This window comes from Trichosurus vulpecula, chromosome 6 (genome assembly GCF_011100635.1).
Source record: "Trichosurus vulpecula isolate mTriVul1 chromosome 6, mTriVul1.pri, whole genome shotgun sequence".
Classification (NCBI taxonomy): domain Eukaryota; kingdom Metazoa; phylum Chordata; class Mammalia; order Diprotodontia; family Phalangeridae; genus Trichosurus; species Trichosurus vulpecula.
In genome coordinates, this window is record NC_050578.1 from 96,605,697 (window position 1) to 96,749,875 (window position 144,179).

Consider the following 144,179-nt stretch of genomic DNA (forward strand, 5'->3'; position numbering starts at 1 on the left):
TTTGTTATACTTTTTTAGAACTTAGATCCATAATCATGGTAATAATCTAGTCTCCAAGTGTTAGATAATAACTCCCAGAATAGTCTCAAGGATCCTAGATAGTATCCCAGGATAGTTTCAAGGATCTTAGATAGTAATTCCTAGAATCATAGTGACAGTCTTACTGAGGCTGTGCAATGAGATATGGGAGTGACATAAGGAATATTTACTGCACTTGCCAACAATGGCGATATTGCTAAAGTTAACTTGTGAGCTTAATTGTTGGCAAAATGCCTTCTTTGTCTGTTACCCTAATCAATCAGGTAGACACTGGCCAAGAGCGTGGGCGTCCATCCTCACCTTCTCTTTGTTGGCTGCCGCTTGGAGTAATAAACTGGTATGGCTCCCTTATCTGCTGCTCCTTTGTCTTTCTTTGGTTTGGCTGAATCTGATGTGAACTTGCTGGGAGCTGAGCTCCTGCATTACCATAGTATTTATTAAGTACTTACTATGTGCCAGATACTGTGCTAAAAAACGGAGATACAAATACTAAAAATAAGATGATCCTTTTGATCCCTCATGGAGTTTTCATTCAATGGGGGAAGGGAGAAATAATATATATGGAAGAGTGACAGGTGATCAGGAGAGGGGTATTTAAAGGTCTGGAAAGTCACCAGGGTGATGAGTAGAATGAGAGGCACTTGATTAGCTGACTCATCCTTTCAAGTATTAAGTGTTAATTTGAGTATTCTTCCAAGTAGACCTTCCCCAGACTGTCAAAGGCATCCAGGTCACACATGAAAAAAATGTTTGAAACTCCTGATCAAGGAGTAGGATTCCATTGGAAACAGTGTTTAAAAAAAAAACTGAGGCTGAGTAGGCTGAGTAGTTAAGAGATCATTGGTAATCCCAGTGAGGGCAGCTGCTCCTTTATGGTTCTATATGGGAAACAGAAAACAAAATTAGGCTCATAGTCCTATGAGTTGCACCAGCCATCTGTTTCTGATGCACCAGAATTTTCCTTTGGATTATCTTGTTGAATTCTGGTTCTATTTTGCCAGTGTCCAGATCCTTAATACTTCATTCGAGTTTCTTAATAAAATTTCTGCTCATCCTTATTCTAGATTTCAAATTAGACTCCATTTTCCCCTATTTAATTTTCTCCCACCACATTGTTTCATCCTAGACTATGTTTCCTAAGCTGCCTCAGTGAAGAGATTCAAGTAGGTTATGATCTTGGTTGCATAGACTACATTTCCCAGATAAACTTATAAGAGACGTTGCCAGGAGGGAGCCATCTTATTTCAGTGGTCAGTACACATCATGCCCTCAGGAAATTATTTTCCCCTTGAAAAATGAGACTGATGTCTTTAAAATATCAGAAGAAATCCTGTAGTAAAAGGTTTTTTAAAAATTATCCAAGATTAATTAAATCTTTGTTCCATTATACAATAATGTTAGTTATCTATTAGCTCAATAGACAGCAAAATCAGTATAAAGTTAATTAAATATATGTTGGGCCTTTTTGTTGGGAAAAAAATGCTGATTACTACAAATTATCATAATATAGCTAACCTTTAATTATTAGTGATAGTTGTGAGCAGGTAAAGCAGAGATAATTTAAATAAACACAATAATTATTTTTTAAAAAACTTGATTTGACCAAGAATTTTAATTCCCCCCCACCCCCGAACCAAACATTTGCAAGAGTTGTTAACAAAACTAAAACTGTTTTCAGAGTAAGGCAAACCCATCAATTTTGTACAATCAAACATGTTTATGAGCCAAACTTCTAATTATTGAGGAGATTAGTAAAATAAATTTGGGAAAGCTATTTGAATAGTGAAAAAAACAATAGTTTTATTTGAATAACAGATATTATCTCTATAATTTGCAATGCAATCTCTTTTATAGTTAATTAAAAAGAGTGTTAGTAGAACATAATTTTCATTCTATACAGCTGAACTGTCTCATATAAATTTATGAGCGCACCAGCTGTTTCTACTGTTTCATTTAGATGGCTTATCCTTACATTCCCTTGAGTTGATGAGTGGCCCTTCTCTGTTACAAGAAATTCCTTGTACATCCCCATATGACAGCTGTACTTGTGTTTAAACTCTACAATACTTAAGGTTGTTTTGTCAATCATGATGCTCTGAAGCAATCAAAATTCAGCTTTTATAAATACTGTTTCCTGTAGATAAAGAAATTAATTCAGCAGTTTCCCTTTCCCCCTTGGAAGATTTAAAGCTTTATGTCTTGATAGATTGTGTATTACTTGACTGTAGAGATTATATGGCCCGACTTCTTAAATTCGAAATGGGACTCATGGTATATTGTTCAGAAACAAGAAAAAGATTAGTAACTGATTAACTATGAAAATATTCAAATTCTAGTTTTTAATTTAGACTACTAATTCTTTTTTCCTTTTTATTTATTCTTAACAATTTTTAACAATTTTTTGATATCCAAATTCTTTTCCTCCCTCCTCCACTTCTTCCACCCATTGAGAAGACAAGCAATATCCTATCAATTATACATGTAAAGTTATACAAAATATATTTCCATATTTACCACATTGCAAAAAGAAAATTAAAAAGACAAGAAAAAGTAAGGAACATAGAGTGAAAAAAGTATGTTTCAGTCTGCACTAGGAGCTCATCAGATCTCTGGAGGTGGATAGCATTTTTCATCTTGAGTCCCTTGGATTTGTCTTGGATCATTGAATCAATCACAGTAGCTAAATCTTTTGCATTTGAACATCATTACAGTATTGTTGTTAATATACACAGTGTTCTCCAGGTTTTGCTCACTTCACTTTAGACCATTAATTCTTCAAGTTGTCAGTCCATGGACTTTTGGACGTTCAAATATACTATGATGACCCTATCTAATCTATTTGATTCTACAAAATTATTTTCCTGCAAATGTTTCTATTCCATTCTCAATTATCTTGCCCTTGTCATTTTCCTGTTAAGGATGAAGAGCTGGGAGGTGTGGAGAATAGAACTTTAGACTCTTGGGTTAGATCGTTAAGAGAGAATCAGGGGGAAGAGAGTGGATCTTCCTCAATGAGATTTTCTATGTTTATCTTTTCCCATCTTACTTCCCCTTTGCGTATAGCTAGCCTTCCTAAGCTTTATTCCAAAATTGAATGGTATGCTCACAATGTTACTATTTCAAGCAAGCTCTTTGTGTAACCATGCCGGCCCTGCTGAGCAAACTCACACTCCAGGTACTCCTTATGGCCACCTAAACTTACAGAGGTTGTTGTCTTACCTGCACTTTCCCTAGTAGGGCTTCCTAGCTTCTCCAAGCATCTATTCTATCATGCTCCATATATAGCTCCACAAGAGTTACCTCCAAGAACACTCTGCTCCAAACCCTGTCCAGCTGCACATAGCTGCCTGAAGTCCTATGACAATTCTGCCTTCAGACCAGGCTCTTCTGTCCAATAATAATCTATCTGAATTTATTCCTTAGTGTTCAACAAATTCCCCTTCCATGATTCTTTCTCCATCTTTGTGATCCTGAATCCCTTGTTGCAATTAGGCAAACCCTGTGATCAGTTCCCAGTTCCTATTCCCCTCGATCCAATCTTTCTTTAGCTATTCACCCCTTCTACTGTGCTCTCTGGAATGCCTACTCCATGGGAAACAAACTAGATTGTTTCTTAAAACATTCCCTTCCTTACTCCTTTCATTTCTTGAATTCTTTGAGATCTGATTCCCTCCTGATGACACAGCTTGCTGTGCCACAATTTCCAGCACTGGTTATAGTTTCACTCATACCTTCCCCCTAAAACATACACACGCGCACGCACATACACACACACACACACACACACACACACACACACACACTAGTCATGGTGGGAGAACTTCAATACTCCTTGTTGCTCTTCATTATCATTTCTAGACTCTCCCTCTACCACCACAATTCAGTGACTTCTCTTCTGAAGTTCATTCAATCCATATTCTTCATCCAATCAAGATTCTGGTAGATGTCAGCTACCAAACTCAAGGACAGCCTCCTTTCTTCTCCAATAAGTTCAGTGCCTGGCTCACAGTCTTTTTCTCCTCCCCAACGTCTACCCTCACACTAGGTGACCTCAATATGCATATTGATACTCTTCCAAACACCTTAACCTCCTAAATATTTTAATAGTTAGATAACATCATGAAATCAATGTGTTAAGTTTCTCTTTCAAAACTCAAACATTCATGTTGAAAGTCACAATAATTTTGGAATTTTCTAATGTTTCCTGTAGCCCAGAGATAATTTTTTTTTCTCTGCAGATGACTCAGACAAAAAAAATCTGGATGACTGAGTATGTATCACTACCGAAATACCAGTAAATACATTAACTGGAAAGACCCAAATGTCTGTGGTTTCCTGACAATCAAGCAGTTAGAGGTAACAGTGGATGTGGAAAGTCTATATTTTTAAAAAATTTAACTTATTTTGTATTATTCTGAATTAGACAAACACAAACATACATTGCCATTTCTGTAAACAGAGGAAAAGAAAGAAAACTCATATATAAAATTAAGAACCTTTGTTGCAACTTATTTTTTTAACATATAGTAAATACAACACATTCATTTCAAAACTGTCCTGTTTGTGTCTCCCTATAAAATTCCTTCTGTTCTTTTTTGTGCATTTTAAAAATTCTTCAGTGACATTTTCATTTTTAAATTGCTATTAATGTAATATAATAATTAATACATTAATATCCATATCTAGAAATGCTGATGGTTTATATGAACATTTATATCTTGCTACTTTGATGGTTATTTTTTTCAATTAGTTGGTACTTGACTTTCTATAGTTCACTAAATAGAACATTATATAATCTTAAAAAGTAATATTTTTTTTTTGCCCAGGCTTGTGCCCTTAATTTCTTTTTATTATCTCATAGTTAGCATTTCCAGAAACACAGCAAATCTTAGTTGTGATACTGGGCATACTTTCCTTATCCCTGATGTTATTTGAATTTCTGGTTTCTAGTAATTGAATTACTACTAATTGAATTTCTAGTGATTGAATTACTAGTAATTAAATTACTAGTTTCTAGTAATTTTCTATTAAATATCATGCTGACTCTCAGTTTTAGAGGGAAATTATTTATGTTTCTGAAATATCAATTTATTCCTATCTGTTCAATGTCTTTAATAGAAATAGATATAGTTTATTTTTTAATCCATCTCTATTATCATCATATGGATTTTTTGCGTTTTTATTAATATGGTTTATTAGGTTTATAATTTTCGTTGAACTAATCATAGATACCTGTTATAAGTTCAATTGGGTCATAGTGTGTGCTTTTTTAATATGCAACTCTGATTTCTTTATTAATATTTTATTCAATATTTTTAGTTGATAACCATTAAAGATGTTGATCTATAGTTTTCCTTCTGTTCTTTGTCTCTTCCTGGTTTATTATCAAAGTCACATTTGTATCATAGAAAAGATCTGGTAGGATCCCTTGTTTTTTTTTTAATTTTTGAAAACAGTTTATATAATATTGGTCCTAATTATTCTTTACATATTTGATAGAATGCACTTGTTAATCCATCTGGCTTTTTGTTTCCCTTTTGAGGGTTTTTTTGGTAAATAGTATTTTATTTTTTCTAATTACATGTAAATATAGTTTTCAACATTCATTTTTATAAGATTTTGAGTTTCAAATTTTCTTTGTCCCTTTAGCCCTCCTTACTTCCCATTCTCCCTCCCCAAGATGGCAAGCAATCTAATATGTAATAACATGTAAACATATTTCCACATTATTTAAGTTATGAAAGAAGAATCAGAACAAAAGGGAAAAGCCACACACACAAAAGTGAAAATAGTCTGCTTCAATCTATACTCAGACTCCATAGCTCTCCCTCTGGATGTAAATAGCATTTTCCATTGTGAGTCTTTTGGAATTGTTTTGGATCATTGTGTTGCTGAGAAGAACTAAGTCAATCATAGCTGATCATCACATAATGTTGCTGTTACTATGTACAGTGTTCTGGTTCTGCTCACTTCACTCAACATCAGTTTGTGTAAGTCTTTCCAGGTTTTTTTTTTCTGAAATACAACTACTCATCATTTCTTATAGCACAATAGTATTCCCTTACATTCATATAACACAACTTGTTCAGCCATTCCCCAATTGTTGGGCATTCCTTCAATGTCCTATTATTTGCTACCACAAAAAGAGCTACTATAAATATTTTTGTACAAATAGGTCCTTTTCCCTTTGAGGGTATTTTTACAGCTCATTTGATTTCTTTTTCTGAGATTGGGTAATTTGAATTTTCTATTTCTTGTTCAATTAATATGGTTAATTTGCACATATATACCCATTGCATTTAAATTATGAGTTTTATTGGCACAAAATTGAGCAACATACTTTTTTTATTAATTCCTTTTATTTCATCTTCATTTGTTATGACTTTTCCTTGTTAATTTTAAATATTGTCAATTTCTTTTTTCTCTGTCAAATTAGCTAACAGTTCGCATTTTTATTGGTTTAACAAAACTAGTTCCAAGTTTTATTTAGGAAGTCTTTTTTTTTACTTTAAAAAAATGCATTTTGTTCATTGTCTTTCCCCACTATTTAGAAATGCATCTTTATCAAATGTTATGAATTACATTTCTTCCTATAGTTTTCTTCAGTTGAGGCCTAGATGGTACTTGAAGGCTTCCCTTAAGCTATCATTTCTTATGATTTCTAGATGATTCTGATTGTCAGATATAATTTTGTTTTTATCTTGTTTTAGAGTACTTTGCAGATGGTAGCAACACATGCTTCCAGGCCATTATTTTGAGTCTTAAGGCAAATACTATCGTGTTTTCACCATTTTTTCTCACATAATGATCAAATTTCTCAGCCTATTTGCACATGTGCCTTGAACAATTTGGAAATCATATGTAACTTTATTATAAACAAGTTGTTTCTTTGTTATCAACAACAGTATTATAGCATAGGGTATGAGAGAAATCGGAAAAATTGTGATTTTTTTTTCCTTCTGAAATGAGGTTAAAAACATTTTAAAGTCATCAAAACTGAATCACTATGGATTTGGCATCCTTTCTGCAAAGTCAATGTGATGATTATAACACTATCTGCTTCTGCCACTCAGACACACACGTAAACACAACTCATCATCAATTTAACTATTCAAAAACATTTTAATTTTTTTTTTAAATTTAAAGTGCTTTTTGCATGCAAAACTTTGGAATAGATGCTACCAAAACATAAATTTTCAACATGACATTGTGCCTGTAGTCATGGAGCTTATAGTCCAACCATATTAGAGTAGTGGGCTACATATTACAAAAAGGTTGGTAACTCTACAGGAAATGGTTACATTTGGCAATGTAAATATATGTGGAATTATAATGTGGAGATGTGGTCTGGTTCAATGGAAAGCATACCAGATTTGGTGTCAGAAAACCTGGATTTAAATCCCAGATCCACTTCTTATTTCCTGTGTGAGAGACTACTCCTCAGCCTTAAAATGATAGTGTTGGACTAGATGACTTGTATGGTCATTTCCAAATACAAATCTAAGATCCTATAAATAAGCTCTTGCATTTACTTTCCTAATATAGATATTAGTTGGAATTTTTTTACTAAATAAAATTCATAACCATCGTACTATTTTTGAACTACTCTAATAGTCTTGAAGTCTTATATTAGCTAAAAATGAGAGGGGACTTTAAAAAGTAATTAAACTTTGAACTAAAATGGGCTTTCAAGCCTCAACTGTGTTTTAATATCCACAGTTTAATATGCATCTACTATTGTCTTTTCAAGGAAAAATGTTGTTTAAAATAATGGCAATAAAAATTTAATTAAGTTTTTACATACTTAGATGGAGCTTGGGGAAATATAAAAAGAAAAGACAAACTAAAATTTCTTGTCAGAACATTTTAATGAAATCTCAGTTCTATACTAATTACAAATACCAAAATGGATTATGATTCCATATAGATATTTAACAGGATAAAGTTTATTTGAAATTACATTTTTATATACTTATTTCTTTTACTAACACAATAAATGATTTTTAAAACCAAATAAGACATGATGCAATCATACATAAACTTTCATTAGAATCTGTCTCTGATTCTGTTGTGACTATAACCTTGAAATCTCAAAAACCAAGCCAGTAGGACACAAACTAGAAAGACCTTGAATAGTGGCTCCATAATGGTATAGAAGGGCACCCGGCTGACCATAGGATGAAGAATGTTCTGGTCATAGTAACTTTCGAAGACCCTCTACTAAGATGTTGAAGATTTGTGATCTACATGGGAAAATGGAATAATTCAGGGTGTGTGAACGAAAGTAGTCTGAGATAAGACTGAGAAGGCATGGTGGACCAATGGTGTTGGGCTATGAATGCCAGGCTTTGGAGTTTGAATTCTATATAGCAGGTAAAAGGGAATCATTGAAAGTTTCTGAACAGAATAACACGTTTAGACCTGTGAATGAGAAAGATTAATTTGGTAGTACTAGAAAGTCTGGATTAGCTAAGAGTGGTAAGAGAAGTAGGATGACTAAACTTATAGTCCAGGCAAGTGATAATAGGGACCTGTACTAGGATGATGCCAGTAGGAATAGAGAGGAGGAGACAGTTACTCTATGAGAGAACACAGAGGCAGAATCTAGAGGACTTGGCAACTGATCGAAGGTAGAAAGTAAGGCAGATGTAAATATCAAAGATAACATTAAGATTTTCAATATGGGAGACAATATTGGTGATAATAACAGAAATGGTAAAGTTAGAAGAAGTAGATTTGGGGGTGGGGGGTAGAAGGTAACTCTGTGACAGACATATTGAGTTTTAGCTTCCAGTGGCACATCTACATGATGATTTTTCTCTCTACAGTTGGCAACATGTATCTGAAGCTCAGAAAAGATGTAAGGGCTGGACTTACGCATTTGAAAAGCTACTGTAAATGTGTAAAGTTACAAAAGTGAATAACATTTCCAAGAGAAAGGGTAGAATAAGAACAGCAAAGCAGGCAGAGGGAGAAAAATGGAGATAAGTGTTTGGGATATAGAATAGGAGTCAGGGAGGGAAAAAAAGCCATCAATCCCTCCCCCCTTTTATTTGTTACAGAAGAGATGCTCCACTGCTTACTGCCTACTGGCTTTTTTGACCGTTTAGATTTATGTAGAATATAATATACAGGACCTTCCATGTTATGCAATGAATAAAAATCCTGAAGAAGCCTCCTGTGAATGGTAATAAAAACAACACTGGACTTGCTTCATTGTTAGTTGTGAATCATAATTTCACAGCACAGACCATCTTTAAATAGCCATTATTTGAACAATTTTCTGGAAATGGCTCACTTTTTTGCTAAGTTGGAAATGTCAGTCCACATCCGAAATGTTCTCATTCAAAGCATGAACTAGAGTGACTCAGGCTTTTTCTTTGGGCTATGATCTCTCATGTTTTTTTTTTCTTTTTTTTCTCATCTGCCTCCTAAGAAGTAACTAAGAAATAACCAGACTCTCTGGAGCTCATTTTCCCCATCTTTAAAAAGAATGGGCCAGAATAAATGATCTTTAATGTCCCCTTCAGCTCTAAATCCTATGACTAGTCCAATGAAAGGCATCGGTTCAGAGAAGAGGCAATTTATTCCCTTTACTCATAATTCTAGACATTCTCAATTAAAGGTATTATGGGTCTCATAAAAATGTTAAATTGAACCTCTGGGCTATATCTTCACCCTTGCTTCACTGTTACTCAAGGTGTACATTTCATGGATTGGAGATGGTTGAGTATTCCTTTTCTCTTTAAAACACATAGAGTGAACACAAGGTCAGTCTGTTACTAACTGTGACCCTAGGCAAGCCACTCAAGCCTGTTTGCACAGTTTCTCATCTGTAAAGTGAGCTGCAGAGGGAAATGACAAACTACTCAATATCTTTGCCAAGAAAACTCCAGTGGGGTCACAAAGAGTCAGACATGACTGAAACCAAGAAAAATTAACAAACAACACAGTGGACTGGAGATTAGTTCCTTAGTCAGTCAACAAGCATTTAGTTGATAATCAATTAATATATTCTAGGCATAGTTCTAAAAGCTGGAGATACAAAGAAAGGAAAACAACAGCCCCTACCCTCAAGAATTTCATATTCTTTTTCATTGTTCTATGATATTTTTAAAGTGTTTTTTTAATGAACATGAACTTTTTCTTCTTTCTCCCACCTCTTCCCCCTGGAAAAAAAAATAAAATGTACAAATAAATGTACAAATGTAATCAAGTGAAACAAATTCCTTCATTTAACTGAGTGCTGGGTCTCAAATCAGAACACCTGAGTTCAAATCTGCCTTCAAGTACATTTACTAACTCTGTGACTCCGGGCAAATCAGTTCACCCATTTGCCACAATTGTCTCATCTGTAAAACAATAATGGCACCTATCTTCCAGGATTGTTGTAAAGATCAAATAGAATAGGGGCAGCTAGGTGACACAGTGAGTAAAGTATCGCCCTGGAGTCAGGAGGACCTAAGTTCAAATCTGGCCTCAGGCACTTGACACACAACATACTTACTAGCTGTGTGACCTTGGGTGAGTCACTTAACCCCTATTGCCCTGCCTCCCCCTCCCCTCCAAAAAAAAGAATTAAAAAAAGATCGAATAAGATTATATTTGTAAAATACTTAGTACAATGCCTCACACATAGTAGGTGCTAAAGAAGTGTTTGTTCCTTTCCTTCCTTCTCCCCCTCCCACATTAGCTATGTCCAAAAATGTATACCTCGTCCTTCATCTTGAATCTTCAGTTATGTCAGGAGGTAGGTAGCCTACTTCAGAATTAGTGGTCTGGAATCCTGCGTGATTGCTACATTGATCAGAGTTCTTGCATTGCTCAAAGTTTGTCTTTACAGCATTGTTACTGCATAACAATGTTTCCCTATTTCTTCTCACTTTGTTTTGTATTCATACAATGCTTCCCAGATTTCTTTGAAACTATCCCTTTCATCATTTCTTAAGATGCATTGATATTTCTATGTAACCTTGATTTTACTTTTTCAATTAACAAGCATTCATTTTTCTCTATCCCATATCCTTCCCATATTAAAAAAATAAAAATATAATCCTTGTAACAAATATGAATAATAGGCAAAACAAAATTCTGCCTTTGTCACATATAATAAAATATACCTCATTCTGCATCTTGGGTATGTGACTTCTCTGTCAGGAGATGGATAATAAATTGTATCATCAATTTTCTGGTATCATTGCTGGTCATTGCATTTATCAGAACTTTCAAATTTATTTTCCCTTATATTATTGTATTTATAATTGTATAAATATACAATTTTATAACTCCTGGTTCTGCTTACTTCACTTTGTGTTGGTTCATACAAATCTTCCAAGGGTTCTCTAAAATCATCCTTTCTGTCATTTCTTAGAGCATAATAGTATTTCTGGACATTAAGATACCGTAATTTTTTCAGCCATTCCTTCAACTGATGGGTCCTCCCTTAGATTCCATTTCTTTGCCTTTACACAAAAACCTGCTCTAACTTTTAACTCTTTCGTTGAGTTCATCAGAATATTAGCCTCATAGAGGAATTACTGGGTCAAAGATCATGACCAGTTTAGTTACTTTGGTAACTTAGTTCTAAATTGTTTTCCCAAACAACTAAACCAAATAAGTTCCACCAACATTACTTTAATGTGTCTTATTTTTTCCCAACAAATCCAACACTTGTCCTTTTCTGTGATATTTGCCAATCCAATGGATGTAAGGTGGAAGCTCAGAGTTGATTTACAATTCTCTAATTATTAGTGATTTGGAGTATTTTACATGACTTTTGATAATGTGTATTCTTCCTTTGAAAACTACCTATTCATATTGATTTTGTAATGTTTCTTGTACTTATAAACTTTAATCAGATCCTTAGGTATATTTGAAATGAGCCCTTCATCAGAGAAATTTGCAAAGATGTTTTCCACTCAGTTATGTTTTTCTTCTTATTTTACCATTGGTTTTGTTTGTGCAAAAAATTCAGTAAATGTTATATAATCAGACTCATCCATTCTATTTCCTATAATCCTCTTGATAACTTATTTCATCATAAAGTTTTTACCTATCTATAAAATTGAGAGGTTATTTCTTGGCTGTCAAAATTTTTTATGATACAACCTTTCATATCTTAGTCATGTATTGATATGGATCCTATTATGGTGTATCAGTAAGGCAAGATTCACGATATGGATGGTGACCATGAATATGCCTATATAGTTTGGAATCGCAAAGTGTAAGAGACTTTCTATGTAGAAGGCAGAGGAAGTAAAACATTTATTCAGACACCAGAGGATCAAATCCCAAAACCAATCATTCCAATTTGACATAGCAACAACTGTATCCCAAAACCAGTAAATCCACTTCAATGTAACAGCAAGGAAATTAAAATACAATATGGAAACAAGGAGCCAAGCCATCCTGTAACCTTCCCCTCTGCTGGGGCCTTCCCATAAACACCCATTCACAAACCTTAGCTGTCTGCTTGCCTGTGTCCTCTCCTCCCACAGTTCTGAAAACCTTGCAGTTCTCTCAGCCCTTCCAGTTCTCCATCTCACAGTTCTCTCTTCTTCTCTCTCCATGTGTGCCTCCCTCTCTCCATCTCTTTCTCCTTGAGCTGAATTCTGAGCTTAATGGATAACCTCAGGGTATATGTACCTCTTCTTAGGACTCCAGGGCTCCATACCTAATGAGCAAAAGGGTATGGGCCTGGGGCTTAGTACCCACTTAGCAAAAGAGTGTGGGCCCTTAACTAGACCCGCCTGAGGCCTATTAAATGGGCAGAGAATATATTTAATAGGGATTAGCACCACATATGGAATGTTGTGTGATATGTGATATGCTCATCTCAACCTAATTTGTGCCAGACTGCTTTCCCATTTTTCTAGAGGTTTTGTCAAATATTTAGCCTGGACACCGATATTTGGGGACTTTGGGTTTATCAAATATTCACCCACTGTGCTTGCTTCCTTCTGTATGTTGTATCCCTAATTTGTTCCACTGACTAACTTCTTTATTTCTTCTTTTAAGCAGTACTGAATACGGGTTGATTACTGCTTTTAATATACTTTAAGATCTGATACTTTGAACTCTTTTCCTTCCCACTTTTTATTTTCATGATTTCTCTTTGAGATTCTGGATCTTTTATTTTTCCAGATAAATTTAGTGATAATTGTTTTTTCTAGCTCTCTATAATAGTCCTTTGGTGTTTTCTTTGCTATGGCACTGAATAACTCAGTTAATTTTGGTAGCATTGTCATCTTTATTTTAGTGACTGCCTACCCATAAGCAATGAATACTTCTCTAATTACTTAGGTCCATCCTTGTTTCTCTAGAGTATTCTGTACTTATATTCATATAGTTCCCACATTTGTCTTTGTAGATAAACTCCCAAACATATATACATATATATATATATATATATATATGTATATGTATACACACACACACACACACACACACACACATATATATATATATATATATATATATATATATATATACACATATATTTCTATAGGCATTTTAAATGGAATTTCTCTTCCTGGCAGATTTTGCTGGACACATAGAGAAATTCTGATGATATTTGCGGATTTATTTTATATTGTGCTATTTTACCGATATTATTATTTCAATTCATTTTAGTTGATTCTCCTGGGTCTTTAAAGTAAACCATTATATCATCTCCAAAAATGCAGTAATTATGTTTCTTGTGAGTATATTTATTCCCTCAATTTATTTTTCTTATTGCAATAGTTATCATTTCTACCACAAATGATAATGGAGATAATAGATATCATGACCCACAATCTTAGTGGAAAGTCTTCTAGTTTATCCCCATCATACGTAATGCTAGCTGTTGGTTTTAGATAAACACTATGTTAAGCAAATATCAATGGGTACAATATTGCTATCATAATCTTTTTTTCTGTATTTATATAATGTAGGAATTTTGTTGTTCTTATCCTAAATATGGCATATCCTTTTATAACTATGCTAATATTAAACTTAATCAGAATCTTGCTATAAATCCAACTTCGTCAAATCACACATACATACACACATATATGCATGTGTGTAATGTTATTTGTGTATGTATATATACAGAGAGAGAGATCTGTGTGGAATGTGCTGTGATAACCTTCTTACTAATATTTTATTTAAAAAGTGTTATCAATATTCATTAAGGATATTAATATATATTTTTCTTCCTCTATCTTGATTCTCCCTGGTTTAGGTATTAACCATATTTATATCATAGAAGGAGTTTGATAGGATCCTATATTTCTCTATTTTTTACAAATGTTTATGTTGAAATTAATTATTCTTTGAATGTTTGATTGAATTAATGTGTAAACTTTGCTGGAACTGATTATTTTTAAATGCTGTTGTGGCTGCTCAAAATTATTTTTCTGAAATTGGGTCATTTCAGTCATTGGATATTTTACATATCTGTAAATATTCATCCATTTCATCTAAGCTGTAAGTTTTATTCCATATAGTTTGGCAAAAATTGTTTCTAATAATTTCTTCTTTCTTCTTCATTTGTTGCTAATTGTCCATTTTCATTTTTGATATTGGTCATTTGGGTTTGTTCTTCCCCTTTTCAAACCAAATTAGCTAACAGTTTCTTTACATTGTAGATATAGTTGTATCTACCTACAACAACATTTTTGTTTTCAATTTTATTAGTTGCTTTTTTCTCTTCAGAATTTACATTTTTGCTTTAACTTGTCTACTACATTTTTTTACTTTCATGCTCAGGTCATTTGTTGGTTTTTTTTTTTAACTTTTGCTGATGAAAATATTAAAGGATGTAAAGTTTTCCCAGAAAGTATCATTTTGGCTGAAACCCCAAAATTTTGATATATTGTCTAATTGTTATCATTTTTAATTAAATTATCTATTGTTTTTATTATTTATTCTTTGATTTTTGGTTCATCGCTGTATTGTCTCTAATTTTTTTAAGTTACTTAGCCTCCAATTATTTTTCACTCTTGTCTTCAATGGTCCCTTAGTGGATACAATTTTAATTGCATTGTGTTCAGTGAAAGACATTATTTCTGTTTTTCTGAATTTGTTTGTGGTATTTTTGTGCCCTAATACTTGGCATATTTTTCTAAAGGTATCATGAATAGTTGAAAAACATATGTACTGTTTTCTAATCGCATTCAGTAATTGATAGACATTTATCATATCTAACTTTTCTAAAGTTCTATTCTAGCTCTTATCTTCATTTTGTTTATGTGTTTGTTAGGTTTGTCTGTCTGAAAGAGATACTTTGAGGCCTTCAGGTATTATAATTTTATTCTCTATTTCGACCCATAACTTGTTTCTAATGATTTCCTTTCATTCTTTTTTATTTATTGTTGTCTCCATCTTTATACAGGTAATTTGATTTTCCTCTTTATCATCATCATATTAGCTAATGCTTTATCATTCACAATTAAAAAATCTTCTATTTTTATTTGTTAATTCAATGTTTTAAATTTTGTAAATCTCCAATTTTCAGGGTTTCCATCTTGATGTTTGATAGTATTATTATAAATTTGTTGGTTTTCTAGTTTTTTTTGCTTATGTGCCTATTTCATCTGTTGGCTCTGTTTTTTTCTTTTATGGATGAGAGTTTAGAAACATAAATTCCCCCTGCCCCAGGACTGCTCTGGCTGTGCCCCTCAAATTTTTGTATGCTGCCTTTTGTCTGTCAATACTTCATTAAATTATCTGGCATTTCTATAGTTTGTATTTTGACTCACCAATTTTTCAGGATTAAATTATTTAGTCACTAATTAGTTTTAATCATTTTTAGCAGTCTTTTATTGTGTTGTGGTCAATAAATGATATGTTTAAGATATATGCTATCTGCATTCATTTTTGAGATTTTATGACCTTATACACGGTTGGTGTTGGCAAAGGTGCCATGCAAAGCTGATAAATCTATATTCTGTTCCCATTTATGAATCACCAAAGTCCTCTCAAATCTAACTTTTCCAAAGGTCTATTTTAGATCTTTAACTCTTTTCTTGTTGTTTTTTTGTTAGATTTTTCTGGCTCTCTGGAGTACATTGGTGTTCAGCACTTTGTAGTTTTCCTATTTCTCCCTGTAATTCATTAATATAGTTAGATGTTATGTCATTTGATGCACATATTTTAAATTACATATTTCATTATCTATGGTATCTACAACTGTGTACTTGCTTAATTTCTTGCTGGAATTCTAGGTGACTGTGGCCAAGTTGTATTTTTCTTTGAATCTTTCATAGATTTTGTAGTTATTTACTTCTCTGTACAAGAAAGCAGTGTGATGAAAGCAGTATTTGGGGAAGATTTGTGGATAACAGTGTAGCACTCGGACTGCTCACTCTAAGGCCTACCTTCTTTTCTTGTCACACATGTACTCAGGACGAACTTCATGTGTCTTCTCAAGTATGTTAACACCAGTAGCCTATTCACATTTACCCTTTGCTTGCCTTTCATATTCACTAGGCATCTTTTGCTCGCTTTTCACATCTCTTACACCTTTGATTCTTGTCAGATTTGATGGTCCTTGCCTCTCAGTCAGGCAATATTGTTATTCAAAAGTTAGTCTTGTCCAAAAAATATATTTATAATATCTCTTTTCATGGTTGCAAAGAACTGGAAAATAAGGGGATTGTCATCGTTTGGGGAATGTCTAAGCAACTTGTGACATTTGATTGTGATAGAGGACTATTGTACTATAAGAAATGTTGGGGTGGGGGGAGAGTGTCAGATAAAAATATTTCAAGGCACATATGAACTGATTCAAAGTAAAATGAGAAGAACCGGGAGATCATTGTGCACAGTAACAGCCATGTTGTAATGATGATCAGCTGGGAAAGACTTGGCTATGCTGATCAATACAGTGATCCAAGACAATCCAAAGGACCCATGATGAAAAGTGTTGTCTACTTCCAGAGAGAGAGAGAGAGAGAGAGAAAACTTAAGAACTCTGAGTGCAAATCAAAGTATAATTTTCTCAATTTATGTTTTTTTGACATATGAATAATATGGAAATATGTTTTACATGATTAATTGATGTATAATTGATATTATATTGTTTGCCTTCTCAGTGAGTGGTGAAGGAGTAGTTGGGAGGGGGAGAATCTGGAACTCAAAATTTAAAAAGAAAAGGACATAAAAATATAAATAAAAATAGAAAAAGAAAACAAAAAAGGATAGGCTTTTGTATTCATGAACAGCTCCAGGTTACGCAAGATGCCGCATGATTTCCTAATTGTGATATATCCTTCTCTCCTATTTTTTATTATTCAATTCTGATCCAAGCTAATTGTCCATCTACAATACGCATCCCAGACTTAACTGTGGATCTACTAACTCAATGACTCACTATTCAGATGCATGTCATAAGATGGATGATACATATTCATCATTCACTTTGACCTATCTCTGAAGACTGAAAGAACAATCTCTTTTGAAGGATCATGTAAGTCACTGAAGAACTTATAATGTTCTGGGACTTGACACAAATAGCCCGATGCTATCTATAATAAACAGAAGAAATTGGAGAACCTCAATGTCAATGGGAAAAATTTTTTTTTCTACTTTTCCTTTGCACAAAACATCCACTACAGTATTGGAAAACACTTTTGGAAAGCCCATGTGCATTTGTTTTATCCCTCACTTAATATGGAAATTCAGCATATTAGTGCATGAAATTATCAGTGCTAACATTTCTTGTCTCAAGGACATTGACTATGAAGAGAGTCTTTAAGCTTTACCTCACCAAATTCCTTTTTGCAATCAAAAAACAATAAGGCAGCAAGGTAGTGTTTACTTTATACCTCTTATAGTCCGTTCTGTGATAATGATTATGGAGTCAGCTAGAAAAAATCATCTGTGCTTTCTTCTCATATTTTCATCAACATTATGGATATGTGCATTTTCATAAATATTAAATATTCCTTAAAATTAGATATGTGGATCAATAGTTGTGCTTTATTTCTGGGTACATTTTGGGGGGAGGGGTAGAAGTGGAGAACAAGAAGTAAGGATATCCACCAAGGTACTTTTCATTCTTTGGATCCCCTCATCCCTCTTGAAATACCTTGAGAAATGACAACTAGGTATCTGTAAAATTGTCTTTCCTCTTCACCTCCCTGTCCCACCCCAGCTCAGCTTTCTTTGGCATGTATTTAGTCAGGATCAGTCCCTCTTCCCAATTCCATCCTCCCAAGTTTTATGGATATTTCCACAAAAAGAACATTCTCTACCAACGTGGTAGGTGCTAAATGATAAGACAAGGTATCTTAATTAAACAGAATAATAGAATAACAACCTAGGAAAAAGCAAAGTTCAAAAGATTTGAATACTATGTGATACTTAAACATTTAAATACTTAAGTATTTTTATCTTGTTTAGTTTCACAACATCCCTGGATCAATTTAGCAGAAAAGGAATTTTAACCCATTTTTAGGTAGGGAAACTAAGATCTGATAATATGAAATGCACCCACTTTATATCACTCATAGTGCTTCAAAGTCATGGATGAAATCCATGACCTACTAACCGAATACTGGACTTTTTCTAATGTATATAAGAAAGAGAAATCTTTGGCCATTGTAAAAAGAACCTCCTTTCTCTCTGCAAAGGATATTGCAAAATGTCTGAAAGCATAAATACCAAAGAGATATGCACTTTGCCCATTCTGTTAGCAAGTGACAGAAATGTCTTTCAACAGCCTAATTATATGGTTATGGTCCACTGACAGAACCATTTGTCAGTTATGTGCACCTGCTGATTAGAATGAGAATTTTAAAAGTTCAATCACTGTGTAAAAAAACAGAAATCCATTTTTCTCTTTGCAATGAAAATAGAGATGAAGGTGTATTGAATACTCATCTTGCTATTTTTAACTGACTTAGAGATATAAGCTGTATTCCAATGCAGATTAAATCAATGATTTGGAGGCTCTGTGAAAAAGTTCCTGAAGTCAATGCAATGAAGAAGCTTAACATCAATTCAATTAACAGCTGCATCAAAATATAAATTTTAGGAAAAAAAAACTAGTGACAGTTCCAAGATCCTGTTTTTATTATGAGGAACTGTACATCACAGATTATTAGAATTTATTTGGCTCTATTCTTTGAGTTCACAACACAGGGACAGGATATAATTGGATTTTACATCGACCCTTTTTAACTGCTGGTCTTTCAAAAAGTATTTCCAGTCAGCCACTGACAGGCAAACTTTGATACAGAGTACACATGGAAATATGCCCTTTCCAATTAGAAGTATTTTATTTATGTAATAATACATCTTGTTGGATAGTTATAGGATTTCCAAGAGGACTATGTACAAGATACTGCTGTTCAGATATATTGAAAGAAATAGCTAGATACAGGGCAATCTGTAGACCACAGTTGCTATGGAAACTGCTTTCTTACCAGATATACTTTCTAGAGTTATTTTCTAGCTTGTTCCGTTCCATTCAATTTAGTACTCACATGGCGCCATTCATTTTAAACTTTTTAAAAATTTCATTTTTTGCTAAGTGCATTTGAAAGATTATGGGTATGGAGCTGGAAGGTCTAAGTTTGAATGCTGTTTCTGTTGCTTACCATATATGTGACTTACACAGATGGCATGACTAGTCTTTTAATCTCCTCGACTGTAAAATGATGGAGATAGTCTAGAATTCAGTACTTCTTAAACTGTGGATTGTGACCCCATGTGGGGTCATGACCCACAGCTTAAGAATCACTGAAGGGGTCTCGAGGGAAAAAAGTTTAAGAAGCTCTGGTCTAGATGATTTCTAGGGTCCCTCTCACTTCTAAATTTATTATCCTATGGTTTTGAATTAAGAAAGAGTAGTTATGTGAAAGATAAGTAAATTAAAGAAGCATGGAAGACATTACCTGTTACATCTGTGGATGGAGGAAGAATTCATAACGAAAGAAGGCATAGAAGGGCATCTAGGTGGCACAGTGAGTAAAACACTGGCCCTGGAGTCAGGAGGACCTGAGTTCAAATTTGACCCCAGATACTTGACATGCTTACTAGCTGTGTGACTTTGGACAAGTCACTTAGCCCCAACTGCCCTGCCTTTCCCCCTCAAAAAAACAAAAAAAAAAACAAAGAAGACATAGAAATCTTCGCAGGAGGTAAAACAGACAATTTTGATTACACAAAATTTTAAATTTTTGCACAAACAAAACCAAGGCAGATAAAATTAGAAGAAAAGCAGGAATTTGGAGTGAAAAAAATCTTTGAAGTAAATTTCTTTGATCAAGGTCTCTTTTCTAAGATATATAGAGAACTGATTTAAATTTGTAAGAATAAGAGACATTGATAAATGACCAAAGGATATAAATAGACAGTTTTCAAGAACAATATCCAAGTTCTCAATAGCCATATGGAAAAAAAATGTTCTAAATTACTAATAATTAGAGAAAAGCAACTTAAGACAATTTTCAGGTACCACCTCACACCCATCAGATTGGCTAAGTTGGCAAAAAGGAAAGTGGAAAATGCTACAAAGGCAGTAGGAAAAAATACTTTAATGAACTCTTGGTGGAGTTGTGAATTGATCCAAAAATGCTAGGCAGTAATATGGAACTATGCTCAAAAAGCTATTACACTGTGCATATCCTTTGACCCAATAATACCACTACTAGCTCTATATTCCAAAAAGATCAAAGAAAAAGTAAAAGAACTCACATGTACAAAAAACATTTATAAGCAACTTTTTCTGTGATGGCAGAGAATTGGAACCTGAGGAGATGCTCATCAATTGGAGAATACCTAAACAAGGTAATGGAATACTATCAAGCTCTAAGAAATTATGAAGTGAGGGGCAGCTAGATGGCACAGTGAGTAGAGCACCAGTCCTGGAGTCAGGAGGGCCTGAGTTCAAATCCAGCCTCAGATACTTGACATACTTACTAGCTGTGTGACCTTGGGCAAGTCACTTAACCCCAATTGCCCTGCCTTCCCACCTCAAAAAAAAAAACAAAACAAAACAAAAAGAAATTATGAAGTGGATGGTTTCAGAAAGACTTAAATGAATTGATGCAAAGTGAGTAGAACCAGGAAAGTAATTCATGCAATAACAGCAATATATAAAGATCTTTGAGAGACTTAGGAACTCTGACCAATACAATGACCAAATATAATTCTGAAAGACTCACGAGGCCTTGATATATGAAGGAAATCTCAGTGTTCTGAGGCTTGCTGAATCTTCATCTAAAACCTATTCACTTGTCTATTTTCCTAAAATGCCTAAATGTCAATATTTTTATATTAGGCCATACAAAGAAAAAAATCACGTACTTATTCTTCATGGGTTCCTTTTCCAGTAACACAGAGCAAGTATCATTGTTCCAATTTTATTAGAGAAAAGTAGACAAATAAATAACTGAAATGAGTCATAAGGGAATGGGAGGGGCAATCTATTCATCATTAATCTGCTTTCATTGTGGTCCACATTGCCAGGATCTAAACATTAGATTTGACACATGTTACACTAGGAAGCTGACAGGCACACTAGACCAACCAAAACTTAAAGTCTTAGATGCTATGGATTCACTTTAAGACAGATACAAAATAAGAGGACACATAGACTCTGGCCATGGCTACAGTAGAACGATACCATATCTTGCTAAATCACTGCTCATCTCTGAAGCAAGGAGCCCTTTGGATGTGGTCCAGTAGTATTGTTCTTTGTTGAATCATGCCCCCTTTGGCAGTCTAGTGAAGCTTATAGACCCCTTCTCAGAAGAATGTTTATAAATACATAAAATAAAATACAAAAGATTATAAAAGAAGCTAACTATATTGAAATATGATTTTTAAGAACTGTAAATTCTTAGACCTCAAGTTAAGAACCATTGATATAGATGAACCTCTGACCATGGCATCATCTGATTTAGAGCTGTAATGTTTAGCCTTTGAAGTAAGATCAGCTTTAGATGTGGATGGACTTATGATCATGTGATCATAGGATTTAGAGCTGCAAGGGACCTCGGGCTTTCTACTCTACTCCACCAGTTTGTTACAGACTGGGACTCTTTTCGTTATTATTGTCCACATTGTATTCTACTCCTTATTTTTCATATTTCCAGTGCGTGGCACATTGTAGGTACCTAATAAAGGCTTGCTGAAGTGAATTGATTCAGGAACAACCCCTTTAATTTACAAGTGAGGAAACTGAAACCCAAGAAATGAAATAATTTGCTTAAAGTATCAATCCATTTACCTTATTTAAATATTATTACAACAGTGCCTGAAATTCTACCATTAGTTTCATTTATATAGCTTCTTCTGCCTTGGATCCTGTTATTAATCAAATACTTTGGGGAATAGTGTTCCTTGATTCATGCTAACATTGTTAGGGATGTTATACTCTTCTTTTTTATACCAGAAACCTGAGACAGCATAGGTGGGGCTGGTTTGGAGAAGGATAGGGGAAGAATAAGTAAGGCGAAAGAGTATGTTGAAAATTAGGAAGAATTTGCTGAAAAAATATTAGGTCATGAATTTTACCTACTTCACAATTTAGCCTTTGGCTATGCCTTTTATGTAACTTTTACTTTACTTTTTTCAATTATTTAACTTTTTTTTTTCTCTTCCTGTCCTATTTAAAAAATAAAAGCAAAACTCCTGCAACAAATATGGGTAATCAGGTAAACTAGATTTCCACATTGGCCATGTATAAAAATTTATGTCTAACTCTGCATCTTGAGTTCATTGTCACAATGTCAGTGAGTGGCATGCTGAAGCAGTCTTGTACAATCATGTCTGTCATCACATTGATCAAAGTTCTTAAGCCTTTCAAAATTATTTGTTTTTATTCTGTTTTTATTGCATCAGTTTTCTCCTGATTCATCTCACTTCGTCTATGTCAGTTCATACAAATCTCTGAAATCTTCCCTTTCATTACTTTTTATGGCCCTATAATATTCCATTACATTTATATACTTGGATGTGTTCAGTCACTCCCCAATTAATGGGCCAGGGTCTCTCAATGCATCCTGGGTCATCTCCACTCATCCTGATGAATATCAGGTCACTGGATCCGGATGGCTCTGGAAGACAACGTGATGCTGGTGACCTTGCACAGCTGGTGACCTTGCACAGCCCTCCCTCACTCAAATCAAAGTCTGCTGCAAGACATGTCATCATTTCCCTGATGTCATGGTTCTTTGAGAACAAAGGACAAACACAACAACGGCTACCTCTTTTTTCTTAGATTAGTTTCATTTATCAGCCTCTCCTTTCTATGACTACTAAATTGTTGTGATGATTACAGGTTTGTAGCATAATTTTATATCTAGCACTGACTGGTAAGTCCCCTTCCTTCCCACTTTTTTTCATGATTACCAATGACATTTTCTTCCTCCTAATAAGTTTCATTACTACTTTTGTAGCTCTATAAAGTGATCCTTTGGTAGTTTGGTATGAGAGTGAATAAACAAATGAATTTGTATGGTATTGATATTTTAATTTTATTAGTTTGTGTTCTCCGTGAACAGTTAATAGTTCTCTATTTATTTGTCTTTATTACCATAAAAATTGTTTTATATATTTCTATTCATATAGTTCTTTTTCTATATTTCAGTAGATAAAATCTCAAGTGTTTTATATATGGTATAGTTATTCTAAGTGGAATTTCTGCATCTCTTTTTGCCAGATTTTGTTAGTAATTTATACAAACTTACATTTCTGTGGATTTGTTATATCTTGCAAATACACCAAAGTTGATGTTTCACTACATTTCATGACTCTTTAAAGTCGTCTAAGTTCACCATTATGGCATCTACAAGAGGTGATAATTATGTTTCTTCTTTGCCTGTTCTTATTACCTCAGTTTACTTTTCTCATCTTATTGCTATAGTTATTATTTCTAACACAGTATGAAATACTAATAGTGACAATAGATATCTTTGTTTTACCCCCGATCTTATTGGAAAGTTCTTTGGTTTATCCTCATTGCATATAATGTCGTCTCTTCATTTTAGATACATAATACTTACTATGTTAAGAAAAAGTCAACTTATTCATATGCTTCCAGTTGTTTTTAACAGAAATGGATGTTGTAGTTTCTCAAAAGCTTATTTTTAATATAATTATATAATTTTTTTATTCTTTTAATAAGAATAGTCTACTATAGCTATGGTTTTCATAATATTGAACCAACCCCACCTTCCTGGTATAAATCCAAGCTGATCAAACTATATAAGCTTTGTAGTATATAGCTTCTTTTCTAATATTCTATTTAATATTTTTGCATCAATATTCATTACGGATATGCTATACCCACTTTGAAGGACAGTTTCATGAAGAAGTGCATGCCTTAAAACCTCTCTGAACCTCAGTGTCTTCATTTGTATTCTGAAATGATTGAAATGAATAGTTTCTAAGGTTTCTTCTGGCTCCAATGTTTATGAATCAATTCTAAATTATAGTAGTGCCCCTTATTCTTATAGATTGGGACAGATAAGTGGCACAGTGCATAGAGCACTGGGACTGGAGTCAGGAAGAAACATCTTCCTGAGTTCAAATCTGGCCTCACATATTTACTAGGTGGCAAGTCACTTAACCCTGCTTGCCTCAGTTTCCTCATCTGTAAAATGTTCTGGAGAAGGAAATGGCAAACCACTCCAATATCTTTGCCAAGAAAATCCCAAACGGGGTCACAAAGAGTCGACATGACAAAGTACTGAACACCGGCAGGTGAACTTGAGGACAAAGAATTACCTGACTAGGTTTCTGGCATCTTCATTTTACTATTTGAATCGATCTACAACAGGGGTAGGGAAGCTACGGCCTCAAGGCCACATCTAGCCCTCTAGTTCCTTAAGTACGGCCCTTTGACAGAATCCAAATTTTGCCATTTGTTCGGTGAAGTTTGAATTCGGTCAAAGGATCGGCCCTAGGGGGCCACAGCTGGGCTTGAGGCTGCAGGTTCCCCACCTCTGATCTAAAAGTACAGGAGTATTTTGTGAAAGGAAATGAGTCCCCTGTGATTTGCAATGCTTTGCCAAATTCACTAATACGTTGGTTGAAAATATGAGCTCAGAAGCAAAGTTGGAAATTAAAATGTTAGAATGACTTTACAGAAAATTTCTAGAAAAATCTGGAGACTTTTCCAAAGTTTCTGGAAAACACTGAAGTAATGGAAACAGTGTGGTTCAACTTTGGTTCACATTCCAACTGCATCACAACCAGTGTGGCCTGGAGCAAATCATTTAACATTTCTGAATTTCAGTTTCCTCTTCGTGAAATGAGAGGGTCTAGACTAGAAGACTTTATAGTCAACCAATAAGCATTTATTGAGCACCTACCATGGGCTGGGTGCTGTGTTCACAGGCTCCTTCTAAGCTTTATAGCTATAATATTATGACCATGAAGACAAAATAACTGATTGATGGAGCAAATTCAGTAGGAAAAAATTAGTCTTCAATATAATGTAGACTGAACAACTAATGAAGTGGTGGGTGGGTCTGACTTGAATTTTGATGTGTTCTTTCCATCTGGTAGTATGATAAGCCCAACATACTATAGCCTGGGTAGCATAGGAATATAATGTCTAGATTTCAGCACAGGAATATATCTAATTTTCCACATAGTTCCCCAAGGAAGAAAGCAGTCTATCTGACAAAGCCATAATTCACCATAAGTGGTCTGGTGAATAATAAATTCTGGTATGGGACATGTTTCTCTGGCAAGTTTTTTCCAGTATAAGTCTTACATGTGATGGAATACTGAAAATTTAGAGTAACCAAATACGCTCCTGGCAGGCTACTTAAATAGTCCTTAAATAGTGAATTTTTTTTTTGCATTGATGAGCCTTTTCAAATGAATCTGAAGTCACTGTGTTTTGATTCCAAGTTTAAATCAGTAGAGACTTTGGTTTGCCAGAAGCAGGAACAGGGATAAAATGGTGGATCCCAAGGAAATAGAGTTTCATTTCAAAACCTTTGAACTCACAATAGCATGGAAGCTGATATAATGAAAGATCAGCTTTTTCTATTCCATTAACTCAGCCCCTCCAGAAAACTTGTAATAAGTTTTTTAAAAAGCCAGGAAAATTGGGGATTTCCCCACATTTCTGGGTAAAATGAAATTACTTTATATTTTGGTTTACTATAAGCCAACAGAACAATAATTATAGTAGATAATGTTCACAAAGAACTTGAAGGTTTGTGAAGTGATATGTGTGTGTGTATATATATATGTATATATATATAATTTACATTTTATTATTTGTTGTTCACTCACATATAACTGTGACACCATGCACCATAGTATACCAACACTGTCCATGGGATTTTCTTGGCAAAAAATACTAGAGTGGTTTGCCATTTCTTTCTCAAATATTTTTATAATAGCACATAATTATATATTTTGTATATAAATTTTAGGTTACACATAAATTTTTATATACAAAGTCTCATTTAGTCTTCATAACAGTCCTGTGAAGTAGGTCCCACTATCTCCGTTTTGTAGATAAGGGTAAGAGGTTAAATGATTTGCCCAGGGTTACCTGTAGCTTGTGTCTACAGCAAGAATTGAATTCAGATCTTCCTGGCTCCAGGACCACTTCTCTATCTACTATCCCAAGGTGCCTCAGAAAAGGATTCTTAAGTTATCCTTGAACTTAGATAGAAATAAGTGTTGTGACATTCATACCCTGTATTTTATGTATAATACTGTGCCTTGAGCAAGATCACAAACAGTACACAATAAGCACCTTCATTTGAAGTGAGGTAGGATTTTGACCCGCAATGGAAACACGAAGACCTCCAGAACATTGCTTTGACTAATGTGGATGCAGGGTGTGGGAGATAGGGATGCATCAGGTAAGAAAAGAAAGTAACATTACCTCTGGAAATAGCTTCCCATGTTAACTAATTGGTCTTGCAAACTATGTGTTGGCTATTTTGTTTTTACACTACTAAAAGATTCTAAGTGCTTTTAGCACCTTCTAAATGTGGTGCCCTCCACATTCTGTGTCCTTGGACAAAGACCCAATTGCTTCACCTTAGTTGCAGTTTCACACATAACTATTAACAAGTCATGAAGGTTTTCTGCACAAGGAAGTAGCCCAAAAGGACTGATTTTAAGGTAGAGGTTTTTAACCTGGAGTCCACAGGCCTCCAAAGAGTCCTTAGATAGATTTGAGACGAGTTGTGAAGTTGGTAGGGTAAGGGGAAATCACATCTTTATTTCAATGTATTTAATTTCCTTTCTAATCCTGTACAATACATTTTGTGTACTTAAAAACATTCCAAATTGAGCCCAGTGTCTTCACAAAAGTGCCAGAGTTGTAAACGACACAAAGAAAAGGTTACAAGTTCTTGGTTTAGACTCATCAGAGCTAGGTCTGACATCTGCCTCTGTCACTCACTACACATATGACCCACAGGCAATAAATCTGCTCGTCCTCAGTTTCCCTCATCAAACAAATGAATGAGTTAGACTAGAAACTCTCTAATCCCAATAAGAGCTTTCCTGTGCTTCATGAATCCTAAGGTTTTTGTCAAATATACCCTATTGCCTGTTGAAACATCATTGTTCTGAGATAATTCTGAAGGAAAATCAGTATTAAAAATAGAAACGCTAAACCTTTATCCTTGGGCTATGGTATAAACTTTGATTTATAAACAACAACAAAAATAAGTGTTCTGTACTTTATCATCACCCTGTTTGGGTGTGCTGGATCTCATGGACTGGATAACAGTAGGTCCCAGCTCAAGCACCATTTAATGATTATTTTGGGGGCCCTCCTGGCACATAGTGAATGTAAATAATAACTGCTTCTCTTTTGGCCAGCAACCCTGAGGGTCTTCCCCTCCCAGTTTGATTTTTTTATTAAAAGAGCCATCCCTTGACTCACTCAAAGTGAGTACCTGAAAAGACCTTAGCTTAAAAGGGCCAAGGTCTCCCACTGCATCCTGAACCATCTCCAGTCGTCCTGATTGATATCTGGCCACTTGACTCAGATGGGTCTGGAGAAGAAAGTGAGGCTAGTGACCTTACACAGCCTTCCCTCACTCAAATCAAAGTCAATCGCAAGCCATGTCATCATCTCCCTGATGTCGTGGTCCTCTTCAAAAACGAAGGACAAACCACACAACACAATTTGAGTATGCTAATGAATATTAGAAAATAAAGTGGAGAAAATGATTTGTCTTTCTTCATATCATCACATCATCAAAAATGCATTTATTTGCTTTATGTATCAGGCACCAGTTATGAAGCAGTCCCAAATGAGTTACTATATTATTCTGAAGTTAAAATAGAAAACAACAAGAATAGAGGACATATTTTCCTGCCAGGGTTTATTTGGATTTTTGTTTTCAATTTGGTTTTATCTTTTCATTCTCATAAGAAGGATGTTAGCTGGTTGTCTATTCTTCAGTTGTATGAAGAATTGGTAAATTGTTGCTGTTTTTTATCATAAAGTTAAATAGTTTCTTATTTTAGATTTGGAATCTTTTTAATATAGTAAGAAACAAAACTGCTATCGTAAAATTTATTTCTAAATTAAATTTTGTATAATGGTGTGGTGTACTCTAAGGAAGCAAAGATAGATGCCACTCATATTGAACTTACAGCTATATATATTCCCATTAAATTTTACTTGTATTGTATGTTGAGAAATTATAGTCAACATTCTTGTAAAAGATGTCCCCTGGAATAGAGGACTGTAAATACTGTTTTATTGTTATTAGCTTATTTTCCTTGCTGAAGGTAAAATAAAGTGGACTATAGATAACTTTTATCATCTTTTGGGAGTTCATAGTTGATAATATTTTATTATTATATTTGAAAGGATTAAAAGTAATCATAGATAAAATATGATTTTCCTTGTAGCGTGGAACTTCACAGAGTGATAGAACTGATAACCTGGCATTGAAAAACACAGAATAGTTCCTCAAAATTAAAAAAAAAATCTGTTTCTTTTTATCTCAGTCACCTTTGGCTTTCTTGCCCTTAATTCAACTACAATCCAGGCAATTGATTGATAGGACTTGGTAGGGGAGGGGCAGCGAAAATCAGTGAAGGAACTATCATAGGCCATAAGTGGAGTGGGGGTTGGGAGGGGGAAGTAACTTCAGAGAGTGACTAAGCAGTTGCTTTGGGGGAAGGGGGAAGGAATGGAGGATAAGGGATAAAAACACAGTTTGCTGCATCTATCACTTCTATACATTTAGTTAAACTCTCCTCATTTTTACTCTCAATAGGAGAGCTTAATTCTTGTCCCATGCTACATACTTTTGGTCTGCAATTTGGGTCATGAAAATCTCTATGGTTGAATATGTGTGTGTATTTGTGAATCTGTATGTGTGTGCACATGTGTGTGTATATATACACATACATATAAAAACATGTACATATGCACATCTCTATATATGTATATATATGTATATGTGTACTCACATATTTATGCACATACATACACATATACACACATTTTTATTTTGATGGGCAAACATCTAGCCCAAACCACATTATTACAATTTTCACCCTCAGGAGACTATTATATGCATTTTTTTAATGCTATAAGTGAATCAGCGATGTGAATGCCACCAACGAAAATTGTTCTCTGGTACCTTGTCCTGTCACAGAAGTAACCCTGAGTTCCTGAAAGCTATTTCATAAAAAAGAAGAAAGTGATGACCTTAAGAACTTTGAAAACAGAACCATGAAGGCACATCCTTAGTTACTCCCTTCAACAAGAACACCATGTAATTTCTAGAAAAGTGGCTGTTCTGTCATCTTATTCAACTTTAACAAGTGTAGAGATGTTGCATTCTTTGAAAATTGGGATTCCTCATTCCTTCCTCCTTTTTTTAAGACACAAAGTTTTAAATTGGTGTCCTGGTGGACAGGATGTGAAATTATATGACATAATTAAGCAAAGTAGACTATTAATTTGTCTCAATTTAAATAAATCCAAATTAAATAAATTGGATTCAATAAATTTATTAAGTAACTGCTATATATAATATAGTATGTAGCAATGGCTCTTTTTTTTCATTCAGGGTAAGAGTTCTTTTGCCTGACATCCCAGAAATTAACTCAGTTGTCTGCTTATTCTTTACAGAAGCTTGATGCTGATTATACTTAGGTCGACATTTCCTAATGACTATGACTCAAGAATATGAACCATCAGCTTTCAAAAGAAGAAATCTAAGCAATCAACATCTAAATATTTTTTTTTCCAAATCACTAATGGAAGAATAGAAATTAAAGCAATTCTGAGGCTCTACTTATAACCATCAGATTGGCAAAAGTGACCAAGAAAAGAGAAACAATTGTTGGAGGAGCTGCAGGAAAATAGGCACACTAACTCACTATTAGTGGAGCAATGCATTGATCTAGCAACTCCGGAAAGCTATTTGGAACTGTGCGCTAAAAGTCACTAACCCATACGATACACCTTTTGACCCAGTAATACTAAAACGTGACTTATACCTCAGAGATAGCAAAGAAAAGAGAAAAGTGTGTGTGTGTGTGTGTGTGTTTGTGTACACTTACATACATATATACACATACAGCAATTCTTTTAATAGTGACAAAGAAGTGAAAACTAAGGTACTACTCACTACTTGCTAAATGACTGAAACAAAATATGGTACATGGCTGTAATGGAATATCATTGTGCCAAAAGAAATTATGAAAAGGACAGTTTCAGAGAAATCTGGGGACACTTCTATACACTAATACACACTGACAGGAGCAGAGCCAAAAGAACAATTTACATAATAATAACAGCATTGTAAAAAGAAAACAACTGTGAAAAGCTTAAGAACAATGACCAATGCAATAACCAAGTGTAATTACAAGAGGACTGATGATGAACCCTGCTAACCACCTCCTGACAGAGAGATAATGGACTCAAGGAACAGTGAGATATAAATATCTGGACATGGCCAATGTGGGGATTTGTTATACTTGATTCTACATACTTCTTAGAGGTATTTTTATTTTATTTGCTCTTTTTTCAGTGGAGGAGGGAGGTAAGAGGGATAGAGGGATTAGCCATAAGAAAAAAGAAAGACAGACAGAAAGAAAGACAGACAGACAGACAGAAAGAAAGAAAGAAAGAAAAGGAAGGAAGGAAGGAAGGAAGGAAGTAAGGAAGGAAGGAAGGAAGGAAGGAAGGAAGGGAAAAAAGGAAGGAAGCAAAGAAGGAAGGAAGGAAGGAAGGATTTATTGTTTCATATGCAATCCTCTTTTTCTGTTCTACTTTATGTACAGAAATGCTCATTTTATTTGGTGTTTTTAAAGTTCAGAATTTTTTTAAAAAAAATTTTGAATTACTACAATTCCTTTATCAGTATAGTTTATCTACTTGAAAATACCTATCCATTAAAGGCAATATGTAAACTTCACTGAGTATTATCAAAACTACCCTTAATCAAGAACAACCTAATCTAGAGGAAATGTTTTAATGAAATTTTAAGTTCCTAACTCTTAGGCTCAAAATGCCATTTTGTTCTGCCTATCTAATACACTCATTCTCCAAGTCCCAAATCTAATCTCACCTTCTTCCTAAAACATCTTCTGACCACTGCAATCCAAAGTTATCTCTCTTTCTTGTGAACCCCACAGCATTTATTATGTGTAAATTTATTTAGCAATTAATGACACAACACCTTATGACATCTAGTCTATTATTACCTTAACTTTTTTTATTTATTATGTAACCTTTCATATATTTATATCTGATTCCCCCAGCTCCTTCATGAGTTATTTTTATTTTCCCCATATGATGGCTTGCAGACAATAAGTATTTGTTAATTTGATGTGATGTTGACCCAGGCTAAAGACTTATTTCTTCCTTCTTACTAAAATGCTTTACAAATATGGGAAGATTTGACCTAAGATGGAATTTCCCTATCAGTTTAAGTGAAAGTTTTAGACATTAAAGAGGCATGTCACCTTCCCAATTCCACAAAATTCATTTGTTCATTTTTTCATTCAATACACTTTTATTTTGTGTCTAGGTGCTTTGGTGATACAAAAAAATAAATAAATCAAGGTCCATGATTTCAAGGAACTTAAAATCTAGATAGTAAATAGACAATAGAGAGTAGATACTAGAAACTAGATAGTGGATGGAACATAGTTATCATACAAGAGAGTGTGAATAAGTATCATAAAATAGTACAAGTGAAATATTATGGCAGTATAGAGAAGATAGGTAAGTGAGGAAGCAAAGGTAGCAGGAAGAGAGGAAGAAGATCAGAAAATCTTAAAGGAGATTTGAATTGGAGGTAAATATTGAAAAGGGGCATACCCTCCGGAGCTTAATGCATTCTTCTACATGACCCCGAGCAACTCAGTCACCATCCCTGAATGTTCCTTTCCTTACCTGTAAAATGAGGCTAATAAAGCTTGTACCATCTCACAAGGTTGTTAAAGGAGATGACTATGACCTCATCACCTTTAAACTTGAACACATTATATAAATATTAGTTTTTATAGTTGTCATCATCATCATCATTATCAATGGGTTAGCTAAGGGGTGATGAGTTTTTTGGTCAATAACAATTCTTAAACCTAATTTACTAAATTATAAAAGGGCGGTGATCTGTGTTAGTGGGTGAACACATTGAAGTTAAATTTCCTTCAAGTATTAAAATACTTTACTATAGCTATATTGTTATTATTAATCTAGTTCAGGGCTGTCCAACCTTATGTTTTTATTGAAACAATAGACAATATGTTTTGATTTGCCATTTTAGTGAGAGCTCTGTGGTAGCTCGGCTACGTTTACTAAAGCATTTATGTAAATTTCTATGCTTATAGGCAAGCCGCATAAATCACACTGCGGGCTGGATGCAGCCCATGGGCCGCACTTTGGACAGCCCTGATCTAGTTGGTGGGGTATTTCACAGATAACACACAGGAAGCACTGGAGGTTTCAGACTCCAGCCTCTAGCAGGTTCACTCTTGATCTGGTCAGACAGGAAGGACAGGAAGATAACTTCGGGGGGGGTTGGTAATCTCACTTTATTCTAGTCTAGTCTTCTTACAAGGGTTATTGATAATGGGAGCACCAATTCCTACAAAAAGTGGGGGCAACCACCCCTACACCTTGATGGGGTCAATCGAGACAGGCACAGCTTGTGCACTCCCCTAAATCTCCTCAAGTCTTGATGGGGGGGGTGGTCAAGGCACACATAGATTCCCCTATGTGTTCCTCATGGTTTCCCCCCTCACTGAACAGTGCCCACTTGCTTTATAGGGCAACAGACAAAGAAGGCATCTTGCTAACATTAAGCTCACAGGTTAACTTTAGCAATATTGTTATTCCGCGCAAGCATAGTAAATATCAATTATGTCACTCTCATATCTCACAGTGCAGCCTCAGTAGGACTGTCTTTTTATGGAAAGATCTATTATTCTAGGAATACTATCTAGGATCCCTGGGGCTATTCTGGGAGTTATTATCTAACACCTGGAAATTAGACCTTGCCATGGCCTTGGATCCTGAGAAGCTGAACTCTGAAAAGGATAGCAAAATCCTGCTTACATACATGGGGGTATGTATGTATCCCCATACGTGGAGGTAGCACGAAAAACTGCATGAAGACAGGACATTTCAGGTTGTGTTTGAGGATTTGTGATTAGCATAGTTGAAGTCAGAGCTTAGGCTCTGTATGGTATTGGAGGGTGCACAGAAAGATAAGGCTGTAAAAAGAGGTGGAGGGGATTGGTGGAGATGGGAGTCTAATCATAAATATTTTTTAATGCCGGGCAAAGAAGTCTGGATTTACACAATAGACCAGGGTTTCTCAAGCTATAGTTACGTGAAGCAGCTCATGAAATTATGCAAAGAAAAATGTTGTGATAGTAGTCAAACACAAATAAAAACCAATCTATTTTGCTCTGTCTGCCACACACAATATGCATCTTAAGCTACTTCAAAATCAATCATATAACTAACAAGATTTGCCTTAGAAGTAGTTTTTTATTGTACTTAATAATGATACATAACCAACTGATTCTCTGTCTCTGCAAAATGCTTTGTCCATTCTTATTGCTAAGAGGGTATTTTGATTGTTTTTAAAATAAAATCTGTAGTGTTGCTCTGTTATAGTTGCTAAGCACACATTTAATGGAAAGATATGCAGTTAAAACTAGAAAGCTTGAAGAGATGAGAATCTCTACAAGTATCAATAACTATGATGTTGGTGATGAAAAAATACATAGGTCTGGCTAGGCTGCCATTTAGGAGAACACTCCTACATAAAACCACAAACCTTTTGAAATATTAAATACAGAAAAAAAAAGATATGGACAGTCAAATTTTCTTGCCAAGGTAGTTGAAATATTCACATGCTTAACCCCAAGTCTTGCAGTAGTAAATGGAATATAAGTGCTTTGCTATATACTAAAATAAATACTATTTTGTATGTCAGCATACATTAGCATAAAACATTTTATCTTCTGTATAACAAAGCCTTCAAAAATATATTGAAGAAAAATGTTTCTAGGATAACCAGACTAAGTTGCCAACAAATCATTAATTCTGTCCGAAACAATTTGCCCCAAGGACACACTATATGCACTAAGTAGAAGACCCAATAATGCCCAAATTCCTGGCATTGGGGGCACTGCGGTCAAGGTCCATTAATCATATTAAGTGAGTACTGCTCATTTGTTTTAGTAATCAACAGATCTTTCTTCATTCTGATTTTCTCCATCCTTTTCTGTTTAACTCTTTTAATTGTCATTCACAACTCCGTCCTGTTTGCTAAGACCTTACAGTTAAATTTAAATCTTAATTCCTTTCTTATAACCCACTGGCAAACCTCAGGTACATTTGCCTATTGATAGAAATTGCCACTGGGAAGAACCCATAGGCTTAGAATCATGCTCATAGAATACTTACTAGCCGTATTGCCCTGCACAAGTCGTTTAACCCTATTTGCTTCAGTTTCCTCAGCTGTAAAATGAGCTGAAGGAGGAAATGACAAACTGCTTCATTGTCTTTGCCAAGAAAACCTCAAAATGGGGTCATGAAGAGTCAGATATAACTGAAATAACTCAACAACAACAACAAAAATAAGACAAACAAAATGAGGGAAGCATTGATTACACACACACACACACACACACACACACACGCACGCACACACACACACGCAAATTCAATTATTGTTTTAAAGTTAGTTGACAAGCCTCTTCCCAATATAGCATCAAACGCCTTTCTAAGTAAATGCATCCCATCTGCTGCTGTAACATTGAACTTCCATGAGATAGGATTTATTTTCTTAGTACTTTTCTTCTGATGTTTTTGTTGCCTCAAAGAACAACAATGCCTTTGGAAATCCCATTTCAGATTACTAATTGAACTTGTAGAAAGCCAGGTAATCATACCATAAATCAACAGCATGGGCTACACTTTACAAGAGGAAAGGAATCATAGAAATTGATTTTTTTTCTTTTTTTCTATTGCTAAAAAAATAGCCCTCATCCACCAAATAAATTAATATCACTTAATGGTCCAGTATAACCAGAAGGTTCTTACTAAATATTTGAAACAAAACAATCAATAAACATATAAAATTCATTCAGACTATCTTTTTATAAAACATTTCACTTATTAGGAATATGTTTAAACATCTTTATTCCTGCTTGACTGTGTTTAAGTGAGGTGTCAAGGACTAACCCCTTAGTGGGGAGGAGTGCCTTGGCTTTTATCTCCTCACTGAGGTCATGAAGCTGAAAGTAGATGGTCCTTCTATTGCTTCTATCCCTGTTGTGTCTATTCTTTCCTACTTTTAAATAAAAGAGACTGTAGATGACTGTGATCTTGTCACTTTGAAAAGTCAAGAGAGTGATCTTGCAAAAGTCAGGCAAGTAGAAACCATACTAATATTTGCTGGAAGCCAGCCAGTGAAGAGCCAAGTCCTGAGTGATCTTTCAGACCCAAGTCAACAGTTGAAGAGATGAGGACTCATTTGCATATTAGTTATGCCAAATTTGTAAGTGATCTTGGTGGGGCAAAACTGTGTGGAAAATAAGTTAATTCTGAGCTCACTCTCCCCAGGGACCAGGAACAAGTGTGCCTGTAGGTGTTGGGGTAAAATGTTTGTGCTTCTACTTTTACTATATTTTCAAAGTAAATATCCCTTTGAAAAAGCTTTCTAAAAAAGCTTTCTAAAAAAGAATACTTCTAAAGCATGTAAAAAATAAATAAGACAAAGATAGAATATAATAGAAAAAAGGAATTTGGAAATTTTTCCCATGCCTAAATTCCTGAATGAGTCTGTCTCTGTACAAGACCTGCCAAAGTTGTGATGATCAGAATGTTTCCTAGAGTCAGTTCATTTATGGCCTGTTGAAATTGTCTAGTAGATGAACGAGACTGTACCACAAGGCTTCTCACTACCCAATCATTTATATTAGAATGCAAACTCCTTAAGAACAAGGACTACCTTACTCCTCTATAGACACCTCCAGCACTTAGCAGTGTTTTGCACATAGCAAATGCTTAATCAATGCTTTATTCCTTCATCCATTAGCTTTGCATCAGCACCAGACTCGCAGCATCTTTCAGTGATGTCAGATTCTGCTGGCCATATGAGATCAAGCCTCTCTACTTTGAAGCTGCAGTAAGCAAAGGAGTCAGCATACATTCCTGAGCTTGTGTTAAAATAGTCAATCATAGACTCATGTTAACAATGCCTATGAAAAGTCCTCCTGTTGAATGGAACTTGTCATTAAAATCGAGCTAGAAAAGCATGTTGGGCTTGGGAAAATGGACAGGCTGAGAATTGCCTACCTTACCCATTCCGAATGGCTATCCACCCCCATGGAAATAAAAGAAAGATCATCCTCTCGTCATAAGAGGGTGGGGAGAAGGAATGTTTAGACATAAGGGGAATTAAATGGGAGAGTAGGAACATAATAGCATGTTTAAAACAGATTTAATTTTCTCCACACCTCTAAGAAATAGCCCTCTATTGAGCAATAAAAGTTCATTTTCTAGTTCTCTCATGCTGCAACCGATAAAGAAAGAAATTGGGTTGGTGGGGAAGGGGAACATTTGAGATTCTCAGAGATAATACCTCACTGAAACATTGATTGGAAAAAAATAAAATAAAATGTCTTCATATATCATATACATGCCAAGTGTGGATGTCCCCCAAAGTGGGATGCTGGGCCCTCTTTTCTTCTCTTCTTATACTCTTTACTTTGGTAATATCATTTATCCCCAATGATTCCCTTAGCATTTCGACATGACTCCTAAATTTATGTACAGTGGAAAGAACACTGGATTTAATGTGGCAGTACCTGAGTTCAAATCCAGTTCTGATACCTGTGTTATCTTTGGCAGATTACATAACCTTCCTTGGTCTCAATTTTTTTTTATGTGCAAAATGAAAGGGCTGGACTAGGTGACCTCCAATATCTCTTCCAATTCTATCAAAATCTGTCTTGCTGTCACCTGATGAAATAAGCATTTGTGTCCACCATGTGCAAAGCTAGCTGGTGCAGGGCATTCAAAAGACAGCCCAGAACTCCATTCCTTTACTGCCAACTGCTTAATGGACATTACCACTTCTGGGTACTAGCTGCATCTCACACTCAGCATGTTCCAAGCTAAACTAACATTTTCCTCAAACTCTCTCCTCCCAGAGTTTCCCTGGTTCTGTTTAGGGCACTGTAATCTTCCAGGTTTGTAACTCCCAATTCACCCTTGAGGTCCTGGACAATTTTAGATTTATATTCCCAGTGTTTACCACAATGCCTTGCATTTAGTTGATATGAATGTTGGTTGAAGCTGCAAAAGCTTGTGATTTAAATCATTTCTACAAATAAAATGCGAACAAAATTATTTGTGTAGAAAGGCTCTAAAGTGACTCTCCCAACCTGTAATAAGACAGGTGAGTTGGGTTCTTAGAGTAAGCTTTCATCTTACTCTTCATCTTACCTCTAGAGTCCTAAGGGTAACCTTGAGGAGCTATGGGATTCTTCTAATGCCATTGTCTTCTCCCCAACATCAGTCCCCTAATGTCTTGTCTTTATATCAATCCCCAGTTATTACTTTCTCAATATCATTTGCCATTGCTAGTTCAGACCTCTCAGCCTCATTTAGTTGATATCTCAGTAATAGCAATAAGCAATTAACATTCTCTTTCATAATGGGATATTTAATGAGAAAATATGTTAAAACCCAAATTACAAAAACATCCCCCCAAAGTTGCGGTACACATTTCCCTCTATACTTCAGTCTCTGGGGAAAGTGGGCTTGACCTTAGAGTGATGGCTGCAAATATTCCTCCCACAAAGCTCACTTCCAAAAGTGACATAATCAGTTGATATAGCACTCCCTTGATTGTCTGGGATGCTAGGTTGATTCACCGGACTGGGTCATGCAAGTAGCTTGTTGGAGTTCTGCTGGCTTCTTAGCTGACTCAGTTGCAGAGGGGATGGCAGTCTCTGCCTTCAGCTTCCATTGATGGAAATCTGGTAACTCTTTCGACCTTTCGATGCTCACAAGTTTGTTCTGTCTACAATATTCTTTCTCTTCTGGTCAGGGAAGAATCCACACAATGAGGGCAGAAGAAACACCGTGGCCACTTATTCAGGGGACACATGTCATTGCAGGTTAGAAGATATAGCAAATAAAATGTCTAGTCATTCTCCCACCCAGAATCTCACAACTGTTCTTCCTCACTTAGTTCCAGGGAAGTGAGGATGTGGTTTCACATTCTCATTAATCTTATTAAATCTTTTTAATCTTACTAAATCTTATTAAATCTTATTAATCTTATTAAAATGTATTAATCTTATTAAACTGCCATAGAAATGACAATTTTTTCATTTCCAGCTCAGCAGCCAATTAAAAGACTTTTCTTTACCACACAGAAAATGGACAGGAAAGAGTCATAGAATATTTGCGTATACTCTGAATCAGATTCAGGACCCATCCATTTCACGTCACCATGCATTTCTGTAAGCTGGTTCCACAAGCATCCATATGGATTAGCAGCATACAAGAGAATACTGATCACAATCAAAGGATTAAACCTTCATTGGCCAGTCCCTCATTACATTAATGACTTGAGATTCACAAACATGAGATTAATTTGAAAAGTAAGAAATAATATTAAATTTTCTATCATTTGAAAACAAAAGCCTATTTGTGGGTATCACTTTTGGCCCAGAATGTTATTTCAGTATCTTATGGCAATCTAAGGGAGAAATGAAAATACTACTTTTCATTAACATCTGCCACTTTCTGGATACAAAATCAATCTGTTAAAAAAAAAATCAATTCTCTTAAAAAATGAACAGAGCTGACCAAAGGCAACATGATGATTCATAGTATAGCTACAGAATTGTTTCTGTAAAAGTACATGTATTTCTTCAATAGAAACACATGACTGTTCAAAACAAGGAAACAACATTATTCACATGAAAAAAGTTTGTAACTGCAATAGGAGAAATATATCTTTCAGACCTTTAAGGAAACCTCTTAGAAAGGAAAATATGTCGGTTGGAAGAAACAATGTCAAACGGATGAATTATCAATGTATGCATATGAGTATCTTAATGGAAAATCCTATAAAGAAAGTACAATAACTTACCAAACAGCAGCTTAACTACAAAGGCCTGGAGCCACTACTCATTTTTGTGACTGAATTTCAAATATGGAAATCTTATTAAACTGCCATGGAAATGTCTCCTAACCCAAGCCCACAGAGCAATGTGAACTTTAAGCATTAGCTTAATACTCACACCTTTATTAGATGTTACTCTATTGAGTATTCTAACAATGCACATTTGCTTCTAAGAATTTTTATTGTTTTCACAAAATTGATAAGAATGTGATCACCAAAAAAGAAAATCTGCCCTGATTGACACTGATAGTAAAGGAGGCGTGCCAATAAAAATCAAGAAAATACAGTAACCACTAGTTACCTGGAACACTACTGACTAGAAGTGTCTCGATTATTTCGGGGGAAGGAAAGATTTGAAAGATTTGACATTATTTTAGGGAACTCCCAGTAAGGAAATGCCTTCCATCAAGAAAGATGTGAATCTGCTGGGCCACTTAAAGTCTTTAAAGGGTTACCTGGGGTACAAAGTGGTTAAGTGATTCGTCCAGCGTCACCCAGCCAGTATGTGTCAGGGGTAAACTTGATTACAAGTTTTCCTCTCTCCACTGGGGGAGATGCTGCCTGGCTTTACATAGTAAGAGGTTACCTACAGCTTAGCAACTTTGATTATCTCCAAATAATCTATAATAGGCAATTCATTGTATTCATTTACGTTTTTGATAGAAAAATGAGAATGGTATTGATTTTGTCAACTGCCTCATTAAAATTGTCCTTAAATTAACAGAGTCCTTAAAAATAAATTTACATTTTTTTAAATCATCCATGCATCCTTATAATTCAAAAAGTCGTTTTGTATTGTAGAAGTAATACCAGGTTCTGAAGGCAGCAGACTCCCATGGAGTTGGAATGAGCAGAGTTAGTAGGCTTAACACCAGCTTGGCCACTGAGTGACAAATCTTTGACCACAGGGCCTCTTGAAGAATTATTACTAAGCAATACTATGAAGTATTGTGATTATGGCTGGTGAAAAATTAGCCTACACTGACCAGATTCCAGATGCATCTAGTGTTTCTCTGAGACACTTGACTGGGCAACTAGTGAAAAGAACAAAGCCAGTTGTGTTGTGTGTTGACACAGGTTCAATCAATGGTAACTGTTCTCAAAAGAGGAATTAAATATTTTAGCTAAGAGCATTCAAAATCACATTCATCCCTTGATGAATTAAATGATGAATTAAACTCCACGATAGCTATAGAATTTCGGTATGATTTCCAAGATTTTAATTCTTTATCTAAAGTGAAAGATCCTTGTGGGTGGGGGACTTTTTATTTATAAGTCTTACAAAACAGTTCCTGAAAAATCAATTTTACAAAAAAAAACTGTACAATATGTTCATTAGATTAAAAAATTTCAACATTTCTCAATATTCTTGGAAAACAAACTGTTTTTGGAATAATGCAATCACATTTCAGAGAAGGGCTATTTACTCCAAGTACCAAAAAAGAAAGATAAAAAAGAATGAATCTTTAGCTTCAAACAATGAGTTAAACTATTGGCACTGAAAATCAAGATGGTTTGTTAAATGTCATTAATGCAGGTCATAAAAATGATTAACATCAAAGATATTGAACTACCAGAATTCAGGCACCTTTGTCAACCATGTAATGAAACATTCAACATTAAGTATCTCTCTTTATAACTATTAATGCATACTCTGATAGCCCCTCCGAGAAAAGAGGCTGAAACACCCTCTCACTTTGCATTTCAAAAAGAAAAACAAAATACTTAGAAATAAACAGCATTCTTGTTATGCGATAATGGAGTAACTTGTCCAGGGTCCCTGAGCCAGTATGTGTCCAAGGCAGAACTTGAACCCAGGCCTTCCTGAGTCCAAAGCCAAATCTCTATCCATTGCACTATAGTGCCTTTGATGAGTTCAGGAGGCATACAAGAATGTTCGGGTGCCACTTGAAGTGATGAGGAATAGACATCTTGTTGTCCTGAAAGAATTCACTCCAGTAGTCTGCAAATTAAAGAAGGGCATTTATGGGGGTGATGCACCCAAGTGGATCCTCTTCCCCCCGAGAGAAACAGGGCCATCAGTCGGGTTAGGGGTCATGATTTAAATACAGTTTTGGGGGATAGAGAATGCCTGGGGAAATCAGGTAATCCGGAGGTGCCTTTATCATGCAGAGAAGCAATAGAATGTGGAGGACTTCTCCAGAATGTCATGTAGTCTGTACACATAAGCCAAGAGAATAGGAAAGGGAAGGGGTAGAGTTGTCGGGTTAATTGATGGTGCTTTGTGAAATCACACATCCAAGTCCACAGTAGGGGACTTCAATGCATAGTTTTCTTTGATTGCTTTTCTGGCTGCCCACATCCTGCACCTTATCTCATATCCTGCATCCTGTTTGCTCATCTGCCTCAAATACCCCTGTCTGCCTCACCTCATCACCTTCCCTATCAGAATAAGATTAAATAGTTTTATGATTAATTTTGGAGTCCTTCATATGTTTCTCAGATTTATTAGATCCAATTCATGGGAATGAATTTAGAAAAGAAATAGAAAATTAAACATTGTGATATGTAAAGGCTAAAAGGTTACTTCCGCTCTTGAATAGTTTGATCTAAACTTATGTTGGAAATTAGGCAATGCCATGCCAGGCCTGGAGTCAAAGAGATCTGAGTTCAAATCTGGCCTCAGACACTTAATAGCTGTGTGACCCTGGGTAAGTCATTTTACCCTGTTTGCCTCAGTTTCCTCACTTGTAAAACGAATGGAGAAGGAAATGGCAAACCGTTCCAGTATCTCTGACAAGAAAACCCCAAATGGGGACCCTACTGAAATGACTGAACAACAACAACAACAAAAAAATTGTGTCAGTCTGATCTGTATCAGACAGAGAATTTCAAGTAATGTCATTCATTTTAAAAGGCTGAGGAAAAGAAAAACTGAATCGATTGCAAACAACACGGCACTGACTAGATCAATGAGATCATAACTCATCGTCATCATCGTCATCGTCACTAGCATTTATATAATTCTTTAAAGTTTACAAAGAGCTTCACAAATATCATCTCACCCTCATAACAACCCTGGCAGGTAAAGTGACATTATTATTATCATCCCTATTTTACAGATGAGAAAACTGAGGCAGATAGAAGCTATGTGACTTGTCCAGGATCGCACAGTTAGTGATTGTCTGAGGCACATTTCATATTCCGGTCTTCTTGCCTCCACATCCAGTACTCTCTCCATTGCAGCACCTATTTGCCTCTAAGGGGTGGGGGGGTGGGGGGGAGGCACTGAACAGAATCCAGGAAAGAGAAAATATGATGATTAAATGTATGTTTACCCTGGGGGTGGGGCAGGGTTAGCTCACCTTTATCTGGTGCTTCACAGTTACAAAACATTTACGGATCCATTGTTTGATCTCCTTAATAATCCTGTCAGGTAGGTGACTCAAGCATTATTAAGTCCATTTTGCAGAAGAAGAAATTGAAGTTTCCATAGGTGAGAAAAGCCTAGAACATAGCAGATGTTTAACAAATGCTTGCCGATTGGGTTAACAGGTTTTCCAAGGTTACAAAGTTTGTAAGGAGGCAGAGCTGCTTCAAGCATTGGGAAATTTTAATTAAGGATGAAATTAAAATAAATATCCTTCTCTAGGGGAAAAAAAAAGAATCGTTTCAGTTTAAATAGTGTGGACGGTTAGCAAAAGTAAATCTTTACAAATAGAATGTTGATCTAAAGTTTGGTTAAAGGAGGCAAACAAGCTAGGTGATATGTAAATGCATATTGTTTATTCCCTTAAAGCTAGTGGCATACATATATGTATGGAGCCAGATAAAATCTGACTGTCTGAACAAAAGAATGAGAAGGCTTAAATACATTTTGGAACAGTCCCAACTCAGAATGTCTGTGTCTCTCACCTTTATGACATCCATGTATGTTTAAAAATAGTATGTGAAAGGAATTTTCTTAATTGAATAGGTGGTAAATACAATAAGACAAAAGTGTTGACAAAGTGTCAATTGAAATTATGATCCAGAATATCTATGTTTTCTTTACCATTAACATGCCATAATATAGTATATGTGCATAAAATATTAAGATAAGAAAATGTCCCATTATTCAAGATAGTGTCTCAGGTTAAGGGTCTCATCCTTAATGGCTATAGACAGAGGAAAGAATGCCCTTAAGTCAGCCCCATCTGGCCTTGTTGACATAGGAAGAGTTATTCTCTGAGTAAACTCAGAGACCAAAGAAGCTGTTAGGTCCAAGCTCTTCTTCTGGTTGATTAGTTCAGGCTCTGGCCCTTACTGAGGTTATTAAATTGATATTAAATTATTATCAAGATGAAGACAAAAATGTGTACCAATATTGATAGCAGTTCTTTTTGTTATAACAAAGAACCAGAAGTAAAGGCAGTGCCTGAAGACACTGAACAAACTATGTAATATGGATGGAAGGAAATATCATTGTACTGTAAGAAATTATGAAAGAGAGCCTTTCAGAGAACCCTGGAAAGACTTGTATGAACTGATGTAGAGAGAAGGACCAGAACCAGAGCAATTATATATTCAATACACTGTTGTAAAAGAAAATAACCTACGAAAGACTTAGGATCTATAAGCAACCCAGTTACATACCACAACTCTAGAAGACTGATGCTGAAACAAACTTCCTGCCACTTGGTCAGGAGGTGATGGACTGTCGGTGCAGAAGGACATAGATATTTTCTGACCACTGTCTGGATTTGTTTTGTTCAAATAGGCTTATTTGTTTCAGAGAAATTTTTTGATGGAAAAGGATTGAGAGAAGGGTAGTGGTAGTGGTCTTGGCTGTGCCTGACTCAGGTAAGTCTCCTGGTAGTTTAAGTCCAATATGAGAACAAAATAAGAAAAACTTTGGTCATTCAGCAGTTTGATAATGGAACAAATTGAGAGAGTTGTAGATTTATTCAACAGTTCAAAAAAAGATTTACTTAGACGTAGAAAGAGGATATTCCACAAATATACGCATTGAGGATACCTCTTATTGATTGAACTGAGTAAGACTCCTTTTCTGAGTTACCCATCATGATCTACCAACCAAATTTCAGAGCTCCTTGGTGCTTTCATGGCTGCCATGTACTGTTGTGACGAGAAAGTGACACCACCAGCCTGAGCCTGTAGTCCCTTGATCCAACCAAGGCTTCAGGATGTCTCAATACAGTTAGAAAATATAATTTAAAAGAACACTGAAAAAAGATGCCAAAATCAGAACCTTTAACCTAGAACCACCAATATACCCTACTTTAAAAAAAAAGCCTTCACACTAAAATGCTAATGTCATAAATTTAGTATCATGCATATAGAACTGTACCTAGGTAACATTCTCAATTTGTTGTTTTCCTCCCATGCCCTGCCCACAAGGAGTTTACTATTATTCAACTTGCCATAAGTCACTTTATGTATTTTTCCCAATAACTCGGTTATTTATAATTCTAGGTAGAGTCTAGAAGAGCGGAAAGGGCTAGCTTCTGGAATGGCCATGGATTCAAAATAGAGAGGCCCAGGGTATTACATGCTTTAATAAAAATGATGATTAGATTTTAAGATGGTATAGAACACATAGGTATGCTCACATTTGGGCTTGTAGATTAAACAGTAGAGTTTGTCTTTAAGAAAAAACTTCTAAGTCTTCCTAGGAGATGTTTTAACAGTAAAAAGAGTAATGTTCTCCCTGAAGCACAGAAAAGGGTTTGATTTCAAAATAAGATGCTAAAAACATACTTTGGAATTTGTACTCACCCCCAAAGAATACAACAAGCTTCATGGGACCAATAAGGACTGTTGAGAAATGGAACCTATATTTGGAAATCTTATTCACGTTTCACAGACTATTTAAAAATACTACATATAGCTTTGATTTATTTTTATTTTTCTTAATCAAAAAAAAAAAGTTTTCCTTTTTAGCCAGGGGCAAATGCTATTAAAAGAAAACTACACTTATAGTTTTCGATCAGAAAAGAAAAATGTTACAGGAAACAAAAAGTGTTAATAGCTTCTAACCAGACTTTGAAGGAAAACAAGCAGAAATGAAGATCATTTAAAAGCAAATTGCATAAAGGGCATTCAGGAATTGGCCCATGAGATTGAACAAAGAGAATATGACAGCCGTCATGCTTATTTAATTTTGAGAAATCAATCCAAGAGAGAGAATATTCTGTAGAATGACAATAGAATGAATTTCATTTCCTATAAAACCCACGAAGACATATTGATATAATTTGTATCTACTAAGAATTCAGAGATGTTGCCATTGTTCATAATAACAAAGAACACTATTAAAAAAAATGTTCGTTGGCCATAAAATAACAGGTACCAGAAAAGGTCTAACAAAAAGTACCAGAAATGTTTTATCAAATCAGATAAATGCGACATCTCTTACATAGTCCATGGAATACCCAATAAAATGTTAGAATTGAAAGAGATCTTTAATATCATCTAGTTTAACCCCCCCATTTTATAGATGAGGAAACTAATACCCACATAAATCTAATTATAACAAGGACAGGTTCACTGGATCTTGGGCACAAGTTATGGACATTTAAAATTCTCTTTACAGCCTTATAATTCTTCAGTAGGTAGAAATGATTGAGTTTCGCCTCTAATTATGTAAACTAATTGGTCATATCACTAGTAAGAGCCTCCCTACCTGATCCCAACTTTCTTCTCTCCTCCTTGTGAGAGGTCTCCTTATCAGCAGCTATCTTGTATCCTTGGGGGAGAGCATCTCTCTCAAAGGGTAGTGTAGGACTCTCCCTTCCATGCGTCCAAGTGATACTCCCCCCTTACGGATCATAGGGGCCAGTGGATAAAGCACTATATCTGGAGACAGAAAGACCTGAGTTCTAATCCATCCTCAGACACTTACTAGCTATGTGACCCTGGGCATGACCCCATTTATTTGTGTATACATGTATATATGTGTATATATACATATATACACACACATACTTTTTAAACTACTATCCAACAATTAGAAATTGTCATAATAAAAAAATGTGACATTATACATATGCTTTAAGTTTTACAAAGTATTTCCCATACTTTCTTATTTATACCTCAAAACAACCCTACAAGGTAAGTGTTACAGGTTCATTTTACAGATGAGGAAAGTAAATCTCAAAAAATCACACAGCTAATGATGGCACACTGAATATGGTCAGTTTAATGCCCCACCTATTTAATTTCTGAGTGGAACGTCAATGGGCTTCCAGGAAGGCAGCTCCCCAACTGTGTGTCAATTCCGTAGAGAAGCTGAACTTCTCATTGAAAAGAAAGTATTTTAATGACTGGATAGAAAGCTGGCCTCTGAGTCAAAAAGCCCTAGATTCAAGTTCTGTTATGGGCAAGTCCCTTAATCTCTTAATATGCCCAGACGATGCTCTAAGACTGTAACAACAGAGGATATGTTGCTCTATGGTGGTAAAGTCAGTCAGTCAGCAGAAGCCCCCTGTGTCAGTAAATCATGGGGCTAGCATTCTCTCTCTCTCTCTGTGTCTTTCTGTCTCTGTCTGTCTGTATCTCTGTCTCTCTGTCTCTCTGTCTCTGTCTCTCTCTCTCTCTCTCTCTCTCTCTCTCTCTCTCTGTCTCTCTCTCTCTCTCTCTCTTTCTCTCTCCCTTTCACTTTTTCTGTATACATATATGTGTGTATGTAGGTATGTGTATATATGTATATATACTTGCATATATGTATATACATACATATAGAAAAATGGATAGATTCTTGTTGCTACACCTGCCAATCAGTTCTAGCCACTGGATAGGCAAGTCTAGACTTATGGGAAGAAGTAAATTAGAGAAAAAAGAGGACAAGGAAGAGAAGAAGAGCTGGCATTTATATGGTACTTTATGGTTTGAAAAAAGCTTTATGTACATTTCAACATGTTCCTCACCATAATCATGTGAACTAAGTGCTAAAAGTTTTATTATGTTCATTTTACAGATGAGAAAGTTGATGCCCAGAGAAGTGACTTACACATGTTTATACAGTCAATGAAAGTCAAAGGTAGGATGTGAACCGAGGTCATCCTGACTCAAACTCCAACAGAATAAACTATGTCATGCTGACTTCCAGTAAGAATGAATTCTATTTTTTAATAGAGTTGGAGAGGAGAAGAGAAGGCATTGATAAATTTGGAAAGACTAAAATAGAATGCTTCTAACATCTCAAAAACTATGCTGGTTATATATGTGTATTACATATATATGTATATATATATACATATATATACACATATACTTTTTAAACTACTATCCAACAATTGGAAGTTGTCATAATAAAAACGTATGACATTGTACATATGATTTAAGGTTTGCAAAGTATTTTCAATATGTTCTTATTTATACCTCAAAACAACCCTATGAAGTGTTACAGGCTCATTTTACAGATAAGGAAACTAAATTTCAAAAAGTCACACAGCTGATGAGTGTTTGTAATGGCAACCAAAGTGGGATTATTTGCTGTTTTTCTTTTTTGTTATTCAGTTTCCCAGACCAAGTCTTGCATGCCTCTCTGCACTGAGCCAATCAGATTAGCACAAGTGGGCTCTAGACAATCAGATACATGCATGTGGGCTCTGGCCGATCAGATGCCAAGTAGAACTGTATATATGAAGAGCCCACGTTGAGAAAGCAGACATTAAAAGAGCCAACATTGAGAGGGTGAGCCAATGTTGAGAAGAAGAAAATGAAAAGAAGAGACAACGAAGGAGAATGAGTGTTAGCCAAGGGGAGACTTCTGAGAGGAGACCTCTGAGAGAGAAGACTCACTTCTTCACAAGCCTCTGAACTTTAAAAATGATTAGAGCTGTAGGGCAGAAACCTGCCGGCAGGAAGGAGGCTTAGCTTAAGCCTCATTTAAGAGCTGTTAAAGTAAATTGAGCTGTTATCACAGAGGCTTTGAACTTTGAAAGTGAATTGAAATGGCTGTGTCCATAATGTGTATAAATATTGTTGTTGTCCGGTTAAGCTTTGTTTTCCCAGAGGCAGAAGCTGCTGGCAGGAGTGCTTGGAGCCTGCTGTCAGTCAGGAGCAGGGAGAGCTTGGAAGGGAGCAGTCCCCATTAGCTGAGACATGGAGCAGGAGTGGAGAGCTGCCTATGTGTGAATTCAGGCAAAAGTCAGAAGCAGTCAGCCCACAGAGAAAGAGCCATGGGACTTGGAAGTCAACCTCAGGTTAAGATGAAAGAGGACTTTACTTGGATACTTTGTGTAATAGCAAATTACTTCTTCATCAAGGGTAGGGAAGACTCCAGTCCTCAAGTCATGATTGGTTATTGCATTGATCAGAATCCTGAAGGCTTTCTAAGTTGTCTTTACAATGTTGTTTTTATTATATAAATTGTTGCATTGGCTAATACAAGTCTTCACAGGTTTCAACAAAACCTACCCTTTCAGAACTTTCTTACAGCACCCTAGTATCCCATTACATTTATATGCCATAGTTTGTTTATCTCAAATTGATAGGCATGGGTAGCTAGGTGGCACAGTGCTGGGTAGAGTGCTGGGCCTTGTAAGGGCAAGCAAAATGGAACTTTTCACTGTTTTTTTTTTTCTTTTGGAGTGCTTCTTAGCACTAAGGCAACCAAGTGCCTTTGACCGAGGTTTGCCTTTGTTTGTAGGAAGGCCCACACCCTTTTGCTAATTAAGTCACAAGAAGTGTGAAACCCTTGAGAGGTGTGAAGCCCTCAAGAAGCTTGAAGCCGTTGGGCCCTGAAAAAGGGTATACATACCCAAAGGATAGCTATTGAAATCAGAAGCAAGAATTGAGAATCATGAATCAAGAATTCTCAAAACTGCAAGAGGAGCGGTTTTACTTTGGGGGCTCACTCATTGGAAGAGCAATCCTGTGATTTGGCCAGATGAGACTCTGGATAGGAGCTCCCCCCTCTCTGGCTTTGAAAACCCAGATGTTGGTGCTTCTCTCCCTGATAACTGTCTGTGTATTACTATGGTCAGACAGAAGCCTTTTTGTTGATTTGTGTTACTTCTTCTGTTTGTATTTGCTCTGAAGTTCAGGGTGCTGACTTTTTCCCTGAACTAAGTGAATGATGTATATGTATATGTATATGTATATGTATATGTATATGTATATGTATATGTATATGTATATGTATATGTATATGTATATGTATATGTCTATGTATACGTATACGTATATGTATACGTATACTTATATGTATACACACATATGTGTGTGTATATATGTGTGTATATATATATATGTGTGTGTGTGTGTGTGTGTGTATGTGTGTGTATATATATATATATATATATATGTTTGATTAAAGTGAGGTTGTAAATCCTTTAAAGTTGCTTTCCTTAGAAAAGCAGATCAAAGAACCTGTGCTAGAAGCCCTCCTGTGTGCTGGTGTCATTGGCCTTACATAGCCACAGCAGCAGCAAGTAGTATTGTTGTTACGGGTCTGGAATCAGCAAGATTCATCTTCATGAGTTCAAATCCAGCCTCAGACGTTTGAACATGGACAAATCATTTAACCCTGTTTGCTTCAGTTTCCTCATCTATAAAATAAGCTGGAGAAGGAAATAGCAAACTACTCCAGTATCTTTGCCAAGAAAACTCCAAATGGGGGTCAAGAAGAGTCAGACATGACTGAACAACAAATTGATAGGTAGTCCCTCTTACTTTCCAGTTCTTTGCCACTACAAAAAGAGCTGCTATAAGCATTTTTTTTCAAATGTATCCTTTTCCTCTTTCTTTGATCTCTGTAGGTGTTTCACAGATAACACATGGGAGGTTTCAGACTCTAGCCTTTAACATGTTCACTCTTGATCTGGTCAGATAGGAAAACAGCTTCAAAGGGGTTAATAATCAGCTTTATTCTAGTCTAAACTTCTCAGAAGGTTGCTGATAGTGGGAGCATAACTCCTACAGCATTCCCTAACAACCCTTCTCACAGTGTCTGATGGGGGTGGGGGCGGCAACTACCCCTACATCTTTATAGGGTCAATCGAGACAGGCACAGCTTGTGCACTCCCCTAAATCCCCTCGAGCCTTGATGGGGGCCAGTCAAGGCACACACAGATTCCCCGTGCTTTCCCCACTCCCTGACCAGTGCCCACTTGCTTTATAGGGCAACAGACAAAGAAGGCATCTTGCCAACATTAAGCTCACAGGTTAACTTTAGCAATATCCTCATTCTTTGCAAGCATAGTAAATATCAATTATGTCACCCCTAAATCTCATGGCACAGCCTCAGTGGAACTGCCTATCACTATGATTCTGGGAATTACTACTTCGAATCCTTGGGATATTCTGGGAGCTATTATCTAACACCTCGAAACTAGACATTGTCATGGCCATGGATCCTGAGAAACTAAACTTTAAAAGGGAAAACAAAGTCTTCCTTATATACAGTAGGGTATAGACTTAGTGTGGGTAGGTCAAAGAGTAGGTATAGGTTAGTAACTTTTTGGCCAGAATTCTTTCAATATCTTGAGAATAGATCCCTTAATGCCCTCAAAATTTTGTGGTCTCCAGCAGGGACCTCCTCTGACCATAACTGTTCTAATCAGCTGTCCTTCTTATCTTTGTTATCTTTAATACTATTTCTGTTTCCTCATGTTGCACATGCAGGACTACGATGAAAGAATCCAAAAGTGGTCACTCCACTGTTATTATTAAAGAAAAGAATTTTTAACAGAAATTTTTAGAGAACTTTTCCTTTTATCATCTTTGCTGTCATTCTGAGTTTTTCTTTTTCTTTTTTTGTTTTTTTGAAAGCCTTTGGAAAGATATGGTTAACTTAGGCCTTTCTGTAAACTTTTTTTTTCTCCACCATTTCTTACTGTTTATGCTCCTCATCTTCCACAGCTCTCCACAGGACTGCAGAAATGAGCTTATATTTTAAATAGTTGCCACCTGCAGCAAGGAGATCAAGCATTTGACGATTGATATGGCTTCTATTCTTCTTGTAGTGGTTTATATCAATTAAAGTTCCTTTGGAAGTAGCTGTTAGCTAGCATTGCTATTGCACTTTTAAGGTTAGCGAAGTGTTATTTGGTCCTCCCTATGATCCTGAGAGGCAGGTGACACTATTATCCCCATTTTACTGATACTGAAGCTGAAGCTAAAAGAGGTTCACGGTGGGGAACCTGAAGCCTCAAGGCCACATGTGACCTTCTAGGTCCTTGGGTGTGGCCTTTTGACTGAGTCCAAGTTTTACAGAAGAAATCCTTTCATTAAGGGGATGTGTTCTGTGAACTTTGGATTCAGTCAAAGGGCCACACTTGAGAACCTAGAGGACCATGTGTAGCTTCAAGGCCACAGGTTCCCCACCCTTGGTTGCACAGGGTCACATATTAGGTATTTAAGGCAAAATTTTAACTGAGATCTTCCTGACTCCCACTCTCTAGCATTTTAACCAGTGCAGCACCTACATGCCTCTCTCAGGAAACAGTGGTAATTTAGGTTTATGCGTATCGTTTTACACATGCCCTAATTTTCAGTGACAACATCTTGTTTAAAAAGGTCATGTTGGAGTTGTTTCAATTACTCACTAAATATTTTCATTTTTCTTTCATTTGATTTGTTATTGATTTTGATCTTAGCTCTAAGTTAATAGTCTGACTCTGCAAAGACAGTGATTCAGGAATCACTCCTACATTGGTACTCATTTGTAAGAATTTACTCTTTGTAAGACTATAACCAATTTCATTTCTTACAATGTTGTACAACGCTTGTTATGTTCAGAGCCCCAAAAGTTTCTTTTTCAATGAAGTATTCATGGAAGGATGAAGCATTTACATAGTGTTCAAGCCTTTGGCCTCTCTCCTTACTTATGCCTAAACCATGTTTCTTGTCCAAAAATTATTTTCAAGGTCCTTCCCTATATTCACCTTTGCATTGAAATTACTGATTATTAAAGTGTAGGCTAACTCAGTTTCCAGTTCTTTCTTGAGTTCTTTTTATAATTTCTCTTCCTCTTCTGTAACAGCTATTGATCGCTACACGATAATAATCTCCACTGTGGCCTCCTTACAAAATCATGAGCTATAGTTCAATCACTGAGCTTTAAGATGACTAAATGTCCCATGAAATGATATTTCTTATTGTCTTTGGATACGCAATAAAGTCACATCTGCCAACTCCTTTATTTTACTTAGCCTTATACTGTTCATTGTTTAGAATTGAATTAAATACTTAAAATAAATTGCTACTCTTTTACCATGTCTTTTCTCTTAATTCCGGTATAGTGGGTTTTTAAAATTAATTAATTAATTAACTTTTTTAGTTTTGAAACAATGTGTGGTATTCAGTACATAATTTTTGCAAAAAAAGCAAATAGTCTGAAATGGAAATTCATGTTTATACAATGAATCCTCTCTTTATGTTGTGTTGTTTACATGGAAATGTTCTTTTATGTCTTTTTGTATTTAAGTTCTTTTTTTAAAAATTTATTTATTTAATATATTTAGTTTTCAGCATTGATTTTCACAAGAGCTTGAATTACAAATTTTCTCCCCATTTCTACCCTCCCCACCACTGCAAGATGGCGTATATTCTGGTTGCCATGTTCCCCAGTCAGCCCTCCCTTCTGTCACCCCACTCCCCCCCCATCCCCTTTTCCCTTCCTTTCTTGTAGGGCAAGATAAATTTCTACATCCCATTGCCTGTGTATCTTATTTTCTAGTTGCACGCAAAAACTTTTTTTTGTTTTTGAACATCCGTTTTTAAAACTTTGAGTTCCAAATTCTCTCCCCTCTTCCCTTCCCACCCACCCTCCCTAAGAAGTCATGCAATTCAACATAGGCCGCATGCATATCATTATGTATAACCCTTCCACAATACTCATGCTGTGAAAGACTAACTATATTTTGCTCCTTCCCAGCCCAACTTTTCTCCCTTGACCCTGTCCCCTTTTGAAAGTGTTTGTTTTTGATTACCTCCACCCCCATCTGTCCTCCCCTCCATCATCCCCCCTTTTTTTATTTTCTTCCCTCTTCTTTCCTGTGGGGTAAGATACCCAATTGAGTATGTATGGTATTCCCTCCTCAGGCCAAATCTGATGAGAGCAAGATTCACTCATTTCTCCCTCACCTGCCCTCTTCCCTCCTCCCCCAGAACTGCTTCCTCTTGCCACCTTTATGTGAGATAATCCACCCCATTCTATCTCTCCCTATCTCCCTCTCTCAATATATTCCTCTCTCATCCCTTAATTTGATTTTATTTCTTTTAGATATCTTCCCTTCATCTTCAGCTCACCCTGTGCCTGCTCTCTCTCTCTCTCTCTCTCTCTCTCTCTCTCTCTCTCTCTCTCTGTATATATATATATATATATATATATATATATATATATATACACACACATACATATATAGATACATACACATTCACATATATATATATATACATAAATACACATATATATGCATATTCCCTTCAGCTACCCTAATACTGAGGTCTCATGAATCATACACATCATCTTTCCATGTAGGAATGTAAACAAAAGAGTTCAACTTTAGTAAGTCCCTTGCAATTTCTTTTTCTTGTTCTTTTTTTGATTACCTTTTCATGCTTCTCTTGATTGTTGTGTTTGAAAGTCAAATTTTCTATTCAGCTCTGGTCTTTTCACTGAGAAAGCTTGAAAGTCCTCTATTTTGTTGAAAATCCATATTTTGCCTTGGAGCATGATACTCAGTTTTGCTGGGTAGGTGATTCTTGGTTTTAATCCTAGCTCCATTGACCTCCAGAAAATCGTATTCCAAGCCCTTCGATCTCTTAATGTAGAAGCTGCCAGATCTTGGATTATTCTGATTGGGTTTCCACAATACTCAAACTGCTTCTTTCTGGCCATTTGCAGTATTTTCTCCTTGATCTGGGATCTCTGGAATTTGGCGACAATATTCCTAGGAGATTTCTTTTTGGGATCTATTTGAGGAGGCAACCGAGGGATTCTTTCAATTTCTATTTTGCCCTGTGGCTCTAGAATATCAGGGCAGTTCTCCTTGATAATTTCTTGAAAGATGATATCTGGGCTCTTTTTTTGATCATGGCTTTCAGGTAGTCCAACAATTTTTAAATTATCTGTCCTGGATCTATTTTCCAGGTCAGTGGTTTTTCCAGTGAGATATTTCACATTGTCTTCCATTTTTTCATTCGTTTGGTTCTGTTTCATAATATCTTGATTTCTCATAAAGTCACTAGCTTCCACTTGCTCCAATCTAATTTTTAAGGTAGTATTTTCTTCAGTGGTGTTTTAGACCTCCTTTTCCATTTGGCTAATTCTGCCTTTCAAGGCATTCTTCTCCTCATTGGCTTTTTGGAGCTCTTTTGCCATTTGAGTTAGTCTATTTTTTAAGGTGTTGTTTTCTTCAGTGTATTTTTCAGTATTTTTTTGGGTCTCCTTTAGCAAGTCATTGACTTGTTTTTCATGGTTTTCTTGCATCCTTCTCATTTCTCTTCCCATTTTTTCCTCTACTTCTCTAACTTGCTTTTCCAAATCCTTTTTGAGATATTCCATGGTCTGGGACCAGTTCATGGTTTTTCTTGGAGGCTTTTGTTGTAGGCCTTTGTTAACTTCTTCTGTCTGTGTGTTTTGGACTTCTTTGTCACCAAAGAAAGAATCCAAAGTCTGAGACTGAATCTGGGTGCATTTTCGCTGCCTGGCCATATTCCCAGCCAACTAACTTAACCCTTGAGTTTTTAAGTGGGGTATGACTGCTTGTAGAGTTTAGAGAACTATGTTCCAAGCTTGGGGGGATGCACCAGCTCTGCCACACCAGCACTTCTCCTTCCCCAAGAACCCCCAACCCAGACTGGACTTAGATCTTCAGCAGGTTCTTCACTCCTGCTCTGATCCGCCACTTAATTCCTCCCACGAGGTGGGCCTGGGGCTGGAAGCAACTGCAGCTCTAGTTCTGTAGCTGCCCCACCTCCACTGCCCCCAGGGTGGTAGCTGAACCTAGAACTCCTTCCACTCCCACAGCTTTTCCCACTAACCTTCTCTGTTGTCTTTGGTGTTTGTGGTTTGAGAAGTCTGGTAACTGCTGCAGCTCACTGATTCAGGGCGCTAGGGCACACTCCACCCTGCTCCTGGTCTGGTTGGTCCACGCTGCTCACACTGGGCTCTGCTCCGCTCTGCTCCCAGCTCCGTGCGGGATAGACCTCACCCAGAGACCATCCAGGCTGTCCTTGGCTGAAGCCCTGCTTCCCTCTGCTGTTTTGTGGGTTCTGCAGTTCTAGAATTGGTTCAGAGCCACTTTTTATAGGTTTTTGGAGGGACTCGGTGGGGAGCTCATGCTAGTCCCTACTTTCCAGCTGCCATCTTGGCTCCGCCCCCCCAATTAATTTATTTTAAACTGAAATACCCAATAGAAAAGAAAAGGAAACATTATAAACTTTAATACTAAAACTTAAATATAAAATAAGAAAAGTAATAAAAAAGTATTGCTATGTACACAGCAGAATGTAAGAGAGGATTCAAAATATACAGCAATACATTTCCACTTCAAGAAACCTATATAATAAATACTACACATTGAATTCAGAGCTGTCCATCTTTTCTTTACTATCTTGTGAGTTTTCTTTTGTTCTCTGCTATACACTTTTTACTTTGTTCTTTTTTCCCCCTTCTTCCCCCACTCCCAAGGCTACAATTAAGCACGGAGATAGATAGATAGATAGGTAGATAGATAGATAGATAGATAGATTGATAGACAGATAGAGATATACATATAAAGATATCCATATATACATATAGAGAGTGTGTATGTATATATACACACATGGATACACATACATACATATATACACATACATATAACATATATATATATACATACATATAGACATGGATACATGCACTTACATTCACATACATATACTTAGATGTTTATAATCATACTCAAATATAAACATATACATTCATATGCATCTATGTAAGACTATACTATACTTGTTTGTCCTCTGTTTCTCTGAGGGTGGATAACATCTTCCTTCATGAGTCCAAGTCTTTCCATATTTTTCTTAGTCTACCAACTCATTCTTTCCTACAGCAAAACAATATTCCAACCTTATACTGTCTAGTTATTTTAAATAGCTTAAAACAATATTGATTAATATGGCTGACATGTAGTGTAGTTTCCCCATGTTTCTCTTTTGATTAAATCTATTTTAACTTTAACTTTGTTTGAGATCATGATTATTACCCATTTTTCCCCTAATAAATTCTACTCCTGATCTTTATTTTATGTTTATGTGTATCTGTTATTTCCTATTCCTCCTGATTCCTTTACTTTACTTCTACCTGCTACCTTGCCCTCCCATTCCTTAACCTACTCCTCCTATAAAAGTCCTTTCCTTATCCTCTCACCTCCATCCTTTCCCTTTGCCCTCACTTCTATCTAAATTCAGAAGATTTTTATAGCCTTCCAAATATATATGTTGTTCCCTCTTAAACCCATTCCCGATGAGAGTAGGGCTCCAGAACTATCAGCTTTCAGTCCTCATCTAATTCCTCTGTGTCAGTTCTTCCTCTTGGATACCATTTGTATAAGATAATTACTCTTTTTCACCTTCTCCTACATGGCATTACTTTTTTGAATCACGTTATACTCAGCTCTAGCCCAATGTTCCTTTCAAACTACCTAATTAATATTTACAATCTTAGACATACAGTTTACATTTCCTCATATTAAAAAGCAAACAGTCTGTCCTTATTGAATCCCTTGTAATTAACTTAGTCTTTGATGTTTACCTTATATTTCTCTTGGATCTTGTATGTCAAATTTTCTATTTAGTTCAGGTCTTTTTGCAATAAAATCCTGACAGTCTGGCAATTCATTAAATGTCCATATTTTTTCATTCAGAATTGTGCTTACCTTTGCTGTGTATGATATTATCAGCCCCAACCCCAGTTCTTTTGCTCTTTGATGTATAGTGTTCCAAGACCTGCAGTCTTTTAAGAGTTGCCACTGCTAGGTCTTCTGTGACTCTAATTGTGGCTGTACCATATTTGAGTTGTATTTTTTCTTGTTTCTAATAATATTTTTGCCTTTAGGTGAGGGTTTTGGAATTTAACTAGGATATTCCTGTAGGTTTTCCTTGTAGGAATCTTTCAGGTGGTGATCAGTGGGTTTTTTTCTATTCCTACTTTTCCCTCTTGCTCTAACACTTTAGGACAAACTTCTTTAAATATTTCTTGTATTACTCTATCAAGATTCTTTTTTTTAATCATAGCTTTCAGATAATCTGATTTTTCTTAGGTTTTCTCTTCTTGATCTGTTCTCTGGATCAGTTTTGCTTACAAGATATTTCACATTCTCTTCTATTTTTTCATTCTTTATATTTTTTAAATAATTTCTTGGTCTCATAATTTTGCTGGCTTACCCTTCCCCAATTCTAATTTTCAAGGAGTCATTTTCTTTCTTAAAATTGTGGATCTCCTTTTCCAGACGGTTAATTTTCTTTCCGTAATATTCTGGTTTTTCTTAGATTGTTCTTATTTTTTAATTTTTCCTCAATCTCTCTCATTTGATTTTTAAAGTCTTTTTAAATTTTTCTGTAAATTCTTTTGGGGGCAGGTGACCATTTAATGTTACTCTTTGAGATAATAGAGACTTTTTGTTTTTTGTTTGTTTTTTTTTTTTTGCTTCAGTACCCTCCTCTGAAGATGAACCCCAGTCTTCTCTGTTCCAATAATGACTTTCTGTGGTTGGGTTCTTTCTCCTTTACCTGCTCATTTTTTTTAATTTATAGCAATTTCTTGTAATCACCTCTAGTCCTGGGGGCATGGAGTATAATGCCTCTGGCCTCAGGTCTTCCTTCAGTTCCACAAGAATTCCACCCTCCTGTAAGTGCCCATAGTCATTGGTGTCCTCATCCCACTACTTCTGCACTCACCTGGAGTGTCCTGGCTTCTTCTCACCCAGGGACACATCTCAGCAGCACAGGTGGGTCTGGAATCCCTTATCAGCAGATCTCTCAATCTTGCCCCAGTCAGACACCTGACTCCCCACACTGTGTAAAAGGTGAAAATTCCTGTGGCTGGGACCAAGGCTACCTCCCAACCCAACTAGCCCCAGGGCTTGGCAGGTTGTCTTTCAGTGGAACTAGTTTGGAGGTGTTTAGACTTCAGAGGTATCACATCTCTGTCCTGGGATTTTTCCTCAGATGTTCTCCAGTTGTCCCAGGAAGACCACTGTTCTGCCCCAACTCTCATTTATTTTTACTGCTCTACATTCTCCCTAAAGCCCTTTTTTGTCTTGTTTGTGGGGGGAAATTGGAGAGTTTGGAATTGTCTAACCTATTCCACCATCTTCCCAGAATCCTTTGTGTATTTTTTTGGTGGTTAAAACTATAGTACTTTAACAACTAACAAATTTTTTTTGCAATAGTAATTATAACAAGTTATCAAGATAAAACACAACTGCCTAGCTTCTGTCTGCAAGCTGGCATGACAGCAATTGGGCTTAAGAAATAGGTTCAAATGCTTTCATCTAGCAGAAGTAAAGCAATAGGAGGTTGGGTATATTTGCTCATATTCTCCTTTTCCCAAAATAAACAAGTATTGACGCAGCTTGCTCCTGTATCATAAGTCTTTCCCGAAATGTGTTGGTAACACATAGACCCATCTCCTGGAACTAACACAAAAGAAAATACAAACAAAACCAGAGGACTCTTCATAAACATGCCTGAGTGGTGCGTACTGCTAGCATGGCCATTTTCATAATGTTCATGAGCTCTGGACTTTGTACTCCCAGAGACACTGTATGATGGGGACAGGGAGAGAAAAGGCAGCATCACTGAAACGCAAGACATTAAAAACTATTTGGAAACTCCTAGGGAGCATAACAAGTATTGAGAAATCATTCTAGATAAAGTTATAGTTCTTTTTGGGGAAAAAAAAGTGGAGCCACAAAACAAAGAAGAAAATTAATGGTGGAGAGGGCAAATATCAATTTCAACAGAAATAAAGACAAGTATGACAATATGTTTGTGGACCTAGGCAGAGATAATAATTATTTGTGGGGAATAGACCCTTATTTACTACCTATGGCATTAAAAATTGGATAATCTCTTGTGAAATACTGCCGGAGACTGGAAAATCGCCTTACCCCTCCCCTCTGCCTGACCCGCGCCCCCTCCCTTCGCTAGCTTTCATTTCTCGCTTAGCTCTCATTTCCTGGCTAACTCTCGTTTCTGGGATATGACGCAGGCCTGCGTCCAATGCTTAGCCACCCCTCTGGGGACGTGGCATTCTGATAACATGCTCATAAAAACCCTTACCAGGAACAATAAAGAGAGACATTTTTTACACCATTAGCGCGTCTAGTCTCCTTCCTCTCCGTGATCTCGTTCCGAGCCTCTTGGCCCTTAGAGCCATCAGGTTCCCCTCGAGCCTAGCTCCCCGGACCTCTCCAGCTTCGCTAACCCACGATTGTGTGACCTGCGGGCCAGGTCAATTGGCGCCCAACGTGGGGCTCGAACGCTGGACAGGGACCCGGTAGACGCCCCTCGTCCGGACCCTGAAAATCCCCTTAAGGTAAGTGTTCGCGTCTATCGACATCATGGGATCACCACTATCCAAAGAACAGGTTTTTCTTAAAGATTTAAAACAAAGCTTCAAAGAGAGAGGAATAAGGATAAAGAAAAAAGACCTTTTAAAGTTTTTTATTTTTATAGATAAGGTATGTCCCTGGTTCATTGTTAATGGTCCAGATATACACCCGGGGAAATGGCAGAAAGTAGGGAGAGATCTTAATGAAAGATTGAAACAAGAAGGTCCCGAGTCAGTTCCCATAAATGCCTTCTCCCTCTGGACCTTAATTAATGACATTATTGAGGGATCAACAGGAGACAAAGGTGCCCGCCAGTTACTCGTGCAGGCGGAATCCTGTCTCGCTCCGCTTTCTCGCGCTGCTTCTGCTTCCTCCCTTCACGCAGAAAACTCACAAGACAAAGAGGAAGCAAAATCTCCTCCCCCTACCCCTACCGCTAAGTCCATTTACCCGCCACTCCCTAACCCTGCTGAAGAGACACTCACTTTCCCGGTCTTCCCTACCGAGGGGAAAGTCGGCATGAATACTGCCCCCGAAAACGAAAGCGGCCCGCTCCCTGACGAGAACGCAGCCAATTTAGACGTTGAGGCTGCTGCATACAACCCTCAAGAAGTGTTCCTATCCCACGCTTTCTCCCCACACCCCTATTTACTACCCCCCCTTGTGGACCTTTCCCAAATCCAGAGAGATTTGACCCAGCGCATGGCTGAATTAAGAAAGACAGTCAATATGCAGAATCAATATCATCAAATGGTAAAGGAATTTTCGGCGCTACAAGCGTCCCTGCAGAAGGCACTGCTTCCTCCCTCTGCCCCAAAAAGTACTCCTATAGCACTCCCTCAAGACAAAATTCCCCGACCAAAACAGAAACAGAAATCCCTTCTCTTTCCTATTCTTAGAAGCAATACACAGAATAGACCTAAAGATGCAGAGGACACAAACTCTGATAAGCACCCCCCTGAAAATAGCGCAGGACTTGAGGAGTCCGAGGAGGAAAGCCAGGAGGAGGAAGTGGAGGATAATGACCAGGAATCTGATTCAGAAGAGGACAATAAATCATGCTCCTCTAAATACAAAGCCCCAAAGTTTAAGAATATCAAAGATCTCCATGCAGCAGTGAAAAAATATGGTCCCAATGCCCCTTTCACTCTCTCTGCCCTTGAGGCTATAGGACAAGGAGGTTATCTGCTGCCCGGGGAATGGGTGCGAGTAGCTCAGGCCGCCCTATCAAGGGGACAATTCCTAACCTGGAAAGCAGAATTTGAATATCACTGTCAAACCATCGAAAAAAGAAACTTGAAATCTAAGGCTAATAGGGATTGGACTTTTGAAAAATTAGCAGGACGAGGTGAATATGCGTTAGAGAAAAAACAAAGAAAGTTACCTACAGGCTTGCTAGAACAGACTGCTCACGCGGCTAATCGCGCTTGGAGAGCCCTTCCTGTTACAGGCTCCCCCTTTACACCCCTTAATAAGATCACTCAAAGAAAAGATGAAGAGTACTCTGACTTTGTCAGTCGACTGTTAGAGACGGCTGAGAGGACGTTAGGAAATGAGGCATCAGATGATTTAATTATCAAAAGACTGGCTTTTGAGAATGCCAATGGCCCATGTAGAAGTGTACTGAATGGTCAATGGCAGGATAAGACATTAAATGAGATGATTAAACTATGCCGCGATATCCAAGATCCTACAGCAGCAAAAATTGAAAAAATGTCTCAGGCGATATTGGCCTTACAAAACCCTATGAAAAACATGTCAGAGGCATTTCTAACTATAGGAGCAGCTGTTGATAATACTGTGAAAACCTGTTTTAAATGTGGAGCCGAGGGTCATTTTGCCAGACAATGCCCCATGAATCAACCTAATCCCACCGCTCAGAAAAGGCGCGCAGCACCTGCCACCCCGTGTCCCAGGTGCAGAAAAAGGTTTCACTGGGGGAATACATGCAGAGCAACACATGATATAGAGGGCAGACCCCTCCCCCCGTTGTCGGGAAACGGCTGGCGGGGTCGGCCCCGGACCCCTCAAGGACTGGCCCAGCCAGCCACGGGGACCCACCCTGCCCACAGCTCTCCAGAGCAACGGCAGGCAGTGCAGGAGTGGACTTGTGTGCCACCGCCGCCGCAATATTGAGACCGGAGGACGGCCCACAAATCCTCCCTACGGGAGTCTTCGGCCCTCCGCCCAGAGGTTCCTTTTTCCTCATTATTGGCCGTGCCTCTACCACCCTTCAAGGAATAACAATACACCCAACTATTGTCGATAATGACTATGCAGGAGAGATTAAGATAATTGCTTCTGCTCTGAAAGATACTGTGAGAATCCAGCCCAATCAGCGCATTGCCCAAGCCCTCCCTCTTCCTATGAATACCACCTTTCCTGCTTCAAAAAATAAGAGGGGCAATTCCACACCCGGGTCCTCAGACATTTACTGGGCCCAAGCCTTGTCCCAAGAGAGGCCCACACTAATGCTTAAAATACAGGGAAAATCCTTTATGGGCCTACTCGATTCCGGGGCTGATTCAACTGTTATTTCTGAGGCACACTGGCCACCTGCCTGGCCGTTACAGCCCTCCCTGACCCACTTACAAGGTATAGGGCAGAGTTCCAACACTATGCAATCAACACAGCTGTTGCAATGGGAAGATCGTGAGGGTAATAGAGGAACAATCCGTCCCTTTGTAGTCCCATGCCTCCCCGTTAATCTGTGGGGAAGAGATATCCTCTCACAAATGGGAGTTATCATGTGCAGCCCTAGCTCAGTTGTTACAGAGCAAATGCTAAGTCAAGGCTTTTTACCCCGCCAAGGACTAGGAAAAAATAAACAAGGCATCACTCAACCTTTACATATACAATCTCACCCTGACCGCTCCGGCCTTGGTTTCCAGACACATTTTTCATAAGGGCCACTGGTCCCCTCAGCCTACAGGCGGATAAGATTACATGGAGATCTGAGACTCCCGTCTGGATTGACCAGTGGCCCCTCCCTAAAGAAAAACTAGAGGCTGCAAATATGTTAGTTCAACAACAATTGACTGCGGGTCACATAGAACCCTCCAACTCTCCTTGGAATACTCCAATTTTTGTTATTAAAAAGAAGTCAGGTGCCTGGAGATTGCTCCATGATTTAAGGGCGGTCAATAAGACCATGATCCCCATGGGATCGCTGCAACCGGGTCTTCCTGCACCCGTAGCAATCCCGGCAGGCTTCCAAAAAATTGTAATAGACCTCAAGGACTGCTTCTTTTCCATTCCTCTCCACCCCGACGACTCCAAAAGATTCGCCTTCACTGTCCCAGTTACCAATTGCGTAGGACCCTCTCCTCGCTTTCAATGGAAAGTTCTCCCCCAAGGCATGACCAACAGCCCTACCCTCTGCCAGAAGTATGTTGCCCAGACAATCGACCCCTTTCGCTTACAATTTCCACAACTTTATATCATTCACTATATGGATGACATTCTTATTGCTGGGCCCTGCGAGCAGGAATTACTTAGGATCACCACATTGCTAATAACTGCCTTAAAAGATAGGGGATTATACATATCCCCGGATAAAGTCCAGCTTGCCTCCCCTTTCTTTTTTCTTGGATTCGAATTGCATTCCTCTCATATTATAACACAGAAAGCTCAGATACGGACAAATCATTTGCACACGCTGAATGACTTCCAGAAGTTATTGGGTGATATTAATTGGCTACGCCCTTACCTTAAAATCACCACAGGAGATTTGAAACCCCTCTTTGACATTCTGAAAGGTGACTCCAACCCAACCTCGCCCCGTGTTCTGACTAAAGAAGGTGAGGCTGCCCTACAAAAAATAAATCATGCTATTTCGGCCCAAAAAATAGGATATTATAACCCCCAGAAAAAACTCTGGTTTCTTATCTTTTCTACATCATTCTCCCCTACGGGCCTTTTATGGCAGGACCTGCCCCTATATTGGATCCATGGTCCTGCAACACCCACCAAAGTGCTACCCACCTACCCGCTTCTTACTGCCTCCCTCCTTCAGGAAGGCAGGTCTCTTTCAGTCAAATTTTTTGGAAAAGACCCCGACCACATTGTCTGCCCTTACACCTCTGCACAACTGTCATGGCTTCAACAGAATGATGATACTTGGGCCATCTCCTCTGTATCTTATCAGGGAATCCTTGATAATCACTACCCTCCTGACAAATTGATCCAATTTCTTAGGGACAATCCAGTGGCCTTCCCCAGAATCACTAAAAGAGATCCTCTAGAAAATGCTCGTCTAGTCTTCACTGACGGGTCCTCCTCAGGAACTGCTGCCATATCTATAGACTCAAATCTAACTTCCTTTCATACACCTTATAAATCAGCCCAACTAGTGGAGCTTGCCGCTATACTTTGGGTCTTTGAACATGTACCGGACCCAATGAATATATACACAGATAGTGCTTATATTGCTCATTCAATCCCCGAGCTTGAAACTGTTCCTTATATAAAACCTTCCACCAATGCCTTCTCTATGTTCCTTCAAATACAAAAACTGATCAGAGAAAGAGCACAGCCTTTCTTCATTTGCCATATCAGAGCGCACTCTGACCTCCCTGGACCATTGGCAAAAGGGAACGATACTGTTGATGCGGCTTCCAAGCACTTGGTTTTCGCCTCTGTATTGCAACCCTCCCCCATAGAGACTGCCACCAAGGCACACGAGTTGCACCATCTTAATGCCCGCAGCTTAAGTCAAATTTATAAAATCACCAGAGAACAGGCTAGACAGATTGTCAAACAATGTCCAGGATGTCTGGTGCTCCTGCCTGAACCTCACCTTGGAGTGAACCCCCGAGGCCTGGTTCCCGGGGAACTGTGGCAGATGGACGTCACTCATTTCACACCTTTTGGTAAACTGAAATACATCCATGTCTCCATAGATACCTTTAGTGGTTTCCTCATAGCGACCCTACAAATGGGAGAAGCCACCAAGCACGTTATCAATCACATTGTGGCCTCATTAGCCATGGGGCCTAAACCCAAAATTCTCAAAACTGATAATGGACCGGGATATGTTAGTTCATCCTTTAAACAGTTTTGTGCATATATGAACATCAGAAATATCACAGGTATTCCATATAATCCCCAAGGACAAGGTATTGTTGAGAGAGCCCATCAGACTTTGAAAAGAATGATATCTAAATTGCAATCGGGGTCAGAAAAACTATACATACGGGCCAATAACCATAGGACCCTCCTAAATCATGCACTCTTCGTCCTAAATTTTCTTACATTGGACGCTCATGGCAAATCCGCCGCAGATCGCCTTTGGCACCCATCGTCAGCCCATGATTATGCCCAAGTGAAATGGAAGGATCCCCTCACCCATCAGTGGCATGGCCCTGATCCAGTCCTCATATGGGGCAAGGGACATGCCTGTATATATGATTCCAATGCACAAAACGCCAGATGGCTACCTGAACGGTTGCTTAAGTTAGTAGATCATGCCATCATTAAACACTAACAGCATCTTGTAATAAAACAGCTTTATGCATCCCTCTCAAACTGTTTAGTGCTCAAATCTCATCAGATGGCTGAGTAAGCATTACACTTTGGGACAGTAAATCTGTTTCCAATATGGTCTCCATTCACAGATATGTACTTTGGTATTCATTCTAAGACACTTCCAGCTATTTCTTAGAATTGTTTGTACAAGGTTATATATCCCCTTGCTTGCCTTCTCCCCCTTGCCTCTCTGCACTACCATCCCACCCTGGTAGTGGGAGATGCCCAATTCTCGCCAGACTTGATCAAATAAAACTTCTGTTTTGTTTCTACCTTGAGAAAACCGAGACACCTCTGTTTTTGTTTATTTTGAGCCTGTGGTTTGTCCCACACAGTTGGGGGCTCGGCCGGGACCCCCTCGATTGGGGGGGGTTCTCCTCACCAGGGAGCAGGATCCAGCGCGCACCACAAAGATTTATTGGGGGTTCCTGGTCCTGGTGTGGGGCTCCACCCAGTTGGGGGAAAATCCCGAAGAGAGGGACTCGGAGGAACAGAAGCTGTGCTAGGTTCCGGAGCACATATGTGAGGTACCTTTAGGCAATCGATTGCAAAATTGGAATGAACAACAAAAGTAGAAAGGAAAATGGCCATAGACAAGAGCTCTTAAAATATTTGACCTAGGTGGGTGGAATGGATTTTTCCTGGTGTTTTGAGAAAAGCTCTCCCAGGGAAAATGAAAAACAAAAAGCTTTTGGATTTCTGTATCTTTGTGTCTGTGTCTGTCTGTATCTGTGCTTCTGTGTGTGTGTAATCTGACACCCTGTAATGTCCACTATCTGGCTTTCTCTCCCTCCCTGACTCCTCCTGGCATGCAGAGGAGCGGGAGGGCGGGGGAGAGAGAAAGACAGAGAAGAATGTTTTCTTGTTTAAGTTATGTGATGGAAAAGGCAAGGTAAAGAGGAGTGTCAGGTCAGAATTAGAAAGAAATAAAGTATGTGCAGTTTTACATGGGCTTTCATCAAAGTCCACCAGAAAGGAAAGGCAAGAAAGTTTAACCATGTAGGGAAGAGACGTGTGAAGGAAGTTTAAAAAAGGCATAATCTATTTGCACAAATAGTGTGAATAGAGGTTTTGAGAGTGCAAGGTGGAAACTTTTGGGAAGTTGTTTTAAAAAAATGATATATATATATATATGCTCTTTCTGTCTCCCTCCATCCCGGATCTGGCCAATTTGGAATGTGGAGAGACAAGAAAGGAGGCGGGGACCTTTTCCCTGAAATTCAAATGTGTTACTCCTGATTCGATGCTTAAGATAAAGTCAGAATTTCTCATACCATTTGGCACTAAGGCAAATTTGGAAAATGCATAAGGAAGAGACACTCTGAGTCTCCCAGTATGAGGAGAAAGGGACATGGTACCACTGGATCTTTTCCGGAGTCCCACTCACCTTAGACTGGCAAATTCAAAGCTCTCACTTCCAAAAAAAGTTTTTAAGGAGTGAACACAGAAGTAAAATTTACTTGAGAAAATTAGAACCATTAAGATTTTGATTTAGCAGATTCTGTTAACCATAGATAATCTGGTGAGGTATATAAAACCTTTTTCAAAATAATAATGCACGTATGAATGTGAAGAAAAATCAGTTTATATGACGAAAGATATTCTGTATCCCCCTCCAATCCGTAGACTCCTTGGGGGGTTAAGAATTCCAGCCCTATGTCAGAAGTATATACAAAGATGTTTTAATTCCTGTGTGGTGAATGAGAATCACCATGAGACTAGTATAGATAACAAAGTTGGAAAATATTTAATGACATAACGGTATTAAATCCATAGAGTTAATAGTAGTTTTCAATATACAACTACAGAGATCCTTATGTGCAATTTAGTGACCCTTGTTCCTATTTGAATTTAAAAATGGCTTAAAGCTTCCAAAATAGAGAAATATGACCAGAGAATGAGAGCCAATCTGAACATATTTTACCCAAAAGACTGTTGCTTATTACATTCCTGAGAAACAGAAATACTTCCTAAAATAGAAATTAGCTCAATAGATATAGATATTTCTAACTTGCTGTGATTTTCCTAAGTTTGTGACTTGAAAAGTTTAAAAAGTGATTTGGCTGCGAATATACAATAGAGGGTTGGCTCCTTTTCAAATATAATTACCCCACTGACAACAGCCGTGGACCCCGGGCACCCTGAAGCCCACACTTCTAGGCAATTGCCCCCCTCCCACTGGAACCTGGAATTTTTGCTCCTAGTCTTCCAAACCCGACAACCCCTGTTAGAAAGTAAAGATCTCTCAGAGACCCTCCTAAATGACTCCTTAGACCTTTAATTCAGGTGCTGGACTCTGCAGCTTCCCAGCACCTTCCCCCCCTTCGCGCCCCCCCCCCCTTTTTTCAGTCCACAGCTAGGCTCTGCAACTATGAGGAGAGAAGAAAAGCCTCTATGCTTGGTAAGCCTAAAATATGTAATGATTTGGGAATGCAATTAATGTAATCTGAAAATCTTTCTATTTGTACTATTAGTGTGCTTCTAGATTGTAGTAAAATGTCCTATATTGCAAAACTTAAGTAACCGGAGATAGTGTTAGACAAAGCAATTATTAATCTAAATTCTGTTGAAAACAAAAAAAGAAAAAAAAAAAGAAAAAAAAAAATGATATGAAAACAATTGTGTAAAACTGGCTAAGTTACTTCCTCAGCCTAATCTGGCATAGTAAGGGATAAAATTAAGATATTGCAAGAAGTATTGGTCCAGAGGCGTAAAGAGCTTTTAAATAACCCCCTCTGGAACGGTTTACATGGGCTTCTCCCATACCTCCTCCCCCTTCTTGGGCCTCTGGTGGGTCTTCTCTTGCTCCTTTCCTTTGGCCCCTGGGCTTTTAAACAAATTAACCACTTTTGTTAAGTCTCAAGTAGATTCAGCCATTGCCAGGAAGAGCCACATATTTTACAGCAGACTACAGGAAGAAGACACCACTGAACAGCAGGAAGAGCGACTACAATTCACGGAAGACCTTCTGAAGGAGCCCTGGCATCGGCGATTGGAAGACAAACCTTTATGCCCTGTGCTGTAAAGCCAATCATCCCCTTCCTTTCCCCCACTCGCCTTAGCTCTGTCACCAAATTCTTATCTTTTGACCTTTGAATTCACTCCTCCCACCCTTCTTTCTCTATTTAAACAGTCCTGCTGACCCTCTGAAGGACGGCTGTGGCTGAGCCCATGACGGGATTATTGCAACCCTGAATGAAGGATGGTTGAGGTCTGGCTGAAACTGGCCGTAAGACCCTCTGATCACCATGACGGGCAACCTCCAGTGGCGCAAGTCGCAGGGCTGTAGTACCCTACTGTAAACACCCCGCCCGGATGACCTAAGACAGTGCTCAAGGGCGGGCTCTCAAAATCCATTGTACACCAGACGCTCTCACCTCATTATCAGACCCAAGTTGCATAGCCTAAGACAGGCCAGTCACCCTCTCCTTAAAATAAAAATGGGGGACATGCCGGAGACTGGAAAATCGCCTTACCCCTCCCCTCTGCCTGACCCGCGCCCCCTCCCTTCGCTAGCTTTCATTTCTCGCTTAGCTCTCATTTCCTGGCTAACTCTCGTTTCTGGGATATGACGCAGGCCTGCGTCCAATGCTTAGCCACCCCTCTGGGGACGTGGCATTCTGATAACATGCTCATAAAAACCCTTACCAGGAACAATAAAGAGAGACATTTTTTACACCATTAGCGCGTCTAGTCTCCTTCCTCTCCGTGATCTCGTTCCGAGCCTCTTGGCCCTTAGAGCCATCAGGTTCCCCTCGAGCCTAGCTCCCCGGACCTCTCCAGCTTCGCTAACCCACGATTGTGTGACCTGCGGGCCAGGTCAAAATACCTTGTAAAGAATGTGTGTGTGTTTGCCTATGGGCCTTTTCATTAAAATATTCTATTTTGGGTTTATTGCACATTCCTTTTCTTCTCTCTACATTCCATCCAAACTGGTCAGCTTGTTCTTCCCGGTAAATGACATTCTGTTTCTTGCCTCCATGGCTCAGCCCGGCCTGCCTGTACCATCATGCCTGCAACGTACTCCTGGCTCAGCTCAGCCTCATAGAACAAATCTTTACTTTCTTTCAAAGCTCACCTCAAATGCCATATGCTACAGGAAGGAGATTCCAGATCCCTCTCCTCTCTCCAATTGGTGCTTATGTCCTCCCCTTGCCCCACCAGAAATTACTTACCAGTGTTTGTGTTGTTTCCCCCCCAAAAATATGGAAGCTTCATAACTTCAGAAACCATTTTTTTTTCCCTTAGTAGTTCTAATTTCTTAGCACAATGCTTGACATTGATATTTGTAAAGTAGATGAATAAATAAGTCCTGTTCTCCAATAAGAAGGCTTTTACTATAGCTGCTTCTAGTGTTTGGGGACATGCTTAGTTGGGAAAGGAGCTGCCACAGAGGAACTCCATGGTGTCTCTATCACCAATGACTATAGCTACCAGAATGCTGACAGATCAAGAATCTGCCCTCATTCCACAGATGGACCCATTTTCTGATGATTAGAAGTGTATAACCTCATTGTCATCAGTATTAGGTGCATGGGATGTTCAGGGAGGACTAGCACCTCTGGTGTGAGGGCTTGCTGAGCCATTTTGAGGGCTCCTCGTCCACCTTTGGTGTCCACTTGTCCCCAACTCTCACCTGTGGCTCGAAGAAGCTGTAGCAGGCTCAGTGGCCACATATCATAGGGGCTGAACCAAACTGAGTGTAATTGACAGGCCTCAAACCCATCAGTGAGTTAGGCGTATGTGTACCCCAAGCATGTGAAGACTTCCTTGGGCAGAATGGGTAGATGAGAACCATTTGTTCCAATGGCCATTAAAGTAGCTGAAGTAAGCACTGTGGAGCACTTAAAGTTTGGTCAGACATCTAAAACACCAAGGTCATCCACTGCTTTAGGGGCCATCGCCAGTCATCCTTGCTTTTGTGTTGCCATTGGACTTCAATGACTCTGGAAGAGAGAGTGAAGCTGATGATTCCGTGCAATTCTGCCTCATTTAAATACAATTCACTCACAAATCAAAACATCACCCCATGATGTCACAAGCACAAGCAATGAGTCATCAGTAGGACTGAGGAAACCTTCCAAAACTGTGTCAGTACTGCTTCTTTCCTCAATACTAAACATCTGACTTCAGCAGAAAGGAAGAAGAAATCTCAAAATCCACAGAACCCTTGGAGAGATACAATATTGTAACAACAATGTTGCTAGCAGCTGCTGTGGAAGCGAAAGACCAACAACAAGACCTACAATGAGAGCCCACAGGAGGGCTGCTAGCAGAGTTTCTTTGATCTGTGTTTCTAAGGAGAGCAACTTTAAGGGGTTTACAATCTTACTTTAATTAAACATACATATACCATTCACTTAGTTCAGGGGATAAAGCCAGCACCCTGAACTTCAGAGCAAATACAAACAGAAATTACAAGCATACATTATACAAACAGAGCAAATAACGCAGCCAGTCTATCCATAGCAAAACATGCATAGTTACCAGAGAAGCACCAACATCTGGGTTTTCCAAGGCTGGTGGGGGAGTGGGGCTTTCAGCAGCTACCAAGAGTCTAGTCACCAACACTCTTTCAATGAGTGTGCCCCCAAAGGCAAAACGCTAACCTCTGAGTTTATATACACTTCTTCAGGGTCAAAGGGCTTCACAACCATGCCACTCAAACCCACATGACCTAGGCTTTCTTGTGACTTAAATGTTTGCTCAGGGTCAGAGCCCGTCACTACCATGGGACTCAAACCCATGTGAACTAGGCCTTCCCTTGATATAAGCAGGTCATCAAAGACTCCCAGTTCAATCAAAGATTCCTTAGTGCTGAGAAGCACTCCAGAACAAAGGCAACAAAAAGCCCACTTTGCTTGCAGTTACATTTGAAAGGCAAGACTCATCAAAGGTACTTGATTACTTCAGCATTGCAAAAGAGGAAATGGTTAAAAAACAAGTCCCACCCTAATTACCATAACAAATATGCCATGTCATTCTTCTTTCTTAGCTTCCTCCCAGTGTTATTTAACCAACTCCCTTAAAGCAATCCCTCTACACACACACACACACACACACACACACATATACACACAGACACACACACATATACACATGCACACACACACACACATATACACACACACACACACACAGACACACACACAGATACACACGCACACACAGATACACACATTTTATGTACTTGCACAGCCTTCTGGAATTATGGCTCCCTACACAGGTAAAAACAGCATAAGGCCAAAGACAGATCCCTGAGGTACTTCATCTCCTTCATCCTTGACTTTGAGTCATTAGCAAAGGTCTCTGAGTCTGCCTCTTTACACTGCCATGTTGGCCAGTGGTGTCAAACTCTAATACAAACAGGTCACTAAGTTGTACTTAAGGATCCCTGCTGGCTACGTGTTGACTTAGAAAACAACATTTTAATATTATCTAAGTTCTATTGTATTTTTTGTTTATTTTTTCATATATTCCCCAATTGCATTTTAATCTGGTTTGGGCCCACTCAGGAGTGTTAGAACTTACATGTTTGACATCTCTAACGTAGCTCTCCACCTTTTCCACAGGAAAAATATGATTTTATCAAATTTTTTGCTAAATTCTAGGTCAACTATTCCTCTGATTCAACTAGTCTAATAACCCTGGCAGAAAAGGAAATCAGGTGAATCCTTTACGACTTGGTGACATCAGTTGGCCCTTTGAGATCACCTGTTCCTTTGTTAGATGATCACCAGCCATAAATATGTTCCAGAATTTTGATAGAAACAAAGTTCAAGTACACTGGTCTGTTGTTTATATCTACCTTTCTCTTTCCTTTTAACATCTGGAGCAACCTTTGCCTTTCTCCAACTCTGCAGCACCTGTACCATTTTCTATCATCTTTCTTTTTTCAAAATTATTTTTTTTAACTTATGGAATAAAACAATCATTTTAAAATCATCTTTCAAAGACCACTGATAATGGTTTGGCAATGACATTTGCCATTTCTTTCAGCAATCTAGAATGTAATTTATCTCAGCCAGAAATTAAAAATCACCAAAAAGAGCTAGCTTAAAAAGTTATTGGTAATATACCAGAACAAAAGTTAATAATTAATACCAAAAAGAAAGTGAATGATTAAATCAATAGAGAGAAATGCAGGAACCAGCAACTGAGACAAATTGAGTTGAAAGAAATTTGCAAGCAATTGAACATTAAAACAACAGAATGTAAGGTCCAATGGGAAGAAATCGAAAGTGACTAAGGAATGCTGGGAATTGTCCTGGGCACTGGAAGAGAGCCATAAATATAAATCCAAAGTAGAAATTTTATCACTGAGCCTGTGCCGTTATCCACATATTAGAGGATGGGAGGGAATGTAAATTTCTGGTTTTTCAGTAACGAGATAAAGTAGCGACCTTCCAAACACAGCAGAATCAATAGAAAGTGCTCATTTTAGTGCCAGACATTTATGATTCCAGCAAGGGTCCTTCATAGGAGCTAAGTGGAAGGAAAAACAGCCCCGTGGCAGAAATTTCAACACTTGTTTAAGGAAGTTTTTAGATCATTTTGGGATCAGATCAAAAATAGAGTGACTCCCAGAAGGATGGAAGTATCATGAATGTCAAGCCATTAACTTTACCTGGAGAAATACCTGCTATGAATGCTGGTTGCCTCAATCTCCAGAGAAAGAACGATGCTTCTCTATTACATGGACTCATACTGAACTAAGAAAGAACTCATCTAAAATTCTAGAGCCAAAAGGGCATTGAGGAGAATCTAAGACAAATTGGAAGAGAAAACCCAGTAGACCTGTGAACAGAGGCATAGGAAAGCTTTCACCTGATAGGAACTGTCTGGAAAAAAGAGACAGTCTCTAAAGCAAGATTCTTAATCTGAGATCTGTGGACATGGGGGGCGCGGGGAGAGAGAGAGACAGAGAGAAAGGAAAGGAAGAAAGAAAGAAAGAAAGAAAGAAAGAAAGAAAGAAAGAAAGAAAGAAAGAAAGAAAGAAAGAAAGGAAGGAAGGAAGGAAGGAAGAAAGCAGGAAGGAAAGAAAGAAAGAGGGGGTGGTATTTCAATATAATTGAACTTTTGTTATCCTATAGATTTCATTTTTCGTACCTAAAACTTTCTCAGAAGGAGTTAGTAGGCTTCACCAGATTGCCTAAGGGGGGGCATCACGCACACGGTAGGGGGGCAGGTAGTAAAAAAAGCAGTTCTCTAAAGAAACAGTTCCTCTCCAGAGAGTCAGAGAGACTTCCAAAGATTTTTAAGCTTAATTTCACAGTTGCTAGTCTCCTGGTATGGACTTGGAAAAAGAGTTAGAATCACTGGAGCACCAAATATTGAGTATATTTGTTTGACGGACTTATTACCACTCTCCATGACAAATGAGCAATTTACATCTTTGTTGTGTATAGTAATTGATGGACTTTGGTGACTCACCATTGAAGCTGGGACATTAATATTAACAATAACTCCATCCTGGTTTCTCAGTGTAACCAGTAGGGAATGCCAACCTATAACACATAGACTATTTTAGTCCCACAGATCATCTGGAAGTATGGTTAACTGAATCGATGTGATTAGATTGACAGAAATGAAATTTTGTTTTTGTCTTTTCTATCATTTACGTGAAATGCAGTTTTCACTGTATTTACTTTTAATATTGTAGATGTAGAACTAGATAGGAATGAATTTGTGAATAGTAACTTTACCTTTTCTTTCTGGATACCAGTCAGTCCACTACCAAGGAGTCCACTAGCAACCTCCTTTTGATTTTATTTAGAGAACCGACTTGAAAACTAATTAATAATTGAATCAGGAATATACATATGTATTATATATTGCATTATGTTACCATAAAGGGGGACATGATAATGGGTACTGTTGACTGACCAACATGGAACACAGAGCACTGGAGGAAGGTTTACAAGGTGTCGTCAGTTCTCTGCTTACATTGGCCCTGTCATAGTCAACACCTCATACCCATCTAAGTTGTGTGAGTAAGGGGTGTGGAAAAGCCAGCCACTTTCCCAGCTACTTCTATGAATGCTGAATAATAGGTCATGGGATTGAGGAAGTGACTATATATTGTAAAATAGAACAGGAAACTTTTGATCCAATATTCTAATTTCTAAAAAGTCATGTTGACTGGTTTGGGGAAGGTGATTTGATATACATTGAAAGGAGTTTAAACAATTCTTTCTAAGTGGACTTCTTTCTTCTAAAAAGGGGTTGAGTCAACCTTTGCAGTGAATTTAACATACAACTTGAGGTCCTCACAGGAGCATGTGATGGAAAGATGTGACCTGATCTGACAAAGAGTTGTAGAAATGGCTTCTGGAATTTTTGCTCTTTACCTTTCTTGCTTTCTGGTTTTCCAGTTAACCAGAGGCAAGAGTCCACATTTGCATTTATCCTCTTTCTCCTCTTCTGAAGAATGAGTATATAATTAATAATAATAGCATTTGTGTGGTACTTCAATGTTTGCAAATAACTTTACAAAAGTTAACTCATTTGGTCTTCACAAGAACTCTGTAAGGTGGTGCTATTATCATCCCCATTTTATAAATGAGAAAATTGAGGTTGAAAGAGGTTAAATAACTGCCCAGGATGATCTTGTTGATAAATGCCTGAAGCAGACTGAAGTCTGGTCTTTCTGATTCCAAGTCAAGCACTCTATGCACTGCACTGTCTAGCCAAAGAAGAAAATCTATTTTAAAGTGGTAACTGCATTTTTATTGAAGGTAAGCCTAGAAGGTCCTCATCCTTAATTTGGTTAGAATTGGACAGAAGACAACTCTTCCACTGAGCTAAGGAGTGATCAGAAGTCATTTTTTCCCCTTCCCCTTCTTTAATCGCACACTGGAATTTTCCTTTATATTTTTTAATTGTATGTAAATACTATTTCTAACATTCGAAATTTTCTCTCTCCCTTCCTCCCCACTCCCCTCTTTGAGAAGGCAAGAAATGTGATATAGATTATACAATGTCACACTGGAATATTTATGTGGCACCATGTTTGGGTAGGCTCCTATGCAACTAAGAGGTATCATTCCAATGTAACCCCTTTTACAATTGTAATTAAATGCCTTGATTTTAGGAACTAAACAGAGTGATTAGAATGGGCTGAACTCCCTCCAGGAAATTACAAAGTTCTATTAATGACTCCAACCTTTTCCCTAGAACAAAGGCTTGTCCCGTTTATACCAATAGTCTACTGGGGATGGTGCACGACTGTGAGTCATGGTACATCGTGGCCTTTAGATAATTAAAAGTGAGAATCACTGAGAGAGGTAGATGACAGATATAAGTAATCTGAAAGAGATAAAACATAAACAATTATGTATGAAGCGCTGTCATAAAATATTCCATCAAAGAATGTAACAAAAAAGGATATGAGGACTTGTAAGATGGTGAAAGCAAGGAATGCAGGTCAACAACCTGAGTGCTCCACTAACATCTTCAGTGTCTTAAGAATTCCCTATGGCAAAGTTGTGGGAGGTCACTGTGTTAGGGCATAATCTAAGCATGGGCAATTGCATGATAGGTCATTTCAATAAATGTAACCTGAGCCCAAAATATTACTTACTGAACAAAAAACTCTGAATGATTATTAATCTGTTAACTCTACCTCCTTCATTCCTTAGAATCTGGAGAATAGTTTCATAAAGTTCAGTTCAATAAAAACTTCAGGCCATGAACATTGGCATGTTTGTTCTTTGTATGAGCTCAAAATCATCTGTGCAAGGAAGAGTTTTTTTGGAAATACAACTAAGGTCACAAAGAACAGGTTTCGAGCTTTATCAAGTTGTGTCCAAAGTCAGACGTGGGATATCCTCTCTCTTCTTCCATTATCCCTCATTTGCTCTCTTAACCAATCACAATGCTTGGAAATCCAAAAGCATAAATCTAGGAACAGAGATAACAGAAAATACTTTGCTTTTCTCCCAATCACCACCCCAGACCCTCTCCCCACCCAATACCCCAAATGAAGGAGAATCTCTAACACAATTCACTCCAGAGAAAAGGATTTTCCTATACAAAAAGAGAATGCTGGAAAGTCATGTTGGGACTTATCAAGAAGTGCCACACTACCACCAGCATCTGGATGCAGACTTGAGGACTGTAATATCTATGGCATCTCCAGCTATCAGTGAAGATATCATTTAACAAATTTCATCAGGGCAGGTAAAACTTTTGAGTGGATTTTTAATTTTTTTATTTTCAATTCACCAAACAAAACAAGCATTTCCATAACACAGTACAATTAAAAAAAGATGATTGCTTATGAAACTGCAAATCTACCAAGTACAACTTGCTATTCCTTCCAAATACACAACAAAGTTATCATGTAAATTTATTTTTTTCCTTTTTTTTTCTTCCCTCCTCCACCCCTGCCCTAGAGATGGCTACATTAAACACAAATAGGTATAGATACATAGATAGATAGATAGATAGATAGATAGATAGATAGATAGATAGAGAAAGATATTTATTTACTTATTTATTTTATAAATAAATTTTGTATATCATTTCTTTCTCTGGATGCAGATATTTCCTTCTTCATATGTCCTTTGTTTAATATGGCCCTAAATGTGGCTTAGGGGAGGAGAGGAGTGGATTTTCTCTTCAGTCTCCCCACCTCCATCCTCCATCAGCCCAAGTAATGAGGATCCCTTCAATTATTTAAAGCACTTAATTATTCTTTTGGAGAGACACCTTTGTGACAAATGTGGAAATCAAAATACAAAGAAGAAATCTATTTTCTTCTCATATTAGAATTCCTAGAACTCATAGAAATAGTTTCTGTCCCTAGAACTCATTCCAATTGCTTCTATGAGTATTCCTCATTTAAAAACAAGAACAGCAGTTAGAGAGGATGATTAGACATGAATGGATGATAATCTGCCTCATTAGAAATAAGATAATAGCAATGAGAGCACAGATCTATTTAAATTTTGGAATAACATTAAGGAGTCTGCATTTTTAGTATAGAAGTAATTTTTGATTGAATTGCATGACACATTGGAAAGAGGCAAAATGCTGGGTTCAAATGCCTGTTCTAATCCTTATACCCTGGGTTAACTTGCTTAACTTCTCTGGGCCTCAATTTCTTCATCTGTAAAATGGAAACAGGTTCAACTAGTAGGCCTCTGAATTTCTTTCCAGCCATAGTTCTATGACTCTCTAACTTCAAATGATGGTCCTTGTGCTTGCAATGTTCATACTAAATCTGTATGTAGGCATGACCTTGATGAATATCCAGCAATGGAGATTGAGGAAGAGCGATCAGAGAGGCAGGAGGAGGACTAAGAGAGAGAAATGTCACCAGAACGTAGAGAGGAGAGAATATCTAGGAGAAAGGGGCTATGGAGAATGTCAGAGGCTATGAAGAGGTCAAGAAGGATGAGGATTGAGAAAAACAAACAACAAACATTAGATTTAGCGATTAGGAGATCTTTGGTGACTTTGGAGTGAGCTGCTTTCAGTTGAATGATCGGGTCTGAAAGCAGGTTGCAGAGTTTAGAATATAACGAGAGGAGAGGATATGGAGGTAGAGTACAGATGGCCTCAGAGAGTTTAGTTGAGAAAGTGAGAAGAGATAGAGCATTATGGCTAGTGGGGATGTCTGGTTCAACTGAGATTTTTTTTAACAGATGAAAGAGACAGAAGTTTGTTTTTAGGCAGCACAAAAGTAGCCAGTCGATACTGAGAGGTTGAAGAATGGAGAGAGAGTAGGGTTGATAGCGGGAGCAATCCGCTGGGGATTTTGGCTTTAAGATTCTGTGTCTATTAGTGGAAAAGTCATAGTTTATCTGTGAATAGGAATAAATTCTCTAGGAATGTTTACTGTTTCTGGAAGTCTTCAGTGAATCCTAAGGGAGGAAATCTTTGTGAAGAGAGAACAAATACAGAACAGTGTATCTATTCGGTAAGTATAAATTTTAGAAAGGGAACTTGGTATAACGGAAACCTGTAGTTAGAAAACAAGGAATGAGTTTTGCTTTTACAGTTTGATAGTCATGTGAACTTGGATAAGCACAACGTAACTATAAAGGGCTACATAAATGTAAGCTATTAATATCAATTTGCCTAAGAGGCAGCTTTGGCATCCCAGGTAGAATGCTGAGCATGGAGGATTTGAGTAGATTTTATGCATTCTACAGAGGTAGGTTAAAAAAAACCCCAAAATTTGGCAATTAATCTTACATGCAGGACAACATTGAGGAGGTCAGTAAGGAGGACAGTGGGGTACTTTACTATGTTTATAGCCTTTGTTGAAGGGAGATCCTACCAAAGACCCAAACAGAGAAGAGATTGGTTTTGTTGAGGGGAGAGAAAAGGGCCAGTGGTAATGTTCACCCCAGGATGTGACAGCATACCTTGCCCACAGGTGTATTTGAGCATACCTACAGTCCTCATGATAAAGATATCATAGTTCCTTCCTGTATTACCTTCACATGGTGACTTCTCCTCCTCTGAGGTTCACCTGTAACCACACAAATTCCCCCTATCCAAATCATGGTAGCTGTTATGCTAATGGCTATTATCTTTCAGAACTCAGGTCATTCTCTTTCCTTTCCCAAGAAGTTCAATGCCCATCACATTGTCTTCCTCTCTACCCCAAATTCTGCCTTCATAATGCAAGTCTTCAAATTACATGTTTATATCCCCATGAATAGACTTCTGGGTGGTGTAATGAATAGAGTGTCAGGCCTGGAGTCAGGAAGACTCATCTTCCTGTGTTCAAATGTGACCTCAAACACTGACTATCTGCATGACCCTGGGCAAATCACTTTAACCCTGTTTGCCTCAGTTTCCTCATTTGTAAAATGAACTGGAGAAGGAAATGGCAAACCTCTGTGGTATCTTTGTCAAGAAAACCCCAAATGGGGTCATAAAGAGTGGGGCATGACTGAGAAATGACAAACAACATCCCCTTAAATGCCCTTTTCTTTCCAATTTTTCACACTCTTCAAATCCAGTGTGACTTTTGCCTTGACTGTATCTCAGTCACATATAGAGATGGTAATAACCTGGATCTCTTTATCAGCCACAGCTATGAAACCTCAGCCTCCAAATCCATAACTATGAAATCCCTGTGTCCATTTGCCCATTTCTGTCAGGGTCTCCACCATTCTTCTAGTCACTCAGGTTAATAACCTCACTGTCCTCTCCACTGACCTCCTCACTGTCACTAACCCCACCTGGAACATTTGTTGCCAAAAATTATTATTTCTGCCTCCATGACATCTCTCACATCCATCTTTTCTTCAGTCACATAGCCACCATTATAATTCAAGCCCTTACCATCTAGTGTATGAACCTTGCAAGAACCACCTAATGGGTCTCCCTGCCTCAAATTATTCACACTCCAATCCATTCTCAATATTGTGGCCAAAGTGTTTTTTTTTTTTCTCAGGTGCAGGTCTTACCATATCATTCCTCTACTGAGCATATTTCAGTGGCTCCTTTTTTTCTAGGAACAATCATAAATTCTTCTATTTGGCATTTGAGGCCATTTTCAACCTGTCCACAACCTATCTTTCCAACCTTACTATTCATTATTCTCCTGCATGAACACAACGGTCCCAACAGAATTATTTCCTTATCATTCCTTAATACATGCTTTAAAAAGGTTTGTTGATTAATTTCTTTGGTGATCCTCATACATGAAACTCTAGCTTCCATCTTTGACTTTCTACTAGTCGTTCCCCATGACTAGAATGCTTTTTCTGCTCACCTCTACCCCATGCAATCCCTTTCAAATACTGGAATGTCTGAAGGACTAACTAGTTTAGCATTACATCACTTGAAGCCAGAGCATAAATGGCTCCCAGGAACTTGGTTATATTTTAGGGACTTCACACTTAATTAAGCTCATGCCCCGTAACTCTAGGAATCCTTCTCCATAACTCTAGCAGGCTGGCACCAATTTGTGCCTGTACGCTCACTAACTTTAAGTTATCACAAGAAAGACCTAGGATTAGACTGCTAGGAACTGAGACTTGAAGAACAGGAGAAAGGGAGTGGGAAAGGATGTTTGGGAGTTTGGTGTCAGGAAAACCTGATTTCACATTGTGCCTCTGACAAAATTCTCTGGGACTATTTATTCATCTGTAAAAGAATATCAAGATCTATACCACCTCCCAAAGCAGCTACATGGTGGAGTATTGGGCCTAGAGTCAGGGAGAACTGAGTTCAAATCCAATCTCAGACAGCAGCCGTGTGACCCATGGCAAGTCACTTAACCTCTGTTTTCCTCAGTTTCCCCAACTGTAACAGTACCTACCTTAAAGGACTGTTGTAAGGAACAAATGAAATAATGTTTGTGTTCTTTGTGAAAGTACTTAGCATAGTATCCACATAGAGTAGATGCTATATAAATACTCATTCCCTTCCCCTTCCCCCTATCTCATAAGGTTATTATGAGGTTCAAATGACATATTTCTAAAGGTTTTGACCAAGGGACTTCTCTGATCAGCTTGATGAACTTACAGACAAGTGAAACTTTTTATAAGACTTTGCTTATATCTGTCTCTGGAGGAAATAGTCATGTCCCTTAGCACTCTGGGAGAAGATGTGACCTCATGACTAGGTTGTTGGCTTACAATGTTTTGGAACAGATTGTCATGAGAGGTACCTTGTTAACAACAGGCAGAAAAAAAAACCTTCGTAACTTCTTTTCCTTTCTGCTTTTTTTCTAGAAAGATGCTGAATATAGCAGCTATTTGAATGAAAAGAGGCAACAGTTATGATAGGAACACATGGCAAAGGAAGCTATGCTCTGCCCATGATATTGCCCAGTAGAAGAATTCCTGGACAATGCCATGCTCCAGACTTCCCTTTTTGTCTAAGTAGTCAAATAACCTCTCAACCACTATGGCTCAGAGGATAATAGATTCAGAGCTCAAAAGGAAATTGGAGGCAATCTAGTCCAATTCTTTCATTTTATAGGTCAGCAAACTAAGGCTCAGAGAAATGAAATGATTTGCCCAAGAAAATACACCAATGAATTCAAACCCAGATCCTCTGACACCAAACTCAGCACTTACTCCATTGTACCATACTGGTTACTTGGTTGAGTGGTGAGAGTTCCTGAGGGTTTCTACTCTAGCACATCCTTGAAGAATGATCCAGTGGGAGTAGAATATGTTACTAGGAGAGCTGAGTTTGGTGTCAAGAAACTTGATTTCAAATGGTGCCTCTGACACTAAGCTCTCTGAGCCTCTCCATTCATCTATAAAAGGATATTGCTCTAGAATGTAAGAATCTGGCCTCTTAGATTTTGTAGGTAGTTTAACACTTTAATCCAGCCTTATAGCCAAGGAAAGGGGAATTTTCTGTACATGTCACCCCTTGGGCTTGCCTTTAAAATAATCCCAAACTTAAGAATGTGAGAATAAAACCTCTAGAGAAAGAAGAATTTCTTTAGGAATAGCCTTGATTTCTAAGAATCATACATGTGCCCACATAGATTTGGGGAAGAAGCGGTAACTAGGGGACTAAAGCCAAAATATGGAGGAGCAAAGGAGCATGGATTTTGCATTTTATTATTATATGGAGTTATTTGAGTGTTCATGCGCGCACACACACACACACACACACACACACACACACACACACATACACACACAGTGTTGAAGTTTTACATAAGAATCCTAAAAATGCTAAAAGACAGTTTCATTGTCCCTTCAGTTTTGCTAGGATATCAGCACAGCACCCATTGAAACTATTGGATAATATGTCCCTTGTATGATGTCAGGAAAGTCATGTTTTTCAGAGATTCATTCTCCTCATCTGTAATATAAGAAAGCTAGACTAAATGGTCTCTATAGTCCAGGTCTGACTTCCTATGATTCTGTGAAAGTTTTAATAAAAGAAAAGAAAGAGAGAAAGAGAGAAAGAAAGAAAGAAAGAAAGAAAGAAAGAAAGAAAGAAAGAAAGAAAGAAAGAAAGGAAGGAAGGAAGAAAGGAAGAAAGAAAGAAAGAAAGAAAGAAAGAAAGAAAGAAAGAAAGAAAGAAAGAAAGAAAGAAAGAAAGAAAGAAAGAAAGAAAGAAAGAAAGGAAGGAAGGAAGGAAGAAAGAAAGAAAGAAAGAAAGAAAGAAAGAAAGAAGAAGGAAGGAAGGAAAAAAGAAGAAAATCTTTTGCCTGAGATGAGTAGATTATGGCACCTCTGTGTCCCATGATAAGCATTCTTCAGCCTCACAGCTCTTACATGAAACATTCTCTTATCCTGGGATCTCCAATGAATCTCCATGGGTCATATTTATAATTTCCACCCCTACAGCAGGGCTGCTGCCCTTGACTCCATAGCCTTCAAAAGGTATCTTATAGAAGTTATTCTCTCTTAAGAACCTTTCCAATTTAAATTCTGATGGTAACCATAGGGTAGATAGACATCCAGCCAAGAATGCTGAGGCATTTGAACTTCACTGAAATATACTTACTATTCCACTTCACACACTGCCCATTTTCTAACTGAAGTTTTAGGAACAACAATCTAGGTCCAAAGTGTTACCTGGGGAGGGGCAATGGAATGTATCTGGAAACGCTTGTTTGTGTTTAATAGAATTTAATGAATCCTATGATGAGTTATCCTGGCTTCTGCTGTACTTTTCTAAGATATTTTAAATGAGTATCTAAAATACTTTGTTAGGGCATTATAAATGAGTATCCATGTCAGAAGTAAAAAACAGAGAAATGAGAAACTTTGAAGAATGTCATTTGGTGAAAGCAGTGTGGGGGAAACAATTTTTAATAAAGTGGAATCAGTATCACATGCTCTGATCCTCTGTGCCTTGACCTCTAGAAAGAGTGAAGAGAGGCTTTAGTCACCTAATTTACCAATTTCACTTTCCTGAACCTCAGGAATTCTCATTTCATTTTGGTCCCCCTTCTATCTGTAACACTCGTGTGTACATTTTTTCCAAGTCTAAAAGTGGCTGATCAAAGACAAACAAGACAGAAGGCTGACCACCAAGGTTTGGCGGGGGTTACCACGTCATATCATTCCCTTGATGTTGCTACTACTGGGGCCAACAATACCCAAGTCCAATTTGTCTGCAGGATGAAAAACACTGCAATCTCAGCCCTCACTCAGTGACCTCCAAAAGAACACTTATCATTGGTGATTTAAAACTGACACAAACAGCAGAGACAACAAGTGCTTTGTTACTGCTGCCAACTTGAGGGGGGGAAAGCAAACAGAAAGAAAATTGTCAGAGCTTTTTTGACAACAGCTTACTTTGATAACTATTGGGGATCATGAACTTTTAACTGACTACCCCAAAATATGATTCTTTTGTAGAACTATTATTATCTAAAAGTATAATCTAAACTTCAGGTTCTTGCTGGTTTTATTATGCTGTTCACTGAAATCTCTCAGAAACCCTTGACCTGCATTAATTCATAGTCAGGAAACCCATTTGAGTGCTCTTGCCAGGGTTAAAAGATTTCGGTAGGGGAGAATAATTGTCAAATGCAGGTGGTATACTTAATCAATGTTTACCTTTCAAGGGTATAAGCTAAAGATTGATTTAGCTTTGGACAGAATGACTCTAGGATCATATTACAGCCGGGTTAATAGAAAGAAGCCCTGCCCACAACAACCGGGCCTTCTCAAAAATCCTTTTTTTCCTTGCTGATTACTGTTGTGTCATGTATAAAACTAGCCAGTCTAGACAGGCACTGCTAGGCTGAGCTCACAGGAGCTGGTGATGGTCTTTGCCAATGCCCATCCTTTGCCTGCCCTCTAGATTTGCCCTGGGTTGATTGCTGGGGGTTGCCTATCCTTAGTTTCCATGTTTAAATTCTATTCCCACCTCAGGTTTCTGAGAGACAATTCTGAAATTGCCTTTAGTCTAAGGAGTCCTTCCCCTTGAGGGGAGCAGAAAAATAAAAAGATATACAGAATACAAACATTAATCCAGTATGGGACAGGCAGTTTTATTCCCATACACAGAAAATGGAACATTAAGCAATGAAGAATTGTAGAATGATCATAATCGGTGGTAAAGTTAATATTAAATTCCATTGGGACACTAGAAACGGTGCTCCTCTTTATATATTTTACATTCCATCTCCATTGAAATCAGTCTAATTAGTGTCAAGAGGGTTATTTCTTTCAGAGGTCTCTCTCTCTGCCTGCAACTCTTTCCCTCTAGGACAATATACCTTTGTTTCTAGTGCAACTGTTCCAGGAGTTAATATCTATTGATGCAGTTCCCAGGAAGAGGGAAAAATACCAAATGGCTTTAGAAATATCACAAGGTCCGGTACCAAAGGAAAGAAGACACAAACAGAAGGTGGTCCCATCCCTGACACTGGATGGCCTAGAAGGCCATGAGCTCATTGCCTAGAGGTTAGGGCATGTAGAGCTCAGAGATTTGTCCTTGTCCCTTGAGCCTTCCAGGAAAAATATATCTGGAGGTAAGGAATTGCCCCTTTATGAGTATGAGTTCTGGCTCAGCAGCTAATTAAAAATGTCCTCAGGGAAGACAGAAAGCAGTTGAGAGTATCTATGCCTATTCTGAAGTGGAGTGAGGGGAAAGGGCTCTTTCATCATACAGATGCACAAGGTGCTACATGAAAAAGAAAAGCTAGGAATAAAAGGAGAGTCAAATGCCATAAGCTATAGAGAAGATATTAAGTTGCATTGGTGAACGGAGTTTCCTCACCTGGGAATTCCCTATATCAATGAAATCATATGTCCAACCCATATCGTTCTCCATTTTAAACCTTCTCTCAAAATTATCATAGAACTGCCTCTAGTTTTTGCAACCCGAAAATTGCCAGACACCATCACTTTCAACACCGAGTCTGTATTTGAAGCAAATACAGACTTTACAGAGTTTAAGTGTGAATACGTGTTTTTTTTTATCTCAGTTGCCATCATTATGTCTCACCACACTCAAGCAAACAGTTGGGTTGAAAAAGTGGTGCAAGTGATTAAAGAAACCCGGAAGGGCATTGTTGGAAGAGACTGGCCAGTGAGACCTGCCAGTTTTCTAATTGTTCATCTTTGCCCGATTTTCTACAATAGGAATTAGTCCTACTGAGTTATCAATGAGGCAAAGTCTTAAAATTTATTTTGCCCAGTTGTATCAAGACTTTGAAGACTAGCTCACCAAATGGGATTGTACACTGGATACCTTTCTACCTATACCTACTCTCCATTCATTTTTACCAAAAAAAAAGTTAGCCTTTGCTAAGATCTCTAAAAATAGGTCAAGGTGGATTCTTGGTCCTCTAATTGAGATCACAATACCTTCCTTATACAAGGTCCAGACTGCAATTGGGTCAATGCAGCACTGACATACTGATAAGCTGTGATGATGCTCCTCCAACAGCAAAAGTAATGGAAGCATTTTCTCAATTTGACATTAGTGTTTTGTCATACTTCTTGAGAATGTAGCAGAGACACAAAGTGAAGGAAGCAATCAATAGTGCACCTCTGGCCACCATCTATGCTCACCAGCAGAACATAGCCATAAAATAGTACTCCTTTTCGGCTGACAATTCTGTTGACCAAAGGAAGGCAGTGTATCTCAAAAGGTGCGGCATTACATCTTAGTAATGTTCCTTAGTGTTTTGTGTCATTTTTCTCCCATAAGGTAAGTGAGACGACATGCAACAGTGGATAGAAGACCATTCCATCCAGGAAAGACACGTGGTCAAGTATTGTTGTTATCGCATACTGGTCATGTAATCATAGAGAATTCACTTAATCTTTCACTATTCCAGTAAACTATTGAATACCTTAAGTTATAGACAAATTTCTGTCCTTGCCTGAGGGACAATTTTCATCCTGTGAGTTCTCCACACAATTAAAATCACAGGTTTTGGCCAATTAAGAAAGATTTTAAAATGATGCTACAGTAATTTCTAGAGTAATATCACAGTGATAAATACCAATGTATTTTATTTTATGTATATAAAAACATTATTTTGAGAAAGGATCTATAAGTTTTACCAGGATACTAAAGGGGTACATGACATATCCAAAAAAAGTTAGGAATCCCTGTTGCCTCTGTCTATAAGGAACCTATCCATAAACAACCTATGCCGTTGTTCAGTTCTGTCTGAATCTTCATGGTCCCATTAGGGGCTTTCATGGCAAAGATACTAAAGTAGTTTGCCATTTCCTTTTCTGGCTCATTTTACAAATGAGAAAACAGAAACAAACAGGGTTATATGAATTGCCCAGGGTCATACTATTAGTAAGTATCTGAGGTCAGATTTGAAGACTTGAAGTTTTGAGACTCAGTAAGATGAGTCTCCTGACTCCAGACCTAGCACTAGCTGCCCCATAGCTTATGCGGCCCTGTTTTAATATAGTTGGCTTATTCCCTTGACTACCATGAATATAAAAGACCATATACTGTTGAGTTATACTTATGTGATAGGCTCCATTTTACCATGATTGTTGTTTATCCTTCATTTTCAAAGAAGATCAATGACATCATGGAGGTGATGTCTTAACTTGCATGTGAATTGGATTTAAGTGAGGCTGAGTTGTGCAAAGTTGATAGACTCACTCTTCTAAAATAATCAAAGTCCGGCGGCAACACAAAAATCAGAACAATGGGCAATGGCCCAGAACTCAATGGATGACATTGGTGTCTTCTATCTCTGATCAAACTCTAAGTGCTCCACAGCATCTGCTTCAGTCACCTTCATGGCTGCTGCAAAAAATTGTTCTTATCCACCCCTTCCACTTGGGAAAGCCTTCATATGCTTAGAGTAGGCATCCTCCTAACTCATCTATGGGTTTCAGGCCTGTCAATTACCCTCAACCTCATCTGCTGAGATGGTTTTACCAGGACATAGCCATTGCATAAGCTACAACTTCTTGGAGCTACAGGTGACCATAATTAGCTTCTACTGAAATGCAGAATGAAGGGAAGAGAGCAGTTTTCCTGGTGGGTGAAAGCCAAGCTAAGCCAAAAGAATTATTGGGCAAACCCACTTAGATTATACCCCTAGACTGTGAGAATAGGCAATATACTCACAAAGGGGTAGAGCCAGAGAGCTTACTTTTTCTCCTCCCTGACCCCAACTCCCAGCACACTTAGCCGTTGGAAGGTATGTGCAACTATGGATGTAAATATGGGACTGCCAGTGCCTCAGGCCTCCTAAATAAAAAGGATCAGATAAACTATCAATAGAAACAACTGGTGATATTTAAAGAATGACTCCCAAGATGTTCTGGAAAGGAGAGAACATTGGATTTGGAGGAAAGGTCCTGAGCTTCTATCACGTATCTGCCACTTATTCCAAGTATAGTGAAACAACAACAAAAAATTTGCTCGCTCTGGAGTTAGATAACCTACATTGATACAAATGAAACAGGAATCCACATAGGTCCTACACTAAAACCATTCTTTCTAGCTTAAAAGGGGGGAAAACATTCTAAAACTAAAGCATTTGCACAAAGCAGGTAAACTACGATCTGAGGGCCAAATCTTGCCCTTAGCTCACAGGCTACAAAAACAGGCCAGATAGGGCTGCAGGCCCTATTCACATACAAGTTAAGACATCACCTTCATGATGTCATTGGGCTTCTTAGAAAATGAAGGCCCCTTGTTGTAAAGCCTCCAAAATGAAATCCATTGTGCAGGACAAACTGCATTTTTTTTCACAGACAAAATAAATGTGTATAGCATTAAAAGGGATAGAGTTAATTAGGGAAATGTCCCTGAAGCAAATTTCTCTAATAAAAGCTTGATATTCAAGTTACATAGGGAATTGAAACAACTATTTAAGAACTAGAGTTATTTTCTGATAGAAAATGGTCAAAGGATATGAACAGACAGTTCTCAAAGGAAGAAAGGCAAGGTATCCAAAAAGTATTTGAAAAATATGGCAAATCGTTATCATCACCACTGTCATTTTCATCATCCTAGTCCTCATCATCATTACAATAATAATATTTATTTTATATTTTATATTATATTTATTAATATTTATATATGTATTATATATTATATATATTTATACTACATTTATATAGCACTTACTATGTACCAGGCCTTATTAATAGGTGCCTTAAAATTCAAATACAAATTTAAATGGCTTCAAAGTTCTACCTCATGCCCATCAGATTGGAAAATTTGATGAAAATATCAATTATTTGAAAGAGTATAGTAGAACAGGCACTCTGGGGAGGGGCAGAGCCAAGATGGCAGCTAGAAAGCAGGGACTTGCCTAGGGCTCTCCCCCAGGACCCTCCAAACACCAATTAAAAAATGTTTCTGAACAAATTCTAGAACTGCAGAACCCACAGAATAGCAGAGGGAAGCAGGGCTCTAGCCCAGGACAGCCTGGCTGGTCGCTGGTTAAGGTCTATAGCACAGAGCTGGCAATGGAGGGGAGCAGAGCCCAGCATGGACTGTGCCTGGACAAACCAGACCAGGAGCCAGAAGGAACAGGCCCTAGTGCCCTGAACCGGTGAGCTGTGGCAGTTACTAGACTTCTCAACCCACAAACACTAACAATAAGAGAGAAAGTTAGTGGGAAAAGCTGCTGGTACAGACTGAAAGGAGTTCATGGTTCAGCCACTGCCCCAGGGACAGTGGATGTGATGTAGCTCTGAGGACTACAGCTGCAGTTGCTCCTGGGCCCGGGCCCACCTGGTGGGAGGAATTAAGTGGCAGATCTGAGCAGGAGTGCAGAGCCTGCTTAGATCTGAGTGCAGTCTGGGTTGGTGGTTCTTGGGGGAGGAGGAGTGCTGGTGTGGCAGAGCTTGCTGTGTAGAAATAGCTCTGAAAACAACAGTGCAGCCCCCCAAGATTAGGACAAAGTACTCTCTACTCTACAAGCAGTCATACCCCAACGAAAAACTTAAGGGTCAAGTAGTTGGCTGGGAAAAAGGCCAGGCAGTGAAAACAGACTCAGATTCAGACTCAGACTTTGGTATCTTTCTTTGGTGACAAAGCAAACCAAAACATGCAGCCAGAAGAAGTCACCAAAGTCAAAGAGCCTACATCAAAGCCTCCAAGAAAAACATGAACTGGTCCCAGGCCATGGAAGAGCTCAAAAAGGATTTGGAAAAGCAAGTTAGAGAAGTAGAGGAAAAATTGGGAAGAGAAATGAGAGTGATGGGAGAAAACCATGAAAAATAAGTCAATTACTTACTAAAGGAGACCCAAAAAAAATGCTGAAGAAAATAACACCTTAAAAATAGACTAGCTCAACTGGCAAAAGAGCTCCAAAAAGCCAAGGAGGAGAAGAATGCCTTGAAAGGCAGAATTAGCTAAATGGAAAAGGAGGTCCAAAAACCACTGAAGAAAATACTACCTAAAAATTAGATTGGAGCAAGTGGAAGCTAGTAACTTGATGAGAAATCAGGATATTATAAAACAGAACCAGAGGAATGAAAAAGTGGAAGACAATGTGAAATATCTCATTGGAAAAACCACTGACCTGGAAAATAGATCCAGGAGAGATAATTTAAAAATTATTGGACTACCTGAAAGCCATGATCAAAAAAAGAGCCTAGATATCATCTTTCAAAAAATTATCAAGGAGAACTGCCCTGATATTCTAGAGCCAGAGGGTAAAATAGAAGTTGAAAGAATCCATCGATCGCCTCCTCAAATAGATCCCAAAAAGAAAACTCCTAGGAATATTGTCACCAAATTCCAGAGTTTCCAGATCTAGGAGAAAATATTGCAAGCAGCCAGAAAGAAACAATTTGAGTATTGTGCAAACACAGTCAGGATAACACAAGATCTAGCAGCTTCTACATTAAGGGATCAAAGGGCTTAGAATATGATATTCCAGAGGTCAATGGAGCTAAGATTAAAACCAAGAATCATCTACCCAGCAAAACCGAGTATCATGCTCCAAGGCAAAATATGGATTTTCAATAGCTCTCTCAGTGAAAAGACCAAAGCTGAATAGAAAATTTGAATTTCAAACACAAGAATCAAGAGAAGCATGAAAAGGTAAACAGGAAAGAGAAATCACAAGGGACTTACTGAAGTTGAACTCTTTTGTTTGCATTCCTACATGGAAAGATAATGTGTATAATTCATGAGACCTCAGTATTAGGGTAGCTGAAGGGAATGTACATATATATATATATATATATATATATATATATATATATATATATGTATGTATATATATATATGCATATATATATATATGTATATATAGACAGAGGGCACAGGGTAAGTTAAATATGAAGGGATGATACCTAAAAAAATAAAATCAAATTAAGGGATGAGAAGAATATATTGAGAGAGGGAGAAAGGGAGAGATAGATAAATTATCTCACATAAAATTGGCAAGAAAAAGCAGCTCTGTAGGAAGGGAAGAGGTGAAAGGTGAGGGGGAATGAGTGAATCTTGCTCTCATCAGATTTGACCTGAGGATTGAATACATACACACTTAATTGGGTATCTTACCCCACATGAAAGTAGGGGGAAGGGGATAAAAAAGGGCAGATGATAGAAGGGAGGACAGATGGGGGAGGAGGTAGCCAAAAGCAAACACTTTTGAAAAGGGACAGGGTCAAGGAAGAAAACTGAATAAAGGGGGATAGGGTAGGAAGAAGCAAAATATAGTTAGTCTTTCACAGCATGAGTATTGTGGAAGGGTTTTACATAATGACACATGTGTGGCCTATGTTGAATTGCTTGCCTTCTTAAAGAGGGTGGATGGGTAGGGAAGAGGGAAGAGAATTTGGAACTCAAAGTTTTAAAAACAGATGTTCAAAAAAAAGTTTTTGCATGCAACTAGGAAATAAGATATACAGGCAATGGGGCATAAAAATCTATCTTGCCCTACAAGAAAGTAAGGGAAAAGGGGTTGGGGTGGGTAGTGGGGTGACAGAAGGGAGGGCTGACTGGGGAATGGGGAAATCAGAATATATGCCATCTTGGAGTGGGGGGAGGGTAGAAATGGGGAGAAAATTTGTAATTCAAACTCCTGTGAAAATCAATGCTGAAAACTAAAAATATTAAATAAACAAACAAACAAACAAATAAATAAAAGAACATGCACTCTAATGTGCTGGAGGTCTGCAGTGATCAAGACATTCTAAAAAGTTATTTGGAACTGTCCTCCAAAAGTCATCAAACTGTACATACCCTCCAATACAGTGACATGGCCAAAAATAGGCTTAAACCCCAAGGAGATCAAAGAAAAAAGTAACGAACTCATAAGAACAAAAACATTTCTAGCAGAACTTATAGTTGTATCAAAGAACTAGAAACAAAGTGGGTTGACCACCAACTAAAATAACAAATGTAATGGAATATTATTGTGCTCTAAGAACTGAGAAAAGCAATAGATTCAGAGAAGCCTGGGAGGACTTCTATGAATTCATGCAGAAGTGAAGTGAGCAGAACCAGGACAACTGATATAACAACTACAATTCTGTAAAGGAAAACAACTTAGAAAGCATTAAAAGATCTTTATACTAATAAGCCAATAAAACATGTGTGTTTTTCTTTTTAAAATGTTTATTTTTTCAGTTTGAGTGTTCTAGTAGTTTTCAAAAATCACATGTATTTTCTTCTTACGGAAATTTAAAGTCATATTAAAGTAAAATAAAGTTAAAAGTAAGAGTCAAGTCAGATTAAAATGTCAACTCATTATATTATTTTTTAAAATCATACCTTGTTTTTATAAGTGTCAGGAGTTCCCAGAGAGGAACTTCCTCTCCGACTTCAGATCATCATCTTTTTCAAAAAACTGAAGTCTTAGAGAGTCAACCAGAGGCCCAGAAAGGTCAAGTCACTTGTCCAGGACCAGGTACTATATCCAGTATATATTAGAGGCAGGACCTCAGCCTATGTCCTCTTGACTCTGAAGCCAGATCTCTAGACTCTACACCATTGGTATCAAATTCAAACAGAAACACTTCACTGGTGGAAGGATATTGGCTTAGAAAACCACAAAATAACATCATCTATGTTGTACTGTACTTTTATTTATTTTGTTAAATATTTCCCATTTACATTTTTATTTGGTTCATACTCTGGGGAGTTTTAGTGTGATACCTCTGCTCTATCCCACACTGCCTCTCATTATCAGTATCATCATCATCGTCGTCATCATCATCCTCATTGTGTAGCCCTAACACCTTAATTTTCCTATCTGGTAATGATGGACTGCTAAAACTTTGTTGTGTTTACTCCATAAATCATAGCAAAGACTTTCAACCACAAGAAAGAAAGCATGTCCTAGGAGATTTCCTTTGGAATTTAAAGTGCATGCTTGGGCATTCAATGAAAAAAATCTTCTTCCCTATGGAGAAACAAATCTATTACCTACTTTGTAAGATTTTCCACTTAAGCTATTGTTGAGTTTGAACACTGAGATTTCACCTCTACGTTACAATCCTGGCAACATTTTGTTCCCCAGAGCATCATATATATCCAGGCCTATGAAAGATTTAAGAGGCTATTCACTCTCCTAGACTCCTTTGTGCACTCAGCTCCCTCTGAAGTTGACTCAAGTCGATGAGAATTCTTCCTGTAGTGCAAATATACACAATGAAAGAATCGATTTTCTCTCAGGAGATATAGGCACTCCCTATTTAGGCACCTGCACCATGGTTATACACTGCCCCCATCACCACCTTACATGTGCATTCTCTTCAGTGAAACAGGAAGAATGGATGAGAGAAAATTCTTCTTCCCTACTACTAATATTAATTGACATTGAAAGAGTGTTTTAAAGATGACAAAGTTCTTTATATACATTATTTCTTTTATTCTTTATAATAACCCTAGGAGATACCTGTGACAGGTATTGCTCTGGCTTTACAGATGAGGAAATGAGGATCAGAGAGATTAAGAGATTTGCCCCATGACATGTAATTAATAACTTAAATACCTGGGATTTGAACCAAGCTCTTTCTGACTCCAAACCAAGAATCCCCACCCCCGAACCCTGCTGCCTTGATATGTAGCTAATGGGTAAGTATAAAATTTTATAGCTGGGTGGGACCTCAGAAATCACCAAGGAGATTGTATGGTTTTAAATAGTTCTCCTGGCTTTCAATGTAAATTAAACTTGAACAAAATCTAGCAGCAAAATAATTTGAAATGATTTTATGCCTCCTGTTAATGATATACTATAACATAAAGCTGCTTTCCAAAAATTAAAAAGTTTCAGAAAACATTTGAACTGGATAGAATTACTTTACCAATGTCTTACTTAGTAAAAGGAATGGGTTGGGTTGTTTGCTATCAAAATGGTCTCTAATGGGGGGATGATATTGGAAATAGATATTCAGCATGTAATGATCACTAAGAGGCCGCATAGCATAGAGCAGAGGTGAGATTAAACCAGATTAAGATGTAATTAAGAAATATTTAACAAAATAAATAAAAATATAATAAACCATAGATAATATTAATGTGTCATTTTCTAAATCAATATGCCATCATTAAGTTGGGATCCTGCTATACCTTTATATACAGTTGACCCCCATTTTAATTTGAGTTTGACTTCACTGGTGTAGAGGATAGAATATTGGCCTTAGTTTGAATTCAATTTCAATGATATAGCTAGCATTCCATTAATAGCTAGCATTTATATAGCACTTTCAGATTTACAAAATTGGTTTACCAACAATTACCTCATTTTATCCTCACAACTGTGGGAAGTTATCCCCATTTTACATAAGGAGAAACTGAGGTAAAAGGAGGTTAAATTACTTGTTCATGGTCATATAGCTAGTAAGTGTCTGAGTGGTATTTGAACTCAGGTCTTCCTGACTCCAGATCAAATGAGCTACTTAGCTGTCTAAATGCATACCCTAGCTATGTGAATGTGGACAAGCTACAATCACACTGGACCTCAGCTTCCTCATCTATAAAATGAAGGAGTCAGACTTAATGACTTCTAAAATCCTCTATGATCTTGTAAGATGGTTCATTTTTTAAAAATGTATTTTTACCTTACTTAAATAAACTAATATTTGAAGGAATGGTGTCATGATGCTAGCAAAATTATTAATTACAAACAAAACAAAGTCAATTTTATTTTTTAATATTCTCTTTTTAAAATTTATTTTTATTCTATTATTTTATTTTAAATTCCAAATTATCTCCCTTTCCCTACCCTCCCACATCCATTGAAAAAAAAGAGAAAAAGAAAACCCATTACAAATATAATCATGCAAAACAAATTTCCACATTAGCTGTGCTCCCCCCAATTCTGCCTCCTCTCCAAAAAAAAAAAGCAAAAAAGAGGAAAAAAATGTTTCAATCTGTACGGTTAGTCCATCAATTCTTTATCTGGAAGTAGATAACTTGTTTCATCATGGGTCCTTTGCAATTGTGGTGGGTCATTGCTCGGGATTATTGTCTATCAAGGTTGATTATCTTTCTAATATTGTTGTTATTGTGTACATTGTTCTCCTGGTTAACTTCACTTCGCATCAGTTCATACAAGTTGTCCCAGCTTTATGTCACCTTTCACATCTAAATCACGTACCTATTTTGAGCTTACCTCGGCATACAGTGTGAGACATTGATCTCTGCCTGGGATCTTTAGGTTTGATTAAACATTAGGTTACTGAGCTCATTTGCTTCTATATATTGTGTACCTAATCTGTTTCACTAATCAACCACTCTATTTCTTATCTATTACCAGGTTATTTCTTTAATGGTAGCTTTATAGTGTAGTTTAAGATCTGGTACTACTAGGCTTCCTTCTTTTCCTTTTTTTGTCATTGATTCTCTTGAGATTCTTAACCAAGATGAAGTCAATTTTAAAGTAAATTCTTTGTATGGTAAAGGTGAAACTATAATATACTAAAGCAATTCTTTTTCAAATTTGATAGCATGGCACACACTATGAATCAGAGTCATTAGAAACAAGCCCAAATCAAATAATGAAGTCAACATATTCCTGCATCTTCTGCATTTGGGATTAGGTACTCAAACAAGGTATATATTTCAATTTTGTGTTTTCAATCTCTTAGTTATGACATTTCTTTCATTCTTATATCTTTAATTTTCCCAATTATCCATAATGAGGATTACCTTTGATCCAGAAATTCATATACTGAGCTTATGACCCCAAGGAGGTCAGTGATAAGAAGACGTTTGCTTTGTTTCAATATATTTTTTGGTGATAGCACAGTAAAAAGTGAATGTTGCAAAATGCCAAAGATCAGGTATGACTCTAAAGTAGAGATATGAGAAGATATCCCCACCCCTTTGCATATGCTCATACATTAGTACGGAACAATCCACATGTTTTCAGATATTTTTATGTATTGATCAGTTTTGCCAATTTTTTCTTTAAAAATATTGTTTGTTATATGGAGAGGAGAAGGATATTGGGGAAAATTTTTAGTAATACTAAAAAAGATAGCAATAAAAAATGATTTGGAAGAAATTCAATTTTAAAAGTGTGACCCTCTTGAGAGCAAGGGATGTTTCAGTTTTCTGTTTGTTTCCCTAGAGCTTAGCATATTTGCTATTCAGTCATGTTCTTTTCTTTGTGACCCTGTGGACCATAGCATGCCAATACTGTCCATGGGGTTCTCTTAGCAAAGATACTGGAGTTGTTTGCCATTTTCTTCTCTAATGGATTAAGGTAAACAGAGACTAAGTGATTTGCACAAGGACACACAGCTAATAAGTATAGGAGGGTTGGATTTGAACTCAGGTCTTCCTGACTCTATCCCAATGCTCTATCCACTGAGCTACCTAGCTTCCTCACTTAGTACATAGCAAGTGCCAATGGTTTTTCATTCATTCACTTACTTAACCCAAACACTGTTTAGGACATAGGTGGAAATTCAAATGAAGAGGACAAAATTATTTTTTAAAAAATGAATCCAAATGTGGAAATATAAACTCTTTTTTTTCAAGGGAACAGTTTTAAGTGATAAGAAAATTCTATGTGTTTTGAAATTACATGAATTTGATAGTATGCTGGGGTTTTAAATAAGTGCTAACTTAATTTGTCCTATCTGCCTCCCATACCGTGGGCATATTTTGCCATGAGATGAGGGTATGATATCCTAAACAAAATCCCAAAATCCAGTTTCTTGTAACATAGACTGAACCAGCATGAACTAGAGCCCTACTTAAATCCAAAATTTTCTGCTTCCAGGCATTACCATGTCCCTCTTATGTATCTTGAGTATGGCTGTAATTTTCACAAACTTCTCTATCTGCTCTCACTGTGATGCACCTTTGGGGACCTGTCTGAGTAAGAAAGCTTTGGAAGAGAGGAAAAAACTGTGCATGAAACAACATTTTCATAAAATCACCGAGTCAATTGTGGAATTGTCTCCAGAGACTGGTTGTATAATTGTGTTGCCCCAAAGTTAATGAAATTCTCCGCTGTCAAATTGGAACCGCAGTTTTAAAACTATTCACAGCCTCTGTCTAATGAATTTTGAATGGCAACATTATAGATGTGTCGGCAGCACACAGCATAAATGTTTAAATTGTCCTTTAGCACTAGGATAGAAGGGACACTGTTTCATTGGATAAAGATGAACACCAGGGAGTCATGCAGACGCAATTTATTTTACAATTATTTCAGCAAATACATTGTTATTTTACATGCTATGTTGCCACCGTCAACCCAATCATTCTTCAAAATGTGATTATTTAAGAAACAATATGACATAGAACAGTTTTCATGAAAAGATGTGGAGAAAGAAAAAAACATTGAAAAAGCCTAAGAGGAAAGTAATATAGACAAACCTCACTGTGGAGTCCTTCACAATGGAGGCTGGAGAAGAATGGCAAAGAGGGAGTTTGCAATACCAGATAGCCACACTATTAGACACAACAGGGAGAGAGAAATGAAAATCTTAGTTCTGAGCAAACACAACAGGCAAGGCTAGTTTTGCAATTAGTCAAGAAGAAATGGGTTCAAATTCCACCTCAGACACCTACTAGCTCTGTGACATTGGTTGGATAAGTCATTTATCAGTCTGTGCCTCAGTTCCTTCATCTGTTAAATGGGAGTGCTGGACTCTATTACTTCTAAGATCCCTTTGGCTCTAAATCTATGGCCCTACAATTCCAAGAACATGTAATGTTTATGTCTCTTTGGGTGTCAGATAATAGCTATGTATGCACAAAATACAAGTTGGGATCCCTACTGAAGAAGTAAATGAACAGGTTAGAGGAAAACATATATGCTTTCCAGGTAAATAAGGATAGCAAAGTGTTCCTTGGGAGAAGAAAAGAAACATTCAAAGAGAAAACAAATAAAAGAAGAATATGAAGTAACAGAGGAAACAATGCCTTTATTGGGAGGTTGGAAGTTTTGTTCAGACTTCAGAAAATGTTATATAGAAAAAGAAAGGAAAAGGAAGGGCCATGGAGCTTTTTGGATCTCTGTCATCAAAGGTGGAGCTGGAAAAGAGGGAAAAAACGTGTTCTGCTTTTTTTCCAGGAGCCAGAACTAGGAACAACAGGTAGAGGTTCCAGAAAAGCACTTTTCAGTTTAATATATAAGAAAAATTCATAACAATTAGAGTGGTCCAAAAGTGGGACGTACTGCTCAGGTGGTCTAAGGGGAGGCTGGATGACCACTTGTATGGAGTATTGCAGACAAGGATTTCCAAAGACAGAATTGTAGACATGAAGGGAATCTCACATATTTTCCATTACAACCCACAACTAACCAAAAATTCATCCTATATTATTCTTCTTGCGATGGCAACAGTTGACATGGATTTGATGACCATCTTCTATGCAGATGATTCTGAGATTTATTTATCAAGCCCTAACCTCTCTATTGACCTCCCATCTTGTAACTCCAACTGCCTACTGGACATTTTGAAATGGATGTCCCTATGATATTTTAAATTCAATATATCTAAACCGAACTCATTAAGTTTCCTTGATCCCTCCCCACCAAACTCTGCCCTCTTCCTAACTTTTCTTACTGTTGAAGACATCCTCTGAATAAAACCCAAGCTCACAATTCATTTGTCATCTGTCACTCCTTAGTCTCTGTCACCCCCATCTGTCTAAACTGTTGCTAAGTTTTGTTGTTTCTACCTATGGCAATGCCACCGCCGTGGTCCAGGCCTTTATCACCTCATCACCTGGACTATTTTACCAGCCTGTTGGTTGGTCTCTCTGCCTCACGTTTCTCCCTACTCCAATCCAATTTGATTCAGCTATTGAATTGGTCTAAAGCGCAAGTCTAGCCATGTCACTGCTCCCCCATTCAATGAATGTCAGTGAATCCCTATTCCCTCCAGGACCAAATATCAAATCCTCTGGATTTGCCCTATCTTCTGGAACTCTCTGCTTCCTGGTTTCCCAGGCCTCCATCAAGTCTCAGCTAAAGTTCCACCTTCTGCAAGAAGCCTTTCCCAATCCTCTTTAATCCTACTTCCCCTCCCCCTCAAGATTATCTCTAATTTGTCTTGAATCTGTTTTGTTTGTATATACTTGCTTGCATGTTGTCTCCCCCTGTAGACTGTGACCACCTGGAGAGCATGAATTGATTTTTTTGTTTGTTTGTTTTGCCTTTCTTTGTATCCCTAGCACTTAATACAGTGTCTAGCACATAGGAAGTGCTTAATAAATACCTGTTGATTTGACTTGACTTGATTATAATAGCAAGTGACTCAAGAATGGGTTGGAGACTTCTGTACTTCGGTGATCAAAAGTGGTCTCATGAAATCAGGCAAGATACACGTGTGTGTATATGTGTACCCACATACAATATATACATACACAAGATCATAGGATCATAGATCTGTAGCTGGAAGGAACCTTAGAGGATTCCTAGTCCAATACATGTGAGGAGATGGAGGCCCACAAAGGTTAAATAACTTATATAAGGTCCCACAAGTAGTAAGTACCAGAGGAAGGATTCTTAAAATTGTCATCATTACAAAGAATTTGAACCAGATCTTACACAACTACAAAATATTTCATCATCTAGTCTACATTGTACTTTGACATCTATGAAGTATTTTAGTTACATCAATCATGTAAGGTTGGTAGTATGTGTCATTATTCCCATTAAGTAGAGAAAATAAAGCTCAGTGAAGTTGTGATTTGGCCAAGGCTACCAGCTAAGGGCAGTCAGGACTTGGATTCAAGTCCCCCAATGCCACATCCAGGGTTCTTTGCCACGATAGGATGTTGAAATTGCCGTCCTTGGCAGACCACATCTGGATGCTTCTGGTGCTTACCAGCTGTGTGACCTTAGGCCAGTCACTTGAAACCTCCCCCAACCTCAGTTTATTTGTCAGTAAGATTAGGATAATGACTAGAGCACTTATATATATATATATATATATATGTAAAAGGCATTTTCCAAACCATGAAACACCACATGAGCAGCAGCAGTTTTGTTGCTTAGTTATAATAATCCTAGTAGCTCAATATATCGCTAAAGATATGGATTGTTGATGAGTAATGCGGCGCAGTAGAAATAGTGCTGAACTTTTCATTAAAAGACCTAATTTCAAATCCAAGTTCTGTCATTTATTCCCTGCATGACCTTGAGAAAGTCATTGAACTTCAATGAGGGAGTTGGATAAAATGAACTTTAAAGGACTAGTTTTTGATCTTACGGTTTTTTGTTTGTTTTCATGAGCTAACTTTCCCCTGAAGCAGTGGTAAGGAGTAGAGTTCCCCCTAAATAAAAAGCAGAATATGTATCTACCTAATATCTGATTTTGGAGGAACTGAAAATTTTGCCCTGTCAAAAATCATCTTCTTCTCTACCTTATCCTTTCCACCTACCTCATCTGAGTTTCCCACCAGTTACCATATTATAAAGTATTTGGGGCTGACTAGCAGGAGGAAGTGAGACGAAAAGAATTTATACGTTTAAGATGAACTCCTACCTCTCCTCCATCTGTATTTGCTTTCCTTACACATATAAAATACATGCAAAAAGAAAGCCCTACTTTGAATTATGCTGATAGCATGACTTGACTCCTAAGGTCATCCTTTGCCTTCATATATATCTAAGTGAAAGAGAGAGTAGAAAAGTTTAGCTCGGGTTCTGGCCAAGATGGCGGCTGGTAAGCACGGACTAGAGTGAGCTCCGTACCGGAGTCCCTCCAAAAACCTATAAAAATGGCTCTGAACCAATTCTAGAACGGCAGAACCCACAGAACAGCAGAGGGAAGCAGGGCTCCAGCCCAGGACAGCCCGGATAGTCTCGGGGTGAGCTCTATTCCACACGGAGCTGGGAGCGGGGAGCTGGGAGCTGGGAACGGAGTGGAGCAGAGCCCAGCCTGAGCGGCGTGGATGATCCAGAGCAGAAGCTGGGCGGAGGGGGCCCTAGCGCCCTGAATACGTGAGCAGTTACCAGACCCCTCGACCCACAAACACCAAAGACTGCGGAGAAGGTTAGTGGGAAAAGCTGCGGGAGTGGAAGGAGTTCGCGGTTCGGCTTCCAGCCCCCGGGGGCAGCGGAGGTGGGGCAGCTGCAGCTGTTGTTACTTCCGGCTCCAGGCCCACCTGGTGAGGGGAATTAAGTGGCGGATCACAGCAGGGGTGCACAGCCTGCCGAAGATCTGAGCCCAGTCTGGACTGGGGGTCCTTGGGGAAGGAGGAGTGCGGCTCTGACAGAGCTGGCACCTCCCCCCCAAACGTAGAACATAGAACTCTGTAATCTACAAGCAGTCATACCCCACTGAAAAACTCAAGGGTCAAGTTAGTTGGTTGGGAATATGGCCAGGACGCGAAAACGCGCCCAGATTCAGTCTCAGACTTTGGATTCTTTCTTTGGTGACAAAGAAGACCAAAACATACAGCCTAAAGAAGACAGCAAAGTCATAGAGCCTACAACCAAAGCCTCCAAGAAAAACATGAACTGGCCCCAGACCATAGAAGGACTCAAAAAGGATTTGGAAAAGCAAGTTAGAGAAGTAGAGGAAAAATTGGGAAGAGAAATAAGAAGGATGCGAGAAAACCATGAAAAACAAGTCAATGACTTGCTAAAGGAGACCCAAAAAAATACTGAAAAATACACTGAAGAAAACAACACCTTACAAAATAGACTAACTCAAATGGCAAAAGAGCTCCAAAAAGCCAATGAGGAGAAGAATTCCTTGAAAGGCAGAATTAGCCAAATGGAAAAGGAGGTCCAAAAGACCACTGAAGAAAATACTACTTTAAAAATTAGATTGGAGCAAGTGGAAGCTAGTGACTTTATGAGAAATCAGGATATTATAAAACAGAACCAGAGGAATGAAAAAATGGAAGACAATGTGAAATATCTCCTTGGAAAAACCACTGACCTGGAAAATAGATCCAGGAGAGATAATTTAAAAATTATTGGACTACCTGAAAGCCATGATCAAAAAAAGAGCCTAGATACCATCTTTCAGGAAATTATCAAGGAGAACTGCCCTGATATTCTAGAGCCACAGGGCAAAATAGAAATTGAAAGAATCCATCGATCGCCTCCGCAAATAGATCCCAAAAAGAAATCTCCTAGGAATATTGTTGCCAAATTCCAGAGCTCCCAGATCAAGGAGAAAATACTGCAAGCAGCCAGAAAGAAACAATTTGAATATTGTGGAAACCCAATCAGAATAACCCAAGACCTGGCAGCTTCTACATTAAGAGATCGAAGGGCTTGGAATGCGATATTCCGGAGGTCAATGGAGCTAGGATTAAAACCTAGAATCACCTACCCAGCAAAACTGAGTATCATGTTCCAAGGCAAAATATGGACTTTCAATAAAATGGAGGACTTTCAAGCTTTCTCAGTGAAAAGACCAGGACTGAATAGAAAATTTGACTTTCAAACACAAGAATCAAGAGAAGCATGAAAAGGTAATCAAGAAACGGAAATTGCAAGGGACTTACTAAAGTTGAACTGTTTTGTTTACATTCCTACATGGAAAGATGATGAGTATGATTCATGAGACCTCAGTATTAGGGTAGTTGAAGGGAATATGCATATATATATATATGCATATATATATATATGTTTATGTATATATATAAGTGAATGTGTATGTATGCATGTATCTATGTGTATATGTATGTATGTGTATGTATGTGTATATATATATATATATATGTAAAAGAAAGAGAGCAGACACAGAGTGAGTTGAGGATGAAGGGAAGATAGCTAAAAGAAATAAAATGAAATTAAGGGATGAGAGAGTAACTTACTGAGAGAGGGAGATAGGGAGAGATAGAATGGGGTGGATTATCTCCCATAAAGGTGGCAAGAGGAAGCAGTTCTAGGAGAGGAGGGGAGTGGGCAGGTGAGGGGGGAATGAGTGAACCTTGCTCTCATCAGATTTGGCCTGAGGGGGAATACCATACATACTCAGTTGGGTATCTTACCCCACAGGAAAGAAGAGGGAGGAAGATAAAAAAAAAAAAAAGGCAGGGGGATGATGGAGTGGAGGGCAGATGGGGGTGGAGGTAATCAAAACAAACACTTTGGAAAGGGGACAGGGTCAAGGAAGAAAATTCAATAAAGCGGGATGGGTTGGGAAGGAGCAAAATGTAGTTAGCCTTTCACAACATGAATATTGTGGAAGGGTTATACATAATAATACATGTGTGGCCTAGGTGGAATTGCTCAACTGCTTAGGGAGGGTGGGTGGGAAGGGAAGAGGGAAGGGAATTTGGAACTCAAAGTTTTAAAATCAGATGTTCAAAAACAAAAAAACTTTTTGTATGCAACTAAAAAATAAGATACACAGGCAATGGGGCGTAGAAATTTATCTTGCCCTACAAGAAAGGAAGGGAAAAGGGGATGAGAGGGGAGGGGGGTGATAGAGGGGAGGGCTGACTGGGGAACAGGGCAACCAGAATATACGCCATCTTGGAGTGGGGGGGGAGGGCAGAAATGGGGAGAAAATTTGTAATTCAAACTGTTGTGAAAAGCAATGCTGAAAACCAAATATGTTAAATAAACAAATTGCATTTTAAAAAAAAAGAAAAAAAAAAGTTTAGCTCAAAGGAAATACCAGAGTGAATGAGAATTTAGCTCCAATTGAAAATCTCCATCTCTACCCTGGGCTAGACCTTCTAGATAAAAAAGCCTTGTCATGTCAAAGCCAAGAATATTGAAGACTCGTGATAGTGAGGACACTGGGAACCATGTCATGAAGAATGCTTGGAGGAACTGGGGATATTTCCTGTGGAGCAAGAAATGTTAAGAGGAAATTTGTTGTGTTTCGAAGTGTTTGAAGTACTGTCATGTAGAACAGGGTTCAGGTTCGGTTTTTGTTGCTCGTCTTCTAGAGGATACAACTAATTTCAGTGGGTAGAAAAAACATTAAAGTAGATGTTAGGATAATCAAGATGGCAGCTGGGTGGTGTGGCAGATAGAGCACCAAATTTGGAGTCAGGAATATCCAAATTCAAACCCAACCTCAGACACTTGCTACTTGTATGACCTTTGGCAGTGTCGTACCTCTTTTTTAAATTTTATTTTATTCTGAGCTTAAGAAATAAAATATGTAGTTCCATAATATAGTAAAATAAAGAAAAGATGATTTTGCATGAAACTACAGACCTGTTATGTGCAACTTTCTATTCCTTTTAAATATATAATAAAGTTATCATGTAACTTTTCTTTATTTTTCCAGAAAGGGAAGAAAAAAATTCTTCCTTCCCCACTCCCACCCTAGGGATGGCTACCATTACACTCAAATACGTATTTATTATCTATGTGTATATATATATATATATATATGTAAAATCATTCTATACATACTTCTATTTATCAGTTCTTTCTCTGGTTGCATGTAGCATCTTTTTTCATATGTCCTTTGTGTATTTATATTTGTGTATTTATAATAGTCAAAATGACTTGTTCACTCAAAGTTGTTCTTAAAACAATATCGTTGTTACTATACACGATATTCTCTTAGTTCTTCTCCTTTCGCTCTTCATTATTAACCCTTGTGTTCATGTTTCGCCATCTGTAAAATGCAGATAATAATAGCACCTCCCTCCCAGCATGGTTGTGAGAATAAAATGAAATTATATTTGCAAACTAAAGTATCATATATATGCTTGTTTCTTGTTAATACCAAGAATAATTTTCTAATACTTGGAATTATCCACATGAACAGGCTACCTTAGGAATCAGTTTCCCATAATTGTAAGTATTAAATGAAAGCTAAGATTACCTAATAGGGATGTTGAGGAGATATTTCTGTAGTAGCTGGAGCCTGGACTTTGTTGCTGTTCAGTCATTTTGCAGTCATGCACGACTCTTCGTGACCCCATTTGGAGTTTTCTTGGCAAAGATACTGGAACGGTTTGTCATTTCCTTCTCTAGCTTATTTTACAGATGACTTCTAATAGCCCTTCCAACTCAAAAGATCCATATACATTGACTTCTATTGCCGTGAAAGCGAGAAACAGAAAGATTGATAAATTAAGCTTAATGGAGATGTGGAATCAGAAGACACGTTAAATTTGAATTTCTGTTACTATCTTTGTGACTCTGGGCCTCAGTTTCCTCATTTGTAAAATGAGGTGACTGAACGAGATCATCTCTAAGGTCCCTTCCAACGCTAAATCTATGATCCCGTTCTGTGTAACCTTGGGCAAGTCGTGTAAACTTTCCGGGCCTTGATTTGTCGTTGTTGCTTTTTTGAGATTTGCTTGGATTGTTATTTGTCATTAGTTTCTGGTTCAGAAACTGTCTTCTCCAATTCATATCTGTAGTTCCTTTTTACCATGTTCTTCAAGAGTTGCTTAGGACACCAAGGGGTTAAGTCAAGTCAGTATTTTTTTTTTAATTCTTGAGGTAGCTAAGTGGTACAATGGTCCATTGGGCCTGGAATCAGGAAGATCTGAGTTCAAATTTGGTTGCAGATACTTAGCTGGGTAGCCTTAGGCAAGTCACTAAACCTTGGCCTCAGTTTCCTCAACTCTAAAAAAGGGATAATGATAGCAGCTGCCCACCAGTTTTATTATAAGGATCAAATGAAAAATTTTTGTACAGCTCTTACCACAGTTTTGGGCACATAGTCGTCACTGTGGCAATATTAGCTACTCATTGTCCTTATTATCATTATGAAGCATATCTGATGTACCAGGAATTGGGCTAAGTGCTAGAAATAAAAAAAATGAATCTCTATGTTTTCATATACCTACCAACCTGTATGTAAGATTTGAACCTGCACTTTTCTCTCTCCAACCCAGGCCTTGATTCTCTCTGCCTCCTCAGCTGTAAAATGAAGCGGTTAGATTGTGTGACCCCTAAGGTCCACTCCAGCTCAAGACTCTATGAATACTACAGCTCAGGCTCCACCAGAAAACTAATTTGCAGCCACCCCCAAACTCCCCCATCATCTGATTTCCCATTAATTTCACTGGGACAATCAGTTCTCATGCGCTTTTTCAGTTAATGTTCTGTCAGGGTTTTCATTATAGGACTTCATTTTCCATAATATATCACAGCGGCACCAAAATTACTCTGAGGTAAAACAAAGCCTACATAATGTTAGCTTCAGAATATTGCTCTTATTCACAAATTCCATTTAAACACTTTAGTTTGAGGTGAATGAGTATACCAGAAGGAAACTAACGCTGCACTAAGGGGAAATAATATGTTATTCCAGAGCCCCATAATTGTCTGCTTAAAAAAATAAATAAATATTAGTAATAGTGAAGGAAAGCACTAAATGGACTATTCTAACAGAAAGACGTGACTACCACATGATTAGGAAAATATTCTTTAAAATTCACTAACAGCACACTAGCATACCCAAGATGGCTGCTAGCACAGGTTAGGAAAGATGGTTTTTAAAGGGGTCAACAATCATACTTTAATTAAACACATATATCATTCAATTAGTTCAAGGGAAAAGTTAGCACCCTGAACTTCAGAGAAAATACAAAGAGATTACAAGCAGAAATTACAAGTAGAGAAAATAGCACAGATCAACGGACAGGGCTTCTAACTGTCTGAAAAAATTAACACAGGTCAACAGACAGATGCAACTGTCTGACCAAAGCAATACATAAATAGTTACCATCTGGGTTTTCAAAGCCAGGGAGTCTCATCTGGCCAAATCACAGGAATACTCTTGCAATGAGTGAGCCCCCAAAGCAAAATGCTAACCTCAGAGTATACATACCTTTCGCAGAGGCAGAGGGCATTATAATGCTGGTGACCCAGTGCCCAATTAGAAATTAGCAAAAGGTGTGAAAGCCTTCCTACAAACAAGCCTCCCCTAATTAAGCTTCCCTTAGTGGGCTACATGTGGGGCCTATTAAATGGCAGTGAAGATCTTCTATGCCATTAGCATTACACTTATGATTCTAGAAAGAAGCAGCCTGAGGGCAGGGGAGAGAAGACTGCATCTTTACTAACCCAAGGGATTTGCAGGTGGGAGGTTCATAGGGCTTAGGGCTAGGAGAGACAGTCAAGGTCCAGGGGTTTGAAAAGTACGACTTGAAGGCCAAATCTAACCATTGCCTTATTTTTGTATGTCCTGCAGGCTAAGAATGGTTCTTACATTTCTAAAAATACAACAAAACTTTATTTTAAAATATTAAATCCAGTCCAAGCCCCTTATTTTACAAATGAAGAAACTGAGGCCCAGAGATGCTAAATACCCCCAGCACTTCATTTTTCTCTGAACTTCACTTTTCTCTTTTGCGAAGAGAAGATAATAACGTCAGTTTTGTTGTTGTCAAAGAGGATCTCATCAAAGAAGTAAATCATGTGACTTCTTTTTCCCATCAAGATTTTTACCTGCTGAACACTAGGAAAGAGCAGGGAAATGTATGATTTATCGGGAGGCTTCATTTTTCTGACAGGTGTCCCTTTGTAGTCCAATGGAGAACATTTGGAAGGAATATTAGACTCAGTCAAGAAATCTGTGTTCTAAGCTAGATTCTAGTCTGAAATCATTTCTGTGACCTTTGCAAAGCTGCTCTGTCTAGCTTCAGAAAACCATCATTAAGGCTTACATTTCATCTGGTAAAAAAAAGGGAAGTATGTGTGGATTAATTATTCCCTGAAGTCCCTTCATGGTGTAATTGAAATAAAAATGGTTGGGTAGTATAAAACCTGGGTTCAAATCCTGGCTCTGTCATGTACCTGGGCAAGATATTTTATTTCTCTTGACTTCAGTTTCCTGATCCACAAAATCAAGGGATTGGATTAGATGCTCCTTAACATTAAAAATCTTAATTTCAGGGCAGCTAGGTAGCGCAATGAGGAGAGCACTGGCCCTGGAGTCAGGAGGACCTGAGTTCAAATCTGGATCAGACACTTGACACACTTACTAGCTGTGTGACCTTGAGCAAGTCACTTAACCCCAATTGCCCTGCCTTCCCTCTTCAAAAAAATCTTAATTTCTACCAAAATAACATAAATAAATCATTAAGTTCCTTCATTATCCTATTCGTCCTCCTCTAGACACTCTTTAGCTTTTCAATCAATCACTCAACAAGCACTTATTAGGACATGGAATAAGGACCAGGCACTGTGTTAAGCACTGGGGAGAACAAGACAAAAAATGAAAATCCCTCTCTTCAAGAAGGTTACATTCTATTGGAGAGACAAGTTCAAATATTAGTGGATAACAAATATATACAAATTAATAAAAAGTAGTTCGAGGGAGGGCAGAGCACTAGTAGGTGGGGCTATCAGAAAAGCTTCACACGGATGATGGCATTTAAGTACAGTTTTTATGAAAACAAGGAATTGTAAGAAGTGGAGATGAGAGCACATTCCAGGCATGGGGGAGAGCCAGTGCAAAGGCAGAGAGACCAGACTTGGAGCGTTGTGTGAGTAACGTCAAAAATGCTAGTCTGGACCCGTACATTTATAGCAGTAATTTTTGTGGTGGCAAAGAATTGGAAATCAAGGGAATGGCCATCAATTGGGGGATAGCTAAACAAGTTGTGGTATATGAATGTAATGGAATACTATTGTGCTATGAGAAATGAGGAGCAGACAGACTTCATAATGACCTGGAAAGACTTACGTGATCTGATGCTAAGTGAGGGGAGCAGAACCAGGAGAACATCATGCATGACTACAGACACACGCTATCTGTGATGACTAACTTTGATAGACTTGGCTCTTCTCAGCAGTACAGAGTTCAAAGACAGCTCCAAAATACTCATGATGGAAAGAGCTATGCACATCCAGAGAAAGAATTATGGAGTCTGAATGCAGATTAAGGCAAACTATTGGCTCTCCTCTTTTTTCTTTTTTTTTGGTTTTGTTTCTTCTTTCTCATAATTCATTCCATTGGTTATAATTCTTCTTTACAAGTTGACTATTGTGTAAATAAGTTTAATGTGAAGATATATGTAGAACTTATATCAGATTATATGATGTCTTGAGGGGGAGAAGGGGAGAAAATTTGGAACTCAAAAACTTGTAGAATTGGGTGTTGCAAACTAAAAATACTTTTTTTTAAAAAAAAAAAGACTAGTCTGAATGCTGAGTGTAAAAAGAGGAATCATATAAAACAGATTCAGAAAGTTAAGTTGGGAGCCAATTATGAAGGGCTTTCAAAGTCAAAGCAGAGGATTATATATTGATCCTAAAAATGATGGAGAACAGCTGTGGGGAACAATGGATAGAGTGCTGGACTGAGTCAAGAAGACTCATCTTCCTGATTTCAAATCCGGCCTCAGACACCTACTAGCTGTATGACCCTGGTCACGTCACATCACCCTGTTTGCCTCAGCTTCTCATGTGTAAAATGAGCTGGAGAAGGAAATGGCAAACCACTCCAGCAATTCTGCTAAGAAATCCCCAAATAGGGTCACAAAAAGTGAGTCATGACTGAAAACGATTGAACAACAAAGGTGATAGAGAGTGACTGGAATTTACCGAGTAGGTGAATGACACATTCACACCCATGCTTTACAAAAATTATTTTAGCAGCTATGTAATGATGATGGAAAGAATCAAGGAGGAAGAGTAATTTGAAGTCTATTGAAATGGTCCAGTTGGGAGTTGATAGGGGACTGAAATAAAGTGATGGCCTTGTAATTAGAGAGTAGAGAGCAGAAACAACGGATGTTCTTGGGGCAGCTGGGTGGCGCAGTGAGTAGAGCACCGGACCTGAAGTCAGGAGGACCTGAGTTCAAATCTGGCCTCAGACACTTGACACACTTACTAGCTGTGCGACCTTGGGCAAGCCACTTAACCCCAATTGCCCTGCCTTCTACCCTGCAAAAAAAGAAACAGATGCTCTCAGTGCCCTTCCTAAAATGTGATGCCCCGAAATGAATTCAATACTCCAGATATGGTCTGACCAGGACTATCATTGCCTTAATTTAAAAAGCTATGCCTTTTTTAACGTAGCACAAAGTAGCCCTAAAATCCCACCAGCTAAAGGAGGTTTTTCTTGGTTCTATTGCCCTGACCCCTAATGTTTTTCTCTGTGATTACCTCCAATATATAGTATATATCACATCAGATTTATATTAATATATCTCATTCATTCATAGCTAGCTGTGTGTTGTCTCCTCTATGAGTATGTGAGCTCCTTTAGGGCAAAGACTTCATTTTTTGCCTTTTCTTGTAGTAAACATTTAATGTACAGTAAACATTTAATAAATGCTTGTTGTCTGACTGACACTGTTATCTCAAACTGAGCAGATCCAAGATTCCAATCCAGGTCCTCTGACACTCATCAGTCCAACTGAAAAAACTATATATATATTTTTTCTTAAAGGTTAAGGTTCATTTCCAAGGGATTAATAATTGATATTAACCTGGAGTGAAATCTCTAGTGCTGCAGAGATTTTACCTTGCCTTTGTTCTGTTAAATGATTATCAGTGATTTGATTAAAGGATATATGGCATGCTTACTGAATTTTCAGATGACAGAAGCTATTGCTCAACATGTTAGATGATATAATGACAATTCAAAGAATTCTTAACCAACTAAATCAAATAAGGTAAAATACAATCAAGGTAAATATAAATCCTTATGCTTGAAGTTTAGAGACTCAACTCAACTGTACAAATCCAAAACTGGACACTGAGTTTTGGGGATAAGATATTACTGACTAGAAGCTTTGTGAAATACAAAAGGACTGGGCATTTTAGCTCTGTGTACCAGATTTTGGGAACGACACAGAAAACTTGGAATAGATCCAGAGTAGGGGTCCCAATATGGCAAGGGACTCAAAGTCTGGGCCATTTGCAAGTTGGCTGGATGAACCGAGTTCATTAGTTTGGGTTTATTTAGGGATGGATATGACAGCTGTCTTCAAGTTTTGAATAAAAAAGGGATTCAAGTTATTTTCCATAAACCAATTAATAGAAGGTTCAGACTGACATATTTTGGTTCAATGTAAGGGAAAACTCTCTACTAATAAATATTGTCTCAAAATAGAATGGGCAGCCTCAGACATAGTGAGTTATCCATCACTGGAGGATTTTGAGCAGAAGTTAGGTGATAAATTACTTGAAATATTGTGAAGATAATTCTTGGATTAATATAGTTGATCTCAAATGTCCCTACCAATTCTATGATTCTCTAATTCCATGGCTATTGTTCCTATGGTATAATAATTCTCTTCAATAGGCCCTCTTCACCAAATCAAAAGTTTTAAAAAAGGATATAAAATTTAGTTTGAAACAAAAATAACCTTCTCTTCTAATACCTGCTTAGTCATTTTATACCATTCATTGCCCTATCGTAATTTCAGGGAGAACTGAGAAATCAGTGAAAAGAAAGATGCTATTAACCCATAGCACACTCTCCTCCCTTGTTAGAGGTATTTTAAAACATTCAAAAGCATGCAAAGAACTGTCACTCAACTGATTACCAGACTGTGACTCATTTGTGAAAGAACCATGCTGTCATTTTGAGACTAGATACAATAGTGGCATAAGAGTGTTTAGAGGGGAGAGAGAAACACAATGGAAAAAATGAAAATTTAATTTCAGAAAGAGCCATGTATAACTCAGCCAGTGTCAGAGTAAGATTTGAACGCACATTTTTCTTAAGCCTTGAGTTTTCTAATATGATTAGATGGTAAGAAGTTAATAATAAACATTCTCCTTAAACATCAATATGTGTAAACCTTTTCTTCATTTTCCTTCCCAAATCAGAAAGGACTAAGGAACAATAAGTCTTAGCATAGTTCTACCATGTTTGTTCATTCAACTACGCTGTAGGGATTTTTTTTTTTGCCTTTCTTTAGGTCCCCAGCACTTAGCTCAACACTGAGTACTTGGTAAGTACTTAATAAATGCTAGTTTAGAGGCCTGATTTTGATAGACTTAGCCCTTCTCAGCAATGCGAGGACCTAGACCAATTCCAAAAGACTCATGATGGAAAATGCCATCCACGTCCAGAGAAAGAACTACGGAGTCAGAACGCAGAGCGAAGCAGACTCTTTTCTCTTCTGTTTTGTTTTGTCTCTCGTGTGTTTTGCCATTCGTTATAATTCTTCTCTGCAACATGACTAATGTGAAAATGTGTTGAATAAGAATGTAGGTGTAGAGCCCATACCAGATTGCATGCCGTCTTGGGGAGGGAGAAGGAGAAAATTGAAAACTTGTGGAAATGAATGTTGAAAACCGAAAATAAGTAAATTAAATATTAAAAAGTAAAAAAATGCTAGTTTAGTGATTACTGCTGTCGTTGCTACTCAGTCATCTTAGTCATGTTCGACTCTTCATGATCCTGTGTGGAGTTTTCTTGGCAAAGACACTGGAGTGGTTTGCCATTTCTTTCTCCAGTGTATACCCATTTTGCAGATGAGGAACTGAGGCAAATAGAGGTTAAGTGACTTTCCCAGAGTCACACTAGTAAGTGTCTGAGGCCAGATTTGAACTTATATCTTCCTGAATCCAGGCCCCCTGCTCTATCCACTACACTACCTAGGTGCTCAGTGATTATAGGGATACATGAACAATACCTATTCTCGTTTTCCAGACAACATCTTTTCTCTTCTCAGTCATGCCCTTCCTTATGAATTCAGGGTCAGTGGTTTCCTTCAGCGATATTTTTGCCCATGTGACCCAATCTTATCCTACCCTCTCTCCCCTCTGTCCCTCCTTGTAGATCAGTGCACATGCTTAGAATGTTCTCCCTCCACAAAACTACCACTAGAAATCCCTCTTTTCTTTCAAGGCCCAGCTCAGATCTATAAGGATTCTTACAGTCTAAAAACTATGATATTGATCTATATGCTGGAGAAAATTTTTATTCATTTAAGAAAATGTAAATGATAAGGATGATTTGAATTCAGGGCTCTGCAGCAGAGTACTTCTGGTCTAGATGGCTGTAATGGAAAGTGGAAACTTTTGCTCCAAAAAAAAAGTGGGGGGTGGAGTAAATTGGTATGAAAGATCAATGAAAAGTTGTCTGTACAACTAGGCTTTGGAATAAAACAACACATGCATCATTGACTAGCATAGAATTTACATTCCCATGAACACTTATTAGAAAATCAAAGCTATTAATAAAATAAGCCAGGAAAAGTCAGCAGGGGTAAATCCTTTTAAAAACAAAACAACAACAAAAATACCCATGACTCCATCCCTGAGGTTTTTGGAGCCAGAACATCAGCTGCCTTCCAGTCATTAGCACAGCCGTTAGAAAGACCGCAGACTACCTGTTTTGTATGTCATATGGCCCCTGGGGCTCATCAATTCAGCGGAGTCTGGCTGAATCATTTATTAGATTAGAGACCCACAAAAAGAGTGCCCAGCGTGAGTGAGGAAGAGCTGTTGCCGGCTCTGGATGGCATGCTGACTCTCTGAGGCCTAGCTGAACTAATCTTCAAAAATCAGAATGCCCTAAGCAAAGGAACCAGGAAAACCCTGGACACTTGGGCTTTGCCACTTGATTCTCTTTCATTTCAGGCCCTGCATCTTTCTTATCTAGGAACCAAAGTGCACTGATGTTCCTGTCCCGTAGTAGTCTCTCCCCAGTAACAAACTGTAACTGTCCTTCCAAGCTCAATATCTCTTCGCCACCCCCTTTATCTTGGACTAGGAATAATCACCCTCCAGTTGAAGTCTATGAGTCTGTGATTCTCTGAGTTTCCTTGGGGGGGTCTCTCACCTGTCCCCCACTCTTCCTATCACCTTTCCTTTGATATACTCCTGATAGTAGACATTGCTGCATCTAATGGGATTCTTTGGTGCCTAATTAAGAGTCAGTCTTTGGCCTTGACTATGAAAATGAATGTTGAAAACTGAAAATAGATAAGTTGAATATTAAAAAATAAAAAATAAATGCTAGTTTAGTGACTACTGCTATTGCTGTTCCTCAGCCATCTTAGTCATGTTCAGCTCTTCTTGGTCCTCTCCCTACTTTTCTATTGAAGACCCCACTGTACTGCCGGCCCCCTAGGTTTGCAACCTCAATACCGGCCTTAACTCTTCACTTTCCCTCATCTTCCAAATCTAGTAATTTGCCAGATCTTTTCAATCATACCATAGCATCTCTCAGATGCTCCTTACTTTTCTTACATGACTACATCCCCATCTCAGCCCCTCATCACCTCTTGCCTGGACCCCTACAATGTAGCATCCTAATTGGCTTCTCTGCCTCCATTCTCCTCCCTCTCTAATAATCCTCTAAACACCTGCCAAATTTATATCATCTTATCAAAGTCAATACACAGACATGACCTTGTCATGCCCCTGCTCAAGAAACTTCAGTAGCCCCTCATTGCCTCCCAGATAACTCCTTGCTGTGTAAAGCCTTTCACAAGCTAGTTCCAACCTATCTTTCTGCTTTACCATAAAAGTACGGCCCTTCAGTCTGCTTTTCAGCCAAGTTCATCTGCTTACTACTTCCTGTACACTGTAACTCATTCACTGCTTGCTACCCTCTCCTCCCTTCATTCCCCATTAGTGGAATGTTCTCCTTGCTCACATCCAGCCTCTTGAAATTCCTAGATCCCTTCAAAGATCATCTTCTGATCTTCATTATTAGTTTGCCCCCTCCCAGAAATTACTTTATATGGGGTTTGCATTTACTTCTCAGTTCCCCAGTAGAATGTAAGCTCCTGGAGGGAAGGGAAGGAAAAATGGGTGGGGAGAGAAAGAGAAGGAGAGAGAGAAAAAGAGAGAAGGAGAGAGAGAGAGAGAGAGAGAGAGAGAGAGAGAGAGGGAGGGAGGGAGGGAGGGAGGGAGTACGTATAGAGATATATAGATAAATATAGCACTACTGTGTGCCAGGTACTGTACTAAGCACTTTACAATTGTCACCTCTTTTGATATTCATGACGACCTGGGGAGGTAGGTGCTCTTATTATCCCTATTTTATACTTGAGGAAACTGAGGCAAATGCAGGCTAAGCTACTTGCCCAGGATCACGTATCTGATAGGCGTCTGAAGCTAGATTTGAACTCAAGTCTTCTTGACTCCACTGTGACACCTAGCTCTGTCCTTGAGGACAGAAGCTGTTTCATTTTTGTCTTGTGTTTTATCTTGTATCTTGTAATTAATAGTGTTTAATAAATACTCCTTGAAATGAATAGATTTTAATTGAATGAATATATTCTCCATAGTACTAGAAGATGAGAATTTAGTTTACATAGCCTAAACTGTCAACTGCACAGTGATTTTATATGTATATAAGCATATATACATGTATATTTATATGTTCCTACTTCTACATAGGAGCAGGATATGTGTATAGGAGTTTATATGTGTGTGTAAATGTGATATATAGGAGTATATATGTGAGATACAGCCTATATAATAAATATATACATATATGTAAATATATTACATAGGAGTCGGAGGGAAAATTAATATAATAAACCTGAAATAAAGAATTAAAAACTTTAAGGAACACCTGTAGATGGAATAGCAACAAAGGAAATCTTTCTGTCCTTAAAGGTTATATGAGTGCAGGGGAGAGCAGCTCTTTTCTGCTAGGGTCACAAGGGATACTAAGACATCCTTATTGTCTCAGTTGGCATTATCTACTGCCCACATTCAGGTCCCAGGACTGAAGAATGGGGCCCACTGTCTCCCAGGCAGACCACAAGAATCCTCCAGACAAAGCACCTCTTAATGGCCCCTGTGCCACCTTTTCCTAAGTATAGAGGAAACGTTTGTCATGGTTTGTTGTCAGAGGAATTCATCCAGCTTCTCTATCATAAAACTGGAGTTATAGGCACTTCCATGTAGGGTACAGGATCCATCTTGGATTTTCTCTCTGAATAAATTTATGTTATTACCGCTTATACTTTGGTTGCCATGTCAATCTTGAGGCCAAATTTAAACTCAGGTACTCCTGATTCCAGGGTTGATGCTCTATCCTCTACACCATCTAGCTGCCCCAACATGTGCTCATCTGGATGGCCCAAGAGGCACCTGCCTCAGATTTCTTTTGTTCACCTACTGCTGCAAAGTACAAAGCATTTGTGGATGTAGATTGTACAACCTGTTTCTTCTTTGTCCTTTAAATTTTGAACTTCCTACCGGGGTGCAATTTCTGCTACCTATTCAAAAGGTCAGCTTCCATTTATTAAGCATCTACTATGTGCTAGGTACTGTGTTAAGCCATGGGAATACAAAAACAGGCAAAAACAGGCTTGCTTTCAAGTAGCTCACAGTCTCATGAGAGAGACAACATGCAAACAATGTATAAACAAGGTATATACAGGATAAATTGGGGGTAATCTCAACAAGAATTGATTGGTTTGGGTGTCGATAGAATGAGGAGTCAAAGATGATACCTAGGTTTCAAGCCTGGTTGCCTGGAAGGATGGTGGTACCCTCAACAGTTATAGAGAAATTAAGAAAAGGAGATAGATAGTTTGGGGGAGGGAGAAAATGAATTCAGTTTTGGATATGTTGAGTTTAAGATGCCTACATGACATCCGATTTGAGATATCCAAATGACAGTTGGAGATGTGAGACTAGAGGTCAGGAATTATGAGGGCTGTGAGACTCATCTCTATAGATGCGATAATTGAATCCATGGAAGCTAATGACATCACCAAAGAAAATAATATAGAGAAAGAAGAGAAAAGGATCCAGGACAAGCACCTCAGGGCATAGCCATGGTTAGTGAATGTGACCAGGATAGAGATCCAGCAAAAGAAACTGAGAAAGAGTGGTCAGATAGGTAGAAGGAGAACCAAGAGAAAGCAGTGTCGTGAAAACCTAGAGAGAAGATAGTATCAAGGAGAGGGTGATTACATGGTGTCAAAGGCTAATAGAGAGGTCAAGAAGAATAAGAATTGAGAACAGGCCATTAGATTTGGGAATGTAATGTAAGCTACTCTAATAAATGATGTTTTTCTTCTTAGCTGCCTATAAAATGTCTTCAGTGAAGTTCTCGCGTTTGATGACCATACATCTAAGAGACTTGGATTAGACATTTCTCTCTGAGAGTGTCCAGTGAATTTTTTTGCTCCAAAGTCTGTTCTTTGATCTTATTTCTGGATCTTTAATTTTTTCAGCAGTCTGGATCTGGATTTTTTCAGCAGTTTCTTGGAAAAGATAACTTTTTTAAGGGAGGGGAACTATCTTGTAATTCTTATATTATCGAAGCTCTTCCTCAAATTCCATCTTCTTGGTGAAGTTTTCAAACGTTTCTTGCAGATAAATTTGACCACATTTGGACCCTTGCTCTGCCACCTTACAAATTGAGCAATTTACTATCCATCGATGCAATTTTTTTCTTTTTTAATTATTGTTATTTAATAATTGTTAATTTTTTGTCATGTTTCTTTTTCTATTTTTACTGCTTACAGATGCTAGATTTTTCTTTTTGAACAAGTGTTCCTTCATTTCCCTTAAAGAAAACCTCATGATTTAATTTGATATGCCTTATATTAGGTTGACCATTGTCTCCTGGGCCATTGAAGTTAATTTGTTATTTTTCTTTGCATTGATTCTCTTTAGAGCCTTTTCATCCTTAACCGTCATTTATCATTTTAGAGTATGTTTTCTCTATTGATTGCTTGCTCTCTTGTTCTTTGTTTTTCCCCATGTCTTTTAAAACTTCCTGGTTGTTCCTATTCTTTTCTCCCCTTATAGATGGATAGATCTAGAAGACGGATAGATATAAATGGATAGATATAGAGATCTATTTATATATCTATAGAAAGAAATAGATATAACATATAATGTAGATATACACATATATGTATCTGTACATGTAAATACACGTATATTAATATTTTTATACTTATACCTATTTTATCTGGGGATAATTTTTATCTATTCATATTACTCTGCCATCTTGTCAGAATTTTCTACCACACATTGCTAGATTGCACTGTTCATGAAACTCCAGGTAAAGAATCAGCTAGCCATGGCATTTCACCACTCCAGTAGGAAGATGGAGCCTTTGAACCAAACCCTAGAACAGTGCACCTAGAAAGATGCCATACCTCATCATCAACATGACTGAATTTCTGTATTGCCAACCACAGAATTTTATACTATTATCTCAGTCCATTTATCTACTTAGAACATTCCCTTCTGCAGGAACTATGGTCCCTTCACTTAGCCCATGTAGCACAGTTTTCATAGATAATGGCAGAATTTGAGACCTCTAAGACTAACTTATAGTGAATGCACTACATGAGTAGTCTACATCAAGGACACTGATCCCTTAAGCACAGGCAAATAGGTCTGGCTAAGATCCTACAACATACACATCAGGAAACATTCTCTGAAATTGTAGGGAGGAACTCATTCCCCAGAACTGTAGCCTAAAGACTGAGGTTACCATGTCCACCTAATAACCAGCTTTTTCCACTGGTGTTTGATATGACAAGCTCACCTTGACTCTTTACCAAACCCTTTGGTTCCTTGCTTACCATTACTCAGTTTGGATGATCAGGGAGAAATTGCTTATAATCTTCATATACAGCAGACCTGCCCTGTTAGTGTAGAGAAACTATATGTAGTCTCCATAAAAAAGTGAAAACCTGAGGAGACATGTTAAGTCAGAAAGTAAGCTTCTTTGTCAGTCTTTGGATCTTGCCTCCTAATTTTGCTTTGAACCTTGATTCCTAAAATCAAATTCCCATTTAGAATCATAAGATCATAAATCTAGAGCTACAAAGAACCTTACAGGCTATCTAAATTAACCCCCTCAGATCAAGAAACTAAGGCCCAGAAGTGACTTGCCCAAGTAGTAATGGGAAAAGGCAGATTTGAACCCAAGCCCTGCTCTGAAGAAATCTTACTACTGGCCTAGCTTGCACTTTTATACACACAGCTGTGTGTATCTATATGTGTATATAGACATTTTGCAACTTTCAATCACTTCTCCCTAGGGGGGATGGCACTTCAACTACTTTTGTGTTTTCTTCATCACCAGCATGTCTGGCCTTCTGCAGGGGACCATGCAGCGCTAACTCATACTTTTGCCTGTTATTCAAGAGTATTTATAATTTAAAATTCATTCTACCTTTTTATCTTTGTATCATATTTCTCCTTTCCACATAGTTTTCTCCAGGCAAACTAGACCACTCCTTTTCCCTAAAATAAGTACTCTGGACATAATTATGAAATGTGTATGAAATTATGTACATGATCTAACGAAAACAAGATCCTTGATGGCAGGGACTGTCTTTTATATTTGCAAACCCAGAGCCTAGCATGATGCCTAGTACATCGTACAGATTTAATGAATGATTTTCCATTTATTTCATTCATTCATTCATGTACATATACATTCATTCAATGATGTTGTTTCCCTGTGCCTGGAATATCCTACCTTTTACTTATTATTCTAGGATTCTTTTTTCATTACTTATTATTTTTGTCTTTATAATAGTTTTATGACAGTTTATTATTTTAGTTTTTCAATTAACAAATATCTCTTTATTAATCTGCCCCTTCCTCTACTCATCATTGAAGTATTTTTAAAATTAAAAACAAATCTCTCAAAACATATCTAAACAGTCCTGAAAATTCATACCTTAATCATATCTGAAAATGTATGTCTTTCTACATTTTAAGTTACTATCAGGAAGTAAGTGATAGATTCATTGTTAATCTTTTTGACTCATATTTTATCATGACATTGATCAGTCTAAAGTCTTTCAAAGTTATTTTTCTCTGTATTGTCATAATCATATTTTTTCTCTAGTTCTACTCATATCACTGACTAGTTCATGAAACTCTTCCCAGTTTCCTGTAATTATTCATTTTATCACTTCTTTTATCATAATAATATTGCATTATATTCATATACCACAACTTGTTTAGCCATTCCCAAATGTGGCACCCCTTAGTTTCCAATTTTTTAACAGGAAAAGAAAGACTATAAATATTTTTGTACCTCTAGATTATTTACTTCTTTCTTTGATGTCTTTGGAGCTTCGGCCAGTTAGTGGTATGACTGGGTTAAAGGGTATGCACAGTTTGGTAACTTTCTTGGCTTCCTCGTTGCTTTCCAGAATGGTTGAATCAACTCACAGGTACACAAATGGTTCACTAGTATTATTCCTGTTTGCCCATAGCTCTTGTGTGATTATTACTCATACATTTTGAATTAAATTTTATTTTTAAATTAACAAATTAATAAGTATTGATCTCTTCCTCCCACCCACCATATTGAAAAGAAACAACAACCCAACTGCTTGTAACGTGTATGCATTCTTAAAGCCCAATTCAAACAGGGTCTCTTCCATGAAGTCTTTCCTGATTACTCCCCTCTCTTTTTTTTTCATTTCTGTTTAATGTATGCATCATTTATTATTTTGTAATATAGCTATATTTGTGTTTTATATTTCTACTAGGCCTCAGGCTTCAAGAGTATAGAAACTTAATTGCATATAAACTCTTCACCTCTCCCAGGCCCAGCACAGTATGTTGAATAGTGATGTGAAATCGTTGTATTCAGGAAGTGGAGAAATGTTATGATTGTACTTACATATGCAATTTTCTAACAACACTATTCTTTCATTGGGGAGAGGGGAAATACTATTTTTTTCTTTTTCATCAGAACTGAAAATGGATCTCAGATAGAGATCTGGGGATGCCATACTTTGCTAACATTAAGTGGCTGACAATTGTTAATGCTATTGGCCTCTGCCCTGCCATTTGGCTTTAAGGAAGGTCTTGACTATTTGAAGTAAATGCAGATGTTCTCACTTACTTTGCATCTGTTGGAGCTATCAACTCATTACCTTTCACTACTCCCACATCCTTCCCTAAGGTCAGAAAAAAACATCAGAGGCATTTCTAGTCAAAATTACAAGCAATGTAAGGAAATGTTTTCAGAGAAATAAGAAGGGGGGGAACCTTTTCCTTTAATCTTTAATTAGAGAAGGGAGTATGAATATGAACCACAGGATGATTTGAGGGAATGTTATTTTATAGATGAAATACTTATGCTTTTATTAGCTACAAAAAAACTGGAAAAAGTCTGCTTTATCATAATCTAAAATATTTTTGCCATCATATGCAAATGACAGATTAAATACACAAAATAAATAGTTTAACCATAGTGTAATAAACTAAATAGGAATCTAATAATAGCTACAGTATATGGTATTGTCTAAATTAAAGCAAGAATACATCATCATTACAGACAAATGCAAGGTGCCAGAAGATTCTGTCCCTATGGCTTTACTAGGATATTTCCGTTTTAAAGAGAGTACTTTAATTTGACTGGGACCTAAGTTTTGTCTTACTCCTTGGCCCATAAAGTTGATCTGAGACAAGATTTCCTTTTTAATGTCAAAGGGGAACCCTGAGCTTGCATAAACATTCTAATTTAGTGGAACAAGGTTGAAAATTAGCCGTTATCCTGCTCCAGATTTTTACATTTAAGCCTTAAGGTACTTGCTCTCTTTGGATCTTAATCCCCTCACTCTTAGTGACCACTGAGGTCCCTTCCAGATCTAAAAATTTGTTTGATATGTTTCTAAACATTCTGAGTGACATATAGATTGCCATTATATCCAGAAAACATTTATCTCCTTATGTATGACCTCAGGAAGCAACCCATTTATCATTTCCATAGTAAAGCAGTTTCCATGAAAAAAATGTTATCAGATTTAATATCAGTACTTTGTTACACCAAGAGCCAATTATTTCTCCTTTGTTCTGTGGCCATGGACTGTATATGCCTGTAGATGACCTTCTTGGCAATAAGGGGGTCAGTGAAAGGGTGGAGATGATGAGTCAGTGTATATCTATCACCAGTCCTGGGGAAAGAGTTTTAAGTTATGGCTTACTAATGGTGGGTTAGAAGCATCACTCTTGTATGTGAAAAGATGCCCATTTGTCTTGTCAACATTACCAAGAGCTTTGCAAATAAGGACAAAATAAGAACAGTCTCTCTCCATGTAGAGGAGAAAGTCAGCTAAAGTCAGTTAACTTTTTAAACTATGAAGGACTGGTCTTAGCCAGAACTACCACTGAACATTCTGACACTTTGGTGGGGGGAGGTAATGGTGACCTAGAAGATCACTGAACAGTCCATTTTTCTCTGGGCCTTCCTAAACCAGATGTGATGTGGAGAAGCACATCTCTTCAATTAAGAGCAGCCTAGGTTCATGACCCATTTTACCAGATAGAACACACTGCAAGATCCCCAAGGGGTCCTCTATCCTCAGCCAGAACAAGGTACAGAGAAATATGTCTAACCCCTAGAGAAGGAAGATGTTTGAAGAGCCTCCTCTCTATTGAGAGAAAATGACCTTTGACCACTACTCTCCCTCGGGCTAGAATTCCTTTTTGACATGACTGAGGAGCAACATCTCATCAGCAGATCCTTTTCTTGTCTATGTCTTAAACCAAGACAAGCCTATTGGTGACCTGGAGTAGTCCTCCTCTCGTCCTCTGTCATTTAAGGGGAAAAAATTCTTTGTTGATCCCTCAGAACAAAGTCCTCATCACCCTGCCCTAAGTATCACTTTAGTATTAGTTGCTTTCATTGGCTAGTCAAAAGAGTTAGGGTACGTCTCTGTCCTTGGTGCTCAGAAGCAGAGCATTCCTACACAAAGGTACATCAGGTAAGTCTGTATGCAATAGTGGAAAGACAGCTAGATTTAGAGGGCCTGAGTCTGAGCCCCAACTTTGCCACTTTTTTACCAAGAAATTTATGGAAAATTACTTTACTTTTATGACGCTTGTTTTCCTCATCTATCAAATGAGGCTATGATAGTCAGAAGAACCAACTTACAGGGTCATTTCAAGGAAAATATTTTCTAAACTTTAAAGAGCCATATAAATGTGAGTTATTATTAAAGTCCCATAACTCTGAAAATAGTCTAGGGCAAGGGCAACACAGGGAGGATTCTGCAGAGAAGCTAGCACAAAAAAACCATAAACTTTGCATTTCTTATGTAGAAAGACTCTAGATTGTACATAGTCCTGGAACTGATTCTGCTGAAATCAGAATGCTTAGAGAGACAGATAAATAGAGAGATACATGGGTAGAAACATAGAACATTTATTGAGTACTTACTATGTACTGGGCACTGTACAAAGTGCTGGGGATAAAATACAAGTAAGCCTTATACAAGTCCTTGTCCTCAAAGAGGTTACATTCTAATGGGGAAAACCATATGTAAAAGGAAGCTGGAAGGGAGAGGGGGAAACCTACACATTTGTGGCATGGTTTACATAAGGATCCCAGGAAGCAAGGTAATAATTTACTTCCAGGAAAGATGAAGCAAAAACTCATCTGTCAGAACACAAGGTAGTTCCATGGGTGAAGTCCAAGGTTGCTCTGGGAAGGAAGTGGAAATGATGACCAGAGTGGAGCCTTTCTAGGGTCTTTGTTCTGTCAAACCTTTTTCTGTAAACTGAAGTATAATTTGTATGTATAAATGACAAAGTCATTAGTTTTAAGGTTTCTAATGACACTCACCCCCTTATGTGAAGACTTGAGAATATATGATGACTCTGACTTGGTCAGCATGAAAGACTCCCAGTATGGGAAATCCCTCTGCCAAGTTCTTACTTATCCAGGATCACACAGCTAAATATCAATCAGTCAAGAATTTAAGTGCCTACTGTGTGCCAGCCGTTGTGTAAGGTACTGGGAATTCTAATACAAAACATCAGAGTCAGAGTTTAACTCAGATCTTTATGGTCCTCAAACTAAGAACTCTACTCACCATGCATATTGCCTTTATACCATCCCTCTGGTTTTGGAGATTAAAGACCTATACTGTGTAAATTTGTACTCCATGTCAAATTTTATAAATTTTACTTCATCTAATTATGTATTTTAAATTTGAAATGGTCATACTTGGTTTTTAAAGTCTTGATTTTTTTTTAAAAAGAGCACAGTATTTATTAGCTCTAGGGTCTTCTTTGGGGTGGCAGGGAGAGGGAAGATTGGTAGCACAAGATTTTGCTGAGTTGCAAGACCAAAGAACATTTTTTTCTACCTATCTCCAAAATGTATGTTTTGCTCCAACTAACAGCTAATAACTGTGCCAGTTAATTCAGTAATTCAGTTACAGCAAACTATATTGGGGCATCTCTCTCTCTCTCTCTCTCTCTCTCTCTCCATCTCTCTCTCTCTCCCTCTCTCTCTCTCTCTCTCTCTCTCTCTCTCTCTCTCTCTCTCTCTCTCTCTCTCCTTTCATCTCTCCCTCTCGGTGTCTGTGTCTGTGTCTCTCTGTTTTTCTCTGTCTGTGTCTCTCTGTCTCTGTCTCTGTCTCTGTCTCTCTCTCTCTCTTTCTCTCTCTCTCTCTCTCTGTCTGTCTCTGTCTCTCTATCTCTCTCTCTCCCTTCCTCCTTTTCTCCCTCCCTCTCTGTCTCAGTGTCTATGTCTCTCTCTGTCTTTCTGTCTGTGTCACACACACACACACACACACACACACACACACACACACACGCAATCACATTGGAATTCTCTTGAAAATCAATAGGAGAATCAAGCTTAATATTTCCATTTCATAAAAACATTTTCATGTGTATGTCTTCTCCCAGAAGTTATGCTAGGGACAGAATCTACGAAGCACTGAGTATGAATAATAGCACAGCCTTAACAACATGGTGAATAGCATTTTCAACATTGCACAAACATTGTAGATATGGAAGCATGTACAATTAATGACCCAAAAGTGCCATCTGCTCTTTGTTTTAAATATAACATTTTAAATATAAGGACAAAATGGAAATGAACCATAGAGATAATGTAGTATTCTCCTTTCTCCACATCCTTTTCAAGGATCATAGAAAACAGCACACGGAAGGATATCATTCAGCCCATGCTATTTCTCTGGTCTATTAGCATCCTAGTACAGGGGAAAGAGTGCTGAGTGCTGGATTTGCAGTTTTTAGAGCAGGACTTTTATCCTGTCTCTACTGCTCACTGGCTTTTGGCCTTGGGCTGTGGGTTGAACTATCAGATGGTCTCTGAGGTCCCTATGATCCTACCCTCCTGACCTCATTGGTCCTCTTTAAGAACAAAGGATGAACAACAGCAACAAATAACAACAATGATCCTACTGTAATGAGGAAGAACAACTGGAATCAACATATTTTGCTTGCCAAGTAGTGTCATAATACTCCTGTGAGATAAGTAATGTAAGATAAGATTGTCCCTATTTTACATGAAGAAACTGAGACCAAGCCTAAAGTCACCTATTTTATAAGTACTGAAGTATAGATTCGAATGCAGGGATCTTGACCACAAGTCCAGCCCCTTTTCTTCCCAAAAGACCGAAAGTCCAAATGTTATTAAACTTAGTAAAAAGGTTATCAAGACACAGATATTCATTGGGTGAATCAGTTGTTTCATGGGATTATAGGATTAGAACCAGAAGAAGCCTTAGTGTCTATGGGTCCAGTACCCTCAATTTTACAGATGACAACACTGAGACTCAGAAATGTTGTTACTTTTCCAGGGTGACATAGCTAGTAAATGTGAGAGTTAGAATCTGAACCCAGACCTTCCAAAATACTACAAGACCACTATCTGGTCCAAAATGCCACGCTGTGCTTCTAATTTTCAGGGACCAGGGTAGATAGGGAGGATATAATTTTACACTAAGGGGGCAGAGCCAAGAAGGCAGAGAGAAGCCAGGAAGTTGCCTAACCTCTCCCCAGTTTCCCTTAGAAACAATGTTAAATCAAGCCTGTAAATGGATTCTGGAGCTACCGAATCCACAAAAAGACAGAATGAAATAATTTTCTACTTTAAGATAAGTTAGAAGGACTTCAGGAAAGGTCTGTCTCACTTGGGTAAAAGGGGAGTGCAGCCCAGCACAAGTGGTGTTGGGGCAAGCCAGCAGGAGACTCTTAGCCACAGCACAGGTCAGCCACCAAGGCTCAGTCCTGGCTCAGCAGGCCAGTGGCACAGCAGGCCAACTGTGAGGCCACAAGACAAATTGCCAACCCCAGAACCCTGGCACAACAGGCATGACAAGGCCAGGCCACCCCAGCATAGTGGGCAAGCTGCGAGTACCTGAGGGCCCAATGTGGAGAGTCAGGTGCCAGGCCCCTTACCCCCAGAACAAGACGCTTGGCACAGTGAAACACTGTGCCCTAGAAGTAGAACTCAACTTTTAAAAATGAACAAAAACTAAAAAATCCTCACCAGAGAAAGCTATAATGGTAACAAGGAAGATCAAGACACAAACTCAAAAGAAAATGATGAAGTCAAAATGCCTACATGTGAAGTCTCAAAGGTGAATATGAATTGGTCTCAAGCCCAAAAAATCCTCTTGGAAGAGCACAAAAAGTATTTTTAAAATACAATAACAGAAGTAGAAGAAAAATTGAGTGAAGAAATGAGAGTTATGCAGGAGAATTATGAAAAAGAGTCAACAGCTTAGAAAAGGAAGCACAAAAATTAACTGAAGAAAATAACTTCTTAAAAAATGAAATTGGCCAAATGGAAAAGGAAATGCAAAAGCTAACTGAAGAAAATAATTCTTTAACAATTAGAACTAGGCAAGTGGAAGCTAATGATTCTATGAGACATCAAGAATCAGTCAAACAAAATAAAAAAAAATGGAAAAAATAGAAGAAAATGTAAAATACCTCATTGGAAAAACAACTGACCTGGAAAATAGATCCAAGAGAGATCATGTAAGAATTAATGGACTACTTGAAAGCCATGATCAAAAAAAGAGCCTGGAGAGCATCTTTCAAGAAATTATCAAGTAAATTGCCCTGATTTCCTAGAACCAGAGGGTAAAATACTCATTGAAAGAATCCACTGATCACCTCCTAAAAGAGATCCCAAAATGAAAACTCCAAGGAATTTTGTAGCCAGATTTCAGGATTATCAGGTCAAGGAGAAAGTACTGCAAGCAGTCAGAAAGAAACAAGTTAAACATTGTGGAACCACAGTCAAGATTACATAGGACCTAGCAACTTCTACATTAAAGGATCAGATGGCCTAGAATGATATTCCAAAAGGCAAAGGAACATGAATTACAACCAAGAGTCAACTGCCCAGCAGAAATGAGTATAATATTCCAGGGGAAAAGATGCATATTCAATGAAATTTGGGACTTTCAAACTTTCCTGATGAAAAGACCAGAGCTGAACAGAAAATTTGATCTTCAAATATAAGATTCATGAGAAGCATAAAAATGTGAACAGGAAATAAAAAAACTTGTTATTTAATAAGATTAAACTCTTTACATCTACATGGGAAGATGATACTTGTTACTCTTTAGAACTGTATGTCTACTAGAGCAATTGGAAGGAGTATACCTAGACAGAGCATGTGAGTATGAATGGAATTCCATGTGATGGTGTAAAAAAAAAGTTAAGGGGTGAAAAAGGATTGTACTGGGAGAAGAGAAAAGGGTGAGGCAGAATAGGATAAATGACATTAGATGAAGAGGCACAAAAGACTTATTACAGTAGAAGGAAAGGAGGCAGTGAAGAGCACTGTTTGAACCTTACTCTCAACCAGACTGACTCCTGGATTCCTTCTAAGTTATCTTAAAGTGGAAAATTCTTTCACTCTGTCTCTTTGTGGATTCTGTAGCTTTAGAATCCATTTAAAGGCTTGATTTAACATTGTTTCCAAGGGAAACTGGAGATAGCTTAGACAACTTCCTGGCTTCTCTCTGCCGTCTTGGTTCTGCCCCCCTTGGTTTAAGGGAAAGACTAATAGAAAGGAGGGCAGAAGTAGGAGTGAGAAGGGTAAAGAAAAGGTGGGAGGGGCTGATAGAAGGGAGGACAGATTGAGGGAGGCAGTGGTCAGAAGCAAAATACTGGTGAGGAGGGAAAGAGTGAATGGAGAGAGAAAAATGCAAAATGGGGTGAGGGGGAAGGAGGGATATAGGATAGTGGAAAATACACAATAATCATAACTTGAATGTGAATGGGATGAGCTCTCCCATAAAATGGAAGTGGATAGCAGAGTAGATAATAAACCATAATCCTAAAATAAGTTGTTTACAAGAAACACATTTGAATCAGAAATATAGACACAGAGTAAAGGTAAAATGCTGGAGCAGAATATATTATGCCTCAGCTGAAGTAAAAAAAAAAATAAAGCAGAGGTAGCAATCTTGATCTCAGACAAACAAAAGCAAAAATAGATCTAATTAAGAGTGATAAAGAAGGAAACAACATCTTGCTAAAAGGTACCATAGACAATGAAGTAATATCAATACTAAACATATATGAACCAAGTGGTATAGCATACAAAAATTCTTAGAGGAAGTTAAGTGAGTTATAGGAGAAATAGACAGCAAAATTATATTAGTGGGGGACCTCAACCTACTTATCTTAGAACTATATAAATCTAACCATAAAATAAACAAGAAAGAAGTTAAGGAGGTGAATAGAATTTTAGAAAAATTAGATGTGATAGACCTCTGGAGAAAACTGAATGGGGATAAAAAGAAATATACCTTTTTCTCAGCAACACATAGCACCTACACAAAAATTGACCATGTATTAGGTCATTAAAACCTAATAAAATTAAACTTAATTTAAACATTAAACCTAATAAAAACAATCAAAAAAGTTAAAATAAAAAAATAAAAAACTCATAATCAAATGCAGGAAGGCAGAAATATTAAATTCATCCTTTTTGGATCATGATAAATAAAAATTACATGTAATAAAGGTCTGTAGAAAGATAGACTAAAAATTAATTGGAAAATAAATGATCTAATCCTAAAGAATGAGTGGGTCAAACAACAAATCACAGAAACAATCAATAACTTCATCCAAGAGAATGACAATAATGAGACAACGTGCCAAAATTTATGGGATGCAGCCAAAGCAATTCTTAGGGTAAATTTTGTATCTTTAAATGATACATGAATAAAATAGGGAAAGAAGAGATCAATGAATTGGTCATGCAACTAAAAAATCTAGAAAAAGAACGAATGAAAAATTTCCAATTAAATACCAAACTAGAAATTCTGAAAATCAAAGAAGAGATCAATAGAATGGAAAGTAGGAAAACTATTGAACTAATAAATAAAACTAAGAGATGATTTTATGAAAAAAACAATAAAATAGATAAGCCTTTGGCTAATTTTATTTAAAAAAGAAAAGGAAAAAAGAAAACCAGATTACCACTATCAAAAATGAAAAGGGAGAATTCACCATCAATGAAAAGGAAATTAAAACAATAATTAGGGGCTATTTTGGCCAACTTTAGGTCAATAAATCTGATAATCTAAGTGAAATGGATGAATATTTACAAAAATATAAATTGCCCAGAATGACAGAAGAGGAAATAAAATACTTAAATAACCCCATCTCAGAAAAAGAAATTGAACAAGCTATTGATGAACTCCCTAAGAAAAAAACTACCAGAGCCATTGGATTTGTAAGTGAATTTGACCAAAACATTTAAAGAACAATTAATTCCAATACTATATTAACTATTTGGAAAAATAGGTGAAGAATAAGTCCTAACAAATTCATTTTATTACACAGATATGATGCTGATGCCTAAATTGAGAAGAGCCAAAACAGAGAAAAAAGATTATAGAACAATTTACCTAATGAATATTATGAATTATGAATTCCCTAATGAATAAAATGTTAGTAAAGAGATTACAGCAATTTATCATGAGAATAATACACTATGACCAGGTGGGATTTATACCAAGAATGTAGAACTGGTTAAATATTAGGAAACCAAGCAGCATAATTGACCATACCAATAACAAAACTGACAGAAATCATATAATTGTCTCAATAGATGCAGAAAAAAATTTTGACAAAATACAGCACATTTTCCTATTAGATAACACTAGAAAACATAGGAATCAATGGAGTTTTCCTTAAAATGATAAGCAGTATCTATTTAAAACTATCAGCAAGCATTACATGTAATGAGGATAACCTAGAAGCATTCCCAATAAGATCAAGGGTGAAACAAGGATGCCCATTATCACCACTGTTATTCAATATGGTACTAGAAATGTTAGCTTTAGCAATAAGAGAAGAAAAAGAAATTGAAGGAATTAGAATAGGGAATGAGGAAACAAAACTATCACTATTCAGATGATATGATGGTATACTTAGAGAATCAACTAAAAGACTACTTGAAACAACAACTTTAGCAAAGTTGCAGGATATAAAATAAACACACATAAATCATCAGCATTTCTATTTGTTACCAACAAAGCCTGACAGCAAGAGATAGAAAGAGAAATTTCATTTAAAATAACTGTAGACAATATAAAATATATGGGAGTGTACCTGCCTAGAGAAACACAGGAACTATATAAACACAATTACAAAACACTTTTCACACAAATAAAGTCGGATGTAAACAATTGGAAAAATATCAATTGCTCATGTGTAGGCCAAGCTAAATAAAATAAAAATAACAAGTCTCCCTAAATTAATTTACTTATTCAGTGCCTTAGCAATCAAACTACCAAAAAATTATTTTTAGAGCTAGAAAACATAATAACAAAATTCATCTAGAAGAACAAACGATCCAGAATATCAAGAGAATTAATGAGAAAAGAATGCAAAGGAAGGTGGCCTAGCCATACCAGATCTAAAACTGTATTATAAAGTGGCAATTATTAAAACTATTTGGTACTGGCAAAGAAGTAGAGTGGTGGATCACTAGAATAGCTTAGATACATAAGACAAGGTAGTCATTGACTATAGTAATCTACTGTTTGGTTAATCCAAAGACTCTATCATCTGGGATAAAAATTCGCTATTTGACAAAAAATGCTGGGAAAACCAGTATGGCAAAAATTAGGCATAGACCAACATCTCACACCTTATACCAAGATAAAGTCAAAAGAGATACATAATTGAGATATAAATGGTTGTATCATAAGCAAACTAAGAGAGAAATGAATAGTTTACCTCTATGAACTTTAGAGAAGGGGAAAATTTATGAACAAACAAGAGATAGAGAACATTAGGAAATGTAAAATGGATAATTTTGATTACATTAAATTAAAAAGGTTTTGCACAAACAAAACCAATGCAGCCCAGATTAGAAGGAAAGCAGAAAGCTGGGAAACAATTTTATAGCTATCGTTTCTGATAAAGGCCTCATTTCTAAAATATATGGAGAACTGAGTCAAATTTATAAGAATATAAGTCATTACCCAATTGATAAATGGTCAAAGGACATGAACAGGCAGTTTTCAGATGAAGAAATTAAAGCTCTCTATGAATAGACATCTATAGTTACATATGAAAAAATGCTCTAAATCACTATTGATTAGAGAAATGCAAATTAAAACAACTCTGGGGTAACACCTAATACCTGTCAGATAAAGTGATATGATAGAAAAAGGAAAATGATAAATGTTGGAGAAGATGTGGGAAAATTGGAACACTAATGCGTTGTTGGTGGAGTTGTGAACTGATCCAAACAATCTGGAGAGCAATTGGAATTATGCCTAAAGGGCTATAAAAATGCGCATACCCTTTGATCCAGCAATACCAGTACTAAGGCTTTATCCCAAAGAGATCATAAAAAAGAGAAAAGGACTCATGTGTGCAAAAATATTTATAGCTGCTCTTTTTGTGGTGTCAAAGAGTTGGAAATTGAGGGCATGCCCATCAATTGGGGAATGCCTGAACAAGTTGTGGTAAATTAATGTAATGGAATACTGTTGTGCTATAAGAAATTATGAGCAAGCAGATTTCAGAGAAATCTGGAAAGACTTACATGAACCGATGTTGAGTGAAGTGAGCAGAACTAGGAAAACATTGTACACTGTAACTGCAACACTTTGCGATGATCAACTGTAATAGACTAAGTTCTTCTCAGCAATACAGTGATCCTTGGTTGTTGGCCTTCATTCTCAAAGAGGACCAAAATGACATCACTATGCTAGAGTCAAGTTTCAATGTATCTCACTGTGGCTGATCAGAACAATATGAGCTCAGAATGCTCTATCACAGCTTAGGCACAAATAGTCTGGATGAACATTTGAAGCGGATGTTATAAATTTGTGCATCTGCAATTTCCTTTGACAGACTTAGCTCTTCTCAGTAATGATCCAAGAAAATTTGAAAAGGCTCATGATGGAAAATGCTGTCCATATCCATAGAAAGAACTATGGAGTCTGAATGCAGATGGAAGTATTCTACTTTCACTTTTTTTGTTGTTTTTTCATTCTCAAGGTTTTTGCCTTTTGTTCTGATTCTTCTTTCACAACATGACTAATGTGTAAACATGTTTAACATAATTGTATATGTTGCTTGCTGTCTTGAGGAGGGGAGAGGGAAGAGATAGAGACAATTTTGAAAATGAAAATCTTACCACAATGAATGTTGAAAACTATCAACTATCACTACATGTAACTGGAGAAAAATAAATGCTGTTAAACAATCAAAAAAATTTAAATCAAGAGTAAGACTAAAGACTGATTACAAATATACACAACATACTACAGTAATGAAAATGAAAGCAATACTCAGAGGATTGGTTTTCTTCCTTCTCTCAAGCCCTAGGAAGGTTCCTTGGGATAAGATCTGCCCTTTTCACCCCCTATTGTCTGTCAATGGCCGTTACATAATTCCCTATGATCACATGGGAGTTCATATCTGGAGCTATACTCCCCCTATCATTTGGGGTTGTAGAGTTAGATTAGGGACGCTCCTCCTTCTATCTCCCTTCTCCTTTCTATTGATCTCCTCATCTTATCCCCATTAGTCTGCACAGTACATAAACACCTCCTTGTCTTCTTTGATTTATAACTGTGTTTGTGGGATAACCATGAATGCAAACAAAAAAGGAATCTTCTCTAAGGAATATTGTTTACAGATGTTCTTTTTTTAAAAATCCATTTACCTTCTTTGAGGAAGGTTCTGAGTTTTTATGCATCTCTGTCCCCTCACTGTAATCAACACTTGGGCCTAAAAATGAATGGTTAACTCTATTCTCCCGTTAAATGTCTGAGGATGAATTTCTATATCACTTAGTATGGCATTTCTGTTTATGCTTTAAATCGGCTGAATTTTCTAATAGAAAGGTAATTTACTTATTGGTAAGGAGAAAACAAGGTCTTTATTTCTGGTGTGTATATTATGTTTTTTTTTTAAATCACTACTTAGTCATTTGATAAATCATTATCTTTTCCATTAAATTAAATGGCTTGTTCTATGAGTTCTTTTACTTTCAGAAAGTGCATCTCTCTCGATGACAACATGAGATATATTTGATTAAATCCAAGATTCCTGAATATTTGATCTGGAAGGGGCCACACAACTCTAAGGAACTAAGGAACTCTAAGGAACAACTCTAAGAGCAATTCAATCAATCTCTAAATTTTCCAAGAGAAAATGCAGTGTGGTAGGAATAGGGCACTGAAATCAAAAAGATCCTTACTACCTGTGTGACTCCTCCATGCAGACAAATGCAAGTCATGGACTTCTCTGTACTTCAGTTTCCTCACCTATAAAATGAGGCTATTGTATTCAATAGTCTATTAAGTACCTTCCTGCTCTAAATGTAAGACACTGTGAGATGATACAAGGAAATCTAAAACCCAGGGAGTGTCATGGTAGATTTGGGACTCCAAACTCAAATATTTCTTCATGAAATTCTGCCTCTTCTTCTGAGCAATACAAAAGTATTTCATTTTTGATTGATACTGAATTTTGAATTAAAATTGATTATTATTATCCAATAGTTTGTAATGCTTCCCTCTACCCCACAAAAGGGAGAGAAGGGAACTGTTTGCTTTTTTTTTCACTGCTGTACTTGTAGTGCCCGTGAGACTGGTCACTCCTCTCTCCTCAAAGAGGGTATGCTAGGCTAAAATGATATCTAAATGCCTCACCCTCTAAATATTATTTGTATTAATTTTTGATTTAAACTTTGTTCCTGGTCACCGTCCATTTAAAGTGGAAGGAATGCCCAAAGCTACATATCTAAAGGCTTCACCCCCATCCCACCAAATGCCAGCTATGCTAAGTTCATCACACATAGTGAATAGCATATAAATCCACTTATCCAACCCAATAGCATGCAGAAATCAGAGAAGTTACACAGATCAGAATATAGCAGACAATATACAGAGTAAATGTCTTCTCTCACTGGAAACAAGATATTTAAGAGAGAGTCCCTTCAGAGACAGGAAAAGACAGAAAGAGAGACAGAGAGAGAACCCCAAACTCATCACCCAAGGAGAAATTCCCTCAAGTCTGTCATGTGGTAGTCTGGGAATAGTGACACAATCAAGGTACCAGCCACTCTACATTGTTTCTCATTGTCCAGAGACTCCTTTCTCTAAAGAACCTGGAATCAAGTATGTCTATGGAAAATTTTTCAAGAATGAAAATAGTCTTATGCAAATGATTGACACCCCAAAATACACATATTTAAATTCTTTTTTTAAGGGACAGCTAGGTGACAGTGCATAGACAACCAGACCTGGAATCAGGATGACCTGAATTCAAGTCCTGCCTGTGATTCTACCAAACTGTTTGACCCTGGGCAAGTCATTTAACTCTGTTTCCCTTAGTTTTGTCATCTATAAAATGGGGCTAATAATAGCACTTCCTGTCCAGGGTTGTTGTGAGGTTCAAATAAGATATTTATAAAGTGCTTAGCACAGTGCCTGGCATATAATGGTTTCTATATGTGTTAGCTATTATAATTGTTGTTCAGAGCTAGAGGAGATCACACAGACTTACTCTGAAACATAGCAGAACGGTTCTTTCAAGCTTCACACCTATATGGAAGATTTTTAAATTTTAACTTTTTAACCCAGTGCTAGATAAGAGAATAATTCTGAGAATTTCAAAAATAAAATCAAAATCTAGCAATACAAGGCATTTAAATAACACTGTGATGTTATATAATTTATTCAACCTCCTCATGCCCCATTTTTCTCATCTCTTAAATGAAAAGATGGGGTCGTCTACAAAGTTCCTTTCAGATACAGTTCTAGAATTCCATACTTCAAAATCTAATTGCGTCAGTCAATCAGGTCACATCAATAAACATTTATTATGTACACGTGCCGGACACAATGCTATGTATTGAATTGACAAAGACAAAAATGAAAAATTCCTCACCCTCAAGGAGTTTACCTTCCAGTAAATCATCTCCCTGACCCTCACACTCACTTTTATTCCAAAGTTTCCCTCTAAATAATTATTCTTTCTCTGTTTTCAATGAATGCAATTATCACTGAATGAAACCATTTGGGCTGCATCATACATATTCTTCTACAATTGTACCTTTGTGGATCAGATAACTTTTGTTTCATTTCTCCCCATAGACAAGAAGTTCCCTTACCAGAAAATCAGATTTAAAATCTAATTAACAATTTTCTTTAGGGGGTTTAGTGCTTTGGAACATCTCATACAGATACCTTTTATTTTTCCAAAGCATGTTTTCAACTGTTTTTGGATTTACTCAGAGGGTCTTCATAGATTGTAACATAACTCCCAAAGCAAAAAAAGGGAAGGATTCACTACAATTTGCAAATTAAAAAGTGACATGAGATATATTTATCTTAAAGGAGTCATCCATTATATAACTTTCTTAGTTCATTGCATATGAATAACCTTTTCAGTTATACACTTCTGCAATTAGAATAATTTTGCATAATTATATGAAAGCATTTTTCAAGTTATATAGCAAACACTGAGCTGTAAGGGAGCCAAAATGGTTACATTAAATTGCAAGTGTGGAGAGTTGGGGGAAGGAGGTGGAAATCTTTTAATTAAATGAAATAGCACAGCAAAAGTTCTTATACAAAAAAATGCATCTGGTTGATTAGTTCATTTATGTCAACATCTTCAACTTTGGATGTGAAGGGAGTCTAAATGATGTGGTTTGTTTTATAGAAGTATATAATTAGTTTGTAACTACAGAAGATAAATGTTTTGTCAGGAAATCAGAAGATAAAGAGAAATTGGGATGGACAACCATGTCTTAGTACCCAAGACCCTCCCATGGTTCATTTTCATCTTTGTGCTTAGATACTTTTCTCCATTATATCAGTTAATTATGAACTCAAGTATCCATGCAGTAATGATCTCGTTTCCTCTTATGTGTTGCATTTTTTACTAGATTGTAAACACGATGAGGGTAGAGGTCATTTTACTTAATCTGTATTCCTTGCCCAGTACCTAGCATTAAGTGGTAGGCATTTAATAAATACTTGTTGGATTTGTTGAACTGAAATGTACAGATGTCAGAGAAAAGGACAAAGCTGTGATGTGTTGCTGGAGGAAGGGGGAAAGGGGTGAAATTCTGTTTTTCAAAATTCTCTACCCAGCACAGTCATTGCTATTTTTCATGGTTAAAAAAGGATTCTTCTACTGAGAATAAGTTTTAGTACATTAGTAAGATGGGAAGAATAAATTTGTCATCTGAACTGATTCCATTTTAATTTAAGCCTCCATTTTGTGTTTGACTAAGTTTTCTATAAGTTGTTTCTCAATAAGGTAAGCATTTGTACAGTATGATGTAGTAAGCAATGTGTATGTGCTCTTAACATAAATATATATGAACCCTCTGATGAGACAGATCATCAATGAAAAATATTATGAACTACGTTATCAGTAATTTATGTAGTAAACTACCAATAAATCAGGCAGCTAAGTGGCATATTGGATGGAGCAGTGGGTTTGGAATCCAGAAGACTCATCCTCACGAGTTCAAATCCACTCAGACACTTACTAGCTGTGTGCCCCTGGGCAAGTCACTTAACCCTTTTTGCTTCAGTTCCTCATCTGTAGAAATGAGCTAGAGAAGGAAATGGCAAACCACTCCAGTATCTTTGCCAAGAAAAGCCCAAATGGGTTCACAAAGAGTTGGAGAAGATATGGCAAACAACTTAGGAAAAACCACAGGTATTCACCTATGGTAAATTAGGTATTGCCCATAGGTAAATGAAAATAATTTAGGAATACCCATAGGTAAAAGTATAAAAACCTGCCTGAGACTCCATTCATCAGCCTATCCCCAAGGCCAGACCGAGCTGACTCTTGTGTTCCCCATACCTGAGATTCAAGTTGTTTGAGAACAGTGCTGATTAACAGAGACTTGCCAAATTAGCACCTTGGAAGGAGACACAGAGCGTCCAGCTGCTCAGCAGGGGAACTTGTCATGAATCTGGAATGAAAGAAGTCAATGGAAACATCAAAGACCCAGGTTAGTGGCTTGCTTGTGGGGGAGGATATTGCTTGTGTGCTTTGATTAATTAGGCCTGGTTGCTTGTATTGAGAAGTGTTAAGTCTAATTAGTGTTTCCATCTCAACCATCAGCATAAGTAAAGCTAAATGGTTATACATGCACCACACTTTACACTATTGGGATAAAGCTAAAATATTCCTTACCAGAGTGTCTCTTGATCCCTTTTCCATTTGGAAAAACAAAGCTCTAGAAAGATTTGCCTTAGTCTGAATCACAGGGAAGGATCAGGGATGAGGCAGATAAATCCCAGAAATTAAAATGGGTTCGTGACCATAAGTTAGGTAACAGTTGCAGTGAGACCTAGGGAAGCCAGAGCAGTTCATTTAAATGAAGTTCATTTCAGAAGAGCTCAGAAGAGGTGAATCAGTGAAAAGAAAAGATCTCATGAGACCTCAAAGGGCAGACCCAATGTTAGCCTCCCTATCTGTAACTTTGGGGGTAATTTGACTGAGGATAAGACAATTTCATAACCATTTTGTGGAGAACGCTGACTGAGAGAAGCCTGGTTCCCTCTGCTAGGGAAAGGATGACTAATCACAGCACCTTCAGTAGATGAAGGATTGAGCTGTAGGTGGTTCTGAAAATATGGACTCAGCTGAGAATTATAATTATTCCACAAGAAGAAGACAGGCAAGCATGACTGAAAGAACCTTAGCCTTTTCTGTGCAGAGAAGGGCTATTAAATGCCATATTATTCTGTGGATGACGTATGTGATTAGAACTGGTGAAAGAGTGCCAAGCACAGGTTTTCTAACGGATGTTGTTGTACATGGCATGAGTTGACCCTGATAATAGCAGGAGGTGGACCACCAGTTGGAGCAGAGAACAATGTCTTGTGAAGAGTAGGGAGAGCTATGCCCAATGGGAAGAAAGCCCAACAACACTTTGACATCAGTAGAAGACAGAAACTTTTCAGCATCTAAGTTGTGAAGTCACACACACACACACACACACACACACATATATCCTACATCTTTATCCCTTCTCACAAGTGTCCAGGTCCCACAAATTATTCCAATAAAGTAATGCACATTCTTTCCACTGTATATGTGTTTGTGGGTAAGTTTGGTCAGTGTTTATGGGGGAAAATGTTATATTAGTACCTACTTTATTTCACTGCTATTTAATTAAATGCCATTGTGATGAATTAAGTATGTTTTATGGCCGACTGGCAAAAGCAGAACATAATGATTTGGGGGGAGTTTGTGAGCTATGTTTTAGAAAAATTAATGACTCTCAAAATATCTAATTTGGGAGCCATGAGTAAAGAATTAGGAGTGGACGGTCCCTGGACTACAGAAATATCATGACCCCTGTGAAGAACTGATAGCAATCAGAGAAGGGAAAGATTTGAAAATTCATTGGAAAACCAATACTCAGGCATAGAGAAATACAACCCAATCAACTTGGGCTATGTTAATGGTTCCACTTCCATATTATTCCTTCATTTAGTAATATGTAACATTGCTAACATTATAAATTGCTAATCTTGCTAAGGCAATTTATCTTTTTTTTCAGAGATATAGTTGTGATCTTTGTAGTATATTTTCTTTCAAGGATCCTAGCATTCTCTGAAAACCTGTGAGAGGATTCCACAGTAGACTACGACAACTCATCTCAGAGAACACACAAGCATTGTTCTGTTAAAAATAAAACTTGGCTTAGTGCTTCTGCCAAGACAGTTTACTGGGGTGTGACCACTGGGCATGTTAGAGCTTCATGGAGCCACAAGAGAGAGGTGGGTGACAGGTGGACAACAAAGGTAGATGATCAGCCCCGAAAAAAGTTTGACAAGCACTCACACCAGAGGTGTTAATCCTCCTTAAGTGTTAATTATTACCCATAACAAAAAGACTCCTTACTTCAGGATTTATTTAATATTTTCCCCTGGGATATTTAATATACAATGCAATTTTGAAAATCCTGATTTACAAACCATTTTTTTCAGTAACATTTATGATTTAATGAAGTATGCTCTGGTGATTGGTGCCTCTCAAGTTGGAAATGGTTTTCACTTTGCTGACTTACACTAATGTAATGGCAAGCAAAGTAGGACTTTTTGTTTTGCTCTTTTTTTCTTTTGGAATTCTGCTGCTTCTTAGCAGTAAGGCAATCAAGTGCCTTTGATTGAGTGCTTGATTGAATCAAGAGTCTTTGATGACCTGCCTAAGTCACAAGAAAGCCTAAGTCACATGAGTTTGTGTCACATGATTATGATGCTCTGTGACCCAGAAGAAGTGTATATATACTCTGAGGTTAGCATTTTGCTTAGGACTCACTCACTGGAAGAGTGTTCCTGTGATTTGACCAGATGATACTCTGGGTAGCCATTAAGGAACTCCCCCAGGCCCCGCCCCTGGCTTTGAAAACTTAGGTGTTGGTGCCTGTCTCTCTGGTAACTATGTATGTATTGCTATGGACAGACAGAAGCCCAGTCTGCTGATTTATGTTATTTGCTCTGTTTATATAATTTCTGCTTGTAATTTCTGATTGTGTTTTCTCTGAAGTTCAGGGTGCTGACATTTTCCCCAAATTAAATGAAGGATGTATATGTTTAACTACAGTAAAATTATAAGCCCTTTAAAGTTGCTTTCCTTAGAAAAGCAGATCAAAGAATCTGTGCTAGCAGCCCTCCCGTGTGCTGGTGTTATTGGCCTTACACCTCCACAGCAGCTGCAAGCAGCATTGTTGTTACAACTAAGCAAGAACTTAAAAAATGAAATTCTCTTCTGTTTCTTGGCCCAAAGTGATAAGAGAGGTCATGTGATATGGAGTCAGAGAATCTGGACTGAGACCTGTTCTCTGCTACTTGTTGTCTTTAAGTCAGTTTTCAATCAGACTTTCCACATCATGGTTTCACTATATTACAGGTTGGCAAAAGCAATTAAATGGCAATTTGGGGAGAGTTTTGCAGAAGCCACATACAACATGCAAAGGCCAGCAGATGACACGGAAAAATTTTAGAAACTCAAAAATGTATAAAATGTACATGGAACATTGAAATATCAACACATTTCATCTTTTAATACCATAATGATTCAGACTTCTTCTCTAGTATGGAGGGCCAAAAAATTTTATGCAACTTTTCCAGATCATGGGGACACTGAGCCCTAACCCCCACAACATGGAAGGAATAACTATAGCTCTCTGGGCTTCATTTTCTTCCTCAAATAAGTGAGGGTTTGGGGGAGAATGCTCCATGGACTATACAGACTACCAAGACTGATGAATTCCCTTCCAGTTCTAAATCCTATCAGTTATGTTATATTCTGAAACATTTCAAGGTGAAATCAAGAGAAATTTAACTTTATTTTAGAAACGTAAATCCCGTTTGTGTCTGTTTTCAGAGCACCGAAGCAACACACTTCAAACACCAACTCTTCTAACATCTGCTTATTCACACATTCTGGTTGTTTATGGAAAAGCTTTGAGTTTTGCATGATGTTATCCAGTTTGTTAAAGGCAGCTAGGTGGTACAGTAGATAGAGTACCAGGCCCGGAATCAGGAAGACCTGAGTTCAAATCCAGCCTCAGACACTAATTGTGGGACCCTAGACAAATGACTTAGCCCTGTTTGCCTCAATTTCCACATCTGCAAAATGAGCTGAAGAAGGAAATGGCAAATCACTCTATTATCTTTGCCAAGAAAACCCCAAATAGGTCATAAAGAGTCATACATAACTGAAATGACTGAACAATAAAAACAATCCAACTTGTATTCATGTTCCTAGCCTTCTTGGAGGTCTATGAGCTGATGAATTAGCACATGTAGGGCTGCTTGCCTTCTTAAGGGTCTATATGACTAATCCACATAGATCTCATATCAATAAGTTTGTCTGAACATGGAATATTTAACTTGCAATGGTCTTATAGGAGATCAATAAGGGCAAAATTCAAAACGGCATATGTGTATATACATACACACATACATATATATACATAATTTAAAATATACATCTCACTGAGTAACACAACCAAATTCCCAAATGGTTAAATATGTTTCACGTAGACTTTAAAAATGCAGATCATGGCGTACAGCCTCATTAAAGTACATTTATTAATCTCTCAGATGAACATATACATAGAATCATTCAGACCCCTTTAATTAGTGTTAACACTACTTGTGTGTGAGCCATTTATTCAGGCCCAAAGCCTGATATTGAATTGAAATAATTACTGTATATGGATAATTCAACTTTAAGACTCAGGTTAATTTAGGCAAGTTACTTATAATCCTAGTGATTATCTATGAACCTTAGTTTTGCTTTAACTACGGAATCACATTTTTAAATGACTTTATGGTGGAGGTATAACTAGGAAATTTTGTACCCAGGGCAAGAACTATAGACCACACCCAGGGCACACAGAATGAAAAGGCTTTCTAAGTTGAGCTAGGTTTGGGTTAGAGGGCTGGGAATCTACCTCACTCGGGGTAGTCAGAGATCCAAAATCCCATAGGTCTCTGTGTTTTCAGAGCATTAAAGCAGCATACTTAAAATACTATCTCCTCTAACGTCTGTTTTCTCATACATTCTAGTTGTTTATGGAAGAGCTCTGAGTTTTGCATGAGGTTATCCAGCTTGTATTCATGTTCCTAGCCTTCGTGTCAGCACCTCTAAATTTGATGCCCTGGGACACAACTCTATTTACCCCACTTAGTTACAGTCCTGCTTTGTGGAAATAAAAAGTAGTAAGCAAATGAAGCTGACATTATGTGATATCCTTCTATTCCCCATGTTTCTTAAATGGATGCTGTAGCCTCCTGTAAATGTGTTTGATTTGAACATTATACAAATTTGGTTCCTTTGAACAGCAAATCTAATTCCTGACAGAACTGACTCCTCCTTCTCTTTGAAGCAACCACAGTAAGCATTAGGATAAGAGCTTTATAAGATGACCTTCAAAATGACAGCTGTCTTCTTTGCGTCTGGGAAATGTTTTGAAGGACCTTGACCAGTTCCCCTACATAGCAAAGAACTGCTGATCAAGTGTGCAAAAGATTAAAAAAAATGTTACCCATATTTTGAAAACAGGAGTACATTTGGAAATTCCAAGCAGAGGAGGGGGAAAAAAAGAAAGAAATAGGTAAACACTCCCAGTCTGTTGCTATGCAGTCTTCCCTTCTTTATTTCCCTGTGTGGCTTGTTGCCATGGTTTCTCTTGTATGTGCATCTGCAAATGATAGAGAACAACCATCTTCCCAACTGAGGAACTAAAAATAACCAGTGTTTTCTAATGAATTAGAACTTTTGCAGTCCTTGAGCTGTAGTTACACCTGTCACCATATTTCCTGGCTGATCTCTGATATGATAAATAAAAGAGAGGGTTATAACATAGAACTTTCTCCTCAAAGTTTTCTACCCCTCATAGCAGGTCTCAAGGACCCCAATCTCACTCCCTCTCCCAGCACTGCTACTAACATGGGGACCATAGACAACCATTGAATGTTTCCAGGCTTCACTATCGCTATATATAGAATGAGGATACCAGTATCTACAGATTTTCCCCTCCAAGATTGTTTATTTCCTTCTATCAAATTTATAGAGTTTTTTAATGCCAACAGCTCAAAACTTTTAAAAATCATTTGAGATGTCAGTATGCATAAAGGAAGGATTAAGGGGAGGTGGGAGGAAAGAAATAAGAGAGGCAGGCAAAACATATTTTTAGTGCATATGTCCTTAGAATGTCAGTATCCTCATTTTTTTAAATGCGGGAAATTCATATTTCATACATAAGTAAAACAATAGGTTTCTTTTTTGGTTCATTCATAGAGATCCAGGCTCCAAATCAAGGCTTCAAGTCTTACATCTGACTTATTAGTATGTGATATGTCAAGGCTGTGACCTGTGGCAATTCACCTGACTTCTCAGTCCTCTGGGCAACTCCCTATGACTCTCAGTTGTCCAGAAGGTGCCAATCTGCTTTGGTAGAGGGTGTTTCCTCACCTGGAAGTTCCTTGTATCAATGAAATTTCAGATCTAGTCCTTTTCTTTCTGTATTTTTGTTAAACTCTATGAAGCTATTCTTCTAAAAGCATGTCTCCTTAGGACCCACTCGGTTTGTTGTGTTCCCTGCTGGTTTCTCACTGCCACCATCTCTCCTATCTTTCTGCCCCCATCCACTTAGTCTGCAACAGAGGACACAGAATTTTCCATTTCTACTACCCTGCTCTCTGAAAATAGCCTAGTGTACAATCCTTCTTTAGTTGTCTCCCTCCCACTCCACCTCCAGGTTTTATGCAAAGTACACCGGGAAACAGAGAGGGTTAAGACTAAAGAACAAAAAGGAAAAGTTACAAAGCATGTGAATCTTCATTAACATTTAATCCTGATGCTCTCTACAAACATACATAGACCTGGGTGCTTTTCTCCACCTGTCCCCTAGCTTGTTTGGGTTCTTGGCTTTGGAATCAACTAGCCCAGTTCTGCCTGGGTTAGACAGGCTTAAGAGCAAGTCCTGGTTGTTGAGCTGATGATTTGGTTTAGAATCTGCTTCCTCAATCCACATGTAAGGGAACAAAAGCCCAGGTCTGTGGCAAGGACCCCACTTTCACCTCCTCAATCCTAAATAAGTCATCCTGAGTTTCTGTCCCCAAAGCATAATACATTCCCCACTCTCACCTTAGACTACAGACTCTTAACCTGGAGTCCTTGAACTTGTTATAAAAATATATTGATAACGGTATTTCAAAATAATTGGTTTCCTTGTAATCCTTTGCATTTTATAATATGCATTCACAAACATTATTCTGAAAAGCAAACTCAGTTTCACCAGAATATCACAGGAGTCCATGACACATAAACCGAGGGAAATTCTCTTCTTGTTCCTTTGATCCCTGAACAAGAAAGACCTATCCCGTTCTGGCCTCCAAAGAGTCCTGTCCCAACTCCCCTCACCTCCAAGTTTTCAATCATCCTGCCCTGACCTTGGTAGTCATGTACTACACCCTTCTGGACAGATCAGTGATCCCAGCTCTGGAAATTCATTTAACCATTTTTCTAATCGTTTCTGCCCTGACAGTTGGTTTTTCTTTTATCCAGAAGTTGGCATCG

At 37.6% G+C, this 144,179-nt stretch overlaps 1 protein-coding gene across 1 annotated transcript; it reads left to right on the plus strand.

The window, feature by feature from the left end:
• The first annotated feature begins 3,181 nt into the window (after positions 1-3,181).
• On the plus strand, positions 3,182-62,311 carry LOC118854692 (endogenous retrovirus group K member 8 Gag polyprotein-like). The gene is made up of 3 exons (XM_036764987.1): positions 3,182-3,214; positions 59,995-60,159; positions 60,305-62,311. The coding sequence occupies exons 1-3, from the start codon at positions 3,182-3,184 to the stop codon at positions 62,309-62,311; spliced, it is 2,205 nt and encodes a 734-aa protein (XP_036620882.1).
• The last annotated feature ends 81,868 nt before the right edge of the window (positions 62,312-144,179 follow it).

Bases quoted from the DNA above. Each gene is read 5' to 3' on its own strand.
- LOC118854692 (XM_036764987.1), top strand. From the start codon at position 3,182: ATGCCGGCCCTGCTGAGCAAACTCACACTCCAG. The intron at 3,215-59,994 runs GTACTCCTTATG...CTTGGCCCTTAG, and splicing joins TGAGCAAACTCACACTCCAG to AGCCATCAGGTTCCCCTCGA. The intron at 60,160-60,304 runs GTAAGTGTTCGC...TTTATAGATAAG, and splicing joins ACCCTGAAAATCCCCTTAAG to GTATGTCCCTGGTTCATTGT.